A 144,179-nucleotide genomic window follows, 5' to 3' on the forward strand; every position below is an offset into this window, starting at 1 on the left:
AAAGCCTGTGGCCCAACATTTCCCATCATCAATGGTACAATACCTAACTTGAGGGAAGTGGAAATGATGCTATAAAGTAATTTTTAAGAAAATGTGTTGTAATTTTTTTCAAGGTCATGATAATTCCATCTGAGCCAATGAGCTGTGTCCCACCGACCCCATAGCTGGGCCTCTTGTAAACACACATGAGATGCTGCTACAACTAGCTTCTAAGTTACTCCAGTGTGACTTGCCAAGCCTTAAAGCTACCAGAGGCTACCGTGGCAGGTGGATGAAGCTCTAGCGCCACCTAGTGGATCATCCCATTCCAGGATGTTCCACCTGCAGAGTGCAGGGTTTTTCCCCTCCATAGGCCACATTCCTAGGTGGTACCCACAGTGGGTCTTTACAAACCTTGGCAATATGCCAGTAAGATGTGCTCAACAATGGAACAATGCAACTGATACCTCTTATATTTGTATTTCATTTTAAAAGGAAGAGAAAGGGGGCAACACACCAACACTGGTTCTTCTGTAGGGGCCTAAAACAAGATAAACATAAGAAGGGAGGAAGAAGTGTGACCTACCACCCCCTCCCCAAGACAGTGAGTGAAGCCAACTTTAAAAGGAATTGCAGGATTTACTGTTCAAATGCATGCGCGTGGGCACACACACACACACACACACACACACACACACACACACCCTCAACAGAGACATCTACCTAGGGAAGTATGTGTCTACAGGTTCTGCCCCAGCCCCTCGAGGGCCACCAGTCCTCTTGGTACCCACTTATCTGCATCCTGCTACTTTCCAAACTTGGATGGAATGTTTTATCCCATCATCCTTTTGGCCAAAGCTGCCTTTTCCAGGTCCCCTCTCCTTAGAGCCCCAGTAAGACTGTACTGGCACACCAGAAAGGAAACAATGGACTGGCCGGGCTTCTTCCGCTGCAGGGGTGGTTTACATTCCAGCCCTCGCTGCCTGGCCTTATCAGGGTGGAAGGAAGGCCCTGGCCCGTCACACACCCAGCAGCTCTCCTATGGGGGCAGGGCTCCCAAAGACCATCCTGGCAGGAACAGCCTGGAGCAAAGATGACAGCTTCGAGACCCAGCTCACTGCCCCTCTCGCAGAGAGGGAGAAGCCCCTGTGTGCCCTGCTTCCCTAAGATTCCATGGAGCGCGGTTCACCCGAGGGAGGCTGGGAAGTCAGTCCCAGAGCCAGAGGGAAAAGGACTTAGACAAGATGAAGAGAGGGAAGGAAAAGCAAACAGTAAGCAACGGGTCTTCGAGCCCTGGCCGCTGTTAGAGAGGAAGTCAGGCCCTGCTGGCAGGCCTGGGTGTGAGTCTCCTGCCGCGGAGCTGGGGGCCTTGGGTAGGCCACTGAGCCTGAGGCCTCATCCACACCGGCACAGTCAAGACTCTGGACAGCTCGTGTGTCCCACACCTTGCACTGCCCATTTTATGTCAGCCTCGGGAGAGAGGGAGCTTTTATTAATTGGCCTTTGAAGCCCGTAAGGAAGGGAGACTGCACGTCATCCTACATCCAAAGCATGAAGAAAGCGATGTCCTTGCCCACACGTCTTGCTAAAGTCCCCTGAAGCAGGCAGTAGCCCCTCACCTTGGCTCTCTCCATTCTTGCCAAAACTTCTCCAAAACATGGTTTTCATTTCATACGGTCTCTGGCCCTCCTCACACTCTAAGCTTCAGACCTTGGCATCCATTAGGGGCACACGAAAAGCTTTACAAAGGGCTGGCACGTGGGCCCTGCTTAGACGAGGAAAATCTGAATGTAGCCGACAGGACTGGGCTGCCGCAGCTCCACGTAACTTTCTAAGCAATGGACATAATATCATTGTTCCAGATGTTTTTTAATGGTTCCTTTCAAATATAAGCCTGCCAACTATTCTTATCTTCTACTAATTAATTCTCCTTCCAATGACCATGGTTACTCATTCCCGTGTCATTTGCATAATTAGTAGATTGGACATGACCAAAACGTTTATCAATGCCGAGGCAAATCAAGTAAAATAGATACAATTCCCACATTGAAATATGATGCAGCTCCAAGGAGGATCTAGAACTTTCTATGACTGATAGAGAAAAATCTCAAGGTATAAGGGAGGAACTATCACATTCCCTGGGCAGAGAATCTTCAGAGTTCAGATTCTTCTAGATTTCTGTTGGAGCAGCTAAGACACCATGCTGTCAGCCAGTGATCATAGCAGATATGTGGGAATGTCTGTGGACATTTTTGGTTGACATGTCTAAGAGTACCCACTGGCAGGGGGTCAGGTGGGATCTAAGGACGGAGCTAAACATCCTAAAGATGGGTAGAACAGGCCTGCTGCACCCCAACGAAAGATTGTTCAGCTCAGGCTGTCAATCAAGCTGAGGTTGAAAAAGTCCACTTAAGGTGAGAGTTTGGGTGATGACCTTGACATTGCAAAATAAGCCTGCCCAAGATGGAAGTTCACAGAGAGAAAATGGAGCTGAGGGTTGGGGGAAGGTTAGAAAGACAACGCTTGAGACCAGGAAGCATCTCTGTCTACATACAGGCCTGGCCTTCCATGGCCTATGCAAGGCACAGAGTCATGATTCAGAGGATATTTACTGCATGCCAGGAGACTCCTGCCCAGTAGGTCACAATAACCATAAGAGTGTGGATGAATGCAGACGATGAAGTAGAGAACTGGCCATGTGCAGCAAACCCTCCATCCAGCTAACGAGGTTAATGAGATGAGGTCAGGGAGGGCCTCACGGGGACTCCAGGATGTGCACAGCCACTCTGACCTGTAGGAAGCGCACCCAGGCCATGATGAGAGATAGGACGCCATGGGGCCACATCCTGCAGAGCCTTTGCAGCAGAGTGAGTTTATTCTGAGTGTGATAGGAAGCTTCCGGAATCAAAAGTCCCTGGCAGCTTGCTGGTGGGAAGGGGCAACAGAAAAGCCCCCGTGTGAACCTGTGACACTCCCCATGTACGAAAATAGAAAGGGCCTGGGATTGGGCTCTCTTCACGGGGTCCAACCGCCACCACAGTCACCAACTCCATATCCTATGGCCACCAAGTCCCAAGATCAGACCACTCCTCTAGGTGCAGAGAGTGTTTTTGACCTCCAAAGAAACAGCACCTAGGAGCATGTTTTCAAGTGGCACTTCATCTCCAGGCTGGAGGCACGGGGCTCCTACCTGTTGCTAAGGACTACCCCCCACTTACTCAAATGTTTGTCTCAGTTTCCGACACAACCCTGAGGACCCATTCTGCTTTCCAGAAAGCTCCCTCGTCTTGGGAAGAGAATAAGTGGTTTTATGTAGAGTGGGCTACATACATAGACACGTGGCTGGGCACACGGAGTAACTCTGGCACAGACGAGGTAGATGCCCCGAGTGTATCCGATCATCCCACCAGTGCACAGGCCAGTGTCCCTTCCCAGCGAAAAAGCACTCAGCCCCAGATTTCCACCACTGAGGTTGGGAAATGCCATGGACGTTTAGTTTCAGCAATTCTACCCAGCTGTTACATCAAATGAGCCTGCTCAAGACTGAAGCCCACAGGGAGGAAATGGAGGTGAGGGGTGAGGAAAGACCCTGCTGTGAAGACATCCTTAGAGGCCCAGGAGGGGTCTCTGTCTTCAGGCCAGCCCTGGATTCCCTAGAGGCTAAAGGGGAACCCAGGCTCCCAACACCAAGCCTTGCGATGGGTGCTGGGCTGAGCCCCGTTAGTTATATTATTTATATCTTGTTTTCTTTCTTTATGTAATTACCAAACACAACACAGGGTTTTTACACCATTTCTGTACGTGTGTGTCACTGTACTTTGCTCACATCACCCTACACCCTTCCCTCCTGCGCCTCCCCTCCTCAGTCCCTTCCTCCCTCCAAACACCCCCAGCCGCTTCCCTACCATATCTGTTTAACACACATCTAAATTAAGATTCCGAACATGAGAGAAAACACAGTATTCCTTTCTTTCTTCCTCTCCTGCTCCCTCTCAGCACCCTCTCCAGACCCTTAGGCTCCATCTCTTAAAGTTAAAAAAGAAAAGAAATCACAGGATCCACAGGAGAAAAACAGAATCTAGAGACCCTCCCAGCAACGACCACCAGAGGGCTCAGTTCAGAGTGAGCGCCAGGCCTGCTCCTAAGAGGAAGGAAGCGCAGACGGCCCAGAGTGCTTTGCTTCCCATTGAGCTCCTCAGGGCTTGCTTCTCTGAAGAGATGTCGCCTAATCTCCTTTTGCATAGCACGTTTAAAATATAGGAAGGCAGTTCGTACATCAATGCTACACAGGGACACGTTTTAAAAGAACACATATATGTATATGTATGTATGAGTATACGTGTGTGAGTGTGCACCCACATATATATGTTCCCACATGTTTATATATACATATATGCACATATATGTGCTCCTACATGTATATATATGCATATGTGTTCCTACATGTATATATGTACACATATATCTTTCTATATGTGCCTACATATATATATACACAAACATTTGTGTGTATATATGTGTGTGTGTTCCTACATGTATATATGTATATACACAAACCACACACACACACACCACACACACACACACCACACACACACACACCACACACACACACACCACAATCACACACACCACACACACCACACACACACCACACACACCACACACACACCACACACACACACACACCACACACCACACACCACACACACACACACACCACACACCACACACACACACCACACATACCACACACACACACACCACACACACACACACCACACACACATACACCACACACACACACCACACATACCACACACACCACACACCACACACACACACACACACATATGCACACCACATACACACACAGACACACAGACACACCACACACCACACACACACACACCACAGACCACACACACACCACACACACACACACCACACACACACACCACACACACACACACACACACCACACACACACACCACACACCACACACCACACACCACACACACACACACACACACACACACCACACACCACACACACACCACACACCACACATACCACACACACCACACACCACACACACACACACACCACACACACACACCACACACACACACACCACACACACATACACCACACACACACACACCACACACACACACCACACACCACACATACCACACACACCACACACCACACACACACACACATACGCACACCACATACACACACAGACACACAGACACACCACACACCACACACACACACACACACACACACACACACACACACCACACACACCACACACAGACACACCACACACACACCACACACACACACACCACACACACACACACACACACACACACACACCACTCCTCACCCTCCCTCTCTGCTTTCCTCTCTCACTCCTTCTCTCTGCCGCTTCCCTATATCCCCTTTTCTCCTCCTCTCCACCCCCCTCTCTCCTTCCCCCCTTCCCCTTCCTCCTGCACCCCATCCTTTCTCCCTGCTGGAGATCAGGGTCTTGTGCACACCAGTCAGAAGCCAGGCCCTTCTTCATCCTATCTCTCTGATTCTCACCTCCACCTTGGAACCATCATTTTTCATTTCTTTTCTAAACTGCCATTGAATGACCCCTAAAGACTATATTGATATGATGTGCCCGCGGCTTCAGCTCCTGCCTACAATAAAGAACTGGAACCTGGGATTGTGCGCTGAACAAACTCTATCTTCCTTTAAAGTTGCATTTGTCGAGGTATATTATCTCAGAAATGGGGGGAAAAACAAAATGAAAATAAAAACAAAACTAAGACATGAGGCCGCTGCTGTGATAAACCTGACCACAGCATTTACACTTTTGAATTAATGTGTGAAAGGACCATAGAGCTATGAGGTTCACTGAGCTAGAAAGCCACTGAATGCTGGAAGCAGAACTTAACTGGCTATCTGGTAGGAGAAGACAGGGATGCTGAGAGTGAGGGAGTGTTCTGATCAGGCGGGCCTGCCAGCACATCTGTGAAGGACCGTCTTAGTAAGTAGATGTGGGGACACTTATCTTGTATATTATTAGAGGGACCAGCCTTGATATCACACATCCCAGGGACTCAGAAGAGAGAACTACTAACGGCGAGGACTATTTTTGGGAAATAGAATCTCAGCACATGGAGCTCTATAGTCCACTTGCTTTAATTCCTCTGGCATAACATCCTTTATACACAGCTTCAGTTCTGTTCTCATGTCTAGCTCCTTTCTTGCCTGACTTCTCTCTATATTTATCTACTGTTCCCTCTAAGTTCTATCTTAATTCTCTTGTCTTAATTCTGCCTCATCTAGGTCCTTTTCACCTTGTTCTTACCCAGCTAGTACTTCCCCATCTGGCCCTTCCTTATCTTCCATTTCGTTCCTCTAGTACTCTTTTCTAGCCCTTAAATCTAGTTCTTCCCCATCTCAGTTTGTTCCTCTCAAGTTCTTACCCATCTAGTTCTTCCACACTCTTTTCTATTCTCTGTCTCCCAGTGCCCTGGGAGTCCCAGTATATATACACTTACAAGCAGTAATCCCTTGGCAGTGCAAAGCCAGGCTCCAGGGTCAAACAGAGGGGTGATAAGAATCACATAGAGAGGCAGTAATTGTTAATTATCATTTGTAACCCCAAAGGGAAGTGACCAATGGGGAAATGAATTAACTAAAGGCTAAATTTGGGTAATATCTAAGAAGAAGGATCTTATATGCTCAACTATAACCTCAAACATTATTGGTAGAAAATGATTGGTAGAAAATGTTAAGAATCTATAAGTTGCTAGGTCAATGGGAGAAAATAAAACTGCCTTATTTTTTCCTGTGGCTCCTATCTGTCCAAGCTATCTGCTGTTTTTCTGCAGGGTGGGGGAAGGTGTGCTCAGTTGCTAGGCAATCTGTATACAGCTAGATGCCTCTGGTGATAGTTAAAGGGAGATCTGGAACCAGAGGTAAGATTTGGGAAAGGAGGAAGTAAAGCTTAATTGGCACATCCGCCAGGCCTTCTCAGACAGGTAGTCTGGACACTTAAGTCTGTTCTTAGAGAGTACAGAGGTATCTCTGATAAGGTACTTTCCTCCGTCTGGGGATGGACCTGGCCGGATGCTGCTAATGATGATAATTACAGGGAGGCTTGAATTCTGGCTGTGTGTAGCTGTCAAGCACAAGGTTATCTAAATATTCCTTTGGTAGAGGGGAAATGGTGCCCAATAAATGATGGAAAAGCTACAATAGCACACAAGAAAATCATAGCAGGAAACGGCTGATAATCAAAAGCCAAATACCACCATGGCTCCTTGAGCCTCAGCTTGACCTCTGGAAGGCCCTTGGCTACTTCCGGGTATTAGCTTTGTCATAATCAGCTGAAATCCTACTTTGTATATTTTTGCGGCTTGCAGCAACTTAGACCACTATGGGTGGCAGCATTCCCTAGATTTGAGTTCTGAGTTTCCTAGGAGGAGAAAAAGGCTGGGATCATGAGGTTTCAGAGGGACAAGGGATAAATATCTTGACTTCATCATGAACTGGGATAAGGTCCATTGGTGTGATATTTTGGCCAAAGAATCTGGCTTCCTTCTGCCTGTGTCCTGAGGCCTTCTGTGAGATTAAGTTTGAAGATAATGGACTGGTTTATTTGAGGAAATTTCAGGAGGAGGGAGCATTCAGGTGGAGAAAGTAGCTGTGATACCAGTATCTCTGAAGTAAAAACTCCTGTACTGTCCTGGGGCAATGGGAAGTCTGTCCTGGGGGTAAGATCTTGCCTATAAGAAGCCCTACCTCGATGAGATCTGAATTCATTTAAGGAAAGCCTAGCTGAAGGGGTTCCTTGTTTCTCATAAGCAACCACCTGGGAAAGTGTTTGCTTGGGGTCAGCACACAGAAGTTGTGCCCCAAGGGGGCCAGGCTGCAGCACCACGTGGCAGCAGAACTTGGCAGTGTGCTAAGGACTGTCTGCAGGATTTGAAGGCAAAGACACAAGACTGGGATGAGCGATGCAGGACAGGACAGCTGGGACCGGACACTGTGTGGCAGAGGTGGAGTCCCTGTGCCCTGAGAGGCTACTGTATGAACCTGTGACAGTGAGGCCTTGGCGGCAGTGGAGACTCCAGGATTCTGGAGATGCCAAGACCAAGGAAAGCCGCTGAAGGTGCAGAAAGGAGCCACCAAAGCCTGAGGGATGTCTGCATGCTGCAAGTGACAGAACTGCAGGGGTCTAAGACCTCTGGAGCCCAGAAGATTACATCACAAGCCCCAAAGGCTGGGCACAGAGCCCTGCTGGGCCTAGGCTTTGTTTTAATCTCACTGTTCCAAGGGCACTTCCCTTTCGGAATAAGAGTGTTTACTCTCTACCATTGCATGTTTCATGTGTAAACTTTAGTTTTTTAGAGGAGTTCACTGTTAAGAGACTTGAGACTTTAAAGTATTTGGAACTTCAAAGACTATGGGGCATCTTACAGTCGGACTGTATTTACATCATGAGCCAACCGATACCTTGGGAACACGAAAGGAAGGTTACATCTTCAAAGTGATGTGCTTGTGAGTCAAGTTGACGGGGTGGAGTTGTGGTGGCTGGTTTTAATTGTCAACTTGACATAATCTAAAATCACCCAAGAAGAGAGCACCAGCAAGGGACTGCCTAGATCAGACTGGCCTGTAGGCATGTCTATGGAGACCTGTCTTAATGTGGGAAGATCCAGGCCACCATGGGTGTCACCGTTCTGTAAGTTTAAGTCTTGAATTTTGTTAAGAGCAGAAAAAGCCAGCTGAGCATTAGGAATGCATGCACCAATTCATTCCTCTCTGCTCTGGGCTGAGGATGTGCTGTAGTTAGCTAAAGTTCCTTCCTTGATTTTCCTGCAATGATGGTTTATAACCTCAAAGTGTGACCCAAATGTGCCATTTCTCCCTTAAAGCTGCTTTCGTCTGAGAATTTAACTACAGTGATGGAAATGAAGCTAAAACACCCAGGGTATCCTTGAACTTGCTATTTAGCTGAGGAGGCTCTTGAACTTCTGATCTCCACCTCTCTCTCAATTGCTAGGATTACAGAAGTCTACCTTCGTGTCCTACTTAACCCTCTCTTTTTAAATGCCCTGTGACCGAGGCAATCAAAGGAACAAAGGCAAACTATGATACGGGCAAGGAAACTGTTAAATTGATCAAGGAGACCCAGGCCGTTGTTGCATATGGAACTATTGTCCCTCACTAGCCATGTTTCCGTAGGGAGGGCTCCGATAGCACTCGTCCGGGCCGTCTCCCCCACCTGTTCCCTACTCTCTCCTACAGGAGGTGAGACCTACATTCAAATGCCTATTCTGTTCCCTGTCTTTGGGGGGCCACTTTCTGCCCTGCGTCTGACCAAACACACCAATGAGAATCATGTTCTTCTGTTAGTGCAGTGTTTACTTATCTGTGTGACTCCGGTGCTGATTGTGAATACAGATGGCTATGGGGATACTTGAGCCTTCCCGTTGTGAGCTGGCCTTCCGTCTCTGACAGCACAAAGCAGTCACCAGCCTCCAGTGCAGGAGCATCTTCTTCACTGTCCTGGGTCACAAGCGCAGCAGCTAGCACTGTTGGAGGGCCCTGCGCTCAACACGCATGCTCTGCAGCAGAGGCCTCCAGTGTGGCCAGCACCAGCCTCCACCCACTCTCCAGTACTAAGACTGGAGGGTGGGATGGGTAAATGGGAGGACTGTGTTTTATTTCCTGTTGATAACTACCGCCAGGCAGGCTTCTGACCAGAATTCCAAGATATGGGAGGGCACTTGGCCTGACAGTCTGGAAGACCATCCAATTGATGGTTTATAGACGCTGCCAGAATTCTGAATCCAGAAGGTGCTCATGTGAGGGAGACGGATTAACCTGGGGCTTCAAGTTCACAGACAAAAGATAATATTTCAGTGTTATTGTGCAAGCTAAATTAAAAGGCTCACGTAGGTATATTTCACCATTTCTCAGTTATTAACACAAAAAATAGCTGCAATTAGTATTAATGTTCAGAGGAGGAAAATTATATTCATCAAGAAGTTCCTTTCTGGGCCTGCAGCCTTCCCATGGCCCCAGCAGCCTGCTCTCCATGTTGATACGGCAGCTTCAAAACCCTGACCTGATTCTATGGCCTTAAGCCTCACCCGAAACCATGGCCTACAACCTTGGCCTGAGAACCATGGTCTGCAACCACGCACTACAGCCTTGGCCTGGAACTATGGCTTGCAGCTCTGTTCTAAGAACCATGACCTAGAACCATAGCTTGTTCTCGTGTCCCAGAATCACAGCCTGGAACTTTGGTCTTCAACTGTGACATGGAACCACGGTCTAACGACCAGAGCCCAGAACCACAGAAAAGGAGTGGACACTTGACTTCTTCCTTTCCCTTTATCCCTGATGGGAAGAACTTAGAAGTGACCACACTCACCCACCTCCAGCCTCTTCCACTGCATCCCTGCCAAGAAAGAAAGAAAGTAACTAAAACTTACATAAAATTTGTTTATATCAGGACTGAGAAGATGACTCAATGGCTAAAATGCCTGCTATGCGGGCATAGGACCTGAGTTCATATTCCCAGCAGCCACGTAAAAGCAATGGCTGTGACAGAGAGTATCTGTAATTCACAGGGTGGGGGAGCAGAGGCAGAGAGGATCATGGGGCATGCTGGCTAGCCAATCTAGCCCAAAAAGGCAAGCTCTAGGTTCAGTGAGTAACCTGTCTAAAAAAGTTAAGGTGGTGAAGAGACTGAGACAAACATCTTGACGTCAATATCTGACTTCCACATGTACCTGGACAAGTACACACACACACACACACACACACACACACACACACACACACACACACACTCACACTCACACTCACACGGGCACACAGTTGTCAACCTCTGACAGCTTGCTAGTCAAGACACTTTACAAGATGACTCCACAACCTCTGACCCACACCCCTCCCTATCTTATTCTCCACCTCCGGAGCCCACGTGGAGAGGCAGCCTTGGCTCACAGCCAGCCTCCTCTGCCAACTCTGAGGTGGAAATGCTTAGTCTGGAGATGGGTTGAGGGTCCCTGAAGCAGGCTGACACTCTTTGCTGAGCCGTGTCTAATGCTGAGCAGGCTGTGACCAACAACCCCCGACGGCACGTGCTGTTATGCCTGGGTGCTGCAGGAGGCAGGCTTCCCACTATGAAGGAAAGGGCTCAGCGGTAAACTGGCTGCTTCTGTCTTTGCCTGGGCCCCGTAGTTCTGAACAGGCAGGGGTCTTCCTCACGTCATCATCTGTAGGCGAACTGGGCTTAGGTCAGTTTGCACACAGAACCGCAGGGGCACACACCTGGGAACGTTCCAGAGCCTCTAATAGCTAAACCTTCTGGTTCAGCCATGCACGTAGCTTACTGTTGTCACGAGATGCGCCAGTGCTGAGTGAGTACTTGACAGATGTGGTCTTACTCACACGAGGACCCTTGCATTGGCTTTTAGGTCAGCGTGAAGCTGATTAGTGTGGAAGTTGGGGCGCAACATACATTCGTTTTGCCTCTGACCCTGGGAGATCCAGATAAATGGCTTAAGCAGCTTTAAATGGTTGCCTCCTTGTAGAAGACCATCACAGAAATCTACAACTAATCAAAACTGCAGAGAAAAGCTGGCAGACACACACACACACACACACACACACACACACACACACACACACACACACACACACACACACTGGATAACGTCTGTAGCACAACCCATGCACCTAAGGCACAGGGAATGCGGAGGAAGAGAGAAAGATGTCCAGAATGTCCGCTGTGAGATTCTGTCTTCTGCATATTACTGGGATGCTCACCTATGATGTCTCAACAACATGGCTGCCGAAACAAAAGCTACAGTGATGACCATACCAGGGGGCATGCCAGTGTGGACGGGAAAATCTTACAAGACTCCACCGGCAGATGAACAGCTACGGGAATTAGTGGCTGCCAGGAGAGGGAGAATCGGTCTTCTCCAGCAACCGGCCCCAATAGGTTATCTAATCCCAAGCAGCCAGCATTAAACACAGGTACATAAGAACAACACTAAATGGACTCAGCAGGGTGTGTGTGTGTGTGTGTGTGTGTGTAACTAAAGAATACAAGGTCAGGAAGAGGGGATGGGGGAAAGACATGAGAAGAGTAAGGAGAGTGGATATAGTGGAAATGAAGTAAACACAGTACTCATGAAATTCTAAAAAAAAAAAACCCAACAAATTAAATACAACAAAAGTAAAAGTCAGTCTCATAGGAACAGTTGGAAGAGGCAAGAAGACAACACAATGTTTAGTACTCCTTCCTTCGCTCTGGTAAATGCTCTAACCAAATGCAGCTTATAGAGTAAAGGTCTTGTCTTACCCTTTCAGGGCACAGTCCACAGTTCAGGCCAGGGATCCTTGTTACTTAACGCATTGTTAGCTCCAATGGGGGAACGCATTCATGACCAGTTAGTGCAGCAGAAACCTTGGAAGAGGCTGCCTCCTGGTTTACTTCCCACTCAGGCTGAGCTAGCTTTCTTACACAGCCTAGGACCACCTGCCTAGGGAATGGCACCGCCCACAGTGGGCTGGGCCCTCCTTCATCAATTAGCAATCAAGACAATCTCTCACGGAATGCCCACAGGCTAATCTGAACTGGGCAATCCTTCAATGTAGACTCCCTCCTCAAGTGACTCTAGATGTGTCAAGCTGACAGTTTAACTGGAATAGGAGTTGGAGAGATGCCTTAGGGGTTAAGAGCACTCCCTGCTCTTACAGAGGGCTGGGGTTCAGCTCCTAGCACTCACATGGCAGCTAACACCTGTCTCCTGTTCCAGGGAATTGAAAACCCTCTTCTAGCCTCCACGGGCACGGCACATGTGCAATGCACACACATATGTGCAGACAAACATTCATATGCATCAAATAAAAATAAATACATTCTAAGGAGCTAACTAACTAGGACACGTGGGTTGTGCCTGATTCATAGGTGGCTCCTTCCATGCTAGCTCTAATTCCTGTCGGCATCACTGCTGCCGTAGCCCTGACCCCGATCCACAAGCTGCTTTTCGGTCCCATGTCTAGGTGTCTGTGACGTGTACGGCATCGTAGCACACTTCTAATGTAGCCTAGAGCCTCATGCATGCCAGGCCAGTGTCCTATCACCAGGATGCACGTCCAGTTGACAGAAACAACTCAAGTGGGGATTTACTGGGCCCTCATGGCTTCAGTCCCACATGGGAGGAAGGAGTGGCCAGGAAAGTGGCTCCATTACAATGACAGCTGGCAATGGATCTCCTTCCATGGCAGCCAGACGAAGCAGAGAATGGGATCAGAACCCTCAATCCCTGTGACCCACGTCTGCCAGCCAGCCACCCCTTATGTTCTATAGTATTTATCTAACCTGGTATTTACAAAACGTATAGGACACCCGCGTTTCCCTGGTATCCATCATTTCCCCAGCTTGCAGGCCTCTGCCTCCTCGGATACAGCGCCTGCCCTTTGAGGGCAGCTGTTTGAGATGTAGCTCTCAAGAGCTGGTGAGCCAGCCGCCAACTATGCAGAGGGAAACCAGACAGCAAAGCATGCCATCTGGGACCTTCCAATATGCAACAAGGGTCTCTGACTAGAGATGGTGGTATGGTGTGGTGTGGTGTGGTGTGGCGTGGCATGGCGTGATAGAGTCAGGGTCAAGTCTTGACTGAGATCTGGGGACTGCACCCAGGACAAAGTCCCAAAGATCATTGATGACATGTATTGCCAGCAGGAGGGTTTCATGCAAGGGATGCATAGAGGGAGAGACAGAGACAATGAGGGGAGGAGGAGCAGGTCAGAGCCCTGGAGAAGCCTTGGAATCCACAGACCACTTAGCACAGACCCAGACCTTGACCTTTACCACTAGTTCAAGATGACTGAGCCTTACTTATGCAAGAGAACCAGCACTACCATGTTATCTCAAAATGACCCAGCTGCTCAGGCTGGTCCTTGGGCTCACAGAAACCCAAGTGGGCAGAGGATGGGATTGGGGGCTGTGAGGGATCTAACTAAAAACATCTGTCGGGGTTGAATCTAATGGCCATGGCTTGTTTTTATTATTTCGCTCACAATGCAGTCTTGAAAGGAGGAATTGAGTGATTATCCAAATGAATTTGTACATTATACAAAGAATGTAGGTGTGCCCTAGCTCTGCGCTGCAAAATCAAATCACTCATCTTCCCCTCAAGAACCATGTGGTCGCCCCCCAGCAGCCAGGGCCGATGCTCTGCTGTCTTTAGTCCTAAGGAGATGCAGGCCATCTGTGGCCTTTCCCAAGCTGCTGCAGGATGACTGATGTCTGGACTCCTCTCAATCCCAGTAATGAGGGGCCTCTGAAGCTTTGGTAATCATATCCTACTGAGTTCACAGACTGTTGCCAAAATATCCCCAGCGCAGGGGTTTGGCAGGCGCACTGAATCATGGCGAAGGGATTACAAAGTGCAAACTGAGTCCTGAAACTGCTAAGACGTGAAACAGCTTAGACGATGGAGCCAATTTAAAAACTGACTCAGGCTCAGAAGGGCCTGGGCCCTCTGCTCCCAGCAGGTGGCTTGAGTGACACCCCTATACCACTTCCCCTTGGTCCAAGTGGGCATCGTTTGTGAAGACGAGGAGTGATGTCCAGGGAAACTGATGTTTGATCACAGAAAATAGAGTGTGTGCGAAGGAGAGCTGGGAAGGTCACCCCAAGAACGAGGATTCCAGAGTGTTTAAGTCAGAACCCAAGTCTAGACGGGGAGTCTTCAGAATGAGGAGCCAAGTGGCAAGCTCAGAAGCTGGGCCTTGGGGCTGTGTGTGTGTGTGTGTGTGTGTGTGTGTGTGTGTGTGTGTGCAAATACATGTATTTCTGGGGGGCGGGGGTGGGGTGCACACATGCGCATATATGTGTGCACAAAGAGGTCAGAGTTAGAAGTAGCCTCAGGTGTCAGTCCTCAAGTACCTTCCGCAGCTTTGAGACAAGGTCTCTCGTTGGCCTAGAACCTCACACGGCAGGCTAGCTAGCTGACCAGAGTCCCAGGGTCCTGCGTATCTCTGGCTGTCATCTTGCCATAACTGGGATTACAGGAGTGGGCCACCATGCCTGACATTTTACATGGCTTCTAGTGATCAGTCTCCGGTTTTCATGCTTACAAGGGAAGCGCTTTAGCGCGACCATCTGCTTGGCCCTCCCTTGACACTTTGGAACAGGATCCTGCAGCTGCCCATGACTGATTTACCAAGGATGAGAAAATCTGGCTTAACAAGGGCTTGTTCATCACTCAACAAACGTTTTATGAACATGACAATAATCCGGGGGACAAGTGGCCAGTGCAGGGCTGGAATTACTTAGGGATAATCTCAGCCGAAGAGGCTGAAGGGACAGTCATGGAGGCTCCGGGGTGAAACCTTTGCTCTTTCTGCTGTAGAATTGGATGAAGATGGGAAAGAGTGGGCTCTTGGGAGTCAAGAGGTCCATGCTGCTTGTGTGTGTAACACTCTATCTGTATTACTCCCATCTGCTTCAGCTCTGGGACAACGACTATAACACAAATCCATAAGCTTCAGCTCCGATTTCTGCTGACAACCGTTCATCAGTAAAGAAGCACAACCCGAGACCCCTGCCATTCTGATTCGCCATGAGAGGCCAAGCTCATTTTATTACATACATTCTGCATCTAAGAACTAGTAACTTCATATTGTAAACATTAAGCATTACAGAGTTAAAATTCAAGGCCACATCATATCATTGATTGTCTCCTTTTTTGTGTGTGGTGTGTCTTTGGCTGGCCGAGGTCAACTCGTAGTGTATAAATGCATAAGTTATATAATTATTATATAAAAAGAAAAAACCCATTGACTTGTAGACTTCGTTCTGACGAACGCACAGCGTTCGCGACTCATTAAGGAAAACTGGAGCCCACCTCCCCACAATGCCTACTTGGTCTCTGACTGTGGCGGCCACACAGGTCGCCTCTGGACTGCTCCCATGAAGGACAAAGCCTCCACCAAATGCAGAGGTCCTGGACTTTTTTTGAATATTAGATAATTCCAGTTACGACTTTCTTTTCACAGAGATGTATTTTGGGTTTTGAATACGACTGCTCCCAGTCCTCCATAAAACTGTGAACTTTCTTTCAACACCGACTGCATCAAACATCACGATTCACGCTCTTTGGTCCCAAGATGTCCTACATTCAGCTTTGATGGTTTGAGCAATTGCCTTCTATTCCTTTCCTCCTCTTTATCCTCCTCCTCCTCCTCTCTTCCTCCTCCTCCTCTCTTCCTCCTCCACTCCTTCCCACCACCCCTCCTCTTCTACTTCCACCTCTCTCATTCTTTTCTGTAATCACATACTCACACACCAGACACATGCCCTACCCACCACGTGGCTCACAGTTCCCGTAATACTGAAAAGGAGATGAGACTTTGGGTTGTCTTCACAGTTTGACAGACCTGGTATCTCTCTATCAAATGGAAAGAACCTGACTTCATCCCAAACAGCAAATGCCAGCCAAGGAAATCCACAGTGTGGTTTGTGGAGGGGCCGCCCTCTTTCTTGTCTCATTTGGTTTTGATATGTTTCTATATCTAAACACAGGTAGTTTCCCTTCAAATGACATTCTAAATGGTATGTTAGGCCAAGACTGTGTGACTGTTATCTCTAGTGCTTTCACTGAATCCTGGTTGGTACAAGCAAGGTCCCACACTCTACAGTTTGTACACTACTTAAGGCCACTTTCTTTGGCAGTTTGTCCTTATCATGTCATGCTTTTCTACATACAATGTCTTTGACAAGGGTGGACCACAGGTTATACGTCCATGTACATTATATTTCGAGCTTCCTCTATTTCTGTAGTAATACTTGGGTGTCGCCTACCCTCCCCTGTGAGTCTTTGGTTTCCGGCTTCCTTCCCCAGCTCTGGTCAGCCTTTGTCATTCCTCATGAGGCACTTCCGATGTGTGTTCTCTGAGTCTGTGGTGACTGCTAGGTGATTGTACGCTGTTGGGAAAGGCCTCCCTCTGGTCTCTTAGTAGTAAGTACCCAGGTGAGATGGCATGTGGCTGGCCGGGAGCCTAGTGTTTGGGTAAATGCCCCCCGTCGGTGAATTCCAGTATGGGTTTGGGGCCGCGAAGAAACTAGACGATGTGACCGGGAGGGCTGGAGGGTGCGGAGCCACAAAGTTCATCTTCTGGGGGTGGGCGTGATAGGAGCCCATGTATGGGAGGTCAGAGGGGTACTTGTACAGAGATGACTCGGGAGGGTGGGGCTGCAGGGCCTGCGCGATCCCGTGGAAGTCGAACTTGTAGGCATAGCGCTTCCCATGCACTTTGGTCATGATGTTCTTGTCGTAGTAGTAGCGGAGGGCGCGGCTGAGTTTATCGTAGTTCATATTGGGCTTGCTCTTCCGCTCCCCCCAGCGCCGCGCCACCTCGTCGGGGTCCGTCATCTTGAACTCCCCGTTGGTACCTTCCCAGGTGATGCAGCTGGAGTTGGAGCTGTCGGAGAGCAGCTCCAGCAGGAACTGCCACAGCTGGATCTGGCCACTACCTAATGACGGTGGGGAGGGACACAAAGCCAGTGAGAGCCAAGCACGGGAGAGCCGCTCCTCGGCGGCAGGCTCCCTGGACCAGGTCTGGTCCCCCACCCCAGACCTCTGCTCCCCGGCTGCTGGTGCTTTTGTCTCTCACCTCTCCAGAGAGCGAGCCTTGGCTAGACCGGAGCTGGTCCACACCCACACATCCCAGGTCACACTGATGAGGGGGAACCACAGGACATCCTAATTCTGTTTGCTGCCTGTGACCCCTGGCTCCTTAGGGACCGTGCGGCACATGAAGGCTGGAGGAGGCTGGAAGCTGCTTCAGCTTTTCCACTGCCCAACGCTGCTGCCTCCTGAGAATGAACCCTGAAGGAACTATTCCTGGAGTGTCCTCATTTCTGTCTCCACTTCTAAGAAACTGTCCTTGTATGACCGTCCCTGATCATTCTCAGGACGGCCTCGTAGATCCAAGTTCTCCACACAAAGAGGAGAACACACACAGGGCAAGGTTCGGGGAGGTCCTTTCACTGCAGAGTTCTTTCAAAGAGCAACCAGGTCACACCGGTTTCGGGGGAATGAATGAGCTACTACCCCCCCCCCCCACCGTTTTTTGTGAGGCAGAAAAGGCTATGGATGGCAATAATAGCCCAGCACCATTTATATTGGCTGGGTCCAGTGAAATAACAAAAGCCAGGTTTAGGAAATGAACATCTACAAGTTCATGGAAAATCAAACAGAGAATGGAAGTAAACACTGTTATTTCTAACGTAACATCTGGCTGGTGCTCAGAGACCAGTTCTGCCAGAACTTTCCCCAGCACAGAATAACTCACTCAAAATGAGGAAGTTCTGAGAAAGAACCAGCTCTGTTTCAAACCAGATCACCCATTTCCAGTCCCGGGGCAAAGAGAGGCTGCCTCAAAGAACTCGTGTGTGCGTGTGTGTGTGTGTGTGTGTGTGTGTGTGTGTGTGTGTACGCGTGTGCGTGTGCGTGCGCGTGTGTGTGTGCGTGTGCGTGTGTGTGTGTGTGTGCACGCGCGTGCGTGCGTGTGTGTGTGTGTGTGTGTGTGTGTGTGTGCTTGTACGTATGGGTGTTTGTGGGTATGGATATGTGTGTGTACACATGTATGTGCTTGTTCAAGTGTGTGGGTGTGGCTATGTGTGTGTGTGTGTGTGTGTGTGTGTGTGTGTGTGTGTGTGTGTAGAGGTAAGAAAAAGACATTTGGTGATGTTGTCTCAGTGTTTTAAGACAGGCTTTCTTGTTAGCTTGGAGTTTACCCATTAGCCTTGGCTGCCTGGCCAATGAGTCCCCAAGATCCACTTACCCACACCACTAGGATTATCAGGGTTCACAACCACACTGAGGTTTGGGGGTTTTTGGTTTTCTTTCTTTCCTTCTGTCTTTCTTCCTTTCTTTCATTTTTTTCTTTTACGCAGGTTCTGGAGATCAAACTCAGTTCCTCATGTTTCCAGTGCAAGCACGTGGCTGACTGAACCCTCTCTGACCCTCATGACTTTCCAGAGAACAACCTAAGCAAATCACTCTAGCCACCATGTTACATTGCTCCAGGGGATCTCTGGATGTGTAAAGGGACCCAATATGTCCTCGACAAGGTTTGCCCTCCCACTTGCCCCCATGGCTGGGGCCATTCTGCTTTGTCCCCTGGCTGCCCACTTCTCCAGAGGGCAACCCTTGCTGGACAAGAGCACAGCTGTGCCCAGACAGTCCAGGCCAGACTGACAGACGGAGCTACAGGATACTCCTGTTCATGGTCCATAGCTGCTTAGTGAAAGTTATGTCGAGTACTAAGAGAAACAAAGTTAACTGGCACAGATTTGAGTTTAAAAGTGAGTGGGAGGCAGATATTTCTTCCCAGCCTCCAGGGCAGCACACTGCCTTGGGCTCATTACCAGAAATATTATCTTTTATGATACGATAAGTAATGTGAATAGATGTGATCAATGATTATAGTAACTTGGACAATCATCCATTCAGGGAATTGATGGGATGTAAAATTCAATGATGGATTTGCTTTTCTTGAACCCTTCACACCCTCTACACACTGTCCAGTCCTTGTCTCCATGTAGGCTCCATGGAAATGGGGGGGTCTGTGGATCCACCCAGAGATGCAATAGCATCGTGAGAAAGGTCAGCCTCTTTTCACTATATTCTGGAAAGGGTTGTTTTCAGTCAAGCGACACATTTGAAATGTATTAACAGCTTGTAGCTTGTCGGAATGGAAGCCTGTGCTGTTTTGGAGCTACACATACAAACTGTTCTCAATCAAGGGCTGCTGCCTCCAACATCTCATTAATATGCATTGAAAAATATAAAAGATGGAACGAGAGAACCATATGGTTTTAGTATATATATTGTAACCAAAGGATTAAAACTTGAAAAAAGAATTCCATGGATGACCTGGGAATAGGAGAAGCTGTGAGTTTTGGGTTTAACAGTCTAACATATGCCTCACTCTAAACATGGACAGTTGCTGGAAAATAAATATTTAGTGTCAGCTTCCTCCCATAGGGAGAGAGCCACTCTACAGATTTCATACAAATACACAGACCAAATAACACTTGGTATCTGTTCAAACATTGGCATCATCTTTGGGAATGTGTCCCTCACCCACTTCCCTCATGAGCATGTGTAGGAGGGAAGCAGTAGGGGGAAATCGTCTGTCTCCCTCGCTTCTGAAGAACCAGAAAACAAGCTCTACATGCATGGCTGGAAGCTCAAAGCTCAGAGGACAGATGAGCTCACATAGCCCTGGGCTGTTCACTTTACTCATTAGATAGAAGGACAAAGGACTCAGGGCTCAGGACTGAGGACGAGCCTGCCCAGCCTTCCCACTGGCCTCCAAACCTGAAGAGGAAACTAGCTGTAAAAATCAACAAACGCTTAAGTAAACACTATTAACAGAAGCGGTCCATCAATCCCTAAACCACTTAGGGCCACACATGTTCTCACTGAGCAAGAGTTCTCAAGGATATGATGGGGGTCGGGGTCCTGAGAAATCATTACTGGGTAAATTAAGTGACCTACTGTCTGCCAAAAATTCTAAATCAATTTATTAAATTGCTACTATTGCTCATACTGTGATGGTCATCATGTGATGAGGTGCTGTGCAGAATACAGTAGAATACAGAGCAGGACTCTGACAAGAAATGTAATGAGGGCTCAGGGAGTGGCTTGGGTCACTCACCGGCCAAACCAATCAGGAAAAACAAGATTGCGGCTGGGGAGAGTGCTCAGCATTTGCCACGCAAATCTGAGGATTGGAGTTCAGGTAACCAGAGCCAGGTAGGGACAGTCTCCCATCTGTAATTCCAGCCTCCTTCTCACTGTCTGGCTGGAGGCAGCCAAATGCAGTTGACCACTCAGGACCACCACCCTGGCCAGGCAGAAGCTTGGAATGGGGCCATTCTCAGAGTTTGACTTCATCCTGAAGTTCCCTGGGAGCGAGGCACTACTGTAAATGCTCACATGTGACGGTGTGTTTAATCCCCGCAACATCATGTTTAGCCCACAGGAGAGCTGAGAAAACATGGGCGCACACAGACGGACTGATCTTTATGCCCAACATCAGCAGAGGTCAAACTTCTTTGTCCTACACAGACCAGTACTCTCTGGCCCAGTATCTACACACACCTCCACAGCCTCCTGGTCCTTCCCAGGCTGTCTTCCCTTGGGCCTACAAATTGTTGGGCACTCTCCTGAAAGTAACAGATGCCTACTTCTAACAACTGACAAAACCTTTCTGAGATGGCTCTGACCCTTTCAAGGCGTTGAGTGTATCTTCACACCCACCACTTCAGAATGCCTGGACGGACCTCAAGAAAAGTTCCTCCACGGAAAAGAACTTGAACTCCATCATAGGTACTCAGTGCTCAGCAGTTCTGGTGGAATGTAAAGGGGCTGGTGGCTCATCACTGATTCATGAGGTGGGGATGCCAGGACACACCTTTCTCAGCAGGAGAAATCGTATTCTAAGCACACACCAAATGCATATTTGGAATGGAGACTTTGGAACGTCCATACCCTGACATCACCTTGTGCATTCATATGCATGACAAGGCTTGGAGAGGGGACTCAGCCATTTAAAGAATGGGCTGCTCCTCTAGCATCCTGAGGTGTCTTTACTAGATCAGTGTGTTTCTTGGAGAGAACAAATCATTGGTTCTTGTTTCTTAATTCAATCCATTAATCAGCATCCTTTAGGTGCATTGAGATCATCTACATTTAAGATAAACATATAAAGGGGTTTGTTATTTCCTATAAATGTGTTAGCTGGTGTTTTATTTCTGCTGAATTATTGGATTTCTTTTCCTGACACCATATTGGTTTTGAAGGTTTAATGAGAAGTCTGGAAATTCAAAAAATTATCTCTGTACATAGGCATTGTTTTTAATTTTTAAAATCAAGTTTGGGTGGGGAAGGAGTGTTGAGGATTGAACCTGAGGCTTCACGTCCAGACACATATTCTTAGCCTTCTTTTAACACTTTGTTTTGAGACAGTGCCCCACTAAGTTGTTCAGGCTGGCCTTGAACTTGTGACTCTCCTGACTCAGCCTTGAACTTGTGATTCTCCAGACTCAGCTTCCCTAGTAGCTAGAAGTCACCGATTTTTGAGTGACAAAGGATTAATTTATCAGAGAATAGAAAGAGATACTCAAACAAGAAGCATTTTACTAAACAAAAGATGGGGACATTCTGGTGTCAAAGGCCACACGAATCAACTGGCTCAGAGCCTGGGGGTGTATGACCAGAAGTCTCCTTCCTTGTAAACTAATTGAGTCTCTTGACTACCAATCAAAGGCTGGATTCTGTCATTGCCCAGGTCCTGCAGGAATGGTCTCAGCATAGGAAATGTGGTCCTTGACACTGGACACCAGGACCAGTGATGGACCTGTGATGCCTCAGGATGTTGCTCCTAGGCCCAGGGTGTGCTTCCGACTCCTGGCTCTGACTTGGCATCCTTGCCTACAGACAGCATCCCAGGATGCAGCTCACAGGAGGAGAAGGGGGCACCCTGAAAGCAGGCACTTAGCTTAGGAACAAATGACTCCCTGTGGCTCTGTTTTCTAAACAAGCTGAGCGTGGGGACAAGGACATGATGGGCATGAGCAGAAGGGCTGGAATGGTCTTGCCTAAGGCAGCTTGCCACTGTCCTCCTCCTCCTTCCTCTTCTTGCTCTTATGCCTTGTCTGCCTCCCCTTTCTTCCTCCTCCCCCTCTGCCTTCTCTCCCTCATCCTCATCCTCCAAACCTTGACAGCTGTACAGCTAAATCAAAGTGTTTCCTTTCTTACCCACAGCTCATGTTTTCCTCCCCTCAAGCTCATCTTCCAGAAGTGTTGGGGGAAAGAAAACAAAATCAGCCTTTAGAGACACTCGGTTCCAGACTGAGCCTCCTTCCTGTTTGGTTGTGACCCAGGGGAAGCTCTTTGACCTCAAAGGGCCTTTGGCTCCTCTTCTACAGGATGGGGATAACAATGCCGTGGGCCATACAAAGCCTGGAGGGGGACCACAGGTGTAAACACTCCCTGTGAGGCGGCCACCGTGGAGTGGGAGCTTAGTTATCACCACCTCCAAACACAGCCATGCAAAGTCTTCAAGTGTATGTACGTGTGCATTCGTGTGAGTGAGTGCAGGTGCACACAGCCAGATGTACGTGTGGAAGTGGGAGAATAACCTTGGGTGTCTGTCTTGTCTTCCACCTTGTTTGAGGCATCTGTGGTTCACAGCTGTGTATGCCAAGCTGTCCCCGTGAGCTCCCGGGGATTCTCTGGTTTCAGGCTCCCCTCTCGCAACAGGGGGACTGGAAACATACAAGATTCACACACTTCTGACTTTTATGTGGTGCTGGGGATTCCCCACTGCACAGGAAGCACCTTGCCCACTGGATGGTCTCCCCAGCCTCACAGCTACTATGGTCGTTAGAATAGCTATGAGACAGTTACAAGGAAGGCTGAAAGGAGGTCAAGGAGGGACTGCTTGGAAGTCCTGGCCACCCGTGGTTAGCCACAGAATAGACAACGGGTTGTGATTCCATGGGGTAGAGATCATTGGATCTACCTGTGCGTATCTCTCCACTGGGTGACAGATCCCTGGGGCCAACCGTGTCTTGTCATTCTCAGGGATGAACTAGTAAGCACATAAGGTGCTGGGCACCACCCTCTGGGCTAAAACAATGAAGAAAACAGCCTCCTCTGTTTGCAGAGCTGTTTCGAACATATTTACAGAATTAATCAGCATTAATCAAAATTTCATGGCAGACTCCGTCGTTCAATCATGATGGTATTTCAGGTTCTCCGAGAATGGATTCTCTTGTGGGGATGTGTGCAATGATGGCATCTGAATTGTTGTGTTTTCCAACCCCTGTTTGGCTTAAGGTTCAGGAAACAGAAATCCCAGCCTGCACCTGCAGTGTGGCTGTGACATCTTGACACCGAATTTACAGTTGAGAATATGAAGCAGATGCCATGGAACCCTGGAGTTCATGCCAGCACAGCTGGTTCTGATCTGAATACAAACAAACAGAACAAGCTCGTTGGCACCAAAATGTGAGGACAGGTGATGGGTCTCCGCCAGGTATCGCGAGGAGTCTGTTTTCCTCCTGTGTCTAAGCTCAGAAATACATCCTCACAGTTGACCATAATTGGAATCTGATGGATGTAATATTATCTTTTTTAAAATACTGGTTATTGGATCTGGTTTGTGACAGGTTGAATTATGTCCCCTAAAATTCATATATTGAAATCCGAGTTTCAGTAGCTCTGAAAGTGACCTGTTTTTTAGAGACAAGGGTTTTACAGAGGTTATCAAATAGACTAAGGACACTGAAGAAGCCCATGCTCCAGTATGCTGGGGTCCTTATTCCAGAATGACTGGTACATTTTAAGAAAGGAAATGTCCCAGACTGAGGAGATGTCTCTAAGTCTGATCTTCAGGACCTAGATTTTTAAAAGCCAAGCTACAGCACATGATGAGGCAGAGACAGATCAATCCTCGGGGCTCACTGAACAGCTGGCCTAGCCTACCTACAAAATCCCAGGCCAGTAAGAGAGCCTGTCTTAAAAAAACAGAAAGATAGATGGTGTGATATTGTCTGGATTGTTACCCTAACACTCAAGGTTATCCTCTAGCTTCCATATACATGTACAATCACACACACACACACACACACACACACACAGGGTGGGGTATGAACACAGAAGCACAGAGAGGAAAGACAATTAAATGAAACACAGGAAGATGATGCCATCCAAGCCAGGGTGAAAGGCCCTGAGCGAATTCTTTCCTCATAACTCAGCAGCTCCCAGCCACCAGCCTCAGGTTTCCAGCCTTCAGAGTTATGTCAATGCACTGATGGTATTGAACCAAAACAGCCTGTGTTACTTTGTTGCCACAACCCTAGAGAAACACTATATGCTCAATTAGGTTATAAATTTCCTTGCTGAAGCTAAAACTTTAATTTATAACCTGACCCCCCCCCCTTTTTTTTTTTTTCAATAAAGGCAAGTTTCATAGTTGGAGAAGTTTCTCACCAGGCCAAGTTCTCCTTCGGAAATTGTCCCAATTCTAAAGTAACTATAGAGCAGATCACGAGTGGCAACTCACCTGGATTAGCAAGGCGGCTGCTGGTGGGTCCCAAAATCTGGTAAGGATCTATGAGAGAAGAAAATGAGTCAGATCTGGGAGACGCGGCAGGGGTCTGGTACCATGCAACTTCCGGCTGACAGAACCGTGTAGAGGTGAGAATGCTCCCTGCCCCCCCTCCCCCATTTCCTGCTTCTACCTCCTACACGAGGTAAGGCGTCACACCAGATCTCAGGGGAGCATCACAGTTGTAGGAAAGTTCGGGGTCCCAGATTCCCACCACCAACCCACAACCCTCACTATGCCAGGATCTAAGTGGGGGCAGTGCTGGGCCTGGGGCCACACGGGCCAGGTTGTTCAAGGTCAGCATTCCACTGCATTTCCACCTTGACAGACACAGACACCTAGACACACACCACGGGAAGTCAAAGCAACGGAACCCACAGATCCCAAGGGCACAGCCGGATGGTTTGCTCACATTCAACCACAGGCCTTAGAGATGGTTGAGTAAAATCCTTCCAACTCATCTTACATACATGACAGTTGTGAAGTTCATTTTAAAGAGGGAACACTTTAAAGACCCCCAGCTAAGCCTGTAACCTTTTTTTAGGGCTCCCAAGATGGCTTCTGAAACACACCTAACTGAGGACGCTGATCTTCGGTTTTGGGCACTGTGGAAGGAGATGGCTGAGCAGCTGAAAAACAAAACAAAAAGAACAAAAAAAGAAAATTAGCCACAACCCAGATCGGGCTGCATGTCTTCAATGTTTTTTTACTTTATAATCAATTAATTGTCAGCATGGTAATTTTATTCTACAACAAGAAGCATTTGTGGTAAGAAGAAATTGCCCCCTCTAATGACATTAAATATAAACATTCTAAAATGTTTCTCATGATTTAAAAGATTTACTGTAGACATTACTTCTAAACATAATGAAGAGAAACTTGAGCTGGCTTACAAAAGAGAATGAAATTAACTACGGTGTAAAATAAATAGATACGGGAAAGTGCCAGGGAAGAAGAGGAGCCAGCGGAGGGAGCCGCGGTGAGAGGAAGCAGCAGTTTGCTCAGCTCGCCAGTGTGTAAACAAACCCCATTAGTCCACACGGAGAGTCACCGTTCCAGTCACTTCTCAAACAAAAAGAACCGCGCTTAAAGAGCACACGTGTTTTGCCACCAAGGGAAGGACCCCTCTGAATGTTGCAAAGATCACAGATCAACCACTGAAACTGCAACTGACCCTGGCTATCGTCACCCTTGCCTTGCGACACAGCTCAGGGCAGTGGGGGCGGAGCCTGTACCTTTGGACTGGGGGGCGGGGTGGCCATGGCCGGTCCAGGCTGTTCTCCTGGGAGGCTCATAAGGTAAATCTGTAAAAAAGAGATAAATGGACTAAAGAAAAACACAGCTTTTTTTTAATCACAGATTTGTTTCTTAGAATAAATACTGACATATTAAAAATATCAATGTATGCCGGGCGGTGGTGGCGCATGCCTTTAATCCCAGCACTCGGGAGGCAGAGCCAGGCGGATCTCTGTGAGTTCGAGGCCAGCCTGGGCTACCAAGTGAGTCCCAGGAAAGGCGCAAAGCTACACAGAGAAACTCTGTCTCGAAAAACCAAAAAAAAAAAAAAAAAAAAAAAAAAAAATCAATGTAGGTTTTACCTATACATTGCACTTTGCATATTTTATATAGTTGTATGTATATTTTATTGATCTAAATAAAACGCTCATTTTCATTTAGCTTAAAACTATCATTCGTAGAATCTTCTAGACTTTGCTTGTGTGTGTGTGTGTGTGTGTGTGTGTGTGTGTGTTATATGTGTATTATATATGTGCAGGCACACATGTGTGTGGAGGCTGGAGAGGCCAACCTTGGATATTGTCCTCAAGTGCCATTCACATCGGTTTTTTGTTTGTTTGTTTTGTTTTTCAGCTTTTGTCCTTGGGGCACTGGGGCTCATCTGGGGCTCACTGATTTAGCTAAGCTGCAAAGGCACATGTCACCAGGTGCAGATCTCTACGGGGAAACTGGGATCAAACTCAGCTCCCCAAAGCAAGCACCAGACAGCTGAGCCAGCTCCTGGCCCCTCCTGCTCAGTCTCCTAAAGCCTTTTCCTAGGATCGGAAATCGAGATCATAGCACATTACTCTTTCACAGGCAGACTTACCACAGGACTGGTCAGAATCTACACTTTCACCATCTTCAGAACTCAGAGCCCACACCTGGCATGAATCACCCCAAATCTACCCAGCGACAGACATTCACGCTCCTGCTGTCTGCCCTCTACTTGGGAATGAGAGCCGCTTTCTTACCCCCCTGTGATCCGCTCCCGAGGATCCCCTCACCTCCCTTTGACAATCTTACCCACTGATATCGTCAGTCTTAATCGGCTTAGTTGTTTTTCTAGGCAAAAGGCCTCTCTTTCCTGTTTCCTACGAGAACTTAATCTCTCTCTAAAATGAATTGCACAAAACAAATTCCGGACTGAAACGATTGTCCTACAACACATCAACAATGACATAAATACACGCCAGTTATTTTTATTTATACATAACGTTACTTGTGCTGCGGACCGCCATTACCCACTGCACTTGCTAATGTAGTAACTACAGCTCTGTATTCCCAGTGGAGGTTCTGTCACTGAGGTGCTTGTCACATCAAGCTTTTAGGTTATTTCAGTTTTCTTTCAGAAATAGAGCCCAGAATCATTATTTCTCTCCCTCTTATTAACCATGTGTATAGGGAAGCTACTTCTACATGTAATTCGATTACAGAGCTGTCTCAAAACTGCGATCTAGGTGTGGTGGTTCAGGCCTGTGAGTCCAGCACCTGGGAAGCAGAGGCAAGAAAGTCAGCACAGAGTCTTCATCAGTTACACAAACTATCTGAGGCCAGCCTCAGTTACATGCCCCGCTACCTCAAAACAAACTGGATCTAGGTGTGAAGGCTCGTGTCTGTAATCCTGGCACTTGAAAGGCTGAGGCAGGAGGATTGCTGTAAGTTCAAGACCAGTCTGGGCTCCAGGGTAAGATGCTGTCTTGGAACAAAAGCAAAACTTTAAATGAATTTTAAAACAACACTCCCTTGGTTGGTGGGTCTCCGTTCAATGTCAAGCGCCACTCTAGACCACCTGAAAGCCACAGCCACGTACTTGGGCAGGCTTGCTGCTCCCACACAACAGGGGATGGCCATGGAACTCTCACTTGGAGGACGGAGTGGTGCAATTATTTTGGGTCTCTCTTTAAGTAAATTGTTTAAGCTTACTCAAAACTGGCAATCTGGTGGATCAGCTTTCAAAGACCCCCACCACGCTGCCAAGTGTGTGCCCCTTCCTATGTTCACATCCGAAGAGAGCGACGTGAAACCCAACACAGAAAGGCCTTAATTCAATCAGTCTGTTTGGCTGCCCCCATCGCAACTGGTGTGGTCTGTGAAATTCTACCCTCCTGGGCTTCGGAGAGTGAGACAGTTTTCCTTTTAAAAACCCCACTATTGCTCATTCTCTCGGGGGCACTTCTGCATTCTGGGACCTTCAGCTTTTCTAGAGTTGGGAAGGCATGTGGGAATGAAATCTGTAACTGCAATCAATTTACAACTAAATTCCATCTTACATCTCTGGAAACATTTTGAAAATATATTCTCAACCTGTCTTGGTTTTATTTCTAAAATGAAAAAATAAAGGCAGGACGTGGGGGCAGAATTCCGTGAGCTGGCTCAGTAGGCAAAGGGGCTTCCTTCCAAGCCTTGTTACCTGACGTGGACCCCCAGAATCTGCACGGTAGAAGGAGAGAGTCAACTCAGCTAAGCTGTCCCCTGATTTCCACGTGGCATGTGTACACCCCCACCCACACCTCAAAATAAATAAAACGTTGTAATATTTATTTTTTAAAAAATGGTTAACCAGAGTTTTATGACAGAAATCAGTAAGTGAGATACCCCACCTACTTCAGAGGCAGACAGATACACCAACAAAGGCCGATTTACCAAATAAAAATGGTGGTATCACAGAAGTGTGTTCCATGGATCATCAACCAAGACACCCTTGAGGGTTAGGAATGCAGACTCTAACCCTGGACTTAGAGAATGAAGCCAGAAGCCCGCTCAGGTCCCAGACCACTCACACATGTGCGGAAGCGTGCAAAAGCCAGCTCCAGAGAATTTCCACTCTAAGAGTTCCTATAAAATTCACCATTCTCAAAGATAATGACTTCAGGAATGCTAGCCAGACTATGGAGATCTAACTACAACTGTAGAACAGTCTGGTATGGAGGTTCTAAAGGGGCCTATGGGTCCTGAGCTAGAAGAAGGCAGGTGGATGTACCAGAGAGCCTTGAGTTTCTCAACTACACCCAGAACAGCACTGGTTGTGAAGTGTGGCTGGGAAAAGAACACTAACCATCACACTAGAACTAATATTTGGAAACTCTTTATTCATAAAATCCTTTGAAAGATGAATAGCCATGTCCCACCCTCCCCTGGAAATAACAACCACCAGGCTGAGTTTAATTTTCAGCCAAGTATTTGAGATGTTTGCATGGACAAGTGATTAACATGTTCACAAACACACTGCCCTGGTAGATACGCGGGTCTTGTTTTCTTTCATGAGAGTCTCTGCCAATATTTCCTTATCAGCCACTGGTCACACGCTGTGACACTAAGCCCCCTCCTGTGGCAGATGACCTCGGGAAATGCTGACCTTGGAAATTTCTGGGGATGAGGAACGATCAGGATGGTGGCATATATCTACCCCGACTGCTTAGAAGACCACTACCCATGAGCCTTTGCTGCCCAGCCTGATAGAAGAGCACAGGCTTTTAATTAAAAAAAAAATATATATATATATATATGTGTGTGTGTGTGTGTGTGTGTGTGTGTGTGTGTGTGTGTGTATTGTTTTACATTTAAATTTGGTGAGCAGCCTAATGCCGAGTTTTTTCCGAGTTGTCTTTTCAAAGGAATTAGCTCACACATTTGTGCACAGGAAGTCACTTTCTGGCATTCACTCTGCTATTGTAGCTGTTGAAAATGATTGGCAAGCCTGAACCCTTTTAAAGCAATCTCACGGGCAGCTTTGGATGGCTATCGAAACATGGTATATGCCACGATCCATATGAAAACAACAACATGGAGATACAAAGTAGGGGAGGCTTGTCTGGTGCAGACCCCCACACATAGCAGCTTGTGTGTTTTGGGGGAACTGAGATCAGTTTCTAATCCTGAAGGAGGTCCTAAGACATCAGAGGATCATCCCAGCATCCTGCCTTCCTCCCTAGTGAGGGGTAAGTTCTACTAAGCTGCATTCTCCATTGGCTCAGATCACTGGAGGGGGCTTGCCAGCTCTTGACCTCCACAGAGTCACTTTGCATTTTAAAGGACCAGGACTTGGCTCTCTGGAACATTCATCCTCATTCTGCAGAATCTATACCAGGTCTACAAGATGTCTCTGGTGATCCCCTGGAGGAAGGAAGGAGATGGGAAGGAATGGATGGGCCTCCTCTCATGCATTTGAAGTCAATGAGGAAGGCAAGGTAGTAGTCGAAGAGTTACTGCCTAGAACCAATCTGCAAAGCTCTGGAGAGCAGGAATTTTTTGATTCAGCCTTTGGGTAATTAACCTGCACCATCTTCTTCATCCATATCTTTCTAAATTTTTCTTCACCCCTACATCAAACACCTAGAGATCATGTTTGTGGATGATGATCCTGGGCTTTTAACTATGCTTACAAATCTCTGTGGCTGTGTAGAAACTTGGAACAAGCAAAGAATGCAATAAGCCAACTGCTAAGGCCCGAGGTTTACAGAGCACCCAACTGAGGGGTACAAGAGCCGTGGGCTCACCCAGCTCAGTCACGCTCAGCAGCAACAAGTTTCAGAGTTTCATGGAGGAATCCCCCCCCCCAGAGGCACCAGCTTCAAAGTCACACTCCACACAAAGCTGTGTGTGGCAGTTACATACTCCAATTACTTTTGGTGACACCCTGGGTACTCTCGAGCTATCGTGGTGATGGCGGAGTAAAGGAACAGCCTACACGAAGTCTTCCATGTAATAGGCCAGATTTCCCATGACCAACTCATAAAAGGACAGGCTAGGTAGCGTGTCATAAGGCCACACTGCTAATGCGATTCTGTGGCTGGCGCCTGTCTCTGACTTCCACACTTTAAACTGAGATCTCAAGGGTCTGTGGCTCTAAAAGAAACAGACTCAGGGGAGGAAAATGGTGTGCACAGAGGAGCTGGGGAGAAGGGTTTGGGGTGATAGTAACAAAAGGATGGCCACCAAATCACAGAACACACAAGATGTGCCAGCATCCTGACAGGGGACCAATCCAGGTGCTCATTCAACAAAGATGAGGGGAAGAAGCTGTGGTCTTAACCTAGAACTGTGGAGAGCAAAGGCACAGCCCACGGAAGAGATGGCTACGGCACAGAGGCAGGAGGGGAATGGAGCCCACGGGTCGTGCACGGTTCTCGGATAAATTAACCTTTGCAGAAGTGTGGTCATAAAAAAAGATGGAAGGGAGGGAGGGAGGAGAGAAGGAGGGGGGAGGGAGGGAAGGACAGAGGGAGGGAAGGAAGGAGGGAGGGAAGGAGGGAGGGAGGGAGGGAGGGAGAGGGGGAGGGAGGGAGGGAGGGAGGGAGGGAGGGGGGAGGGAGGGAGGACAGGTAGGTAGACTGTGACTGGAGGCAGAGGGAAGGCGGTCAGGTGAGGGGAACCATTTGGCAGCAGGATTCAGAGGACGGTGGGTGTGGATGGAGGCATCCTGCAAAAGGACGAGAATGCCATCTCATCTGATCTCGTGAAACACAGAAGTCTTGTGGTTTTTCTGGTTTTGTTGATTTTTTTTTTTTTTTTTCTTGCAGGGGCCCTGGTGAAACGGCTCTAGTGTAGAGAAGGTGGGAGAGTCTAAACGGACTAGCGACCGAAGCCTGGCTTGCTGGACCGGTGCCTGTCCCTCACGCTGAGTTAGAGAATGAAGTGGGCAGGGACACACACAGGACAGGAACACAAAGGACAGGAACGTGGGTCTCTGCCACCAGACTCTCAAGAAGCCCCCCTGCCCCACCCTGCCGAGATCCTCTCTGTCTTGCTGGGTGTGTGCCTTTCTTCACAGGCTACTTCCGGCTGCTCTGACTGAAACCCCTGCTGCTACCTGTTGCACCCCCCCCCCTTTGGATTTTTTAATTGGTTCAGAAAATGAACCTAGACAGTCACACCACCACCCTACAAGCAAAGTTGCGACAGGGCCCCTTGTCCTGTCTCGCCAACCAGCTTACCACAGCGGCTCACAAACCCTGGCCTTGAAATCCAGCCAGCAGCATTCCTGAGGTGACTTTAAACAAACATAGTTTTTAAATTGGCTAATTAATCGTAAAGGCCAAATGTTCTGCGGGGAGCTTTCATTTATTTTTAGCTATGGGTAGAAGCATTTTTGAAAGAGCCCCGGAATCATTCATGTCCATCCATACCCTCCCTTGTGGGTCCCACAAGATGCACTTGTAGGTAGCAAGGTCAGAAAGTCCTGGAGCCAGGGAAAGGGCAGGCCTCTGCTCTTCATTCTCAATGCTCTTGGTGGCACTCTTTGGGGCCATCTGAGTTATCTAAAGACACTGGGTCTGTTCCATTACTTTACCGACCTCTAACATGACAGGGGACTTTAGCTGGGCATTTTCACGTAGTTTCTAGGAACAAAGAAGTAAGCTTTCTCGCTCAGGCCAGAGAAGCTACAGCGTGTGGTCAAGGGTACGAAAGCGCTCCAGAAAGTATCCCTATCCCCACCATTCAGCCAGCCCCCAGCCCTAGTTTGTCTTCCTCCCCCAAAAGAAAGAGCTTCTGAGCCTGGGGACCCGGTCAGCTAGACTCACGCAGGCTGGACGTGCAAAGGGCCATGGAGAGGCAGCCTGGGCTGGGGAAGACATGTATGCTGGACCAATGGGGAAATCCACTGTGCTTTCTGGAACTAGGATCCCCTCAGTGTTCACGACAGCATGAGGGATTCCAACATACAGGGTAGTCATGGCCCCCATGAGGGGTGGTGTTTAAGAGTGACAGACCCATAGTTCACGGTGTCCTCTCCCTGCCCAGTTCCCTGAAGGCCTCCTGGCTGTGTTCACATGGGTCTGACTCCTTCGACTCCCAGGCCTCCAGACTCCAGGTAGCACCTCTATTGCCTGCTCTGGTGCTTAATCTGGTCCGTTCTTGGCTCTCTCTGGCTCCAGGTAACACCACTGAATTATCTTCTAGAACTTCGTGCTAAATCTTCCTTCCAGCTTACTGCAACTGCCCCTCGCCAGACCCGGACAAGGCTCTCAACCAACCACAAACCTAGCGGAATGTGCAAGCGAGCATTCTGAAGAGAGACAGTGCTTGGAGTCTGGTTCAGCTTTCCTTTCCCAGAGGCTAACTCTGTGACTGGCATTAGATAAATGTTTATTTTTACATGAACGATAAAGTAAGTTAATTACCTAATTAAATCATCAGAAAAGACATAAAGTATGACTCTGATGTAAATATTAGATGCTGGATGCTTCTCCTCTGAGAAATGGGGGATAAGAATCAGTTGCTACTGATTTTGGAACTGCTCTCCCCTCAGAAGGGACAGACCGCACATCAACCCTTCTCTTAACTTGATGGTTCAAGGGCTCCTGTCTTAGGCGTTGGCCCAAATGTTCAAAGCTACTACATAAGGCCCTTATCTGTGTCTGACTCCACAGCTTGGCCACTGTAGAGTGGTCTCTGAATGCAGCAATCCGGCTGCATTTTGGTTGCACATCAACAGGGACAGGGAAAAGATTGACTGCAAGGTTCTGCATTTCAGGTCCAAGGCATGCTCCTGGGGTCATGGGCTGCAGTCCTGGGTCTAAACTGGACTTCTGGGAGTCTCTCAATGAAGGAATCACGCGGGGGTGTGTTAGCGTACCTGGCCTAGTTGTAATTCTTTGCGTAGCTTCGGGATATACTGAAGTATTTGGGAATATAAAAGCTGCACCCCCTGCAGACAAAAGGAAAGACACAGTGTGAAGGTCCTTTGTGGTGACTGCTCACCTGAACATCAGTGCCATCCGACCTCACCCTGGAATGTTAGGAGAGGCCTTGAAATGTCAGCAGAGTTCTGGGCAAACAGGAGCCCTGGGTCAGACTCGGATCCTGAATGTGAACGAGTCTCCCGTGTGCTTGAAATTTTATGCTTTCTTTATTATTTCCTTGTAAGCTTCTTGATGGAGCCCCGCTGTGTCCCACCAGCAATCTTATTTTATTAAGATCTATTCGTGGCATGGCTATTTACTTATTACAAATTGTATATGAGTCACAAAATATCTTAATAGCTCTTGGAAAGCAGATCTCGGAAACATTTATACATATTTTTCCTAACACTCTATGGAGTGTATTCAGAATTAATCCATATCTCTATTCAAATACATGATTCTCCTTATTTTCCTCAATCAAGGGTCATCTCTCCAGATGAGAAAATTTCCCCTTCAGCATTAAGTCCTTTGAAAACTTTATCATCCTTGTCTTTGGATTTCCTCTCTGTGTAGCTACAGTAAAACTATGAACTCTGAACTTTTGTGGAACATTTAGCCATTGTTTTAGAACTTCTAAATGAATATGATGTGAGAATCCGTGTGTAGCTCAGAGGTGTTTCCCAAGAGAGGGATGGCTCTTTGCTAATTTTGGCCACACGGTCATTAGCAGGTTGATTTGTGTGATGCAGACTGGGAAGGAACAGGTTAAAGAGCTTCACATGACGTTAAAAGCATCCTGTTGGGATGCCGAAGACTAAGGCAAACCAGTTATTTATTATAAATAAAGAACTGAGGCTCGGTTCATATGAGATTGGACACGTTAAAACAAAAGGAGGGTATTTTGTAAGCTGCTGTCGTGCTCGGCTGGGGAGACCCGCGGTCGGGCTGGCTGGCTTACAAGGAGACAGAGCTTTCCCAGCACTTGCTGCTGTCCGCCCTAGCTGGGCGCAGGGAGAACATGGGAGGGAGTGGTCCTAGACTAACCCAGTAGGTGAGCAGCAAGTGGCCATGTATCCCGCAGCGACACCACCAGGAGGGGAAGTAGGTCTGTCTATGGAATATGAGTAACACAATTATCCAGAGAACCCCAAGCAAACTGAGAGCAGGAGGGAGGTTAGCCTTGGTGAAGCCCTGCTAGACTCAGGCATGCAGCAGACACACACGTAGAACCAGAGTCAGAGGCAGGCAGGAAGGTGCTGGATTTTAGGGGCTGGTTTTATACTCTCTGAAGTGGTGGCAGAGTTCCCTGGGAATAAAAGTTTGCAAAAAGTATGAAATATTCCTTCCAGGGCCCTGTGCAAACATACAAATCTGTGTGACTAAGTCAAGGCAAGTCCAATAGCCCAAACTGTCTGAGAAACACCAAGGAGTCCTAGGAAACACTGCTTTAGGGATGGAAATGGAGAACAACAGACCAGTGGAGGTCGGGGTGGGGGGGGGGCGGGCACCATATACCAGGGAGCTTTTCATCTCCACAGGCAACAGGACTGGTGGATGGATTGGGACTAACAGTGGGACATGTTGGGGGATTTGTACAATTGCTCCAAAAACACAACACAACACAACACAACACAACCAAAACAAATCCTCTCATGGCTAAGGAGGTTGTGGAGGAAATAACAGCAAGTGTTCCGATTCCCAACAGCCTCCCCATCCTTCACCTCTGCATCTGCCTTCTAACCTCTAACCTGTGCATTTCATTCGAAAGCATGCATCTGGAGACAGCAACCTATGTGTTGTCCTGGTGTGGGAAAGGCTAGCATTACCTGTGTTTCTAGCATGCATTAACCGTGGAGAGTTTTGTAAAGCCTTATCCACGTCATCGGAAGTCAAATGTGGAAGGGGAGCTACAAAACAAAACAGAGTCAATGTTGAGATGGAAAGACAGAGAACGACCTTTCTTAAAAACAAACGGAGTCCAAAGGAAAACATACCTCCCTACCCTCACCTAGGGGTGCTGGAATTATCTAAACCCCTGACACTGGTGAACAAGGTAAATCGGAGAAGGGACGACTTCATACAGGAGAGAAGGGCACCTAGGGAGTCACCCCACCCACCTGTATTTGGGATCCTTTTGGACCACGCTCAGAGCTGCCATCACTACAGCATGCAGCAATCTTCTGACTTATGCCTATACTGACCAATATGCCACTGATTCTGTCAAGAGTGTGTTCAGGTTGGCTGGGGGAGGGGCTTCACACGGCCCTCAGGAAGGTAACTCCCCACACTCCCGTCCAGGAGGAGCCTTTTCTGCCTTCTAGTCTGGAACGTCGTCACAGAAACTACCGAGTGTGTGGCCACTTCTCTACAAAATTCCATTTTCCTGGCCTTGGGAACGTGGGAGGAGGGAGAACGCTGTTACCTTGTTCCCACCAGAGACTGTGGTGTTCGTCTACATCACGAAGCTCTGAGCTCTATTATGTGGTCCTCTCAGGTCGGACATGGGCATTGAGTGAGAGCAAGGGGATGCTGGGGACCACCCCGTCCAAACCTACTAAAGGTGGGTCTGTAGCCATGGCAACAAGGACGGCTACTGAGGGCGGGCAGCTTACTCTCTCTGAGGTAGTGGAGATGTGAGAGAAGGATGTCTGCATTGTAGCTTGGAGTGAGCCTCTGGAAGTCATCTTTTGTCATCTTGCACAGCTCCTTCCCGTCGATATTCTGAAATAATAAGACGTCCACGTCCAGAAGGCCGTATTCTTTCACTGCCCATTCCAACCACTGTCGGACATGGTCTGTGCTCCACAGAGTCGGATCTAAAAGGGAATACAGACAGACTCAGTCATTCCTGAAGGCAAAGCTCCAAGCAGAGGGCACCCCAGTGGAATCGCACCCCAGCCACAGCCTTAGAGCAGCCTCCCCCCCTCACCGCTCCAGAAGCACAGGCCTGTGGTCGAGCTCAGTAAGTCACGGCAAGAGAAACAGTGTCTTGGGGAGTGACAAAAGAGAGCCCCATCCACAGATCTCCATCCTCAAAGTGAAGCATCCTCCAAGTTGAGGAGAATTTGATCTGCTGCTGCTGTGGCTCAGACAGTTTCCTGTAGATATCCGAGTTCATTTTAAGTTATTTTCACTTTATTTATTCATTTAAAAATGTACAAGACTAAAAGGCATCCCTTGAAAAATTACTGGTGTGTTTATATAAAAGATAGTTATGAAACATCATCAAGAGAGTGCTTATTACAGGTTACAAAAAATATAAATGGGGAGATGGCTCAGTCTGTAAACTGTCTCCTTTGCAAGTGTAAAGACCTGAGTTCAAGTCCTAGAACCTACTAAAGAAAAAGGGTGGGCGTGGTGGCACTCACTTGAAAGCCCAGAGTTGGGGAAGCGAAGACAGGTAGGTCCCTGGGGCTCACTGGCGAGTCAGCCTAACATATCTGATGAGTTCCAGAAGTCCTCTGGCCTCCACATACCTCCCCACGTACACACACATAGACACTCAAGATGTGCACGGGTTTTCTCAGAGGGAGTGGGAATGGGGACTAGAGATGAAGAGGAAGAATCAAAGTGAGGTATGGGGTGGGGGGTAGAAAGGGAGGAGGCAGATGAAGAATGGAGATGGGAGGTGTAGATGGAGGATGGAGACTGAGGATGGAGATGAGGGATGGAGGTGAGGGATGGAGATGGAGGATGGAGATGGAGATGAGGGATGGAGGAGAGGGATGGAGATCAGGGATGGAAGTGAGGGATGGAGGTGAAAGATGGAGATGAGGAATGGAGATGAGGGATGGAGGTGAGAGATGGAGATGGGAGGTGTAGATGGAGGATGGAGATAGAAGATGGAGAGGAGGGATGGAGGTGGAGGATGGAGATGAGGGATGGAGGTGGAGGATGGAGATGAGGGATGGAGGTGGAGGACGGAGATGGAGGGTGGAGATGAAGGATGGAGATGGAGGATAGAGATGGAGGATGGAGATGGGAGGTGTAGATGAGGATGGAGATGAGGGATGGAAATGGAAGTTGGGGTCAGATGGAGGAGAACTGTGAGCACCTTGGTAAGGTCACACTTTACAATGTGGAATTTCAGAGTCATAAGGAATTTCCGAGGCGTGGAAAGGTGTCTTTAGTCACAGCAAGCACAGAGAACTCAGTGATGGAAACGGAAGACTCTCTTGGGAGTCAGAGCATGTGTGTTTGGGCTCTGGCTTCCCCTCTTAGCGGGTGTAAACACTGCCTTCTCTGGAATTAGTCTTATTTTCCTACGGCTAATTAAATGAACTGTTGGGGGGGTGTTGAAAAGTCAATGAGATAACGTGTGCGAAAACACTTGGCCAACAGTAACAAACTCAAGAGAAGAAAGCACCCACACAGAGGGTTTGCATAGTCAACGCTGCTAAAATGAAATAATCAATTTAATTTCCAGGGCTGCCTCTTCCTGTGTACGTACACAAAAGCTTGATTTATCTCTTATTTTAAGAGCCTTTTGGAGGTGCTGCTGTTGAATGAATCATAAGCCAACGAAGATAAGAAACTGTGTGTTCATCCTCTTCCTGGGAAGCTGGACTGTTTTGGAAACAGTCATGTCGTGTCATTATGGTTCCAAGGACAGCAAAAGAGCAAGGACCCACGTCACCGGGAAGGGCCAGAGCTCCCCTGCCTTTCCTGTATCTTGAATCACATGATCAACAGTCTATAGGTTTATGAACTCTATTTCAACCAACTGGATCTTAAAACGAATAAGCATACTATCATATAGAGTTCTTGATTATGTTATTCTTAACCCCTATGTGTGGAAGAGACACGTGTGAGCAAGGTGGGGAAAAGTCATAAAGACTTTCTGTGTCTGGTGAGATGGCCCTTGCCGCCAACCTGAGTTTGATTCCCAGGACCCACATGGTAAAGGGAGAGAAGTGACTCATCCAAGTTGTCCTCTGACACCCTCACACTAGCTGTGGAGTGCCCCCATCTGCCTACACAATAAATGAATTCACATGCAAAAAAAATAAGGAAAAAGAAAAAAGAAAAAGAAAACCTTCTTCTAGTTCCATGAAACGAGACTCTGATCCAGTTAAGTTCATCAGCTGCCAGGAAAATATTAATAGATATTGACTGAAATTAGGAAAAAGATTACTGTGTTGTCAGTGGCAGACTGTGCCATCATGAAACACAATCCCTGGCATGGGCAAACACTTCCAGTTCAAAAGCCCTTCTGAAGAATAAGGTTAAACATGATCAGAATTGATGAAGACTTATCAAGGAGAAATACTGTGCCTTCGCAACAGAAAAGTCACTCTTGCTTATGAAAAATGTAGAATATACTATAAAATAAAAAGTGCTCCCAAGCCCAGTGTAGTCTTTGTTAACAAAAACAGACCTGGGGCAAGTGAGCCGATCTGTACCTAAGGCAAGCCTAGGAAAACAGGACTAAACATTCGGCCTCCTGATGAGGGCAGAGTCGATTTATAAAGCAGGCCCAGGTGAGAGCAGGAATTTCAGAAGTGCTCAATACCACAAACTGAAATTTGACCCCCAGAGAAGGACTTCCTCAAAGCAGTTTTTAAAACTTTCAAATTTATAATTGATGGTGTGTGGTTTATTTTAATCTATCCTCCTGGCACTAGTTTTTAATTTTATTGCAGTTTGGCAAGAGAGCAAGGTCTATTACAACACTGACTTTTAACACTCTGGTTTGTTAGCCTTTGTGATGGCAGAGACCAAGGTAACATTTGTAAATGTCCCTTTGCGTGCCTAAAAGCACATGTTACCTGTTACGTGCAGAGCTCTAGAAAGAACACACACACACACACACACACATACACACACACAATTTTGTCACTGACTTACCAATTACTGAGAAAGGTAAATCAAACTTACACACTGAAATGGATTTGTTGGTTTCCCTCATTGCCATTTATTTATTTTGTGGCTATGTTTCTAGGTACATATGTTTATCATCATTATGCCTTTCCTGTGAATTCAATATCATATAATAAACCTCCATCATCCCCAATAAGGCTTTCTGTCTAAAATCTTATTTGCCAATGTTTTATTTTAATTTTTCTCAGATTCTTGTTAGTTTTTTTTTTTTTTTTTTTTTTTAGATTTACTTATTATGTATACAGTGTTCTGCCTACATGTGTCCTTGTAGGCCAGAAGAGGGCACCAGATTTCATTATGGGTGGTTGTGAGCCACCATGTGGTCGTTGGGATTTGAACTCAGGACCTCTGGAAGAGCAATTAGTGCTCTTAACCACTGAGCCATCTCTCCAGCCCTCTTGTTAGTTTTTGATTAATGTCTCAATCCAGCTGTTTACTATCAATCATTTTAGTGTGTGTGCAAATGTATTTATAAATACACATAATTGCTTTGGGTGAATTATTTCACTACTCCCTCTAGATTTTACACTTTGCTAGCTCTTTTTCCACCTCCGTCCTGGGCTCTAATTTTACTCATTATTATTTTATGTGTATAGGTGTCCCTTACAACACATTATGCACCACGTGTGTGCAGTGCCAGTGGAGACCAGAAGAGGGCATCAGGCTCCCTGTAATTAAGAGCTACAGCAGCTGTGAGCCGCCATCTGGTGCTGGGAACAGAACTTAGGTCTTCTGCAAGAACAGCTAGTGCTCTTAACCACTGTGAGCCATTGTTTTAACCTAAAACTGATCTATTTTTATGTTCATTCCCTCTCCTACTGCTTTGGGCATTTCCACGCTATTTCTCTTGTTTCTTGTTATTATTTAAAATAAACGTAAAGTTTTATTATCAAGGTTCTCTTTTTTTTCTCAAGTAACAAAAGGAACATAGAAAGCTTCATCTCCAATCCCTTCTCCTACATGATAACATTGCCATTCCACCTGTTCCTATGGCCCATCTAGGAGACTATGATGGTTTTTGACACACCCTAGAATAACCTGGGAAGAGATTCCCAATGAAGGATTGTCTATGTTGGGTTGGCCCATGAGTGTATCAATGAGAAATTGTATTAATTAAGTTGATTGATTTGGGAAGTCCCAGCCCCCTTCGGGCAGCACCGTTCCCAAGGCAGGGATTCCTGAACAGTATACAAGTAGAGAAACAGTGTTGAGCATAAGCAAGCAAATAAGCATGCTACATGTGTGTATTTCTCTCTGCTCCTGACTGTGGATGTGGATATGATAGTCATCTTGAGCTCCTGCCACTATGACCCAGGTGGACCACGGAGGACCGTGATAAGAAATAAACCCTCGCCGGGCGGTGGTGGTGCACACCTTTAATCCCAGCACTCGGGAGGCAGAGGCAGGCGGATCTCTGTGAGTTCGAGGCCAGCCTGGACTACAGAGTGAGTTCCAGGAAAGGCGCAAAGCTACACAGAGAAACCCTGTCTCGAAAAACCAAAAAGAAAGGAAGGAAGGAAGGAAGGAAGGAAGGAAGGAAGGAAGGAAGGAAGGAAGGAAGGAAGGAAGGAAGCCTCTCTCTCTTAAGCTACTTTTGCTGCCAGCAGCGAAAGTGAAACCAGGAAGAGATGAGGACGTTTGCTACTTTGTACCCATCTTTCTTTAGAGTTATACTTAACCAACTTCTGGTTAAAGTCCATTTTTAAAACTTATTTTCCTGAAGTGAGGGACATTTAGCAATAGACTCTCACTTTTTTACTTGAAAATCTAATTCCACCTTCAATTAATGTAGTAAATTTGACTAATTCTGTAGCTTCCTGTGTGTTCTCACAATGATTCTCCTCTTCACTTGAAGCCCTTGGAAAAGGCCATTGCAGAATCTCATCATGATATTCAGCACTCCACGGTGTCATCCCCCAGCTCTTCTTGGGTGTTTTTATTGGGGTCATATGGGATTAAGAGCTGTGTGGGAGTCACACAACCCTGGGCTAGGATTCTGGCTTTTCTGCAGCACTGGCCTGAGTATCCAGGGCAACTAACTCTCCTGGCATCATGATTTTGCTTCCTCGGGGGAGTGAGAACAGTGACCACTCCCTGCATCCTATCTTGGCAGGGCCTCACCGTTTCCAGAAACGTTGTGTCTGAGTGCTTGACAATCATGTGTACACAGTAGGTGCCGGCTGTCATCATCTTATTTTGTAAAATTTCAGGCTTACATAGAACCCCATGCAATTTCCTCAACCACCATCCAGCTACTAACTTCACAGATAAAGCGAACAGTGACTTCGGGGTTTCAGTTCTCATTCGTGTGGTGGCTGAGTCTGTGGGGCTGGCATAGCAGGAGTCCACACAGAAACATGGCATAAGGGACGAGGCCACCAGGAGAGCGTGGTGGGGGACAAAGAAAGGCGAGGACTGAGTATAGGTTTTGTTTTTTAACCAATGGGTTCTTTGCAGACCAGGGCATTGGCTCTGGCCCCACTCAGCTGGGCAGGTGACTCTGGGACAGTTGCCTTCATCTCTCTGAGTATTTGCTTCCTCATGTTTAAAGGGAGACATTGAACCGTGACTTCCAATCACCATGCAACTCTCATGATCCTCTGATTCCCGCTTAATGAGTGACAATTATCGTCAGCTCAACAACTCGCCGTGACTGTCTCTACCCGCAGCTCTGGTGAATAGGGCGCCTCGGGCACCTTGTACAACTTACGATCTAGTCATACATAAATAACAAATGCCGGTGTGATGAAAATGTGTTGTGCTGTCAGAACTACCCCCCTCCTCCCCGGGTAGGGGTGGGGGGGCAGGGTGGGATTCCAGTCCTATTCACCTGTCTGGTCCCTGGTCCAGCTCAGCAACCTCATTTTCGAGGATGGTCACGCCAGTCCTTTATCACTCTGAGAACTCCAAACCCTGTCACATGAAGCCACCCAAGAGTCCCCAGTAATCTGCTGCTGCCTTCCCCAGGCCGACTCCAGTGTCACTCACTCAGCCTTTCACAACACCAGCCTGCCGAAAGCCTGGGCCACAACTGCGCAGCGTCTCCAAGGACACTGCTTTGAGGCGTCTGTGCTGACAGAAGCATTGCCTCCCCTATAGAACAACTTTTTGTTTTCCCAAATTGCACTTTTTATCTTGACCACCAGGAAGCTAAAGGCCACACTAGAGGCCTAACTACAGCATCTTGGCCAAACCTGTCACCAGCATGAATTCATTCTTCCTTCACGTGCTTTTAGTTTTCCATGTGTTTTTTTTTTTTTTTTTTTTTTTTTTTGGTTTTTCAAGACAGGGTTTCTCTGTGTAGCTTTGTGCCTTTCCTGGAACTCACTTGGTAGCCCAGGCTGGCCTCGAACTCACAGAGATCCACTTGCCTCTGCCTCCCTAGTGCTGGGATTAAAGGCGTGCGCCACCACCGCCCGGCCTTCCATGTGCATTTTTAACTGCACTGCACTGCATTGAATCTGAATTTTGATTCGATCAGTAGTTTGGGTCATACTTCGGTGGCCAATAGTTTACAGCTCATAAAGCATCTCCCATCTATTTTAGAATTAAATGTCTTTGTCTCTATTAATATGAGCATATACACGCCTTGCGGAATGTAGAGTGAAACAAAAGAGTGATAAGAAATGATTGGTCAGATGTCATAAGAGAAGCAATTTGCTAGAGAATTATTAGGCACGTAGATTGGGAGCACTGGAAAGAGGTCTGGGGGGTTAAGCAGAGTTTGTCAGCAAAGGAAGGAAGAGGGTACCACAGCTATACAAACAGCACAGGACAGGCACCGGGGCTGAAGAGGCAGGGCATGCACAGCAGTATGCCTGGGGGCTGGGGGACAGCCCAGGAAGAGGGAAGAAGCTGAGGGAAACAGAGGAGGCTGAGGAAAAAGGGATCGTGATAGCTGGAAGCGGAACTTCCACGACCTGTCTTTTATAATGGCTCCCTTTGCTCCGATATCCTAGAACACTCATCAGTCATTGATTTGAGCTCTGATATTCTAGAACACTCATCAGTCATTGATTTGAGCTCCGATATCCTAGAACGCTCATCAGTCATTGATTTGAGCTCTGATATTCTAGAACACTCATCAGTCATTGATTTGAGCTCTGATATTCTAGAACACTCATCAGTCATTGATTTGAGCTCTGATATCCTAGAACACTCATCAGTCATTGATTTGAGCTCTGATATCCTAGAACACTCATCAGTCATTAATTTGAGCTCTGATATCCTAGAACACTCATCAGTCATTAATTTGAGCTCTGATATTCTAGAACACTCATCAGTCATTGATTTGAGCTCTGATATTCTAGAACACTCATCAGTCATTGATTTGAGCTCTGATATTCTAGAACACTCATCAGTCATTGATTTGAGCTCTGATATTCTAGAACACTCATCAGTCATTGATTTGAGCTCTGATATCCTAGAACACTCATCAGTCATTGATTTGAGCTCTGATGTCCTAGAACACTCATCAGTCATTGATTTGAGCTCTGATATTCTAGAACACTCTTCAGTCATTGATCTGAGCTCTGATATTCTAGAACACTCTTCAGTCATTGATCTGAGCTCTGATATTCTAGAACGCTCTTCAGTCATTGATCTGAGCTCTGATATTCTAGAACGCTCATCAGTCATTGATCTGAGCTCCGATATTCTAGAACGCTCATCAGTCATTGATTTGAGCTCCGATATTCTAGAACGCTCATCAGTCATTGATTTGAGCTCCGATATTCTAGAACGCTCATCAGTCATTGATTTGAGCTCCGATATCCTAGAACGCTCATCAGTCATTGATTTGAGCTCCGATATCCTAGAACGCTCATCAGTCATTGATTTGAGCTCCGATATCCTAGAACGCTCATCAGTCATTGATTTGAGCTCCGATATCCTAGAACGTTCATCAGTCATTGATTTGAGCTCCGATATTCTAGAACGCTCATCAGTCATTGATTTGAGCTCCGATATCCTAGAACGCTCATCAGTCATTGATTTGAGCTCTGATATTCTAGAACGCTCATCAGTCATTGATTTGAGCTCTGATATCCTAGAACGCTCATCAGTCATTGATTTGAGCTCTGATATCCTAGAACGCTCATCAGTCACTGATTTGAGCTCTGATATTCTAGAACGCTCATCAGTCATTGATCTGAGCTCTGATATTCTAGAACACTCATCAGTCATTGATCTGAGCTCTGATATTCTAGAACACTCATCAGTCATTGATTTGAGCTCTGATATTCTAGAACACTCATCAGTCATTGATTTGAGCTCTGATATTCTAGAACGCTCATCAGTCATTGATTTGAGCTCTCATACATGAGTATGAGTCACCCACCTGAGTGGGCAGAGCAACCTCAGCGCTCTTTGGCCATCTCCTAAGAGCCTGGTGTCTGAGCAATGGACGCTCAGTGGACACTTCCTGGGTGATTCAACATGGGTAGGATGCGATGCCAGGGCTTTCCACCATGAGTGTTCGGAGACGGAGAAGAAAGAACAGCCTCATAGGCGCCTTTGTCCATGGTGATGGAACACGGGAAAAGCTCAGAGAATGCAGAGCCAGGGAGATGGGGGTGTGGCCACTCAGTCTCTGAGATACTGATATCAAAGGGTTTGAACCGATTGTTTTGAAAGCCAAAACTAAAATGTTGGCAAAAAAGAAAGAAAGAAAGTTGTTTGAAGAGCTCAACATTTTAGCACCTATTTTAGGGAATAAACAAAAAGAAAAATCTTTCAAAAATGCTATAACCTGCTAAAACCAGAGGTCCTATTGCATTTGTTCAGCATTTCGCAACATTTAAGAATGTCACGAAGACTGTAACCTTGCCCTCCTCTGTAGCTGCGCACCATTAGCACATCTCGGTGTACACCGCCAATAATGAAATAGCAGCCTCGATTCCACGCACTTCCAAGAATCACAAAGGCATGCAGGCCGGTCATGGTGCACGCCTTTAATCCCAGTACCTGGGAGGCAGAGGCAGGTGGATCTCTGTGAGTTCAAGGCTAGCCTGGTCCACAGAGTGAGTTCCAGGACAGTCAGGGCTACACAGAGAAACCCTGTCTCAAAAAACAAAACAAAAAACAAACACACAAACAAAGAAGAATCACAGAGGTACACCATCACACAGAGGACACTGTCCTTGATGGCAGACACTTGTGAGATGAGCGATGTATATCATCTCTAGTATGGGCTCCATGTGTAGTGGGAATCTACTGTTTCTACACACTGGTCTGTGGCCACAGCCTTGGAAACACCTGGAAATCAGACTTCTGAGTTAAACCTACTAGATTTGGGCTGTTGTTAGGAACCAAGAACAGGAAACAGCATTGGTTTGGGTCTTGGTGCCATCTGTCACAATGGAAATCTGAGCTGACACGAAATGGAGCTGAGGAATGATCTTTTCCCAGACTAGAGGCACAGAACACGCATTCTGGGTTTCAGTCAACACATTACCTGAGCTGTTCAGCACTTCATTACAAAGTGGGCTTTGGTTTGATGATTTTGCCTGTGCAGGTGTTCCAAGCAGGCTTAAAACAGGTGAGGCTAAACTAGTATGTCTACTAGAGGACTGTAGTAAATGTATTTGTTACAAACACTACCTCAATTTATAATGAACTGATTGCTATGCAATCTCATAGCTAGTAGAGGAATGCACACATGTTCATGTTTACACAGATACCATGTGTACCACACGTGTCTCCTTTGATGTTAAATTCTCCGTTTTGTCCACACACTTCATTCCTTCACTCTGAAGTTGAGTCCATCCTGCTTTTGAATATGTCTGTACATATGATATTTCTTCAATTCATTTTGCCACAAGAAGCAGTGTAAATATACCTGATCATGGTATACCCATCCATACGAGCATGCCTATGGTTACTCCTCACGAATATTTTCTGAGCTTCTTAGCTCCTGAGTGGGTCTCAAGGTCAAAATTAACGGAATAACTTTTCAAAATGAACTCTAACAGTTCTAGGGTGCAGAGTTGCCAAGCCCTGCATTTGAACTCAGTTTCTGTCTCTGTCTTCCTCTCTGTCTCTCTCTGATCTCTCTGATATGAATGTCAGCATGTAGTGATGGAAAGATCAAATGCTTGAGAGCAGTTAAGGCTTCAGTTTACATTGTTGGGTACCAAGCACTACATCTAACCAGCAGGAGTTCCAGGAACCAGTCAAGACTCGGGTCTGGTGATTTCAATGTGTAGAGCTCTCCACACCCCAAAGGTATCTGAATGAGATGTCTAGAAATCCTCTCTCTCTCTCTCTCTCTCTCTCTCTCTCTCTCTCTCTCTCTCTCTCTCTCTCTCTCTCTGTGTGTGTGTGTTCATCTGTGGACATGTGAACACACATACCTGGAGCTTGACCAATAACTGAAAAATTTACAACTTGCAAAATCGTCCACAGCTCACTCTCTTACCAACACCATTAACTGAATAACTGCCTACATTGGCATGAAGCAACCCAAAAAGGGGACAGCTGAAAGAAAGCTTCCTTCAGAGTGAAGAAACAGCCCTCTACCCAGTGCCAACTGGAGCCCATCTGCAGAAGCCTCCTTTGGCCTATTCAGCCAGCACTGAACATGTGCCTATGAATGAGACCTGCTGATGCTCTGACTTGATCGGACTGATTCTTCACCTCATTTTTCCATGTGGAAAGACACAAGCCTGGCCTCACTCAAAAAGACTTTGAGAACATTGAAGCACCCCGATGATATCTCAGAAATACAAGATGGCCTAACACAGCACCACCCGTCATGATTCTACAAGACAAGATGGGTGTTTCAGGCAGGCCTCTGCTCAGCTTGGTCCTCTATCTTACTTGATTAAGACTTTGTTTGCTCCAGATGAAGAAGTGAAGTTTTTAAGGAGGAAGGCAAAGAGGCAGGTGGGCTAGGGTGGGCCCCCCTTGGGTTTCTACTTCCTCCTATTCACATCCAGCCATGCCCCCCTTGTCCTTCTATCCACACTCTCAGTCTCTGGTGTAGCCGGCACACATAAGAAACAAGGCCCAGGACATTTGCATTTCTACCCATGAGAACTGCCCCCATGCGAAGGCACACTGGCAAGCAAGGTGACTTCAGAGTACGCAGCTCAGTGGATGTTGAGTAAAGCCAAAGGATGGTCTGAGTAAATGCCACCCATCTTCAAACAAATATCTGGAGGAGTTCTGGCCCATGGGACCGCCACCCTGTGTCCCCTGACAGTCTTACTACATGCCTAAAGGAGGACCCCGGTGGTGGCCTGATGACATCGAGTTATCTTTCTGGTCTGCTGGAAGTCTTGTCGTGACATACCTGAAGGGACCCCCCCCCCCTTTGGTGACACATTTCGCAGGCCTGTATTTACATGAGTCTCTGCATGCTGAACTTCCCTGCTTGGAAGACGACAGAGCAAGGGGGGACATGACACCACGGGGAGCTTGATCCTGCTTACTGTGGCTCTTTACAGAGATGCGCTTAGCTGGACACTCGAGCCAGGGACCATGGGGCTTACGCAAGCTTTGCTATGCGTACCCTTGACCACTCCAACAAGGAGTGTGCCAGCAGCTAGACCTCCTTTGTCCTACCTGTCCTTGGTTAACACCCAGAGTGCTGACATGTGCCAGGCAGTATGGTTGGCCCTGGAGAAGGTGCTTATGTCCTCGTGAGAGGGGACGATGAGGATGAAGGCCCCTGATGGGAGTGAGTGGAAGAGCAAGGAGACAGACTGGGGCTGAGGGACAGGGGTGAAGCAGAGAGCTGCCCCAGGCAGGAATGCTGCGCCTATCGTCCCTGGCAGAGATGTGTGGGAGACAGAGATGGCCCATCTTTCCTGGAAGGAATGGTTGGTTAACCAGAGCGAAACTCCCAGGCCTCTGACCTGCAGGGACGATCACTCTGCGCTCGTTTGTGGTCATGTTGGGGGGTGGCATGTGCTTCTCCTCCATGTAGCTGCCGTAGCTCATCCCCACAGTGTCAGGGCTGCCCACCATCTTCCCACCTTTGCTCACACTGCATTCATCGGGCGAGTTCCTGTGGGAGAAACAAATCCTTCTGTTAGTAGGGTACCCGAGGAGCAGGGCTCGGGGCTTGTGATGTATGGAGGCGTCCCGTGAGAGGCGATGTGGGAAAGACTGTGAAAGCATTAAAAAAGTCAGAATATTGTGGTACCCCAAATTCACATGTTGAAGCTACAAACCCCATGTGACGGTATAGAGAGGTCACCAGATTTAGCCCAGGGCATGAAGATAGAGCCAGTAACAAAAGGATGAGGAGGAGGTAGGTGAGGAACTGGGGAGTCAGCTCAGTGGGCAAATCGCTTATGCAAACGTGAAGACCTGAGCTGGATCCCCAGTTCCCACTCAAAAGCCCGGCATGGGGAATGTACGCCCACAGTCCTGGTGCTGCCCAGACTGTCTAGCCCATCGGTGAGCTCCATGCTTCAGGAAGACACTTGGTCTCAAATACTAAGGTGGAAAGTGACTGAGAAACACACCAGACTCTGAAGTCTGGCCTCCGCTGGCACACGCATGAGTATGCATACCTGCACACACGCGCATGCACAAACACACACACACACACACACACACACACACACACACACACACACACGTACTAACAAATCTGAAGAAAGCGGAAGAGAGCCCCCCTCCCCCGCCCCTCACTGCTCCACTCCCTCCACGTGAGGATGCAGCCACCTCTAACCCGTGGAGAAAGCCCTGGGGTCAGAGGACGCCTTGACCTTGGCTGCCCCATCTGCAGAACCGTGAGTGAAGCGTGCCTCTTGCTACGGCTCGGCAGCCTGCACTGCAGTCTGAGACCACACTGGTGCCCACGTTCGGGAGAAACCGAACACGCCAGTGGGAAGCCAAGCTGCTGTCTGGCTTCTATTTTGCTAGGCAGCTCCTTCTGAAACCGTCATGTCCGGGCCCCCTCTGCGAGAGCTGGCTGGGAACAGAGAGCTGGTGTTCACACTTGCCCAGCGACAGGAAGCAGGGCCAGCAGACAGACAGACAGACACTGGGGCCCAGGCTGCTCAGCGATGCTCTCCTGGGGTGATGCTTCTTCTGAAACCTCAGTGAAAACCCCCTCTTGGATTCCCATCCCTCTGCCAAGCCCAGGATCTGGAGTGCTGAGGATGCCTGGTGATGGTAGCCGAGGCAGGAAGTGAGAGGAGGTTGGGGACTGAGGTAAGGGAGGCGGCTGAAGAGGAGAGCCTAGTGGCCTGAGAGAACTCAGGAAGTGACCTGAAAACGGCACTGTGTTTGAGATGAGGTGTCCCCACTGGCCCTGGGAACAGGCCACAGGAACCGTTAGTAAGGCAGTCATTGTCTTTGCAAAAAGGCAAACATGCCTTTCTAGGAAAAAAAAAGTGTGTGTGTGTGTGTGTGTGTGTGTGTTTGTGTGCGTGTGTGGTGTGTGTGTGTTTGTGTGTGTGTATATGAGTTGTGTGTGTGTGTGTGTGTGTGTGTGTGTGTGTGTGTGTGAAGTGATGTTTGAGAGCTATCAGAATCAGGCTTCACAGGTAAACATCAAGTAAGAAAACCAGTTTAGGGGCTGGAAAGACAGCTCAGCAGTTAAGGTCACTGGCTGCTCTTGCAGAGAATCCAAGTTCAGTTCCCAGCACCCACATGGTAGCTCACAACCACCTGTAACTCCCACTTCAGGAGATCCAGTGCCCTCCTCTGACTGGTAAAAGCATCAGGCATGCACATGCAAACATGCATGCAAAACATACACACACGCAAAATAAAATAAATATTTTTTAAAAAAAGAAGAAGAAATTCACTTTCATCAGAGAACAAAGAACAAACGGCTGTCTCCTCAGATGGCTAGCCCACAGACGATGGCTAGCCCACAGACAGATAACCCTGGATCACCAGAGCAGTGGTATCTCTGCATTCTGGCTACATTAACCAAAGTAGAATTTTGGAAGCATCTCTGAAACTCTACTCAGCACATGGATTCGCTGTGGTTTGGTTTCCATTTTCCGTATTCCTAGAAATCTTAGACACCCCAAGGACTCTTTGGATTTTCAATCTAGTGTTGAAGGCTTTGATCCTGCCTCTATGGGGCTTTGTTTGTCTCCTCTGAGGCTTTCTAGCTTCAGCTTTGCAGGTAACTTGTAGAGTCACAGAACTTCAGGCTTGCAATGGACTTGACCTTTGAATCTGAGAAGGGCAAAGGCACCTAAGGCAGGTGTGCAGGGCTACTTTATGAGCAGGACGGAGCTGAAATGGAGTAGTGAAATTCATTCTCATCCAGAGGCCTTGGCAGAACTGTGGACAGGAATGCCTGGCTGAGGACCCGGTGCCCAGGAAGAGTTTACACAGTATCCAGGGGCTTCGAAATAGAGATTTCTTCTCAGCCTCACTTGTCACTGCATCCAAAACCACAGAGGAGCTCAGAGCTGGCACCAAGGAGATGGCAACGAGCTCTCTGAGCAGGTGACGCCAGCGTGACACCAGCGTGACACCCCGAGGTCCTTACAAGGCCTGGGAACACACAGCCTGTCGTGTAGAATGCTCACAGCTGTACTGACACAAAGGCAATTTAAGAACAATAACTGCCCACGTTCCCACGGAGCAGGGCCAGTGTATTTCCAGTGCTGTCCACACATGCATGGTTTCTGCTTGATGCTATAATATTTTCCTGGCTTCAAATGTTTATCTCTATGAGACTCATCCTAATATCAAACCACACAGTATCTTTGCTTGAGACAGAGTTTCCTAATCCCTTGGAAAAATCCGTCAACCTCGTGCGGTGTGAATGTTCTGGTGTATTTGTCTCAAAGATACTTGGGAGAGAGAAGTTAAGCATTTGGAGGAAATTTTTTTTTTTTTTTTTTTTGACAGTAGATGGTACCCAGGGCATGAAAGCAATACCAGAAACGACTATAAAGTTTAAATCACTTGCTCATTCATTTAGGCAACTTATAGAGCACCTACTGTATACCAGACACTGACAGTTCTTTCTTATCCAGCAAAGAAATTAATCACCTGAACATCAAGGGACGGAAAAATGTGGCATTGGGGGTTTAACCACCTTTTTGTCCATCATCACCTGAGTGTGTGTGTGTGTGTGTGTGTGTGTGTGTGTAGACATATGAATGCCTTTGTGTGCATAAGGAGGCCAGAGCACAGCCGTGGGTGTTGGTCCTCACCTACTTCCTTATTAATTGAGTTAGGGTCTCCTATTGTCCACCACTGAGTATATCAAGCTAGCTGGCCCTGAAGTTTCTTAGGAGTCTCGTATCTGATCACCCCACATTGCTTTACAAATACTAGAAAACACACACACACACACACACACACACACACACACACATCCTTGTCCCTCACTTAATTCCTGACAGTTTAATTTTCCTACCCGAGGACATGAGCTCCATACATGAATTTTTAGAGCTTTTCTATGAAATGAAGGAGACCCCCCGCCCCCGACCTCCACCAAATCTGGATATAATGGGTTGTTGCATTTTGCCGGTGTATGTGCCAAAACTATATATAACTATTTAAAATACAGCCAAAGCCAGGGAGAGTAGATGTTGAAACATGAGGATCAGGAGTTTGGGGCCAGCCTGGGCTACAGACTGACTTTTGAGCCAGCCTGGGCTATGTAGTGAGACTCTGTCTCTAAACAAGCAAGCACACAAACACAACATAGGCAGCCTTTAGCAAAGTTTACTCTGTGTTCATTTCATAACCTCAGGCATAATTCATGTTAGTGAGTTTCTAATCTCATCCTTCACCATGGAAAAGATCAAAAGGAAACCAGTAGACCCATCTTCAAAACTTCTATCTCTAGAATAATAGATAAAATACATGATGTTCTTTCCTGTTCCATTTAGTTATTAAAAGAAGAAGAAGAAGAAAGGATGGAGCCATGATTCTGAACATTATAACTTTTTCAACAACTAAAGAAACTCTTAACTCTGGAGGAAAGGCCCATCTTGCATGGTCCAGCGCCCAAAGCAGCTTCTCAGCAAACACTAAGGAGCTGGAGCTGCTCTGATCTCATCCCCATCTTGTCTGTGGTAATCCCTTAGAACCTGTCATAGGAAGGCCCGGCACTGACATGTGTGGGGCCCTGCCTAGTGGGAACCCATCCTCGCAACAGCTCGACAGACGCCACCTACATCTTACAGAGGTGGAAAGCACACAAAAGACGACGCTGGGTGGAGGGGTGGCCTAGTGGTTAAGAACACTGGCTGCTCTTCTCTAGGACCTGGGTTCAATTCCCAACGTATACACGGCTTCTCACAACCATCTGTAACTCCAGTCCTGGGGGGTCTGACATCCACTAGCTTCCTTGGACACTGGGCACACAAGCAGTGCACAGACATGCACACAGGGCAAAACATCTACACACACAAAAATAAGATGGGGGCAGGGTGGGATAGAGATGCCCTGTTGAGACAAGGTAGAACGCAAGGTGGCGTGAACTCACCACCACGCTTCGTCACCTGCAGAGAGTGAAGGGAAGAGGCTCTACTTTGAAAGGCAAAAACCTTAATTTGAGGTAGACCAGGACTCCTTGGGTCACGTGCTGTTGTAGTTTAAAGTCTGCAGTGCGACCCTGACATGGTGTCCTAGCTGGAGACCTAGTCACTCCCTGGCACAGCCCATGTACAACAGACACACATAAGAACCAGAGCCAGCAGAAAGGAAATCATTTTCAAAGTCATCAATTCAGGTATTGCTTTATTTAAGAAAAAGAAATCTTATCAGGACCAGAAGCAGGAAAGCGTTCCTTTAAACACAGAAACTGTATTCCTTTAAACTCATATAAACGGGAGAGATGGCTCAGAGGTTAGAAACACTGGCTGTACTTCCAGAGGACCCCAGCTCGGTTTTTAGCACCCACATCAGGCAGATCATAGCCACCTGTAAGTCCAGTCCCAGGGGTTCTGACACCCTCCTCTGTCTTCCACCTCCATGGGCGTGCGCACGCGCGCGCGCACACACACACACACACACACACACACACACACACACACGGCGTACACTTGTACAGATACACATACATGTAAATAAAAAAAAAATCTTGAAAAACAAGTCTCACAGTTCTCCAACTGAGCTTATCCTGTCCCCAAGTGCCGAGGGACCATCGTAGTAAGCAGCAGTGTCACAGATAAAGCATGGATAGATAGGATGACTTGCCCAAAGCTACATGACCAGTCCTAGAAGAGCTGACATTTAAACTCCGGTATCCAAGGTCCTGAACTCAAGCTCTTTACCAGCGTACACTACAATTTCACTGGTACATCCACACAAGCAAGATGTGGTTGGATGGACTCTCAAAAGATTCCTTTCCTTCAGTACTGAATATTTTCCAAAGAATCTCCTCCTCAGAGTGGAGCTGGCTGGTGAAGACACATGATTTTGTTGACCGAGTTGGGGGCACCCACATGGAAGGAAGGGAGAGCTTCTGAGAGAGTTCTGAAGAAGGCAGTGCCTGTGTGGACATACATACGATCCTGAAGTCTGGTTGAGTCACCTGACTCTGCAGTTGAAGGTCACATGTCATTCTCTAGAAGTTTCAGGAGGTGCCCTGCATGGTACATGCTCCACAGAGATGATGGATGGATGTACGTAAGCATGAAAGAAAGGCAGAGCCGAAAGTTTCAGGCCAACAGAGCTGAGTGGGAATAAACCCGACTCAGGTCATCGGCCCATGAAGAGATGGTCGAGGACCAGGACAGACAACGGGCTGCTGGGAAAGCCACTGACCAGATTTTTAAGACCGAGCGGCATACAGCCCAAGAAGAAAGTCTCTTTCAGTAGTTTCCATACATACCCCCCTCTTTTTTTTTTAAAGAAGAATTAATAACCCTGGAAAAACCTACTGAGAAATATAAAATGAGGTCTTTTGAAAGTCTTCAAAAAACAAAATAAACTTGGCATCTGCAATCTATTTTCTCACATGGTGTCTACTTACAGCTTATTCCATCATGGAATAAGCCCGCAATAAATGGCAGAGCTGTGACCACTAGCCTGGTAAGTGTGGCTGCTGTCCACGCTGTGTTACCTGTCACCACCCTTGTGAATGTGAATGGCCCTCATTTATCCAGGGATGTCACCCGGTACAAACCCAAGCTCTCCGGCCACCTTCAGCCTGGGGTTCACCCTCCCTTTAGAACAGCTGGAGGGGGCACTGGGTCCTGTGCAAGGTCAGCCAAGGTGGAACCTGGGAAACTTGAGGCATCTTTTTGTGTGGGGGGGTACAGCCGCCCCGCCCAATCTGTCAGATACCTGGCTGTCCTTCACCTAGCTCGCTCTCACTCCGCCGCACAGAAAGGTAACCCTCTACAGCTTTATTCTTTGTCCTGCACTGGGACATTCCTAGTTGTACTTTCAAATGTCCTTGCTGCTACGGCAGGGTTCTCCTTCCCAGAGACAAAGCCAAGAGCCACAGGGATAAGGGCGCACTCCCCAGCAAGCAGGGGCTGGGCACCCCGCCTTACTCCTCCACCCACAAATGTGCTGGAGCCTTCTCCAGCATGCACTGCCTCGGGTGCAGGGAGACATCAGTGTCCCTGTCCTCGGGGGCCACACCAGAGTGGCTAAGGCCCCTTCACTTTACATCCCATGATGATGCTTCGCATGCTAGGGCTGGGGTGCTGGCTCAGTCAGTAAAGTTCCTGCCTTACAAGGATGAGGATGTGAGCTCGATCCTCAGAACCAAGTGAAAAATCAGCACAGGAGAGGTGGAGACAAGGGGTCCCGGACTCCAGTCGTCAGCCAGCCAAGCTTCCTGGGTTCCTCCAGGCCAGAGAGAGACCCTGTCTCAGGTAACAAAACAAGGTGAGTGGGGCCTGAGGCATGGTGGCCAAGGTTATCTTCTGGCTTCCACATGCATTTACACACAAGGGTACACACACACATGCACAAATACACACACACACACACACACACACACACACACACACACACACATACACACACACGTTAATAAAGATTCATGGAGCTGTCCTAAGAGACAAGGATCATTTCCATGAGTGGACTACCCCCACCCCACACAGGGCTGGCTTAGAGACGAGTTCTCCAGGCCTGGGTCCCATTGGAGTATAACTCAATCGAACCTCCCCAAAGCCCCTGCCTAGTGTTAATCAGCCAAACCACCCGACCCAGGTCTCACAGTGTGAATGGAAGCAACTCCCCACAAAAGGTATTTTTAGGACCCCAGACAAGGAGCGGATTGTCTGGCCAGCTCCGGGGTAATTGGTGGGTCTGTTTTATTTCTGAATCAGACGCAGTGGAAAAGCTGCTTCAGACCCCACGGCCCAGGCGGCAGGTGGGGCTCGGCATGATTCATGTGCAACTCCAGGCTCAAACTGAAACCATGCATGTTTGTCTTCACAGCTGCCTGTTATTTTTACTCCGGCTAAATATTCTCTTACACCTGGAATCTCTGCCTCTTCCCAGCAACCCTGTTCCTCCCCCTTTCCGAAGCAGTCGAAGGCAAAATTAATTAAACGCTAACTCGACAACAGTTAGTTCTTTGTCTCCCAAAAGGGGCTTGACATTTCCCCGGAGAAGTTTAATTATTTAAATACATGCTTCTATTTATAGCCAAAAATGGCTATCAGAAAGACAGTACTTCATTGGGTCTCGAAAACTAGAGAGAAATTCAAAATTTGTGGAGGGATTGCTATTTGGGATTAGAGTATTCTATAGAATATGATGTCTATAGTTCTATCATGAAGATCTATACAATATCTCAGCTATGTGTGAGTTTCTTTAGCTTTATTTGAAATACATTTTTCAGAGAGAAATCACTGAGTCATCATTCTGGGGCTGTGAGGGGTTGTGTGTATGTGATGTATGCATTGTGTGTGTATGTGTGTATTCATGTGTATGTGTGTGGTGTATGTGTGTGTATGTGTATATTAATGTGTATATATGTGGTGTATGTACTATGTGTGTATGTGTATATTCATGTGTATGTGTGTGGTGTATGTAGTGTGTATGCATGTGTTTGATAATGTGTGTACATGTGCGTTGTATGTATTATGTGTGTATTCATGTGTATGTGTGTGGTGTATGTAGTGTATATGTGTTTGATACTGTGTGTACATGTGTGTGCATGCCTGTGGAAGCCAGAGGTTGATGTCAGATGTCACTCCTCAGTCTATTCCCAGGTTGTGTTTTAAGACGGGGTCTATCACTGGGACTGACAGCTTACCAATTAGGCTAGGCTAGCTTGCCAAGGAGACCCAGGGGGATCTACCTGTCTCTGCCCCGACCCGAGGGTAAGATTAGAGGTGAGGTGCTACGCTACCAGCTTTCACATGGACGCTAGGATCCAAACTCAGGTCCTCACAGAAAGCACATTACTGGGCCACTTCCCCGTCCCCAAGCTTTGGATTTTTATGTTTCAAAACATGTAAATTCTGATAAACTGAAATGACTTCACTTTCAAGACAGAAAATGCCAAAGCAGAGGCCCTTCTCTCCAGCAGCAGCCCTTCATCAACCCTAGGAAGGATCAAGGCCCTGTGTCCCTTCGTTTACAAAATAGTCTGCATGTCTGGCCCCTATGGGAGTAAAGATGGCAGGACCCCGGGGAGAAGGGAGGAAGGGAAGCGAGACAGCAAACAGCAGCGCCCGCCTGTGTCCCTTCCTCACCTTGCCCTCGTACACCGATGCCTCGCTTTTCCAGCACGGTGAGCCAACCTTCACCAAGACAGGGGGGCCACACAAGTAACAGGAGCCACTGCCAACAGGCCTCTTTGTGGCAGTGGCTACCTATAATCCCAGGGCTTGTGGGGCAGAGACAAGGGATCCCCCGGGTCGGGTAGACAGCTAGACGAGCTAGTAGAAAAGCTCCAGGTTCAGTGAGACATCCAGCCTTCGCAGTAAGTTGTCTGATCAACCTCTGGTGCTCACAGACTGCAAACAGGCATTCATATCCAGCAGCAGAGAGATGGAGAGAGAGAGATGGAGAGAGAGAGAGAGAAGAGAGAGAGAGAGAGAGAGAGAGAGAGAGAGAGAGAGAGAGAGAGAGAGAGAGAGAGAGAGAGAGAGGAGACAGAGAGACAAGAGAAACAGAAGGACACAGAGAGACAAAGAGACAGAGACATAGAGATAGACAGAGAAACAGAGACAGATGGAGATATAGAGAGATAGGCAGAGACAGAGAGACAGAGAACAAAGAGTTTGTTCCTCAGCCATGCAAGGATGCAGCAGGAAGCTACCCTCAGTGAACAGGAAACAGGTGCTCACCAGACACCAAATCCACCAGTGCCCTGGTGCTGGGTTTCTCAATCTCTCGAAATATGAGGAATACACTTCTGTTGTTTATAAGCTACCCAGTCTTGGGTATTTTTGTTACAGAAACCCAAGCTGACTAAGACACTCACCATGGCTGTTAGGAAAAACCACTCATTTGAGAGTCTCCAAGGCCTGTGCCAGCCACAGCCTGGAGGGCAGCTGAGCTTAATTAGGAGGTAACTTGCTTGCCAATTCAAGTCAGAACCCCAAGGCAGAAAGGAGCAAATGCAATTAGTCCAGGGAATGTCACTGACCCCCAAATAATGCCTAAGGCTCCCCAAGTACAAGGAAACATCTGTATCGCAAACCCAAGCGAGAAAAAAAAAAAGTGGGAAAAGAAGCCTGTGAACTGCTTCAAATATTTAACACGAGTTAGCTGCACATAGAGAGTTCTTGGCATTAAAAACCTGTGTTAGGAGTTGTTTGTAGCAAGGCACCACTTCTAACACAGTGACACGCAGAAACTGTGAAGACTGAGCCCCTGAAACACAACCTTTAAAGTTTTATTTCTAGTGCGGCGGATATTCACCGAGGGCCGCTGTAGAGGGTCCACCGCTAAGACTCGGAGGTGCGGTTCCCACGGGAGACACAAAGGTGAACGGAGGTGAAATGGCGGCGCTGACCTGCTCAAGCGGATGCCACTGCGTTACCATTCCCCGCAGGAGACCCGCTGTCCCCGCCAGCCAAGAGAATGTCCGGCTAAGTGGGGAGGCCGGAGGGAATGACCACGGACCTGGGTCTGAGGACAAAACACCTATGGCGGGTGGGCTGGAGCTGGCTATATAACCTTCAGAAATCCCAAGAACTTCAGCAGGGAAAACAAACAGACAGATGAGTCTCACTATAGCTTCCCCATCTTGTAGTCCCACTAAGGAAATTGGATATCCTCTATCGTAAAATACTGTCTAAACAGTAACTGCCTTACAGAAATGTTGACCAATGGTGGCTTTCTCCAGCCCTCCCTCCTGGCCCCTAGAGCAGACCTCACCCTTACCTCAACCATCGCAGGGTCCTAGGCATTCTCTGCGTTTAGATTACCTGCTGCCGATCTCTGGAGACATTTTTGTTGTTGCTGTTTTTTCGAGACAGGGTTTCTCTGTGTAGTTTGGTCCCTGTCCTGGATCTCGCTCTGTAGACCAGGCTAGCCTCAAACTCACAGAGATCCACCTGCCTCTGCCTCCCAGTGCTGGGATTAAAGGTGTGCGCCACCACCCCCGGCCTGGAGATATTTTTTTTTTGTCTTGTTAATCACTCATTTGAGGCCTGGTCTTATATAGACCAGGTGACTCTCAAACACTCCACTTAGCTAAGGCTGACCTTGAACTCCTAATCCGCCTGCCTCTCTGCCTCTGAGAGTCCTGGGATTATAGGTGGGAACCACTTTGCCTATCTTACGCAAATCTGGGTGTGACACCCAGGGCTGTGAATGGGAGACAAGCACGCTACCCTCTACACCATCCCCCTTGGGGGGGAGGAGCGACATCCCCCTTGACAGACTGTATGTTCCGCGCAGCCCCATCTTTACGGCAGTGAGCAGAAACAATATTACTGAAGACCTACAACCTGCTGCTGGGGAGTCTGGGTCTCCTTTACACACTGTGAGCAGGCGGAGTCAGGCCATGGTGGGAGGGGGTGGTGCCTGCCACCCTGTGACACCAACATCCCTTGGCCTCTATTGCCCCAAACCTAGGGAATCCTCATTACACACACACACACACACACACACGCACACGCACACGCACACGCACACGCACACGCACACGCACACACACACACACACACACACACACACACACACTATCTTTCAGACATTGCCAGCCTCCACCTGTAGGCAACACTCCCTTGGGCTGGGACCCATTGGTGGACTGGGTGAAGGTTTACAGAACCAATGGAGGCAGGAGAGCCCACCATTTTACCTGGTCTGTGTGGGAGCCGAGCCACAGAGTGAAAGCTGTCCCTGAAGATCAGCCTGGGCTGTGAGCCCAAGGTGTTTGCTTTCTAGCTCTGGTTTGCCCACCGTGTGCTTGATTTATAACCTCTACCCTGTCCCTGACTCCTTCCTTCCTCACACTGCTCACCCCAGGAGCAGGGCACTCAGCTCCTTTTCCAGGGCATGCACATCCCCTAGCCCCTCTCCTTGCCCTCGTCACTCTGCTGCTCTGCAGAGCCCCAGGACGACACGCCCCGGTGCCTTGCAAGAGCACCCAGCCCTCGGCCTCAGCCCCGGAGCCAGCAAGACCCTCGGAGTCTGAGGAAACTCGAAGCCCTCCTTCACCGGCAAGCTTGCTCCGCAGTGAAGCCAAGGTCCTTCTCTGCTAACCCACCTCCGGTCCCTCCCCTGGTCACTACAGTCAAGTGGACAGCCTTCTCGTGGTTTCAGGCTAATCACAGGGCCTTCGCAGGACATCCCCTTAACTTAGGATGCTCTCCCACTGTTTGCCTGCGAGATCTTCTCTGCTGTTGGGTGTGTAATCAGATGTCACTTTGTAAGGTGATCCTGTTGAGCCACCTTGTCTGGAACTGCCTTCCTTTTCTCCCAGCTCGTTGTGTATTTTAAGGAGTATTTTAATGAGTCAGCGGATCAAATGGCTGCCTCCCTCCCTAACACACCCAACAGCCAAGGCCCTTATTGCTGCAGCCTTAGAATACTGACTGCGCATAGTAGGTGCTTAGCAAACTCAGTGGGATGAATTGATTCTGTAAATAACCATTATGTCTGAGATCAAAGGGCCAATCAAGTGACCCGATGCCCTTCCTATGACCTTCATCACACTCCACGGGGCACACTGTTAAAGTGGTTCCTCACCGGGCAGGAGACACAGCTCAGTTGGTAGCACACTGGCCTATCATGTGTGAGGTGCGAAGTCCAGTTCCCAGCACGACATAAATCGGGTCTGCTGGTACTTCCCTGTAATCCCAGCCATTTCGAAGGTGGGGGCAGAGGAACCAAGAGTTCAAGGTGATCCCTAGCCATGATGCACCACGCTTAAGGTTAGCCTTCGGATACAGGAGACCCTGTATCAGTTTAAAAAAGAAAACTCTAAAATACATCTTGCTATCTGACCACAGGCTGGAGTGAGGCAGGTCCCATGTGATTTCCCAGGTTACACCAAGAGCCAAGGCCCAGGGAACTCCATCTCTTACCTCCCAGACCCCACGAGGCACAGGATCCTCACGGTGAGTTAAGAGAGATGTGTGGATGGGTGGACAGACCTCCAAAGCACAGCCCCCTCTATCTGCCGCTCACGGGCTCAGATAACGGGTTGTTTGCCCCAAAGTGGTGCTTCTCCGTCACCAGGACACGCTGCAGTGTTCCTCACAGCCATGCAGATTTAGCCCACATCTCTGCAGACTCCAGAGCACAGAGGAGCTCTTGTCCCCAGGTCCTGGCTCAGGACCTCAGTTTGAGAAGCACCACCCCAGGGAGACCCTCATCTGACAGAATCAATGAGTTCTTGGCTCCGAGAAGTTTGGGGACAGGCCTGGGAGCCCAGTTTATGACATGCCAGTAGCTGTGGGACCACAGGCAGGCCACTAAGAATTGCCATCAAGGAAATGTGGTATCTACACACATGGAATATTTTTCAGCCATAAAAAGAGCAAACTCATCTAGTTCACGGATAAAGAAGAGAATGGTCTCAGAAAGACGAATTTCATGGTTTTTGTCATTTATGGTTCTTAACAGATTTTTTTTTAACTGATACATGAAATCACATATGAATACAGGACATCAAAGTGTAAGGACCACTGTCTAGATTGATGAAAGAGTGGGGAGGGCCAAGCAAAGAGATGAGGCGGTCTCTGAGGTATTTGTTCAATGTATGGTACGGATTTCTATGGATATTTAAAATAAAAGAAGAACTGCCACAGTGAGCGGCCAGCAAAGGCATTACTACCCAAGACAGCTGTTTGAACCGGCTGCCTGGGCCAGGGAGCCCAGGGCTGGGAGACAGCCCGCGGGGCAGAGCCCTCCACCTGGCAGTGGAGGCCGTTGGTATGGCCACGCCTTCGGGAACACTAGCTCTGGCCCGCGTGGCCAGCCTACAGTGAGCCACGGATACCCCACTGCAAACGGAGTTGTGGGAGGCTGGCACCTGGGAGAGGCTGGTGCCCCTGGGGGCCCTTTGTGTACATCGTGCTGGTGGCTGGTTTCAGCTTTGTACCCTGCCAGCCTCTGATTGTGGGAACCCCAGGGTATTTCCTGTGAGGGAGGTCTGAGTGAAGAAAGGGGAGAGACAAGATTACCACCGAACCCTGAAGCTGGGAGGTGACCAGTGTCTACAGGACAACTTGAAATTAGCTTCTGTCTGCGAGAATCCTGCATGGCCCAGCCAGACCCACAAGGACTTCCCTGCTGTCTCCTGCGGCGGCAGCGGCGGCGGCTCCCTCCTCTCTGCTGTCCCTTCCTTATGTTTTATAAAAACAAACCGAATGGCAACAATGCTCACCCTGTCCCTGTGTTTTATTTCAGGAGCTTGTAAGCGCGGTGGGCCTGAAGCTCGGCAGTATTCCACCACCACGCCGTCCCTCTCTCCTTTCTCCTTCCCTCCCTCCCCCTTCTTCCTCCTCTGCGGGCTCCTCTGCAGTGATGGGTAGACAGAGAACGCCACAGCCAAGAGTTCTGCCCCGTGTGGACAGAAGTGGCCTGGCTCTGGCAAGCACAAGGCTGTACAATGCACTTGTCTCATGAAGCCACGTAAAGAGCAGCAGAGCCCATGCAGGTCCTAGGCCAGATACCACAGCCAGAGCCCAGTGTCTGAACTTGGCCTCCAAAGGCATATCACTTCAGGAAGACCTATCAGGGTAAGCCCAGGTCGGAGACAGTCAGGAGAAGCCACTGGCCTGGGGACAAGGAGATGGGCCAAGTCTTTGGCAGACCTGAAGGGAATCAACACAGCCAATCACCGAGTCTCCTCCTGTCACCTGTCCGCAGGTGAGCCACGCCCAGCCCTCAGCTTCCAAGTACTGAGGCCCTCAGCCGATGAAGGACGCCTCCCACCCCTGTCTCCACCGCTGCACTTCTCGGTGTAGTGGCACGATCCCACCCTCTCAGTCCTTACAAGGCAGAAGCAGGAAGATTCTGAGTTCAAAGCCAGCTTGGGTTATGTAGTGGGACTCTGCCTCAAAAAAGCTACAAACGGAAAGCAAGCAAGCAAACAAACACCCATGGGGATAAAAGGCAGTGGCCACCTTCTCAGAGTGCGGGCCAGCTCCACACCACCCACCTCCCCATGCCGCCCCAGCGGCCATGACGCCAACAGCTCCTTGGAAGCTCCATGATTGACACCTGTGCTAACACCACACTAGCAGCTGACGCAATGGTTTCCAGCACTTAGGAAACACAACACTTTAAACATACTTAGCACTGAGACATACGTGTAACAAAGAGACCCTCTCACGGCTGCAGGGCGGAAAGGGTTCTGGGTGTTGAGCCCAGCACTGCTGGTTGCGTTCCAAATTCTGAGTCTTTCTAAGCTGCATGTCTGGGCTAGCCAGCCAACAGCCTGCTCAGCGGTTTCCTCATCCATCAGATGAGGAATCCTAGTGCTGATTAGAGGATCAGTGACCTACTGGAGATAAAGGGGCTTTGTGTTCTCGAAACACAAGGAAATGGGAACTGTTCTTAGGACCTTGTGTATAATGGAGATCGTAGGGGATTTAAAAGAAATCATCCTGTCTTTGTCTCTGGGTTTTACATTCATTCCCCTGGGTATATATAGCATAGCATAATGGAAATTAATGCTACCCACCTCTGTCTCTCTGTCTGTCTGTCTCTCTCTTTCAGGGTGGGGGTGCTACAACACATATTAAAGAATTCTTACAGCTTTTTTGAGACCGGTCTTCTTGTAGTTTGACACTGTTTATACGTCAGGCTAGCTGGGCCTCCCGCTTCCCACACGTCTTCCGTGTCTGCCTCCCATCTTGTTGCAAGGGCACTGCTGCTATTACAGACGTATGCTGCTATCCATAGCTGTGTGTAGGTGCAGGGGATTCGAACTCAAGTCCTTGTGCTCATGTGGCAAATACTCCATCCACTGAGCAATCTCCCTATCCCTTCCTGCTACCTTTCAAACTTCTGGGTCATGAAAGGCTTTGGATTGCTAGGGAAGGTCTGATAAAACACTCTGAGCGCCAGCCACATTTCCACGACAAAATTCAAGAAGCAGCAACCATGTGAGACTTGAGCCGCTTAAGCTGAGATAAAAAGCATCATGCGCTAAAGTATGTGGAAAGGGACCGGCAACCAGGGGGACAGCGGGCTAAGGCTGAGTGTGCATCCATGGGGCAGGACCCACTGGACAGATGCTACGCTGGCTGGTCACTAGCTGACCCTGTGTCTCCACAGAATCACAAGACAGCAGTCTTCCAGGCAATAAAACCCCAGAAATGAACTCCGCCATATGTGAGCAAGCCCCCTCCCCCTCCCTCCCTCCCAGCCCTCACACCTGGGACACAGAATTGAGCAGCGGGTCTTCAAAGGCAGTTCTTGGTAAATGCACTACCGGTTTGCAGCCTCTGTCCTCAGCCCCAACCACTGGAGAGTACGTTTCCTAGAAGTGCCCCTGTGTTTCCAGTTAGTGGCCTGACTCTCTGGGAGCCCTTGAAGCAGAGCAGAGAAGCTACACCACGTTTCAGCAGACGGGAAACATCAAGGTTTGGAAGAGGAAAGGCCGGCATTGCTTACCTGGAACCATTCACCTGGCTAGGGTTGCATTCCATCTTGATGGTGACCCTGGCTGGGGGTTGAGACAGCCAGTCCTGCTGAGGGACTCGAGGACTCATCTTGGATGTCTGGCCATAGTCACTGGAAGAGGATGCAGTCATCTCGGTCTTAGCCAGGTGTGGCGTTCCGTAGGCACACTCAAATAGTGACTGGTCCTCACTCACAACTGATAAGGCCTCCTGGATGATGAAGAAACAGAAAAGGAGATTCAGGACATGATTCCCAACGGACATGGTGTCTCAGAGCCATTTCCAACATTTGGGGGACCACATTTTATATGGTTTCAAAGGCCTGCCTTTCTACTTTGTACTGAAGAACGCGAAAACAAGGTACCTCTGTTTCCTTCACTGCACACTGTGAAAGTTGGAGCTGCCCAGCCTAGAAGTGCTTAGCCGCAGGTCTCAAGCACCCTAGCCTGGACTGTGCAGGGGCAGACAGTGCCCACTTTAATCTCAACACGGGGAAGTTGAATTTCAAAGGTCTTAGAAGACATCCAATTGCATCTGTCATTATTTGACAAATGCAATCTATAATTCAGGCAGACAGGTCGCAGAATGGTCATGAAGATTAAAAAAAGAACTGTGAAGGCTGACACCTAGGCATCTGGTGGGACCCCCATGCCCCAGGAGACTCAGAGAGAGAGGTCCTCCCAAGAGTGAAGGGACACGCAACACCAAAGGACAGCCAGACAAAGACGCGGCTTTTTCCACTCTGTGTTATTAGCCGAATAGGGTTTCAAACAACGCTTCCATGATGGTGAACATCTGGATGGTAAATGAAGCAAAAAAATAAAAAGCTGGGAATTACCCAGATGCCTCCAAATACCGGGATGTTTGAAAGACCTGGATCAGCAAAGAGCTAGCTCACACTTGCTCACTCTCTGTCCTCTGATATTTTCATTCTTTTTGTGAGAAAAAAATAGAAACTTGTCCCAATGGGGACATTTTTCTGGGCTTCAGCAAGGGGTGAGCCTATTGTTGTGTTTAGAGTCTATGAGCAAATCAGTGAAGGCAGATTTGACTTAGAAATTTCAGCTGCTTGAAAAATACGTTGTATAGCTACTACATGCTGCAATTAAGAAACAATCTGATTTTCTAGAACAAGAGAAAAGTCCCTCCTTGAGACAACTCATCAACTCATAACTATGTCTGTTTCCATCCCTAGGTCTGCCATCAGCCGTGTGTGTGTGTGTGTGTGTGTGTGTGTGTGTGTGTGTGTGTGTGTGTGTGTGTGCACTCACATCTGTGCATACTCATGTATAGGTCATGTTGATGGAAGGTATCTTTCTAAATTGTTCATCTTATTTTTTGAGGCAGGAACTCTTCCTGAACCTTGAGCTAGTTAGCTTTATTTCTTAGTGAGTGAGCACCCTGAGTGCCCCTGTCTCTGCCTCCCAATGCAGGGACTACAAGTGTGTGGTGCACACCATCATTCCTGGGTTTTACGTGGGCATTGGGAACCTAATTCAGGTCTTCATATGTCTATGAAAAGCATTTTGGCCACTTATCCATATCCCTAGCCCTGGATAATTTTTTTTTTAAATTGAACTTAGGACCCATTGAGGAGGTGGGGGAAAAGCCCTAGAAACCTTTCTCATCATGACCCAGAACCATGAGAGCTGAGCTAACTGTGAGTGCGCTGGCCAAGGCAAGCCAGGGAGTTTGCGAAGGTGCAGCAGACCTGTGCCACCATCTGTTTCACCAGGAAATATGCTCACACTGGCACTCTGTTCTCACTCCTCAGGTGGACCTTAAAGTGAGTCAAACTGCTCACCAGCAGCAGCAGAATTTTTCACAGCACCTGTTGAAGTCCTTCCCCCCACCCCCCACCCCGACATACCAGAACCACAACTTTTCATGAAGCAATCCCCTGCACTCTTGCCCCTTCCAAGGGCATTTTACCACCCCCCTCTCATTCCCCCGAGGACCAGGTGTCTCTCTCTTTCCCACATGCACAGGCTTCTTTGGTTGACTGTGCTGAGTCAATGCCTAAGAAGCAGGTGAAGGAATTCTCTGCCCACCTCTCAATGGAGTAGCAGGTATCTGTGCATACAGAAAGCCCAGCCTTGGCTTCAGCCTGTGACAGCTCTGCCACACTTCAGCGAAGAGCGTAGCTAGAGTTTAAACAGGAACTGAACCATGAGTTGTGTCTGCCAGAAAGCCAGAGACAGGCACAAGGTAGGGTGGACACCTTAACTATGCAACACATTCATATCCACACAGGTCATGAAGTTGCAGTCCCAGAAAATGGGGTTTTCAGTGGCATCCTGAATGTCAGAGAGTATGAATCATAGAGCAATCTTTCCTGGTCTCATTGGATGTATGAGTTAAGGACTTTAATCTCAGAGTTGTGGGGGTCTAATAGGTCCCCCAAAGTCCAATAAAGTCCAACAGACCTACTAAACCTGGGGTATTATACCTTCAACTTATTTTTCTGGGCAGGTCCCCCTTCCTATGGTCTCAGAATAGAAGACAAGGCTGGCGGCTGCTCCTGCTCCTTCTCGGGCATGTGGACTCAAGCAAGGCTCGTGGAGAATAACACACTGTGTAATGTTAGCTTTGGCTCTTTGATGAGAAGACACACGAATAAATATGTGATTTATTATCAGAAACTGGCAAAAACAGGTTACATGGGGGGCTGACAAAATGTGAGGTTGTGTTTTAAAAATTAGAAGTCTTGAATAGCAACAAAAATAAAGTAACTTAAAAATCTTATTCTCAGGATAAAGTAAGATATTCTTGTAAACAAAGCCATTGGGGAAATAAATGTGGCGCAGGGTTGGTGGGGGAGGGACTGAAATAACCCAGCTAAAATGAGGCCTAAATGTGTGTGTGCTTGGGAAGGAGTCTCTCACATCTGGCAAAGTGTAATTTCACACATGGTTTTCTAAAGAAAGAAATCAAAGTTAATTGAGATCGATTAAAGTGGGGAAAGCCTTAAAATTCTAGCGATAAGAAGGGCGCACGTCCTTTCTTCCTCTCGGAACATTCTTCTCAAAGTCAGAGCTGCATGAAAATGAGGAAGGCGGTGTGATCCAAACACTCATCGGTTGTGGTTGCTTTGTTCACGAGAGAAAAAAGACTCTAAAAGGGCTGACTGGAGCTTTGGGATAAACGCTTCAAAACAGGTAAAATGTGGACTCCATCCTAAACACAAGTCCAAAAGTGCCCCCCAAATGACACTCACACACACATACAGTCTTACACCCACACATCCTACACACAGACACCCACGTGCACACCACACACACACCACAGGGAGATTCTGAGGCCTGTGTCATTGAACTTAGCTGCTGGATGAAAAGCCAGCCACAGACCCAAACATTACTTTGTTCCCAGTTCAACTAACTGCACACACAGGCCTCACCATTCCCATTTCAAGTCGGAATGATAAAAACAAAGCCCAAGCATCCAGCAGCCTCTCTGCCTGCAGTCCCAGCACTTCAAGAGAAGGAGGGCACCGAGCTTGATGGGACTCCAGAAAGGAGAACCGAGTGGGACCCAGGAGCACGGGAGGTCCCTAGCCTCCAGCCCTGGGGAAACTTTCTGACCTTAGCTTGTCCCTGCTTCCTGGCTGCCCTCCTCTGTAGCTGGCCATCTTGCCTGCTACTGCCCTGACTGCCTACCTGCCCAGAGGTCTGTCTGCAGAGGCCTAAGATAACATGGCTACAGTTATTTCTCTGCAACCTTCAGCCCAGGGCTTGGGAGAGGCTGGGGTTGCTTTTTAACTCAAAATTCAAGACCAGTCAAAATCTGGCAGAAATGTAGCCTAATAATTTAATATTCCCGCCTCTGCATTGCTATAAAAAGGCCTGCACTTTATATCACTGTGTGCCAGTGTGCGGGGGTGTTCACTCTGTCGCTCCAGGAAAGTTGGGGTAGTCTGATGTGGCTAGTGGCTGCCTCCCAAGGCCATTTTTTATGACCTTAAAAGCAGCACATAAGTTCTAACTAAACTGCCCCCAGGGGGGAAAAAAGGGTCCTGCTGTGCTGACACACCAATGAGTGTTTATTTCTCATTTGAGTACTGACAATATCAGCAGCAGGACCATCTTCATCTGGTCCTGATCCTGTGATAGCAATCAAGGAACAGTTCAGAAAAGGGAAAGATCAGCTAGATTATGTTTTATACTGAAGTATCAAAATGAACATATATGTTCAAGAAACTGAATCTGGATACTAAAAAAATCTTCTAAAATAGTCCCATTTAAAAAACATAAATGAGAACTTGACACTTCACATGTTTACTGACATTTCCAGTAAAAGACTTCAGAGTGATGTGGAGAGAGTGTGGGTAAACGATCCCTGTGCAAGGATGGAGACCTGTGTGTGGATCCTCAAAACCCACAAACAGCCAGGTGTGGTGGCACACATCCATCACCCCAGCGCTGGGCATGTGGAGATAGATACAGCATCTGGGGCTTGCTGACCGGTGATGCAATTAAAGAAGACTCTACACTGACCTCTGACCTCCACATGCCACACACACACACACACAGAGAGAGAGAGAGAGAGAGAGAGAGAGAGAGAGAGAGAGAGAGAGAGAGAGAGAGAGAGAGAGAGAGAGAAACAGATTTCATGAACCCCAGTGCTGCTAGACTCATTTCACTGAAAGCTGGACAGTCAGGGTCTCAGCCCCAATTTGTTTCTGATTTGTGATCCTCACGGCCCATGAAAATACTCCATTGTTCATGCAGAGAATTCACCACATTTAAGTTTCCTTGAGAATCTGCGAATGATGAAGTGCTGACAGGCAGAAAATCTTACAGAATAATCAGCTCTCTGTCATAGGAGTGCGGAGGGCAGTGGGGAAATGACCATCCATGCTTTCTGAACACCAGAAGACAGCCAGCAGATTCCAAAATCAGCGTCCTCGAGGATTATGGGAAATCATGATTTGATAATCAAGCCTACCTAGCCCAGGCAGCCATCAATCCTCAGGAAGCAAGTCTCACCCTCACCCATCACAGCCTGACTGTGCAACCTCTCATCCCATAATATTCCAATACAGCCTATTCCTTAAATTCCTCTCACACAAACTGAGCAGCCTCCTCCTGCCACTGCCAGTGAAGGATCATCATTTGACCATGTTCACAGACACCTGATCCATCAATGAATAAAATAAAAGCTGCATTATGCACACCGTGCATGCAATAGACTCTTGAATCCTATGCTCTTGACTTTAAGTTACATCACTTTTCACAGTTTACCAGCTCTGAAAGCTGGCTGTGTCTTAGAATCAGTGGCATGTCCAAGGCTTTCTACCAGCATTGCTTCTGTTCAGATGGAATGCAAAATAGCATTGTGCTTAATCACAGGTGACATCTTTGAGTTATGGGACATAACCATTCCATGTTTACAATAGTCCCGTAAGCTCAGCTATCACTCTTGCCCACAGATAGAAATGAGGTTTTGGAAAGAGATATAGCATTCACTGTGAGGCTGATGTAGAAGCTGGGCCTGCGCATATGTGGTGGACTTATTCCCCAGGGCTGAGCACTAGTCTCTAGCTGTCATCGGAAACAAGCAGGTGTATGGACGGCGGGACATGGCAGAGCCTTAAATGCACTATGTTAACATCTTTTAAGTCTATTTGTGGGTGAACGTGTGTGCTCCCTTGCACAAGACGTGTGTGTGGGACAAAGCAGACCTTGTAGAATCTAGTTCTCTCTTTCCACCGTGTGAGTGCCTAGGATGGAGCTTAGGTTGTCAGTCTTGGTGGCAAACACCTTTACCCACTGAGACATCTTACCAGCCCACATGCCCTGTCCTGAAGATAAGAAATAGAACTACCGAGAAAGAGAAAGGCTGGGAGAGAGTGGAGAGTAGAGGAGGACAAGGGAGTGCTTGCCTAGAATGCAGCAGGCTGGAACGAGTACAGGATGAGGAACGAGAGAGTAAACACCCGGTGAAGGGAGTGGGGAGAGTCTCTTGGGATCCCCCAGCACACAGGACTTACAACAAATCCTGAAGTATTACTCATTTCTTAAGTACGAGTTTAGGTCAAGAAACCTGCTCTTTTCTTGACTAATCTGATTATTCAGATCCGAAGAACATGCTGTGTCACACCTTGGGCCACAGTCATTGCAGATGGATGTCTGTGTTCTGTTAATAATACATGGAAAATGAGGGCAGGTGGGGACAGCATTTATAACTATGTAGGAGCCGAATGCCAGTGGGAGAATGTTAGTGGGTGTCCGCGCACCCAACGACACTGTGGACCCACCTATTAGGCTGCCAATTATTTATGTCTTCTTTCTTTCCAAGCACATACAGCAGATGCTTTTGGAAAATTCAACACAACAGACAACACACTTACAGACAGCCCTGCGGTGGCCAACAGCATCACGCTCTGGGCCTGTAGGGAATGTCATTTTCAATGTGGAGGTGTGTGTCCCCGTGTGCATGTATGTATGCTTGCACATGTATGTGTGTGCACATGGAAGCCAGAGGTCATGCTTCAAGTACCATCCTTGTTTAGTTCGGCGGGCTTTTCTTCCCTTTGAGCTAAGGTCTCTCACTGGCCTGGGACTTGCCACAAAGACTAAGCTGACAACACAGAAAATGCCAGGGATCTGCCCATCTCTGCCTCCCCAGCACTGGGGTTTAAGGTCTTGTCATCATGTCCACTTTTTTTTTTTTTACACAGGTTCTGGGGATGGAGCTCAGCACCTCATGCCAGCAGCAAATACCCCATGGGCAGGTCTGTCTCCCCACCCCCGCCCCTCATGAATATTTACAATTCAGACACAGTGAACCTTTGACTATCAATGCATCTTGTAAGATGGAAGATGCTGGTGAGGCTGGGCATGGTCCTCTGTGTCCCGGTGATGTTGTTTCTTCTCTTCTTGCTTCTTCAGAGAAGAGTCATGTGTTGAACACAGCATCTTGCTTTGTGTCCACGTTTTTCTAATTTAACATGTTGCTATTTTAGTCCTCCAAATATATATATATATATATATATATATATATATATATATATAAACTTGGATTAACCTCAAAGGGAAAGTGTATGTAGGCAAACTAAGTCCATCTAAAGAGTGTTTTCTTCCAATATGGCATTGCTTCAGTATCCAACAATTTACAACTTGTAATACTGACCCAGTGCTAAGGGAATGAGACCCAGAACTGCTACAGAAACACACACACACACACACACACACACACACACACATATACATGAGGGTTTACACAGCAATGTACACATATGCATGAATGTATATATATGTATATATATATATATATATAACATATATTAGCAAATAGACATAAGGGAATATACTGCTGTATTATCTTCATTAATAGATCAGGCATTCCTTCAGATGGTCACTAAGTAAGATGGCAGTTACCTCACTGATACAGAGTCTGAATTCTTCTCTTCTCACTGCCACTGACTCCTTCCTCATCCTAGAAGGTGTTTTCCCTTGTCTGCCTATATCTCTTTGGAGAAGGACCAGATAAGATCCTTCCTTTTGGAGGCCCAAGGCCAGTTCTATCTTGTTTTGCAATCAATGGATTTCAATTCACATTTGACCAAGGTCTCTTGTCATAGACCTGTAATCCTAGCAATGGGGAAACTGAGGCAGGAGAACAGTGAATTTTAAGTCTCTAGCCTGGGCAATATAAAAAAGTCTTAAGTAAACAAATAAGTAAACAGGTCTCTAGCCTAGGCTACATAAAAACATCTTAAATAAATAAAGTAAACAAACTAGCATAACTAAATAAATAAAACATAAGCATTTTCAGCCACCAACACCGCCACCTTCCACCCACAAATGTGCTTCAAACAGCTTCCTGATGGCTGATGCTCATTTTAACCATATAACGAAGTTAGGGCACAGTAATAAGCCCCATGGACATGCTGTCAGTGGGGTTCAAACACATTTGTCATGGCCAGAGTAGGGGAAATGTGCTTCTTGAGATGGTGGGTGTGGAGTTTGGGAGCGGCATTGTGCCTTCTTGTATTATCACGAAGCACATGAATGTGCAACATTGCTCTAACCTCATCTAGGCTTAGGCTAAGAAATCTAAACTGTACAAGCCCATGAGGACAATCAGGCTTTAGAGAAAACAAACTTTTCCAGAGCAAGGAGAGAAAGCACCAATCAGGAAGCAGAGAGTCTAAAAGTGTTAGAACCTGGAACTTTGCAGAAACCTGTGAAGGATGTTCCCCACAGTACGAAAGAGACTCCAGTGGATCTGGAGAAATTAAGAAACCCAACCAATACAATGCTGAAGTTGTCTCTTTTTGTTTGGTTGGTGGCATATGAGGTGCCCTCAAATATTTGGGGACTAGAAGGAGCCAGGGATACTGGCTTGGCAAAGGTCAGTCAGTCCCTTGAAGGATAGGTGGGAGAGCTCACACATTTAACCTGATTATCCAATGCACAATTACTATGTCTTACAAATCAGTTATAAATAAGGCTAGTAAAAAATATATACAAATGCATTTTCATAAAGAAAATAAGAAGTGTTGTATGTGGGATTCAATTGATGACGATTATATTAAGTGAATGAAGCCAGTGCAAGAAAGACAGATACCGCTGGGCGGTGGTGGCGCATGCCTTTAATCCCAGCACTCAGGAGGCAGAGGCAGGTGGATCTCTGTGAGTTCGAGGCCAGCCTGGTCTACAGAGTGAGATCCAGGAAAGGCGCAAAGCTACATAGAGAAACCCTGTCTCCAAAAACCAAAAAAAAAAAAAGAAAGAAAGAAACCTTATGTTTTCTCTCAGTTGTGGTTCTAGATTTCACATGCATAGATAAAAAGGTAGGTGTGTGTGTGTGTGTGTGTGTGTGTGTGTGTGTAATATGACATGAAAGAGAAACGAACAGGAGATGGAGGGGCCTGATGGGAGGGGTGAGTAAAGGAAGGGTTTGGGGTATCCTGAGCAACACCCTAAATATACAGTATATGGATACAAAAAGTTTAAAAGTTAACCTCCCTGCCCACTCCACACACACACACACACACACACACACACACACACACACACACACCAACAAATGAGTGTGAAGAATTGCGGCTTGTTGCTCCAGCTCCTCTGTCTGGACTCTTCTCAGCCGATTCTTTTTGTTCTTGTTTTTCTAATCACTGTCAACAGGTCACAGAACAGCCACACAGACATCTCTACTTTTACATGAAAAGATGGTGCCTAGTTTTTATTCTGTGTGGAGACAGGATCTCATACAGTCTTGGCAGAAGGAGAATGACCTTCCGCTCCAATCCTCCTGCCTCCACCTCTCACGTTAGGATTACAGGCATGCCTCACCATGACCATTTCAAAGGGTTTTGATCAAATCCACCTCTCCAGTCCTCCACCATGGCCTTATGACTTCTCCTTTCCAAAGCCACGTGCTCTGTTTTTAAACCCACTGAGCCCCCTTACACCGCCTTGCCGTGTTGGGGTGTGAGACCATCTACGGGAGCACAGCATGGCTCTTGAGGGCCACATCCCTACTGTAAACCACCTCTCCCCGGAGCTTCCGGCATGGAGGCAAGCATTCTCCCGATGGAGCTGCCTCCCCAGCCCCTTCCTTTGGTTTCGTTCGCTTTTAGTTTTTAAGAGCTAAACTTAGGAGATCTCTGGAGAAGCAGCAGGAAATAGGAGGTGGCTTTACAGAACAAAGAAGTCCTGGTCCTGAGTGAGGAAAGGAGACCCCAGTTTACAGCTAGGTCTGCCCCTACTCTCCATCAGTTCTCAGATCCCTCCTGCTCCATGTTTGAGCTAGCTGGTTTGAAACACAGCCTGGGAAAGTAGCCTCTTGCTATAAGGCATCCTCCAGGGGTTACTAGCACATGCCAATTCACCGAGCTCAGCTCTGTCTTTTCTGGGTCTCACTTCCTCCACTACAAAGGTAGTGCAGGTCACAGCCACCCAGCTCTCGGTAGGTCAAGTAAGCCACTGCGTGTAAAAATTTTATAAGCCTGAGTACATGCAAATTATTATCATGCTTGAGAAAGTTGACAATGCTGACTCAAAGTCCTCAATAGCTGGAAGCAGAATTATCCATCTCTAGACATATTATTCTAATAAGCTGGATACCAGGAAGATGACACAACCCTCTGTATGTGATTAGTCACTTCTCCTTAGGAAGTCCCGAATTTTAAATCATCCGTCTAAGGAGGGAAGCAAGGAACACAGGATCTTTATTCTCTATGAGAGCACGCTGGTCACCTGAGCCCCATGTGGTTTAGCTGTTTTAGTCCCGTTCTCTCGTGGGTTTTCAACTATAATCCCACACTGATATGGATTCAACAGAAGCTTGGTCCAGAAGGAAGGGAGCCTGGCGTGCTCCTGGCATGTGTCTGATCATCTCTAAAACAAGCAAAGGCCAAGGGGTGTGGGCTCAGTGGTACAGCACTGAGGATTCCATCCCCAACACCATGAAAGAAAAAGGAAACCAACACATCTAGATTAGCACATGGCATGCAATTGATGCTCCTCAAACTCCTGAGATGGGTGACTCATGATGCCTTGTGTATGGTTTTGGTGTGTGTGTGTGCATGGGACACTCATATGCCAGTACACACATGTGTGGTATAGTATGTGTCTTCCGTACACAGGAATGTGTGAGAGCCGGCTCTTGTGCACATGATGCAGAAGCCAGAGCAGAACATTAGCGTCTCCCTCTCACTTCCCACCGTACGGCTCGGAGACAGGGCCTCTCACTGAACTGGAAGCTCACTGTTTCAGCTTGCCTACCTGGCCAGAGAGCTCTTGGGAACTCTTGACTCGGTCCCTCAAGGCTGGAGTTAGAAGCACACGCAGCCATGCCCCATTTTTTATGTGGGTGCTGAGGATTCAGCACTCCTGCTTATGGAGCAAGCACCCTTACCCGTCTGTCCCACCTCATCCTTGCAGGATGCTTTTACCTTTCCCTAAAACGTCTTGGGGTTTCCAATAGCAGCACAGTAGTATCTTGATGGTGGTCTGGGAAGAAGTCCATGACCCCATCCCACCATGACCCCATCTGACCCTTCTGATCCTTGAGGCTTGCAGAGTCTGATGAGTGAGGTTATAAGAGGCATGAAAATACCTCCAGGCCAGCAGCCTTCTGCATCCATCTTCTGCTACAGCAGTCCTCCTCTGGAGGAGGGAATGGGAGAGCATTCCTCTGGTCTTCAGAGAAAGTCCATGAAAACCAGGCAGTCCCCGTGTGCTTGGCCTCCACAGAAACCACATGTGCTAAAAATATAACACATTACACATCTGGAACGGGCCTCATCCATGAATCCCTGACACATGGATTCATTGTTTTCCACAGAATTCCAAGAATTTTATTCATGAGAAAATTCTGGCACAATGGAGAGCCTTGGCGAGTGGGAGGTGGAAGCGGCAGATGCCCTGGCCTCCTCCCACAACTCTGTCTCCGGCTCAGCTCACGTCCATCGGGTGTCTATCTCACGCCTTCAACCAGCCAGTCTAAAATTTTCCATAAGAGGCAGGTTTTACAAGAGCCTTGGGGCTTTAGAGAATGGATGTAGCTTCCTGAAATGGAGGTCACCGCGGACTTGACGTGCAGATGTCGGGAGGGTCACACCAGGAAGAGCCACAACCACAGGACACGGGGCAGAGACTTGGTCTTCTCATTGAGGGCTTTGGTGCACCCGTGTTTGCTAAGGCCCTGTCTCATGCCCCCCACCCCCAAACCTGTTTATTAACCGGCAGCATTCTCTTCCTGCCCCATGTAGCAGACACGGTCTCCTTCTCCATGTCTGAATACATACAGGGTAGGATACACATGTATTGCAGATGAAATGGTTAAGAAGTTTCTGCAAATTTGGGTTAGAAGGATAGCACTGTGGTCTCAGGTGCTGCCCCCAGACTTTAATTCCCTGCGTCTCTATAGATAGCTCGTGGACTTCAGGCCAGAACTCAGTGGGGGAAGCACTCACTACAGAAGAATGAGTTGGATCTCAGCACTCACTAAGAAGCCAAGCACGGTCGTGTATGCTTGAAGCCCCAGCATCTAGGGTATGAGGACTCACTTGGTCGAACAGTCTAGCTGAAATGGTGTCTCTGGGTTCACTGAAATGCACTGTCTCAGAAGCTGTGGAGAATACCTGAGGAAGAGACCACCAGTACTGACCTCTGAACTCCACACACGTACGAACAGGGAAGCATTCCCACCAATGCGTGTGTGTGTGCGCACACACACACAACCTACATACACACTTTTTTTTTTTTTAACTGAAGAATTAAGCTAGGCTTGTGCCCTAGAGCCGGCTCTGTGTCTTCCAGGGTGGCTGCGACCCTGCCGCCTGTGTGCGAACATTAGCTGTTTCATGTGTAAAATTCATCATTTATAATGAACATGGTTCTAATGAAAAGTCATTCAGAAACTGGGGTGCTAGCAGAAGAGACTACAGGTATAGTGGCTACTGTTTTCACAAGGTTCGAGCCCCCCTTTTTAATCACTTTCCTTCAATGTTTAGAGGCACAGGCCACACACGGTATAAGGCAGACACCAATGAAGACCTTTCTTTTCTTCAGACTAACACCCACCACGGAAGCAGCACTGATCCCCACTGTGAGTCCCTACCAAGCTGGCATTTCCTCTGGGTGAATGGTGTCGCCTCCCTCTCTGGGGCCAGCGGGCTAAGCCTTCACTTTGCAGAAGATTTTCCAGCACATAAATCTTCCCTGCTTGCTACAGAGGAAGGGGTCCAGGCAGCCAGGGTGTCAAGCCCTCTGTGCAGGCTCCAGGCCGGCTCGTTCTTTTCCCATGACGTAGTCTGAGGGGCGGGGTGCACCCCGTTGATGTTATACTTTTAACACCCCCCCAACAAAGGGGTTGCCAGTAGGCTGGGTTTTTATAACTCTGGGAGCACTGACATCAACCCCCCGCCCCCCCCCCCTCCCGCCCCGGCATACAGTTGAATTATAAATCCTAACCACTCACACATCCATCACACTCAAAAGGGGGTCTCCAGCATCTGGCTGCAAGCCCCTCTGTAAATAGATTTCCTTTGGAAGTCCCAAAGGCTCTTTAAAAACTTGAAGATCCATTCACATCCAGACTACACTGACCTCCATACTAACTAGGAGGCTTGACCTCTCAATGTAGCTAGCCTCCACAGGAGTCTCAGGACTACACCCTTACTGGGCACCTCATCACTTCCCGAAGGAGGAGAGTCACAGATGTCCCTACCTTTTTCTGGGGAACAGGAAGTTTCTAGGGTGCATAGTTGTCGTGAGCTCCCATGCAGACCCTGAGCCTCATGGCAGTATCTGCTGATGGAGATGGGGGTAGGTGAGGTGAAGAGCAGTTGCCTGTAGCCTGAGAGGCGACCTCCCTTCTGAGTAAAGAGGGCTTTCAAACTGTCCCATTCATCCGACCTGCACAACCAACCTTGTACATGCATGGCCAGGTAGCTACATCAAAGAACAGAAGGGAAGAGACGTCACATTTCCCTTCTCCCAGTGCAGTCAACTTGACTATCTCTAAATATTTGCAAACATAGACTCACTCTAAAATGATTGGGAAAAGCTTGAAAGGTGTAAAGAACTGCACCCTTGGAAACCAGGGAGCCATCCAGGCCACGGTCAGCTCTTACGGACTGAGCTTCTGACCTGAAGGAAACAAGAACGAACCAGCATCCACACAGGCGCCCTCACAAGGTCCCATGACGCAGTGCCTGCACAGGCGGGCTGCCATAGGCCCTGGAGTTTTATTAACTAACATGACATTGGACCGGTATCCTCCTAACCACACTGCTCTTCCACAGAATTTACCCAAGCTGCTTTTATCCAGTGAAAATATGCAACATTTATCTAAGATCGAGCAATGTTCACTTCCTCTCCACTCAAGCCTACGTCTCCAACATTCCTAGTTGGCTTTCAAGCCAAAGACTGTAAGTTTATGGGTCTGAGTGTCAGGGGATGGGCAGTAGCTGGCCGTACAGGACAAGCCTTCAGCCAGACAGCACTCCAGGTCTATTGCCCACAGAGTTAATGAACAGCAAACTAATAATATTTAAGACAAAAATCCCAAATCGGTACTGAAGTACACATTTTCTTTATTGAAAATGTAGAGTCTTATTTTCTTTACTGAAAATGTACAGTCTTATTTTCTTTGTTGGAAATGTACAGTCTTTTTTCTTTACTGAAAACATACAGTCTTATCTTGACTTTTATCCCCAAAACAATATAGTATAAGGAGGATTCATACAACATTAACGCTGCAGTACTGAATGTGAAGAACTAACTACAGGAAGCTGTGCTGGGTTCAATGCGCAGAATGAGCCATTGCATCTGGGAGGCTTTTGCATCTGAGTTTTGACAGACCCTGAAGCACCTCCACCGTCAGATAACCAGGGACTGCTGTGTTACATGGTTGATAACTCTTTAATGAATCTTCAGCTCCTGCTCCTTCTTCTAACCTAGCGGTCTGGTTCTTCCACCGTTGTTGCGCCAAGATGAGCAGTGAGCTGTGGACGGCAGCCTTGGATGCACAGTCCCTGCTGCTCCTTGATTGCCCCTGGGGTGGGGGTGGGTGACTGACTAGCTAGTCAGGCCACTCCCCCTGTGCTGACTCAGGCTCCCCTGGCCCTCTCTGACAACCTTCCCTCTCTCTCCCCTGCTTCTCTATACATCAGCTCTCCTTCAGCACTCCCCTGGGGGCACTTCCCTCAGTGGACACCACTTCCTCATGCCACCCTCTCTGTGCCCCTCCTGTGGCCTCAGCCTCCCCATCCCCATCCCCCCTGACCCACCACAGACAGTTTTATTTCAAGGGTGACACTGTTCGGGAAGGACCGCACTTGCATGATGGGATTTTCCTAACTTGCTGGCTTTTATCCAGTCTCTTTCCCTGGGTGAGCCAAGTCCCTAGAGTGTAACTGGAGAACAGGAGACTTGCAGGAGTCGGGGAGCACTCAGCCAGGGTAGGGTCATCTTCAGATGCGAGCTTTCCTCCTGTCACTACTTTTCAGATGGTGACACCAGGACTCCTCAACTACATTCATCAGGACAACACGAAAGGGTTGGGCACCGCCAAGGTGTCCCCTGAAGACCAACGGGACGACGCACATCTTCCCACACAATGGAACCCACCTCTGCTCCTGCTACCCCGATAACCCACTTAATTAGGACTTCTACACCAACACAGTATTTTGTGTCACCTTAAGGACCGGTCACTCCAGAGACAATGGATGGGGTCAAGGTCAAAATAACTTCATTCAAAAAAGTTGGAATTCTGCCTCCTAGTAAGGTCATTTCTAGTTACACATTGTACTGAAGAGAATATTTACATGTTCAACACTTATAAGTTCAACAAGTGTGCACTAAACTTTCATACTCTAGAGGCTTCAAGATGCTTCTCATTGTCTACCAAGTAAACATTCACCCCTACCTGAACCCAATCAGTCAACAATTTACAGAGAAAATCAAAACCTTGTCAGGTTCTTGAGCAAGAGGCAGCACCTAGGACCTTGGTAGGGATTCAGAATTCCACCCCAGCCCAGAGTTCCTGAGTCAGGCAGATCACACCCATATTGGACTGGGTGAGAACTGGGTCAGAACATGGTGAGCAGAAGCGGGAAGGAAGCGGGAGGCTCAGGTGGGGAGAAGTCGATGGCATTTCTCAGCAGAGCTATCAGGGAGTCCTCAGGTGAGGCCTGAGCACATGTGGAGGGAGGGATGGAGGGAGGGGTGGAGGGAGGGATGGAGGGAGGGATGGAGGGAGGGATGGAGGGAGGGATGGAGGGAGGGATGGAGGGAGGGATGGAGGGAGGGGTGGAGGGAAGGGTGGAGGGAGGGAGGGAGGGAGGGAGGGAGGGAGGGAGGGAGGGAGGGAGGGAGGGAGGGAGTGACCTGCAGCCCTGGCAACAGCTGAGCAGCCAGAGTCAGACTCCGGGAATGGGGGTGGGGAACTTGGAGCAGGAAAAGCAAGAACCCAGGGAGATGAGAACATGCAGGAAGGAGTCGATGTGGTGTCCTCCAGGCCGAGGCAGAGACCCGGTGTTGGAGAGAGAAAGCAGACAAGAGACCCTCTAGCTGCCTTGGCCAAAAGCCAGAGACTATCTCCTTTGAGACGGATTAATATCTTCCACATCATAAGGACTCCACACAGAAAACTCTATCTTTTAAGTTTTATTATTTTCAAACGAAATAAGATCAGAACATGCGTGGTGTGTCTGCCATGTGCACACCAAAAGCCATGCCTAATAAAATGTTACCGCCATCCCCAGCCCACATGTTACCTCCATCTGTCCTCTCACACAGGACCTTCGGGAACTTTTATCCCGAGAGCCTATGACTATTTTTCAAAGACTTCACAAACCAGAAACCAGCGCACGGTGACTACCCTCACCTCTCCCTTAAGAAGAGCAATCGGGGCACCTGAGCTGTGACAAAAGCTCAGTAACCACCCCGGTGGATCCCCTGCCTCACATCTCTGCTGACTGGGGGACAGTACAATGGAAGAACAGGTCCTGGAGGACAAAAACAAAAAAAAGTCAGACCTGACGATCCCCTCCGTCCTCATGTGCACACACAGACATGGGTTTTTGGGCTTGAGCAACCATGCAAATCGCCAGCTATTTCCTGTTTAGACAAAAGAATCAACGTGTCTGAGGAAAGGGCTTTTAGAACCATTTGCCACTGTTCCAGCCTCTGGAGAATTCTAGTTCTCAGAGTGTCCACAGAGTCTGGCTGTTCCTCATTCAGGAAGGGAAGCTCCTCTTCTGCCCTCAAGATTTTCTTCAAGGTGGCAGGCTGGGTCTCATAGCCTGCTCTGAACCCAGTCTCAGTGCTGGACACTCTGGGCATGTTCATCTGCAGTGCTTACAAACACAGCGTCACTGGCTGAGTGGCTGGAGAGATATACCTCCTTGCCTCAGAGTTCTAGAGGCTGAAGTTTAAGGCCAAGGTGTCAGCTAGATTGACTCCTCTTTATGCCCCTCTTCTTGGCTTGGAAATGGACCACTATGGTCTTAGGGCCTTCTTCTTCCTATGCTTCACATCTCTCCCCTCTGCACATGCCTGTCTCTGGGTCTAAATGGCCTTTTCATTAGGACTGCATCCACAGTGGAATAGAGACCACCCTAAAGAGCCCATTTGAATTTGACGACCTCTGTGTAGACTTTTCCAAAAAGGTCACATTCTGAGGTATTGAGGGTCAGGACATATGACCATGGAGACACAGTTCAACCATGGCAGTCAACCGTCCTCTTCAAGGAGGACAGAGAATGTATAACCCTCGGTTCACTGCTGGTGTCTCTGCACAGCATAATGCTAGGTACGACATTACAGCCATCCAAGTATGGTCCAGGAACACCCTGGGGTTCCCAGGCCTCCAGGGACTGTGCAGCTGTTTTCTGACACGCTTGCCTTTCCTGTTTCTGTCTTCTCACAGCTGCAAGCCAAGGACATTAGCCAGAGCCTACACATTGCCTCAAAGCAAAACGGACCAGGTGAACCCCTGTAAACACTTGGGAACCCATGATACTTTCGGTTGAGCATTAAAGAGGTTTGTCCATCAGAAAACTAATACACTTTTCTCTCTAAACATTTATTAAATAAATCTATTTTTTCCTAGAAACATACTGTTGGTACTAACATACAGGTTTCTCACTGTCACTTGTGAGTGAATTTGTAAGTAGATGTTTCAAATTCTCTGGCTCCCTAGCTAATTCTGGGAGTGTTCATGGATGTAACTGACATAAAGAACTATGCTTTATAACTCTGACTTTTAGGAGCATAAAAGGACCCTAAGACCAAAAGTCTGAGACCCACAATTTAGGTGGTTAATCATGGCCGAGACAGTCTATGCTGCCTAAAGTGACCCGTGGTTACAGCAGTAAAATGTCGTAGTTTACTCCTCTACTGAGTTTACTACCCAGCTACTCACTTTGGTAGTTGAGCTGTAGGAAATGGGAAGCGTGGGGGGGGGGGGTGACTCTGGGTGTGTTCCATTAAATCTATAACTTCATGACTTAAAATATAACTGAGGAGTGGAGGAAAGTGCTGATTCCCACTCTCTAATTCCCAGTAGACAGGATCTACCGCAAATGTGGGTGAGGGTGTCCACCCTCTACCGTCTTCGCGACAATCCTCAAGATGTGAGACTGCTGTGGCACAAAGGAGGTGGCTGTGCCAAGAAGACCATAAACCAGGAACTGGGAAGAAATTCGGTTGGTCAAGTCCTTGCCCTGTAAACACGTAAGTTCTACCTCCAGAGCCCGTGTTAAAAAAAAAAAGAAATGAAAAAGCTGCACGTGAAAGCTGGGTGTCGCGGCACAGAGAGCTGGGTACTGATTCACATAAACCAGCAAGTCCTTCGGTGATTTCTTTAGTTATGATACGGATCTATTTCATTAGACTGTGACCTAACTCTCTGTCCTCCGAAAGGTAAAGCCACAGCCGGGAGGAAGCCTCCCACAGCGGCAGCATGAAAGTTCACAAACAACCTGAAAAGCAGGAACTCTCACCAGGAATGATGAATCTACCACATCACCCTCTAATTTTCTGAATCTGGCCTGGGTGGCCCAACAGGTTCTCAGAAGAGCCACCCATCATGCATAGGTGGCTGGAGATGATTGCTCTGACAGTTATTTGACCAGAGCAATAAAGATAACTTCCAATAACAAGAGGAAAGCAAATTTGGAAAAGGAAGCCCCACAGCATGTCGGCCTATTGTCAAACCTCCCTACGCTCTGGACTCAAGAACTGTCAGGTGTGAGAAGCAGGCCCGTGGTCAACAGGGCAATGCTGACATCCAGCTCCTGAGTTGTAGACACGCCCAAAGGTGTGTCTCACTAACGCCCTGGGCATTTCTTTTGTTTGTTTGTTTGTTTTTTGAGACAAGGTTTCTCTGTGTAGCTTTGGAGCCTGTCCTGGATCTCACTCTGTAGACCAGGCTGGCCTCGAACTCACAGAGACCTGCCTGCCTCTGCCTCCCGAGTGCTGGGATTAAAGGCGTGCGCTACCACCGCCCAGGTATTTCTTAATACAATCGAAATCAGCCATCACACCAACTGTCAGAATAGTGACAAATGGCTGTCCACATTCTAAGAGCTCGTGAGGTCCTGGAGCCAGCAAACTTTAGGAGAGTGCTGTGTCACCTGCTGCAGTTGGTGTCACTCTCTCTCTGCAGGTGATCTGAACAACTCTGAGTTCCACAGCTCCGGGAGACAGCCCGGGGAAGGAACGTGTTTGCTGCACAAGTGTGAGGGTCTGAGGTCGATACCCAGAACCCACGTAAAAAAGTAGGGTGTGGTGACCCATGCCGGGGAGGCAGACAAGCGCACAAACATCAGTGGTCCCTGCCGTTTGTAAAGCACCTTAAGAATTTCCAGCTCTTTGCATGGGAGTTTGATAGACACACAGTCACAAACGCTCATAACCATCGTGCACGTGTGCAGGGCGCTGATGCTGGGAACAGCCTGATTTCCTAGGGAATGAAGATGTACAACTGGCCATAGTTAACAGAGCTCTGCGTTCCCCTAGAGTGCGGTACTGTTTTATTCTAGTCCCTTCTTTCTTCTAAGGCAATACTGATTCATAGCAAACATATTTTGTGATGTCCTAAGTTATTTTTCATTTTTATTTTCAAATAAAGTGTTGTATAATAGATTTGAACATACAGGCAGCTCTTAAGCAGGACTTGCTGTCGCTCAGGTCATAAAGCCTGAACTGTATGGGCTGACTGCTGATGGTAAGGAGATGATGGTGGAGAATGAATGATAATATCCGTTCCCTCCTGTGCACAGCTCACGGAGTGTGCTTACATGCACAGCCCCATTTCATTCTACTGTTCCCTCCTGTGCACAGCTCATGGTTGTGCTTACATGCACAGCCCCATTTCATTCCAATATCATCTTCACACAGTAAGTATTCACACTTGTTGGTTTTCTACACCCTTTTCATAAGGAATCCGTCTGTTTAATTGTGTTATTTGCATTGCATGGGCATGGCTCTCATTTGTGAAAGACGTTACACACCCCCATGGTTTCAGTATCTGACCTGGGCCACTTTCTACTGCTCATCAATTTCTATTATTTATTTTTGTAAGAGTTTATAAAAATTGCTATAAAGGGACAATGCAAAAATCATTCACATTTTGACTCTAAGTAAGAAACAAACCAAAAAGGTCTAAAATGGAAGAAGTTTTGTGCACTTTTTCATAAGATTGACCATGAGCCAGAAGAGGGCTGGGGAAGGCCCAGGTGACTGAGGGTTCTGTGTCTTCCTGTAGAATTTGAAGCTGAGTTCCTCTGAGCTTCCCTCCCCTAAGTAGGTACTATGACATTGTCTCCCTGGTTTATGCATGCCTTACTGCTTAGTTTCCCAGAGAGGCTGTGGTATCAGAGCAGATTCATTCACAAGCAGGCTCAATGAGATGACCGGGGTCAGTGATGAAAAGGGACAAGCAGTCCAATCACTTGGTTTAAACATTAAAATAAGGAAATTTAAAGAAGCTCTTAAAAAAATAAGGGCTTCTAGGCTGGGGGATGCTCAGTGGGATGCTCAGATGTGTGCTTCATGAGCATGAGAACCTGGGTTTGATACCCAGAACTCACACACAAAAGGCAACCATCTTGGAGATCTCATGTCATCCTAGTGCTGAACAGGCAAAGATAGGATCCCACGGTCTCAGCTGCGCCAGCCTAGCCTACCTGCCAACCTCTTAGGCCAGCACCTAGAGCTTGAAAACAAAGGCTGTCTTCTAAACTATCCATGCACGAGAGAGACAGAGACGAGAGAGACAGAGAGAGGATACCACATGATTAATTGATCCTTAAATGCCTCTTCTCTCCCAAACAGAAGGTTGTAAAGAACAATTGTGTCCAAGTTGTGTTGCCACACTGATGGATAGGGATAGGGTGTTCTGAGAATGAGAAGACAATGTGGAAACATCCTCTGAGGTTGGTGTCCATCCTCATGACTGCCTCCATCCTTCCTGTTGAGAGGACCAGCGTCTACCTCAATCATCAGAAAACGATCATGTACAAAAATCGTTGTTAAGCCAAACTCTCCACTCTTTCTGAGAGGTCTCCAAGTACCAGCAGCACTGAAGTACACACGCTTCCTTTCCCACTTCCCACGGACACCTGCCCCACGCACTCCCGCTGGCACCCAAACTAACCACAAACAGACGACAGAATGACTCAGTGGCCGCACTTCCATTGACTTGCTCTAGGTAAGAAAACAAGTTTTCTCCCATGGCTTAATTTTAGGGGCTTAATTTCCTCCCATCTGAACTTGACCATTAAAATCAAAAGCCTGAGAATGTTTAAGAGGAAAGAGGGAACATGATTCACTGGACCACCTATTTGTTAAAGATAGAAAGCAATTCTTTTTCTAATCACACATGGAATCATGAACAGCATCTCACTGTGGAATACAGGGTTTGGCTAGAAAGGCGATCTGACTTGAGGTTTTCTAGACCCCACCCATCCGTAGAATGGGTGATCAGATGAATGGATGGAGGGAGGGATGGATAACCTATTTTCATATGTAGCCCTAACATGTAAAACATTATCTTCTGGCAGTCTGTAAAATGGATGTCCCACTAGGTAGAGTGTACGCTCACAGCATAGACTATAGGTAAAACCCTACACTTAATAAATACTGTGTAACCACAAATCTGAACTGAGCCCCTAAGCCACTGCACAGAATGTCTTACGGTCCCCATACAAAGCTGCAGGCTGTGTCCTCGGTGCTCGCTGGAGGCTCATTTCTGTGATCTACAGATGCTGTATTTCTCCCACAAGAGCACATCATAATAGCAGTAAGGCAGGCTGGACTCTCAGAGCAGGTGCCAGCACTGGGTACAGTGGCTGGAATCATCACTGTGTAGAGCAACCCCAGTTCTAGGATGTGGGTGCCCTGAGCATCAAGAGGGAAAGGAAAGAAAAATAATCGGTTTGCAAAAACCATTCCCAAACCACAGCCAGAGGACGGAAGAGTTGAGCTGGCACGGGACTCAGCTAGCTTCTCTGGTCTATGGCCTCAGTGGAAGCAGCTGCACACGAACCAGCCATGGCCTTTGACCTCTGGCCTGCAGACTCAGTCCACCTCCTGTGCATTCAGGGGACATCTTGTCCAACTTTCCCGTTTTTCTACTCCAAGGAGCCCCTGAAGGACTTGAAGGAAATGCATCTGGCAGCTGTGTTCACACTTGCCTGAGTCTGGCAGCCTGTGTTCACACCTGCCTGAGTCTGGCACCCTGTGTTCACACTTGCCTGAGTCTGGCAGCCTGTGTTCACACTTGCCTGAGTCTGGCAGCCTGTGTTCACACCTGCCTGAGTCTGGCAGCCTGTGTTCACACTTGCCTGAGTCTGGCAGCCTGTGTTCACACCTGCCTAAGTCTGGCAGCCTGTGTTCACACCTGCCTGAGTCTGGCAGCCTGTGTTCACACCTGCCTGAGTCTGGCACCCTGTGTCCACACCTGCCTGAGTCTGGCAGCCTGTGTTCACACCTGCCTGAGTCTGGCAGCCTGTGTTCACACCTGCCTGAGTCTGGCAGCCTGTGTCCACACCTGCCTGAGTCTGGAAGCCTGAGTTCACACTTGCCTGAGTCTGGCAGCCTGTGTCCACACCTGCCTGAGTCTGGCAGCCTGTGTTCACACTTGCCTGAGTCTGGCAGCCTGTGTCCACCATTGCCTGAGTCTGGCAGCCTGTGTTCACACTTGCCTGAGTCTGGCAGCCTGTGTCCACACCTGCCTGAGTCTGGCAGCCCGTGTCCACACCTGCCTGAGTCTGGCAGCCCGTGTCCACACCTGCCTGAGTCTGGCAGCCTGTGTCCACACCTGCCTGAGTCTGGCAGCCTGTGTCCACACTTGCCTGAGTCTGGCAGCCTGTGTCCACACTTGCCTGAGTCTGGCAGCCTGTGTCCACACTTGCCTGAGTCTGGCAGCCTGTGTTCACACCTGCCTGAGTCTGGCAGCCTGTGTCCACCTGGTCTTGTCTTACATGTTGTCTTTGCACCTTTTCGAAGCTCTGGGGCGGACCTCAACTCCCTGCTGTGGCTAGTGCACCCCAGAATCTGCACCCCATACCTTCCTACTGCCTTCTAAACAAGAACAGCACCTTCCCCTTACGCAAAGCAGTCTGCAGTGTGGGGGTCTCCACTTACCATGATTTCATGATCTTTTTACTTTATGACAGCGCAATGCAGTCTGTGGGAACCGTGCTTGGAACTGTGAACTTTTAACCTCTTTCAGCCAAGCATCACGAAATGGAGACCTCTCTCAAGACGTTGGGCAGCAGCCGTGAGCCCAGCCCCAAGACAGCAAGAACAAACAGCAGGCCCTTTGCAGGGTGCTGCTAAGCCATGCCCGGTGGCCGGTCAGGTAAAGGCCGCACATGCTCAACCTGCATTTGCAAATTAGGCCACCTTTATGGGTAGAGTGCTCTACGTAAGCAGAGGATCACAGCTACTCAAAGAGTGACAACAGACATGCTCAAGAACAAGTGAATCCAAGTCTTAGAAACATCTCCAAAGGACACAGGTGTTCCTGGAGGCCAATGCTGAGCAATCAAGTAAATCAAGACACTCCTAGGTTATGACACAAAGGATAAAATAAATATATCCAAATGTCTAGAGTGATTAAATTCACAACAGAATTAAATAAAATCAGTCAGGGTAAGCGACACTTCTGTATGTGTTTTTGTTTATGTGGAGATGTTCCTGTGTGTATATATGGGAGAGTGTTCATGTATATGTAGAAAGTGTTCGTGTGTGTGTGTGTGTGTGTGTGTGTGTGTGTGTGTACCTAGGGAGTATTCATGTGTTTGTGTGTTTGTGTGTGTGTGTGTATGTAGGGAGTGTTCGCGTGTGTGTGTGTGTGTGTGTGTGTAGAAAGTTTTCCTGTGTGTGTGTGTGTGTGTGTGTGTGTGTGTGTGTGTATGTGTAGGGAGTGTTTGTGTGTGTGTGTGTGTAGGGAGTGTTTGTGTGTGTGTATGTAGAAAGTTTTCGTGTGTGTGTGTGTGTGTGTGTGTGTGTGTGTGTGTGTATGTGTGTATGTGTAGGGAGTGTTTGTGTGTGTGTGTATGTAGAAAGTATTCGTGTGTGTATATACAGGGAGTGTTTGTGTGTGTGTGTGTGTGTATGTGTATGCATGTGTTTGTGTGTGTGTATATGTGTGTGTGTGTATGTGTATGCATGTGTTTGTGTGTGTGTATATGTGTGTGTGTGTGTGTGTGTGTGTGTGTGTGTGTGTGTGTGTGCAGGGAGTGTTCATGTATTTGTGTGAAAGTCAGAATTTCACTGTATGTGTCTTCCTCAATCACTTCTCCGTTTTAGTTTTTCAGACAGGCTCTCCTTGGACTACACTCGCTGACTGGACAGACTGGCCGACCACCCAGCCCCAGGGATCTCCCTGTACTCATCTCCCTACTGCTGGGAACATAGGTTTGCACCCCACCACACCTGGCTTTTTAGGTCCTAGGGATGTGAACTCGGGTCCTCACATTTGTGTTGCAAACACTTTACCAACAGAGCATCTCCTCGGCCTTAGAGAGAGCTCTTCTTTAGAAAAAAAATTCAAAATAGTAAGCGCAAAGGAATGAGGGAAAGGTATGTCGCCACCACACACACGAGCTATTGAGTAGCCCTGAGATCAGCAGGGCAGCATCAAAGGGACAAACCACTGGCTTGTCCACAAACCCTTTTATAACTTCCTTGCCAAAGGTAGAATTTAAAGCTCTTCCCTGAGGTGTGGGTGCAGTTACTCGCTTACTTCTAAGGGAAAGAAAGTGGAGAGAGAGAGAGAGAGAGAGAGAGAGAGAGAGAGAGAGAGAGAGAGAGCGAGAGAGAGAGAAGCAGTAATTTTGTAATAGAGAAAACTGGCACATGGTGCCTCAACCAAGCCACCCGGGTGAACACGCCCACCGGTCCCTGACTGGCATCTTGACCCTCTGATAGGACACAAGGTGGACACACCCCCTCTGAGACACTCTTCCTATGAACCTGTAACTCCCGTCCAGAGATGGCAAAGCCCAAGGAGGCACTGTGCGACACATCTATGCAGGAATCAGAGAGACCAGGGAGACAGAGCAAGAGAAAGGATGGCAGTTAAAAACTAGACCAAGACCGCCATCTACTTAGAAAGTGGCCACTCCCACAGCTCTGCACAGGATCCTGGCCCTTGCTACTAAGAAGGTTCTTATAGGTCTAGAGAAAGGGCACACTGTCTCAGGCCCCGGGAAGCCCTCCTCTTCCTAAAGGGAAACATCAGCCTCCATTCAGTGAACTCAGCTTCACTTTCGATGTCCGAATTTGGCAATGCAAATTGGATTTGCCACAGACCTGCAGAATGAGCTTTGAGCTTCCCACTGTGTGGCCTCTGGTTAACTCCAACTCCAGTGGACAGATCCACATGTGTGTCAGCCCATGGGCCTCTGCAGCTGCCTGCCACCTGTAACTCCTGGCCCTGCTGAGGCTTCTCTATCCTGTATCTTCAGGCTCTGGTTCGCTCTCTGAGGCCCTTCCCTGCTCGGTCAGGCTGCCTGCTCTGCATATTGAACACCTGCCTAGAAATGTGCTCGGAGAGAGGTCTCCACAGCTCAGAATGGTCAGAGTCTCTGTCCTTCTGAAGGATGAGTTCCCAGAGATACAAACTCTAATCCTGTCTTTCCACTCCTCAGCCTCAGTAGAGAGCCATTCTCCATTTCAGGAGAGCTTTGGAGTGGAAGCCAAGGAGCACATTTGGTTTGCTTTTCTAGGAATGTGTGTGTGTGTGTGTGTGTGTGTGTGTGTGTGTGTGTGTGTGTGTGTGTGTGTGTGTCTGTGTGTGTGTGTGTGTGTGTGTGTGTGTGTTTGTGTGTAGAGGGCAGAGCTTAGCTCTGGGAGGCATCCTTCAGGAGCTGTCCACCTTTTGTTTGCTTTTTGAGACAGCATCTTTCACCCACCTGGAACTCCCCAATTAGGCTAGTTCAGCCAACCCAGAACTGAGATTACAACCCCTGGGACTGAACTCATGTCCTTGTGCCTACAATTGGGGGACAAGCCCTGGGTTCCAGTGGAGTCTACTCAGCCAGTTTTACAAGCAAGCATGCCGCAGAGAGAGGGGAAGAGATTCACAGTCCAGATACTTGACACTGTTGAGCTAACGTCTATTAGGCCCTTTAGGGATCCATTCTGAGGCTTGGAGAGCTTCATTCTAAGGAATTAGATCCTGACGTCTCTCTACCATTCACGTGATAGCATGAGCAGAAAATGTATTCCTGGGCTGGGCTGTATTGATGGAATATGTACAGCCACACCTGACTACATCCAGGTACCAGGGGCCGGAAGGTATACAGCAGGAGCACATGGCAGGGGTACACAGAAACCATCCAAAGTTGGCACACAGCCACACAATTGTTGCTTCTCCACTTTCCAAACTATTTTGGGGAAATAACTTAAAAATTATAAGAAGAATTTCTTGATTTTCACAGAGAGTTTTTTGTATACCTACCCTAGCTCTACGTGTGCTGGAATCTTAACAAAACCAGGATTTCATGAGCAAGACCAAAAAATAGTACTGGTTTAGGATTATTAACCAGGACTCAGGAGACTTAGTTCCCTAGCCCAGGGCAGTCCTTGTCTGTGAACACAAAGTTTTGTTGTGAAACAGCCATATCTGTGGGTGTCCTCTGTCACCATGACAAAGGAGAGTAGATTCAAAGGCGTCTACATGACGCGCAACGTAGGGAGGACACCAATTCTGGACAAGGCCTGCCCGGGTCACCTTGAACCCTGGGCCTGACAACTCCAGGAAGCTGCAGATTGACCTCCACTTCCAAATCAAGTAAGAAGAGAACGGCTACCACCCAGACCTCCAAAGTCCCCAGAGCAGTACAACCACAGCGAGGTCACCGTGCTGGGCGGAGTCACAGAAGTCCTGCAGGTGGCCTGTGACCTGCTGCAGCCACAGCTCTTTATCTTCTTCGGCTTGTCACTGTTTCTGTTTCCCTGTATCACTCCGATCACCCATGCAGTTCTCCCAGACAGCTGTTCTCGGTTTCGAAGAGACCATTATTAGGCACACAGCAGACAGTGGTGAGGGAGTGCTGAGTCAAACCTAATCCTGTGTTGATGTGAGAGAGAGACCCAAATCTGGAACTCTCTCACACATGTGGGGAGTAATAACCAGGAGAAGAAAAAAACGTTTTTCAAAGACGCGGCTTAGGAGTGCTATAATTTCGTGAAAAAGTTATATGTAACTGTATAATTTAGCTATCATCTTAAAGTTCACTATGTTCTCTATCAAATTAGATGGGCTGGAACTTAAATAAGAATATATATTATACATATCTATATGTAACATATCTATAAATATGATATGGATATATATCTATGAATAAGATATCTATATATTAATAGTTATAGAGTTTTATATATATGTACACGTGCATGTAGTGTGTGTGTGTGTGTGTGTGTGTGTGTGTGTGTGTGTGTGTGTGAGAGAGGGGGGGGGAGCTAGAATGAATATGTCAACTGATGTTTTTCTGAGTGGTGAGGAAAAGGCAGGTTCAACGTTTACTCACAAGGAAATACATCATGTAGGAGACCTTTATTTCCCAGAAACCGTAGTGCAGTCTGGGAGTGGCAATTCTGGCTGCCTCGTGAGTCACCCATGGAGTAACTGTAAGGGTGAGACACACTGGGATTTGACTCCACCAACAAAAATGATCACATCTAAGAACTTCCTGTGGGCTCTCTCCACTCACCCTCTCCAAAGCACTTCCAGTTTGTGTCTCCCCTAGAAGAACTCTCAGGAGGGAAAGGTGAGGAGACCCAAACACCCAGATGCCACCCACCCTGGTGACTGCAGCACCAAGGGCCCTTATCTGCCCTTGGGCAGCGGCCTATCAGTGCATCCCTAGAGGGATCTGTCATCACCATCATGGCGCCCGCCCGCCGGGTGGCACAATGACTCAGTCCTCCCCTCCCTCCCCACCTCCTCCCTACTTCTTTCTCTGAATACCACACGCCTTTGTGGGCTCACACAGCTCCTTGAGCAGGGCTGAGGAGACGGCTCTATGGGAAAAAGCACTTGCTTGCCAAGCGTGGGGACCTAAGTTTGGTTCCCAGCACCCACATAAAGAGCTGGGCATGGCAATGTCACCCTGGGCCTTACCAGCTGCCAGCCTCGCTCTGGGCTCACCTAGCCTTTCTCAAGTGACTAAAGCAGAGCATGATAAAGCAGGACCTCGGTATACCTTTCCGGCCTTCGCATATGCACACACTGATACATACATGTATCACCCACACATATACACACGTGCATACATGTGCACAGGCATGCACACACATGCATGCACAGAGACTCTCTCTCTCTCTCTCTCTCTCTCACACACACACACACACACACACACACACACACACACACACGATCTCCTCAAACAACATAATACTCGTGTGACACACAAAGTACTCCCCTGATGATGTCACTGGAAATGTCTCTTGGCTGAATAGGAATCCATCATATTTTTGAAAAGAAAAATGGACCAAGCAAGCATGCAGACAGCATGGAGCCTTTGTAACAGTTGACAGCTCACTGTGATAGCATGCACACCCTGTGGCAGGCAGGTGCCATGAGAAGTTCCTGCAGGGAGGAATGCACACCCACATGGCAACCTTTTAAAGTAGGAGCCACATCAACACCCATTTTAAAGACAGAGAAATGGAGGCTCAGCCGTCTAAGATGCCTGGGGCTGCTCGGCAAAGCCAGGATTCTAGCGCAGCTGCAGGGCTCCAGCCCGACTGAGCGTAGTAACCACTGAAGACAGGTCAGTGAGGAACCCCACTGAGAGAACTGCAAAGCCACAGCACAGCACAGGAAGCCCGAGGCCTCGAACGCCACCCAGCCCAGAGCCAAGCAGATCCAGGGCACGAGAGTGTAACCTGAACGACTGAAATTTCTTCTACGTTCTTCACGCGAGCCCCCTGTCAAAGGCGCCTCCACTGAACAGGTTCCCCACACCTAGGGGGTGCTCCTCGATATGGAGAGGGTTCTGGTGTTTAACATCATATGTGACCACAACCAAAGCAGGGGGGTCTTTTATCAGGGCGCTGGGCCCTTCTGCTTCCTCTGTGACCCAGGGGAACATTGTCTTTAGACCCCCAAGGCTGCTCCTGCCGCAGGGCTTTGGCTCTTGCTGTCTGCCAACCTACCCTGGCCACCCTGATTGCGCCGAGCCCCTGAGCCCCATCCTCCGGCTCTGTCTCAAAGCCTCCTGGTGTTTTGCATCTCGGTATGCCTGGGATCTGTGTGTGTGCAATACTTCCCGCCCCCACCGCTGCCTTCTCCATCTCCACTGGACCGGGGGCCTGACCATCCACCCGCGTGGCCTCAGCTGGTGGAGGGAGGGAACACCACTGCTGAATAAGTCATTGAGTCGATTCCCACACATCATACCCCACAGCCAATTGCCACGTTCCTGGAAGAACTTCTTGAAACAACCTTAAAGAAACGGAGAAACTTATTCTCAAGTAAAGAGAACTCAGCCTGCTCTTCTTAGGCCAACATGTCATTACCATCCATCGAAGTCTCTGAGATTAAACACAAACCTGGGTGTGCACAGAATTCCCCTGAAGGAGCCACCTAATAGGTACACAGCACACAGTGGGTTGCCCAGAGCCATGGTCCCTGAAGGCTACTTATTCTGAGCTATAGCTACCATTCACAACAATGGCACATAGTATGATGTGCAAGCCTCTCCCTGCCCGGGTGGGGACCTCAGATATGAAACTGATCACAGGATGACTGAAACCTTCAAACCAATAACACCCAAAGTGTGGTTCCATGTCCCAGGACGGGATCCCCCAGCAAGGGAAGGGGCTGCAATCACCTCAGAAATTTGTCACGGACATGTAGATACAAATGCTCCCATTGTCCCTGCTGTTTACGAGCCTTGGCCTTCACAGCAGGGCTGAAATGCGTTCTCCTAAAGATGTCCACGAGATAGGACATCGCTCTGCATTGTTTCTGTGCATACCAGTACTTCTGTCCCAGAGCGATCCACCCTCCTTTTAACGGCCGATGACAGCTCCAATGGCTGGGCAGAAATCAGTTGAAGGAAAGGGAAGTCTTGTCGGAAATGAGATTAATCTTGTAACGAGTGTTCAGCCCTGATAACCCATCTGGGCAGAGAGCTGCTTAAACTGGAGAGCAATTAACCTTCACCCGGCAAGTTCTGTCCAACTGCTATAAATATTAAAGAGACAGAACCCTTCCCCACTCCGCGTAGACTAAACAACCAGATTTGAATTCCACGTCAACGGCCCCTTCGCAGATGTGCACCAACGACCAAGTTCAGGAAAAATGTAGACAACAGTGGATCCCTGATGACCACACTGGTAACCTCTGCCCTCGGGTTCAGTAAGCTGAAGTCATGAGTATAAAACCCCACTGAGGTGTTTTGAAGTAAATCCTCAGGAGAGCAGGGCATAGCTGTTTTAGGGCTATGTCTACCACTGGGAGGAACTGCAGACTTTCTCTTTCCCTCTGTCTATCAGCAGAAATTCATGCAACGGTCTTGCTCTACGTTCCTGCCTACGGACCACAGAAGCATTTGCAGAAACCATGTTGCTGGTGGTCCCAGAGGACAGAGTTGCTGTCCTTTTCCTCTCTGAGAAGGTTCTGGCTTCATAAACAGCAAGCCTCTGATCTCATCTTTATCAGCACACACTATAAGGATGCAGCTAACCAAAGGGCCCCTCTAAAGCACCAAAAGGCTAAGGCATCTGCTGGGAAAGCTGGCAGCTAAAAATAACCTCTGCAAGCCCAGAGCAGGATCTGCAGACATTTATCTTATCATCCAGGCGGTAGCTTTCTTTGGTATTTGCTTATATCGGGCCTCTGGGCTGTGCCTATGCATGGATGCATAGGATGCTAGTTAAACAGGTAGACCGGATGATACTCATGGCTGGTCACAAACCGATATAGGGCACCTCCTGCTATACCCAGTATTTAGACATAAATAATAAAAAGAACAAGACATACCAAAGTACATGTGCAAAACCACACAGGGGGTTGGTGATCCATGTGACTAGCTTGTCTGGGCAGGACCACAACTTACATCTTAATTTTAAAATAAAGGAAATCTGAAAGCATTCATTTAGCATGCAGTAAACAAACTTATCTACACCCAGGTTTTAGCCTCTCTCACCATCTTACTGTCCTAACATGGCTCTTAAAACAGCCCATGAGCTCTTATCTCCAGTTTGAACCCAATGGTAAGCCCTGGCCCTTGAGGCCTCGAGGACATGGACATGTTTGCACACAGCCAAACACATTTCCATGGTTACCTCACCCATGTTTTGGGTATAGGCCAGTCCAAAACTAGGATCTGAATATAGCATGGCACAGATGTGAGTCACATAGAGAAGTATCACTGTAGACTGAGAAAAAGCACCCTGGAAACAGGGTCTTGCTCTGCAAACTTACAATTGTGTGCTTAAAGGTACACAAAAAGAGATGAAGCCCTGACCATCCGTCCATTTAGAAGCTTTGAAAGATCTTAATTCCAAATCCCAGGGACCTGCCTTATCCCTGTATTCGCCACTAATTACAAGTGTAAAAAGGATTCCATTTGTGTGGTCCCACCTCACCCATCACTCTGCGTGCCCCTTGGTGCCACAGCTAGATGGACAGCCGCATGTGAGCTGGACACATTTTCATCCCTGATCTTATGCACATGAACGAGGCAAGAGCATATAGACAATACAACTCGTGACACAAGTCCACAACCTCTTTCTTCCTTCCTTCCTTCCTTCCTTTTTCTTTCTTCCTTTCTTTTTCTTTCTTTCTTTCTTTCTTTCTTTCTTTCTTTCTTTCTTTCTTTCTTTCTTTCTTTCTTTCTTTCTTTCTTTCTTTCTTTCTTCCTTCCTTCCTTCCTTCCTTCCTTTTTCTTTCTTTCTTTCTTTCTTTCTTTCTTTCTTTCTTTCTTTCTTTCTTTCTTTCTTTCTTTCTTTCTTTCTTTCTTCCTTCCTTCCTTCCTTCCTTCCTTCCTTCCTTCCTTCCTTTCCTTTTTCTTTCTCTCTCTCTCTCTCTCTCTCTCTCTCTCTCTCTCTCTCTCTCTCTCTTTCTTTTCCTCTCTTCTTCCTCCCTCCCTCCCCCCTCTTTCTTTCTTTGTTTTTTCTAGACTGGAGTTCTCTTTGTAGCCTTTGTTATCCTGAAACTTGCTCTGTAGACCAGGCTTGAACTCACAGAAATCTGTTCGCCTCTGCTTCCCGAGTGCTGGATTAAAGCGTGCACTACCACCGCCCAGCCCAGCCCAGCCCAGCCCACAACCCGTTTCTTAATCTTACAGAACCCTCATTATTAGTGGCAAGATGAGGTTTTGAACATAGAAACTAAGTTGAAACTTCTGAAGACAAAGCACCTGAGCATCACAGGCAGCTCCCATCTCTAGAATGAAATCTCTGCATGTGTGATTCCTCAGCAGCTATCAAAGATACAGAAGCAAGAACAAAGAGATGATGCCTGGCAATTAGCATGTGGGCCTATTTTTATGAATTCAGTCTTTGGACAGAGGACACTATACACAAAGTCTTTTTGTGAAGAAAGCCACACAACCACATTTTCATAAGAGGTGACTAGCACACTCATCTACCCTGGTAGGCGGGGCAAAGAGAAGAAGGATGACTGGCAGCTGGGGCAGCAAACCCGGGGGCGTCTATGGAGCCCTGAGTCTGCCTTGCACTTCTCTTGCCTTTACTCAGTCAACTGATAAGAGAAACCGCAGCATCCCACTGGGTATCTTCTGAAACTGAACCAGCCGCCGGGTGAACGCTTCGCCCTACAGTGATTTCACTTTGATTATCACACAGGATTTAACACTGCGGCAGTGCCCAGGCACACTACCACATTTCATTTTCTTTTCCTAATAAAACGAATTACTCTCCTACCTTCTGGAATGCTGTTTACACAGAAGCGGTTGGTGTGAAGTCATGAAGGTAAGACACCTGGCATTCTTGCTACACCTGATAGGGACCTCAGTGACCTGAGCCTCTCCCAACAACAGACTGTATGCAGCCAGCCCTCCGTGACCTCCATCACCTTCTTATTTATGGTGGTTGAACAAATCCTGTGTTTGTAGGTGTTCCTACAAATCCACGTCCACCTGGGATCTCAAAGTACGGCCTCTTTAGAGGATGGGACTTGCCAGTGTAATGAATGGCTGCAATGAGGTCACACTAAGTTAAGCTTGGTTCTAGACTCTGTGAGAGCATCCTTATTAGAGGCAGAACAGTACACAGACAGGAGTCAGTGAACAGAATGAAGGGAGCCACAAGCATCCCAAGCAGGCAATCAAAGCCAGAGAAGAGGCATGGGGTCTGTTCCCCCTCAGAACCTCCGTGAGAAGCCTGCCCTGCCAGGACAACTGGGACACCTATCCTCCCTAAATGGGAGAATAGAAGCGTGAAGTCTGAAAGTCAGTGGGGTGGGATTTGTCACAGGCGGCGGCGGCGGGAGGAAGGGGAGTGGTGTTGGGGGGTGGGTATTGATATCCTAATGCAGCAGTTGTTTAGAACAACAACAAAACATGTTTCCAGTTTAGGGTATCACATGAACAGACATTTGCCTTATAGTCTTAGTCAAACTTTCCTCAGTGGTGGGTTTACGCCAAGAGTTGAGTTCCTCCCTGGTTACAGTAACCAGGGAGCCATGATTCCTCAGAAGAATGCATATTTTTCTTTGTAGACTATTTCATGTCAAACCCTGTGCCTGAGCACACCTTTGCTTCTCTGCTTAGGAGAATCTACCCTTGTACTAGTGGAGGATGCATCCAGTTCATGTCCCAGTGGGCATCACCACTCTGTAGGGAACAAATGGTACACACATCTTTAGATTTCTGAAATCTGTATTTGTTTAAAAACTATGTTAAGATCCCCCATGCTCATGGATCAGTTGGATTAACAGAGTAAAAATGGCCATTTTACCAAAAGCAATCTACAGAGTCAATGCAATTCCCATCAAAATTCTAAAACAATTCTTTGTAGACCTTGAAAGAACAGTACTCAATTTCATATGGAGAAAAAAAAAAACTCAGCTAAAACTATCACGTACAATAGAAGAACTGCCAGTGGCATCGACATCCCCAATATAAGCTCCATGACAGAGCTATAGTCATAAAAATATCATGGCATTGCTGTAAAAATAGACAGGTGGATCAATGGAATTGATAAAGTAAATACATCCACACACCTATGGACACTTGAGTTTCAACCAAGTGGGGAGAAAGGAGAAAAGAAAGCATCTTCAACAAGTGGTGCTGGCCTAAATGGATGTCAACACGCAGAGGATTGCAAATAGATCCACATCTATCACCTTACACAAAACTCAAGTCCAAGTGGATCAAAGACCTCAACATAAATCCAGCCACACCGAACCTGACAGAAGAGAAAGTGGGGAACAACTTTGAACACATTGGCACAGGAGACAACTTCCTGAAGGGAACACCAGCAGCACAGCACCTAAGATCAACAATTAATAAATGGGGCCGCATGAAACTGAAAAGCTTCTGTAAGGCAAAGGACACTGTCAACAGGATACATGGGACAACAACAGCCTACAGAGTGGGAAACCAACCCCACATCTGACAGGGTTGATCTCCAAAATACATAAAGAACTCAAGAAACTAGACATCAAAATAACAACAACAACAAAAAAAAAAACCACAAAAAACAAATAATTCAATTTAAAAATGGAGTACTGACCTAAACAGAGAATTCTCTACAGAAGAATTTCAAACACCTAAAAAAATGTTCATTGCCCTTAGCTATCAGGAAAATGCAAAGCAAAACAACTCAGATTCCATCTTACACCTGTCAGAATGGCTAAGATCAAAAACACTGTAGACAGCTTAGGTTGGAGAGGATGTGAAGCAAGGGGAACTCTCCTCCATTGCTGGTGGGAGTGCAAACTTGTACAGCCACTTTGGAAATCAGTATGGAAGTTTCTCAGAAAATTGGAGATCAATCTACCTCCAGACCCAGGGATACTACTCTTGGGCATATACCCAATGGATGGAGCAATCATACCACAAGGACACTTGCTCAACTATGTTACTCAGCTGTTAAAAAAATAATGATATCAGGAAAGGAAAACGGATGGAACCAGAAAAAATCATCTTGAGTGAGGTAACCCAGACCCAGAAGGGCATACATGGTAGGTACTCACTCATAATTAGATATTAACTGTAAAGGATAACCAGGCTGCAATCCACAGACCTAGAGAGGCTAAGTAACAAGGAGGGCCCAAGCGGGGTGGGGAACGCATGTATCTCCCCGGGAAGGGGAAATAAAGGCCTCCTGGTTGGACAGGGATGGGATCTTGAGGGATCAGACTGAGGGGTGAGAAGAGGGAGACAGTGCTGAGAAAGATGACTAGAAAGGGGGCCTTTACAGAGTCAGGTAGAGCCTGATGCAAGGTTAACTCCCACAAGTCTACAAGGATGGCCCCAGCTAAGACCCCTGGCAGCAGAGGATGCATAACCTGAGCTGGCCATCCCCTGTGGTCAGATTGGTCACTACCCCAGGTCCAAGGAGCTTCATCCAATGACCAATGGAAGCAGATTCAGAGACCCAAGGACAGACACTGGGGCCTGCTTGGGGAATCCTGATGAGAAAAGGGAGGTTGTAGGAAACAGGGGGGTCAGGAAAACCCACAGAAACCACTAGTCTGGCTCATGGGAACTCACAGAGTCTACAAGAGCATGCATGGGACTGACCCATGCCCTCTGCATACATGTAACAGTTTTGTGCTGGGTCTATTTGTGGGACTCCTGACAAGAGGAGCAGAGGCCGTCCCTGGGGCCTTGACTGGCTCTGGGGAACCTACTCCTCATGCGGTGTTGCCTTGCCCGGCATGAACACAGGGAAGGTGCTTGGTCTTATGGAGGCTTGCTGTGCCGTGCTTTGCTGAGGCCTCTGGGAGGCCTGCCTCTTTCTTACGGAGGAGGGGTGGGTGGGTGGGGGGGGAGGGAGTGGAAGCAGAAGAGGGAGGGAGGCTGCTGCCGTCGGAATGTAAAAGAAAGAGATTAATTAATTAAAAAACTATTTTAAAAGTTAAAATGAAACAACAAAAGGAAGTTAAAATATAATTTCCTTGGTATGTTTTCCAACCAATAATTGCAAGCAAATTACTCCATGATTATCCCATGCATACCTGTTCCTCCAGCAAAGCCCTGCTTCTCTTTTAATTATCCAAGAACAATTAAGTGCACAGATCCAAAATGCAATTAGCTCAGGACACAATGGGCTCTCAGGGACCAGTCAAGTTTCTTCCAACATTTTGATTCCTGAATAAAAGTCATTTCCTTCCCTTTGATTCCTTACAAACTAGAACCTGTTTTAGCTAGTTTCACATCCAGGAAAGACTTCCTTCGCATGCACTGGATCCCTTCCTCATACTATCATTCCTTCAGTAAACATCTACCGACAGATCTTTCCCTGTGCTAGGAGACAACCAAGAGGCGAATTCCTTCATGATCAACTGGACAATGTCCATAAAGATAAAAATAAAAAACCTTAATCAGATCCACTGCCCCAATGGTGCAGCCACGGGCGCAATCCTCTCCTACATAAGCCACACCTGCTCACACAGACACTGCTGACTGACACAGGGATTCCAAAACACACATGGAAGTGGGGGGGGGGGAACTTGTTGGAAAGGAGGAGTCAGTGGGAGCTGGAAAAGAGAAAGAAAATGGGAGGATATGGTCAAAGTACCTTAGAGATGCACGAGATTATGAAAGAATGAACACATTTAAAAATCTTACCTTTCAGGGAAGCTAGGAAAAGAGTCCATGAGACCTGTCTGTAACTTTTCTCTGAAAACTACATGTAAATCTACTATTTTCTAAGCAAAAATATTTAGCCAGGATCACAGAATACCTCATTTCATGGAAGATGACATTTTTTTTTTTACCATTTTCTTCATCCATTTTTATTATTTTTATTTACGTGTATAGGTGTGTCTGTGTCTGATTCTGTATGAATGTGTGTCACATGTGTGCAGGTGGCCACGGACAAGTAGAAGAAAGTGTCTCAGTGTTGCATCCCTTGGAGCTGGAGTCACAGGTACCCGATGCTGTGCTGGGAACTGAACTCAGGTCCTCTGGGAAAGCAGCAATCATCCTTAAGAGCTGAACGACTTCCCAAACATCCTATTCCATCATTTTCTACAGAGCAATTTAAGCCATAAGACTTACCAAATTAAATAATATACTTGCACATTTTGACATTCCATTAAGTAATTTTAAATTTAATAAACTGGTCATTCTCTGTTATTGAAATTAACCTCCATTAAAAAGTAGATTATTCTGTAGTTAAATATGGAAACTGATCTACTAATATAGATCTTACATCACATCTGTTGTAGAAATAATATAAAAACTACAGTGGTGTCACCTGACAGATTCCAACTGATGGGGAAACTTGTTCTGTGGACCAGGGAATGGAGACCAGCACCAGGAATTAGGAGGTTAAGTGACAGAGTCCTTGAAACTTTAAAGGAGTGACTACAGCCACAGAAGAGGTGAAAAGTTTCCACCACTGCACACTTAGCGCAACTTCTCATTAATTCACACCCAAGATACAGTTAAAGGACTACAGCCAATGAGCTGACGGACATGCCAAGGACCCAATGCAGACCCCAAGTGAACAGTGGGAGGTGCTGTCATTCACTCAAAGCAAATGTCATGTCACGGAAGGAAATGCCGCCGCCCAGAGCTGCTCAGATGCTGCCTTTCTGCTGGAATTTTCCAGCAGGGGAGTCTCCATCCACAGCCTGGAGGAGACTGCATGCACTCACCAAAGAAGTACTCGCAGCTCTCAAAACCCCACAAGACTCTGGGTAGTCCTATGATTAGTCTACCAGCAAAAACATTCACAAAGAACCCTGAAAAGGTATTTCCCTTTCCCCAAAGAAGACCTAAAAATGGCCAACAGGTAAATAGAAAGATTTCAGTCTAACTAGTGTTTGTGGAAATAAAAGCCACAGCTACAATGAGGTGTCATTTTACACCTGTTATGATGCCTCCTACCAAAAGACAAGAGATGCTGAGGGCGGGGTGCTGGTCGTGGGGGTTCTCAAGTATATGAACACCATATGCTCCACCGTCCCTGTCTATACACCCAAGGGAATCGGTCCACAGTCAATAAAGACACCCACAAGCCTCCAGTCACTGCAGCATTGTTCACCTAAAACACGACATGGAAACAGCCTTTGTGGGGGAACAAAGGAAGGACCTGTGCCACGTACAGATGCTACTCATCTTTGAAAAGTGACATTCTGGGCTGGGCATGTGTTTCAGTCCACAGAATGCCTGCCTGGTGTTCACAGAGCCCTGGGTTCAATGCTCAGTGTTGTGTAAACCACACATGGCATCACACAGCTCAAATCTCAGCACCTGAGATGCAAGGAGGAGGGTCGGAAGTTGGAGGTCATCACTAGCTACATAGATCATCCCAGGCTAGCCTGAGCTACATGAAACATTTACCAAAAAAGGGTGTGTGTGTGTGTGTGTGTGTGTGTGAGAGAGAGAGAGAGAGAGAGAGAGAGAGAGAGAGAGAGAGAGAGAGAGAGAGAGAGAGAGAGAGAGAGAGAGAGAGAGAGAGAGAGAGAGAGAGGAGAGAGAGAGAGGGATTTTCTATCACTTGTCCAAATGTGGAGAAATCTTGAAGACAATATGCTAAGTACCACAGGGTAGTTACAGAAGGAAAGCACTGGATGATCTTGCTCACAGGCAGAATCTACAACTGTTAAGTGCACAGACATCAAACCAAAGATAAAACAGTGAGCATGGGTCCAGAAGGAAATGGCAGGACGAAGTCCAAAGGAAGACAGCATCCGGAATGAAGGATGGTGGAGTCTAGAGAACATGAACTACACAGAGCTGTGCTTGGGGACACGGTGCTGGACTTCGGGACTTTGCTCACACTAAACTGGGGTACTCTTGCTCTTGACATACACACTGGGTAGCCATAGGAGACAGCAGACATATTAGCTTGCTTGAGTACAGTAGCTTTATCAATATCTAATGTGTGCAAAGACTCACGTCATATACCTACACATAAACAACCAAAAGTCAAAGTAAATGCCAAGTCATCATTTAAGCCATTTTTGAAGAAAGGTGTGGATTTTTTTTTTTCTGAGACAGGATTTCCCTGTGTAGTTTTGGTGCCTGTCCTGGATCTCACTCTGTAAACCAGGCTGGCCTCAAACTCACTGAGATCCACCTGGCTCTGCCTCCCGAAATTAGATGATTTGTGACTACCTGTAACTCTAGCTCCCAGGGATTGAGACCTCTGGACTCTGCAGGCACCTGCATTCATGTACACACACACACACACACACACATACACACACACACACACACATACTTTTTTTAAAATAATAAAAATAAATATTTTTAAAAAATAATAATTTTTAGGGGTTGGGGATTTAGCTCAGTGGTAGAGTGCTTGCCTAGCAAGCACAAGGCCCTGGGTTTGGTCCTCCACTCCAAAATAATAATAATAATAATAATAATAATAATAATAATAATAATAATAATAATAATAATTTTTAAAGTTTCAAAACACAGAAGCTAGGGTGAGTACCCACAGAGCTCACCCTTGCACACCTAGGCACCCTGCTGTTCAGTGTTCATGCACACATCAAGCTTTTAAACCAGTCACAGGACTGCAGATAGCTCAGTTGACAGAGAGCTTGCCTCCCATGCACTAGGTCCTGGGATCAATTCCCAACCCTGGAAACAAACAAACAAAACAGGAAGACAAAAGAAAAAAGGCAACATGGGCTTCTATTTCTAAAGGAGCCTATGAAAAAGGAAGTGAGTAGCAAATCATTATTTTTAAATGAGTTTCGTTTCCAAATGTTTTACCTGCAAATATGGAGAACAAAAACCCTACATCAGAAAGGAATCAAGTGCCAGCAGACTCTTGATGGTGTGATATAAGGTTTTTTCAAAGTTTCTTTTCTGAATTTTAATTTTCTTTTTTTTTTCTTTTCTCGAAGCTGAGGACCGAACCCAGGGCCTTGCACTTGTTAGGCCAGCGTTCTACCACTGAGTTAAATCCCCAAACCCGAATTTTAATTTTCTAAGCTTCTATGTAGTTGTTTTGAAATGGAAAAAAAAAAAAGGAAGAAAAATTTTTTTTTATCACTGTTGACATTTCATTGATATTTTTCAACAGCTCTTTTGAGCCTGCATCCGTCCAGGCAAGGTCAACAAACCAAGACCAAAATCCCTCCTCAATAGTGTGGGTGGTCTTCTGAAGGAACCCCAATAGGTAAGACTCTCCATAGGCCCCAGAATCACACAGCCACCATTCATGGTGTCCTACCAACCCCGAGGCCCTTTGCAAGCCTGCAGAGGTGGCCTCTGGGGAATCATGCTGGGAGAGAGCTGATGTGGTGTTATTATACGAAGAGGCTGTCTTCACTCACAGGGGACACTGAGGTTCTAGGCTTAGAGGTCTCCAACAAGATTAGCAAACAAGTTTAAAGAGAGGCAGGTCTAGTCTCTGCTTCCACTGAGGCAGCCACCATCTCTTATGGACCCTGTGTCTACAGGGCCAGAGGGCCCCCCTGGTGTCCTTCTCACTGCATTGCAAAGCTTGCTGGAGATGTTTGCCTTGTCTAAGGTCCAACATCAGGATCAGGGGTGGGAGTAGGGGTGGCAGTGAGGGGCTGCTCAGGGTGTGGTTATTTCTAACCTCTACAGGAGGCTCGGTGGGGGCGGCAGGTTTCCCTGTTTTGAGCCTGTAAACACCATTCTTTGGGGCTTTGCCAGGGCTAGAGCTGCAGGCTCTCGGGTGCTATTTATTTTGTTTAGTTTATTGTTTGTTGACTTGATATATTTTCCCCCTACAAAAGGGCCAGTTGCTAAGGACATATCCTGTAGATGGGTAATGGATGACTCTCTATCGTTCAGTGTTTGTGCTTTGTGGTTTTATTTGCTTTGCTTCAAAGGGCCTAAACAATGCGTTCCCTGGGATTTAATAACTGGCATAAGCTCGGCACAGAGAACAAACTGTGAACTGAAAATTTTTGGATCCAAATCTGGTGATTTCTGCCTGACTAAAGAGAGCAAGCTCCACAATGGCTTTAAATGGAGCAATACTAGAAGATGCCTTTCATCCAACCTCGGGGACAATGACTTGAATCATAAACCTCTTTCCAGGACTCAAAAGGCCGAGAGACCCACCCGCCCCCACCCAGGACACAGCACTGTCCTGTCTGTGTACGAGATAACACCAAGATAGGCAGACACAGAAGTCAGTAAAGCTTCGTATCTTCACCTGCTACAAAACACAGAATCCTCCCTTGAAAATCCGGAGGCCTCCGTCCCGCTAAGGAAGGAGCAGCACACGGACAGGAAGCTTCCACAAGGAGCCCTTCCTGCGCCTGCGCCTCTGGTTGGCCTGGCTATCAGGGCAGGAAGCAAGGGTAGGAAGTGTCTGTCTACAAGCCATTTATCCTCAAGGTGATTGCTGTAGCAGCATTTTACTGTTTACCAAAGCAGTAAACAGAGGGTCTAAAAAAAGATGTTTTCCATCACCAGAGAACAAGGCTTAAAAAAAATGTATGTGTTCTTTTCTCATAACCACCATCTTAAAAAACGAGTTGCCATGGGCTTATGCTTCAGCAGCCAGCCAGCCAAAGGGGCAGAGGCAGGGCTAGTGTCAGACAGGCAACATCCTCTCCGTGGTATGAAGCAGCAAAGCAGATTTTATTTCTCTTTTAGAAGCTTCATGCTTCATTTTCTTTGAATAAAAATAGGCCAGGTCTACAAAACTATCTGTGTTAATTCATGTCGGTGGAAAGAATAACCCCTAGAGTCAGATAACCCCAAAAGTCACTTGAATTTGACGTTCAATAATGTTTGAATTTTCTGGGGCTGCAAATATGGTCTTGGTTCTAAGCATCCACGCAAAGATGAAGAGAAACTGTAGAAGTCAAAGCCATGCATGTGGATGAGTTCTGCATGAGGCCCTCTCCTGGGCAATCTCCTCTCTGCTTTTTTTTTTGTTGTTTGTTTGTTTTTTTGTTTGTTTGTTTGTTTTTTTCGAGACAGGGTTTCTCTGTGCAGCTTTGCGCCTTTCCTGGAACTCACTTGGTAGCCCAGGCCGGCTTCGAACTCACAGAGATCCGCCTGCCTCTGCCTCCTGAGTGCTGGGATTAAGGGTGTGCACCACCACCACCCAGCTTTCCTCTCTGCTTTTTAACACTGAGACTTTACAAAACTGTTCTGTCCAAGTTCCCAGGATGAGAGCAATAAGCAGACCAGACCCAATAAGGACACTGGTCACCTGAACACTCAGGCAGGGGCCTCTTCTGCTCTATTGCTTGTTTTATGCTTTTCAATGCCCCTGCAGCATTCACCGTGAGTGAGAGAGAGCTGCAAAGAGAGAAAGAGAAGAGCAAGGAGTGAAGGGGGGAAGGAGGGATGGAGAGAAGAAAAGAGGGGGGTGTGGGTCAGGGAGAGGGAGAGAGAAGAGGGACATGCCCTGAAAGAGTCGGGAAAATACACCATCTGGCATTTTCCCGGCACTGGGGCATGCCACCTCCAGCACACAGTGCTGTGACCAACTGGAAACTGGCTGTTTCTGTCAGAACTTTTACCTCATGATACAGAGAAAATAGCTCCTTAGAGAAAAAGATCAAACAAGCCCCTCGAATATGGAAAAGCGGGATTCACTGGTGGGCAATTTCATATCCTTTGCTGTCACTCATCTCAGATGGGACCCTGGCCTGGGTGGATGAAAACGTCCCCCCTCCACTGAGGACCGAAGCCCCCACATGCTTTGCCGAGTTCTGCGCTCCTGCGCCCGGTCCATTTTACGGTAACACAAGTGGGAACGATGGTTTTTCCAGGTGAAAAATGCCAGGCGAAACAGGCTATGACTTGTTGTGGACCAGGGAACAGAAGGGACAGAATTTGAATCCTTGCTGGGAGCCTTCTGTCTAGGCATACAGACATTCCCTTCTGTCCAGGTCTCATGAGGCACCATTTTGTGAGTCCTGAGATCAACAGAGCTACTGAAACCCAAAGAGGATCGGCTCTGCATCCCAGCTCTGCTCTTCCCACCCCTAAAAAACAAAGGCCAGGGAGGCCAGCTACCTGCTGAGGTCCCACTGTGCCAGGCTGAAGATCTGACCACCCTCTCCCAGGGAGTCCCCTCTCCTGTGGCCCCTCTGTGCCTGCCGTCCCCTGCAGGAATGGTAAAATCAATCCTTTCCCACGGACTCCATCACAACAATGGTACGAAGAAATAGAATACCAAGCGCCTCCCTGGCACAGACGACTGTGGGCTGTGGTGTCCTGGGCAGCCTTCATGTTCTTGATGGCCACTGTACAAACACAGGACCTCCAAGGAGAGAGCCACGCAACGTGAAACCACATGTTCTTAAAGCAACGTCTTAAGAAACCTGCCTCAAATTGAGACATGAACTCACCTTGTTGACACATTCTGAACTGTTGTTTCGATAGTTTCTTCTTCTTCTGAAGCGACGCTCACATGAACGCGCTATCAAGTATGGCCGCACGCTCACGCCCAGATGGACTGTATTAACCAGCCTTGCGGCTACTGACGGCAACAACAACGATCATGAAGCTAGGAGGGAGATGGGTGGGGAGCTGGGGGTAGGTGGAGGGAGGAAGTTGTATATGAATATGCTCAATATACATTGTGTAAATATATGAAACTGTCAAAGAATAAACAGATCATTTAAAAGATAATGCCGAACAGGATGCCAAAAGGGCTGAGGTTATTCGGATCAATTGATTGGGGATCCATGTGGGGGCGTGAAGGGCTCTCTTCAGAGCTGAACCCATGAGGACACTTATCAAACAGGAGAAAGGGAAATGAAAAGGCCCTGTGTGTGATTTGTAACACCGTGATTTCACGCAGCAAAAGAAACGGTACATCATAGATGTGGATGCTTCGGAAGAAAGACTGTTGAGGGCTGGGGTGACAGACAGCTCAGTGCATACAGCACCCGCTATGTAAGCCTGAGGACCCAAGTTCAGATCCCTGGCACTCCTGTAAACGTGGACCCCAGCAGTGGGGTGGTGAAGATAGACTTGGGGGGCTCACTGGCCAGTCAGTAACTGAGGAAGACAGCTAGCCTTGACCTCTGGTCGCCACACGCACACCCGCATGGGTGCACGTAGACTCACACACACTCATTCATGCACACACACACACACACACACACACAACCTGGAGCATCTCTGCTTGATGTCCCTATCGTATTTTCCAGAACTAAGCACGCATTGTTTTTAGCAAGTGTTTGAAGTAACAGCGCTGTTGATGTTATGGTTGGATTCTGATGTGGCACTTTAAAACATAAATAATTTTACTTGGCTTTCTTGGCGTTTCTTTTCTGGAACCCTCAGCACTTATCTGCACGCAACAGCACGGCACCTGTTCCTCCTGGGGCTGGGTTCCACCAACACCCTGCCGAAAGACGACGCTGCAGGGCCGAGCGGAAAACTCTGACCCGAGTGTTCACTACTGACGCCCAAGACAGAGCACGGAAGTTGACACCTGGGCTCACTCGGGACATGTGAGCCAGTCACCAACCGACCTGGAATCAGGAACCTCTGCCCCTTGGATACTGCCAAATAAGGAAAGAATTCTTAGAGCAGAGTAGATCTGAGTGGTAGAGTGCTTGCCTAGTATGAACAAAGCCCTGGGTTCCATCCCCAGGACCTCGGGGGGAAAAAAATCACACTTTGCATATATTTCTTTAAGCCAGGCATGGTGGTGTACACCTGCAATCCTCACAGTGGAGAGGCTGAGGCAGGAGGATTGCCAAGAGTTCTGGACTAGCCTGGGCTACAGAGTGAGATCATCTCAAAGACTCAGAAAGCAAAACAGCAACCCAAAACAATCCCTGTCATCAGGGCGACACAGAAGAGGCAACATGCCGCCCTCAGTCTCCAGCAGTTTATTGGGGAGCCGCCTCGTGTGGCCAAGCAGCTGCTGGTGGGATTTTTTTTTCTTCCACATAAGAACAGATGGCAGAGTAGATAGTTATAAGAACTCATGACCCAGCGTCTTCATGTGTTTTACATCATTTAACACACCATTCTTCTCTGCAGAGAAACCTAGTGCTGAGGACACAGGAAACAACCGTCATAAGGAGATCACCGGGACACTGAGAAAGGAGATGGATGGATCCACATCCTTCCCGAAGCTTCCACCCTCATCTGTGAACAAGCGCTCTGAGCGTGAGACCACACGCCCGTTTATTTAGCACAAGGCCTGCCAGGCAGCTCTGGAGATGGTGTCAAACTGATTCACAACTCCAATGTCCCAGAGCCATGTGCTTTAAAGCATTTTATGTGCCTTTAAACACAAAGTCCATTTAACTCATCTCAGTGGGAGAGAGATCACTAAAGAAATACGACTTTACAATGACTACATAATTATCTCTTTTCTTCTTGGCGATCATAATTAAACTTTAGTTAAAACACTGTTCCTGTACTTGTCAGCCCCTACAGTCTTCCAGCCACTGCAGACAACGCCCAAGACGCGTGCACGTTCTAACCAAGAACAAGGCCCTGTGACTTCGTAAGAACACAGACGCAGACACACAAAGGCGAGCCGTGGGCAGAGGGGGCCAGAAACAGAAGGAGCAGCTCGGGACTGGAGAAGGCAGGCTGCGCCCACCGCCAGCCTCCGTCCGGGGCCATGGGAGAAGCAGTAGGGGACGCGCTGGATCAACCAGGAAGTAGAAGCCTGAACAAGAGGATAACACAGGTCGCAGAGGACAACTGAGACAGGCTCACACAGAAAGGGACAGGATGCTAAAACAAACACAAACTCCAATCAAAATGCAAAAAAAATGAGCATCCCTTCTCCCTGACCAAATGATGTGGATTAGATCAAAATATTCCAGGGGCTGTAGCTGCTGGTCACTCCCTCTAGGGGAAAGCTGGCAAGTGTCCGTGAAACTGACACAGTTTCAATTTGACAAAGGTATTAAAGAAATGCATACTCAAAAGTTTCTTTTCTAAGCAACAACACCCACAAAATGTGTTTTCTAGAAATCAGAGAGGGCCTGCCCAGCCCTGCATTTATGAAAATCTGAAGGAAGGCTATTTCCTGCAGCAGGACACTGGTTGTAAAAAATGATAACATCGATTTTATATTTTAAAAAGCATAAAAATGATGTTTATGAAAAGCATGTAGTGACAGGGTGGTAAAATGTGTGTAAATTAGTATCAAGAGCAAAAAGCAGAACAGTTAGCTATGTGGAAGAACTAACAGGCACACACAATCAGAAAGACCATGCCAGAGGTCGGCAGACACTGTGGCTTGCTGGGATGAAGAGAAACTAAACTGACTTTGGAACATCTTTGCACTTTCCGTATAGGAATACCTTGCACTCTCCATCTGTAAATTGTACAAAGCCAAATTACATTTTCCCCTAAAAGCTTATGGAGAAAATTGGGTAGTGGAGGATCCCAGGTCTTTTTTTTTTTTTTTTGGTTTTTCGAGGCAGGGTTTCTCTGTGTAGCTTTGTGCCTTTCCTGGAACTCACTCTGTAGCTCAGGCTAGCCTCGAACTCACAGAAATCCTCTTGCCTCTGCCTCCCGAGTGCTGGGATTAAAGGTGTGCGCCACCACCGCCCGGCCCTAGGGTCCTTCCTTTTGTGCTAGCAGACAAGAACAAGACACAACCCAGGCCTCCTGCTGTCACCAAACACATGGTCTTTCTTCACCAAGAACAGGTGAAGGCAGCAGGCTGGCCCCCCTCACCTGAGCAACCGACTTCTTGGGCACCTTTCGATGGACGCCATTCAGCGCTCCCACCTTCTCCCTAGCCCTGTATACGCCACCACAGGCTGGGCGGCTACAATTATGAAAGCTGGAAGAGACCCCGCCATTCGCTCTGTCCATGAAACCACCCAGGCAGTGCCCATGGCGGTGGGCTTTACTCCTGAAGCTGGGTTATGCGAAACACAGAGCACAGAGTGGCATCAGAAAGCATGGCAGCTCGTCATGAAAGGGGACAATAACCTGAGTGCCGTGGCACCCGCCATTCACCGAGAGCCGGCTCACACCAGCATGAGGAAGGGTCACCACTGTGATGGAGAGAAAGCTGGGGTCACATAGTTGAGCCCCCAAATGCAAGTGTGTCTGGGGCCACATAAAGTAAGAGATGGCCTCTGGGGTGATCTCATAGTATCCCAGGGCAGGGCAGGAAGCAGAAGCCTCCGTAGCAAATGGACAAGGCCCACCAGGGCAGTGTGAAACCACACTCTGTCAAGACCATCTCTGCAAATTTCCTTTGCCAAGACTGTATGTTTTGGAACCTCCCGTAGGCCTCCTCAGAGTCTCATGAGCACCAGTAGCTAAATCAGTGCCTCTCAGCTGAAGGAAACCCACTCAGAAGTTCTGAATGCACCGGTAATGCTCTCCTGAAGGCATCGTTGGTTTTTCAAATTTTATTTTGTATGTATGCTTTCTAAAGAAACATTGGTGAGAATGTATGAGTGTGCTTGGGAATATGTTTTTAAAAATCAGAGTCTGCTTTTTTCAGAAGCAAAAAAAAAATTAATGAGTTAAAAGGAGATACAGATGATGAAGACATCATTTTGTTCTGGAACATTCTCAGGGTGTGGGAGTCCTGCAGTGTGTTAAATGGGGTGGGGGCAGGGGGATACACCCAGAGATTCATCTGTTTTCGATTCTGCTCACCAGGGCCACCAGTCAGGGTGACAGGTGGACATAGGTGCACACACACAGACATATACACACAGGCATTATATCACGCATGTGCAGACGTAAGTGTGCTGTATTGCAGAGGGTCTGAGAATAGCCCCGAGTGCACACAGTGAGTATCTTTGAGATGCTGTCTTTTCAATGCACTTAGGCCAGGGCAGAAGCAGGGGTGGGGGCTGGGGGCTGCTCTGGGATGTGGCCGTTACCAAGCGAGAACAACAGCACTCGGCACCTGGAGTTTCCTCCACCGTCACAGAATCCCCGAGAAGGAGGCCTTGCCCATTCCCCTGATGCCCAGAGGGAGGTGAGGAACACAGCTGTAGTTAGCTGCTTCGCCACCTCCATGAAAGCCCACGCAGAGAAGACCTTTCCCTCATCATCCCCCGTGTCAGAGTGCCATCCATGGGCCTGCTCAGTAACTTTCCAACTGTCCAGAGCCTGATCGAGAGCTGCTTGCCTTGGGCCTCCTGAGGAAATTTCCAGATCCTGTCTGACTCCTACGCTGGTTCCACTCAAGCTGCTGTTAGAACATGCTCCTTCCATGTATACTACACACACACACACACACACACACACACACACACACGCACACGCACACGCACACACACACACACACACACACACACGCACGCACACACTCGAGCAAAGACACGTGCATACACACACACATGCAAAGACACACGCACACACTTGAAAGATTCAATTCTAGAATCAAGGCTTTCAACTTAGGATTTCCAGTCTCAAATTGTTCAGGGTTAGACTGTTTTTCTGTGGGAACCCTATTCAATTCCCCCCACTCCCCTACTCTCCCGCCGCCAAATATTTTTAAATGCAGGCTGTGTGCAGATTACGGGCTTCCTTGGGCTACCCAAAAGGCAATGGGTATTGCAACAAGGTCAGAAAAATCTTCAGAGGGCTGAATTAAGCCCCTGACTGAAGGTTTACGTGAGGAATAGCGGCCTCCAGGGTCAATCATCCCTCAGAGCCACCTTCCAAACGCTTGGCTCGTTTGCTAACATGTTTTTCTTAGAACCCTCAACCTGTTCCTGAAGCCTGTCAATGTGCAGAGAGAAATCTAAGTTCCTAAGATACCTTCACCTCTCCCCCACTGAAACACCACGTTCTTGAACTCAGACCCGCAGAGCTGGGTAAGACTACCAGCAAAGAGCCTCACCGGCGTAGGCAGAATGCCTGAAGGGAAGGAATCCCAGGCTGGAGTGCTGTGCCCACTTCACAAGCACAGCATACCTGTGAACGAAAGGACTCAATGATTTATTTACTGAAACACCCAAAACTCCAAGTGTATTTGCTATTGGAAAATACCCCTGTGGGGACTGTCTCAACTGGAGAGGGCATTTCCCTGTGCTGATCTGAGGCTCACACTAGTGTAATTAAAACTGCAGTCAACAGACTCAAGGCCTTTCCCCCACTCCATAAACAAAGCCATAAAACTATCCCATTACTTTATCCAGGAAACCTCACAGAAAGCTGAACTTCAAAGAAGTCGCCTGTCAAGAGAGACTGCTCTGACAGGGAGCCTTAAAGAATTAATTCCCTGGAAGCCATTTCTGTCACAGGGAGACATACAATGTCATGTAACACAGAATTCAACCATGCACAGAGTCCTACACAATCACAAGCACTTGTCCCCAAATGTATACAAAAGATAAAAATGCATTCAGACTTCAAAAGCGACTTCTTCATAAACATGGATCTTAAACAAAACAGTGTAACACATTGGAGTGTTTGTCAAAATGTACTCCGCCTTCTACAAGGCGGCCTCCTCTCTCTGTGCCCTTTAAAGCATTGATTTGGGGAGCGGGAAGGAGCCCACATACGCTTCTACTCAAGCTACTTAAGATTTACAAAGAATATTTGATTTAATTGTTCTGAAATATGGATAAGAATTAAAAATCTAAAGCAGAAAGCAAAAAACAGAATTTGGGGTTATAAAAGTCAAGTCATTTCTACTCATTTATCTGAAAGTAGAATGTATCAGACCCAATGTTAAAATTCCCCTCTAGGTCACACTATTGCAGCTGGCCCTAATCCTTGAAGCCAGAGAAAGTAAACACTAAGATGACAGCCTTTGCTGTGAGCCTTATATTATATTATATTATATTATATTATATTATATTATATTATATTATATTATATTATATTATAAATTTTCAGTTTCTGAGAACTGAAAATTGGAAGGAACTCTGAAACACAGCTTACATGATACATAACGCGACGGATATTAAACCAAAGAGCATTTTCTAACGCCTCATCTCAGTTGTGGGCAAAGCCCACGTTTCATGAGTTTTCAAGCTAAGCAGAACTCTTAGTGGACAGACGGTCACGTCTCCTCTTTGTGACACAGAACTACAGACATAACAAATAACACACTCTTTGGCTTCCTTTATGTAGGCTGCTGACTTTCCTCATTCCTACAAATGTCACCAAAGCCTGGCGGCCTGGAATGTAGTTTAACAGACCCGCCACCTCAGAGCACCAGTACTTCCACTGACATCTATTTCGGCTTCAGCTGTCTGTAGCAACCAGCCCACATTTAAGTCTCCACCCGTGCAGATTTGTCTCCGTGGTAAACTCTACCAGCTGTCTTCCAGAAGCATTTACAAGAAAACACATAGAGCCAAACACAGCACAGAACAGACCAACAGACCGCAGCTTCACGGTCCCCACACACCACACATGACTAGGAAGAAAGCATACAGTGCACAGAGGGACAGGTGCTTTATTTGGGATAGACACATACACCAACACACTCCGTTACCACCATTTGAGTTTTGGGACGGCTCAGTCCTCTCAGCACGGAGGTCCCACAATTCAAGTCAACATGTGTCCGTCCTGTTACCCACAGCCACCGAGCGCCTCCTCACTTCCACGGGGACGGGCTGGCGCGGCTGGTGGTGAGAAGTCCCTGAAGCGCGTCCATCCAAACCTTCGCCATGGACAAGCCTGTCTCTGTGACCCTGCCCTCCGACCTCTGCGCCTGTCGCTTTGCCTCAGACCCACATCCAGACACCGTTAGCAACAGGTAAAGAATCTGAAAATTCAGAAGCGCTCCAAAAAGCCTCCACAAAAGTAATCCACGGCGCTCAACAGAGAATTTAGAAACCCCAATTTTTTTCTGAGTTTGAAGTTTTTAAGCCTTGCGGATGGTCGGAGTAGGAAAAAGGAAATTTACTAGGCAGCGCAAAGGAAATCTTGTTGTCCTCTATTGTGGTAGGGGGGGGTGTTGCCCAACCCTAACTTATCTGCCTTGATAAAGGAAGCCAAGCGCGAGAAGAGCAAGATTTTGTCAAATGTAGAGGAACCCTCTCCTTACCTTAATAGTGCTGGCCATAATGCAATCAAGTTTATTGATCGTTAATAAATGTTAATGATAATTATTGCTTCTCTCTGACCAGAAAGTAGTTTTGATGAGGTTGTTTGAGCGGATGAGATTGTGCTAAGTCTGGGAAATGAAGTCAGCCAATGGCAGGAAGAGGTTTCTATTGGTCCTGGCTGCCCAGCCCAAAGAAACAGGATATTTGGGAGTGGAGAGATAAGAGACCCTGAAAACAATGTTGTTTTTCTTGATGATATGCAGCCAGGAGATTTTTTTTTTAATTAAAAAAAAAAGGCATCAATTGGCTGGGGCTGGGACTGTCACAGCAGGTGTGACCTGTGTGACTCTGGGTGACAGGCTGCACCAGACCAAAGCAGGATACAGATGTGATGGGGCTCTGCATGGCCGCACATGGGAGATGGAAGGCACCTCACAGCCTGGATGCCTGGGCTTCACAGCCCCCTCCTCCCCGGGAATGCCACCAGCCAGCTAGGACCTACTTCATGTTATTGCACGGTCATGTTTAGTAAGGACAATTTGCTGGCCGGCTCTCAAAAGCCTCCATTGATTCAATGTCTCCATAGAATATTCCAAAACTGCTTCAAGAATTCTCTTTACAAACACGAGAAGGCATTATTATTTGCTCCCCGAGAAATGAGTTGAAAATGAAGGCGCTGGAATCAAGGTAACCAAGAAAACTAAAGAAAAAAAAATAGACACATATCAAAATCTTGTTTTCAAACACGTATTTAAGGGGCTGGGAGATAACTCAGTCAGTAAAGTGTTTCTTGTGCAAGCTTGAGGACCTGAGTTCCATCCCCAAGACCCATGGGAAGGAAGCTGGGTGCAGTGCCACGTACCTTCACTTCTAACATGGGGAGTCGGAGACAAGGGATCCCTGGAGCTCACTGGCCAGCCAGCCTATGCCAATCAGCTGGTGCCAGACCATCACCTGAGGAATAACATCCAGGGCTGACTGTTGGCCTCCACACTCACCTGAGCAAACATATGTGCCTATATATAGGCATATACACTACATATGCTTACACACACACACACACACACAAATAACTAGTTTCCACATTCTAGGACATATGCCTTGCTGATGGACACCCATGCTGCCGACCACAGATTCCAACAGAACTCTGAGGTACCTGAGAAGTTCTTCATAAGAGCATAAAACCCAAGGCTGCAGGTTCAGGGCAGTTCTCCTTCCCCTGAAGGAGGTAGAGCTGACACAGGCCTGAACATTCCTTAGAGGGTTTCAGGCCTTTAATTACTCATTTTCAGGAAATTACTTGCTCTGTGGAAGAAACAAAAGTTTGCTTTGAATTGAACCACGTGAAAGCTGGGCCAGCATAGAGCATGGTCTCACGGGGACCCAAGGAACACAATGGACCGGAGCCTGAGTCACGGACAAGTCTTGGTGACTGGGGTAGACAGGCAGTGAACTGAATTCATTCAGACTTTGAGCCGGCTCTGCCCAGATTCGACACACTAGCCCGTTTCTCTCGTTTGCCCCCTCGTCCTCCTCCATCCCTGTGAGTAAAGACACAAAACGAAGGAGAAAGAAGGACCGGGAGGAGGACGAGGGGGGTGGAGCCCAGTAGTCCGACACCGGCTTAGCATGTGCAGGAACTTTGGGCTCAAACCCCAACAGTGCAAAAAGACAGGGAGAGGGAAGGAGAGGAGAAGGGGAGGAGGAAAAGGAGGAGGAAGAGGGGAGGAGGAAAAGGAGGAGGAAGAGGGGAGGAGCAGGAAGGGAAAAGGAGGTGGGACCAGGAGGAGGGAAGTAAAGGCAAGAAAGAAAAATACGTAAGAACGCCAATTCCGGTATAATTCTGGTAAAAAGTCTTGGAGACTGATGGGTTCTCAGCACCTACATTTTGAGGGAATGTTGATTTCCGGCTCTTTTTATCTCTGAACAATGAGTAAGATGGCAGGCTGACTACAACTGTGTTTCCCCTAAAATTCTCAAAGCTCTGAGCTGTTTCATCCCGGCAGCTTCCCACAAGTGCTGAGAAAAAGAAACAAACTAAGGATGCTGGGTGATCTCCATGTCCCTGGGTTGTTTTTTTCTCTCCTGTGAAGCAGCCATCTGAAATGTTCACTGCTTCCTTCTGTAAGAGGGAAGGTCCACCGTGTGGATTTACTGTGTGGGGGCTTTTAAAGGGCTGACTTCTTTGCAATAAAACAGCCATAGATGGTCTTGCCTCCTGGACCCACCGGGGCTGACAAGGCACGTGACTGTGTCCTATGGCAGGGCAGCATGCTCTTTACAGAGGTCTAACAACCCCCACGGCCTGCCCAGGACAGACACTATGGTGCTCGTCTAATCCAAGCCAAATTGTCACAAGAAAATTTTTTAACTTTGACTTTGAAATGATTTCAATCTTAGAGGAAAAATCACAATACAGAGAGAGACCTCCTCACACACTTCAGTCTTCTATAATCTCCACCATTTGCCCAACCCTCCATTACTTATGCACAATACATATACCCTTTACTAGCTGATAAAATACTATTTTATTAGAGACTGAATTCTTTGCTTGGACAATTATAAGAGAAACCAGACACTATAATTATTTTATCTAATTTCTAAAGATTCTACCTGTATCTCTCACTGTGCCTAATTTTGAACTTCAACAAAAGTCTAAGTAGTGATCAGACAGCATAATAATTTGGGGATTGGAGTTATAAAATTTGCCACATTTTAAAATGGCAACCACTTCTGTTTAAAAAATCCCTTGTTTCTAGTGACAAAATGCTTAGCTGATTTTTACCTTCAAAGAGAGTAATTCTCGATGCCAAGAACAGCAAAATTGCCTTCAAGTTGGGTCATTCCAGAATATTGAATGCAAGAGCTTTTCCCATAAACTTATTTGACTATTGGTAGCATAAAGAGCACTTATTATTAGAACACCCTGGTGCCACTTCCAAACCTTATCCTGGGAGTTATTTGAGACGGGGGAAGCTTACTTCATCTGCCCCTGACCCTATGTCTGAGCTCTCCTGTGGCCTTGGCTCCTGGCCACCCAGCAGTTGCAGAACTGGCTGCCTTTCCCCCAAGATGTTACATCGAGGGACGCTATCACCAGACAGTTCCAGTTAGAGAGCAACCTGACAGCTGCTGGGGGCTAGCTCCCTTTTCTCCCTCCTTAAAGCACAGGAACACTCTATTGGACCAACAGCAGTCACGGACAGCAAAACCCGTAAATGAATGGCACAGTCTGTTTTTTAGTTCTCCACCATGAGTGAGTCCATCACTCACAAAGCCAGGTCCCTCGGATGACTGTGTTCACAGCTGTTCCAAAGCAAAAAGGAAATCGTGTAAAACACAAAACTGCACAAACGTACCATCACAACAAATAAACTCTATCATTTATTTGTCCCCAAGCCATGCCTCTGATTCTGTGATGGTCTTGGCCTTGTGACCTCATTAATTACGTTCGGCATGTGGGTCAGCGCGTCATAGAGCACTGTGGCGGAGGACAGCAGAGCCCTGCAAATGAAACACGACCACAGCAAAGGAACAATGGAACGTCTTGTAACGGGGCGGCCAAGAGCAGAATCATGGCCTCCGTATTCATCACCCCCGTTTCAGGCATCTACAAAATGGAATATCCATCATCATCAACAATACGGCAGGGACAGGGCGGGGAGATGGCTTGGCAGGGAACGGCACGGCTGCTCAAGTGTGAGAACCTGAGTTCTGATCCCCAACACCCACATGAGAAACAGGGCATGGCCTTGGCCACCTGTAAGTCACACTGACAGGAAGACAGTGCAGTCTAGGTTCAAGGAGACTCCGTCTCAAGGGAATAAAGTACACAACACTAGAAGAGGATTCCGCCACACATGTGTACAAACACACACAGAGGTAGGAAAACTGCATAGTGTATGAATACTTACTGATATGGAAAAGTGCTGCCTGGTAAATTAAAAATCACCATGTAAAATTTTCATAGATATATTTTGTTCTAAAGGGGAAGACAGAGAGACGGGCAAGCTTGGCCTCCCAACGCCAATACAGAGAATCTTTGTTTGATTCCTTTTCCCATCTTCTTTCTTTCACTTATATCTTCAAAACCCTTGCAATGGGCATTGCTAAATGTTTATATTAAAGGTGGTTAAGTAACATGCAACTTACTGTTTTGCAAATACCTGAGGAATGTAAGCACATCCCGTGTGCACAGACCACACGTGCTTCTGGTTGTCAGACCCTTCGTGCATTCATATCAAAACATGTAACTTCGCTGGGGCTGGAGAGATGATGGTTCAGTAGCTGAGAGCACCTGCTGCTCCTGCAGAGGTTTGGTTCCCAACACCCATGTCAGGTGGCTCACAACTGCCTGTAACTCCAGCTCCAAGAACCTGACATCCCCTGGGCTTCCTTAGGCACCTGCATACATTACACACTCTCACATAGCACACACACACACACACACACACACACACACACACACACACACACACACACAAAAAAAAAAAAAAAAAAAAAAAAAAAAAAAAAACAACCACGAGCATTTCTTTTTAAATACACAAAAAATCATTCTTTTTTAAAAATTTAATTTTAGTAAAAAATCCAGAAGACACCTTTATGTGTTATGGTGGCCATCCATCCAACAGTTCATCCTGATGGCATTAGTGACACACATTTCTCCCACCAGAAACTCCAGTCGGCACTACAAAGCCAGGATGACGGGGCTCTGACCCACCACTGATCTTAGCATTCAGGAAGCCCATGTCAAATTAGTCAAATCACAACACACACACACACACACACACACACACACACGTGCACGCGAAAAAAAAAAAGGCTTTTTAAGGACAAAACAAATGTTGTACATTGTTCCTCAGATGACACATGAATCTTAAAATGCATACTGTTTGTATTGTTCACAAGAACCCTGCAAGAAGGATGTCCCAAGGATTTTTGCCAGGGACGTGCCTGAGATTAGAGATAAGAATCGGCCATCTGCAGCTGGCCCCACAATGGAAAACTCCACTACGCTGTGGAACTTTCCCATCTACATCAGTGAGAGGGTTTGCCTGAGAACAGGGCGGGGTGCGAAGGTGCTGTCAGAATCGAGGTCTTGTCTCCCAGTCGCTGGCTGAAGACTCTTTCTATTTACAGTGTGCGACATGCTTAGGTGTGTGTGTGTGTGTGTGTGTGTGTGTGTGTGTGTGTGTGTGCATTGAGTGTATGTATGTATGTGTGTGAATGTCCAAGTATTTGTGTGTACAAGTATGTATACATCTATGGGTGTGTGAGTGTAGAAATCTATGCATGTGTCTATGTATATGTGTGTATTTATATGTGTGTATGTGTGTATGCCTGTGTGTTTATGTGTGCATGAGTATGTGCATGTGTGTGTGAGCCTACGAATGTGTCTATGTTTGTACTTGCCATACCCTCCAGCAGGTCATTAAGAAACAATCAAATTACCACGTAAGAAACTATTGCTTAACACTTTCTCTGAGTGGTTAATACAGTCTTCAGCCTCTCGGTCGATTTGAACTAATTTAAAGTGAGGAAATTGTTATCACATACTAAATCCTCAACTTTCAACACCCATGCTGCAATTTCCTTCACTGGTGAGGCGGGCATCGGTCCGGCTCTGTGGGTTCAAATGAAGCAACAATTCCCATAAGCATGACTTCCTCAACATCCAACATAGTCTCAAGTTTGTGCAAAACTTGCTTGTCCTCATCCCTGAATGCCTGGGATGTTAACACCATTTTTGTGGACCCTAAATCTGTTCATGTATTACTCATGCTTTTCTTAAAAAAGAAAGAGGAGTAATTATTCTGACACAATAGTTTAGCTGAAAGCAACTTTTAAATTTCCTGATTGCATTACCATGTCTCTAACACAATGCACCTCAAGGTTCTTTGACATACAGCTGAGTGCATATGGGCACAGATGTTACTTGGAGACATTGTTTTCCTACCGGTCACCTGGAGGCTTGGTCTGCCCAAAAGACACACTGTCAAAGGGTACACAAAAGCACTCTGCCACACTGGTGGAGACTGTGATACAGCTCTGCCCTCATCAGAATCAGTCTTCCATCACAGGACTGTCCTTGTCAGTACCCTTTGCCCTGCCCTGACGTCATCTTGGGCTACTGAGACTTTGATTTTTATCGCCATTCAGAATCTTAGATAATAATTAAAAGTGTATTTGTCTCCCTTATCAGATACCAGACATCATCATTTATTGATCCATAATTACTTTGTAAACTGTTTCTTTCGGGATCAAGGAAATGGCTCTGTGTGTAAAGGCACCTGCTCAGCAAGCCTGGCAGGCGGAGTCCCTAGAGCCCAAGTAAAGGTGGGAAGAGAGAATCCAAACCAAAAGATTGTCCCCTGACCTCCACAAGTACACGCACATGTCCCAAAGCACTCCTCTATTCCTACCCCCACACACAAATAAATGAAAGTTTAAGAATTAAATTATTTTTATAACAAAAAGTAGAGACAATATCTTAAAGAATGGCAATGGGTGTCACAACACTGGCACTCAGCCATGGAGATCTGGAGAGACGTCTACGCCAAGAGTGCTCCTTCTGGTTGCTTTTCTAAGACGGAGACAGCCTGGCTTTATTTTGACATCACTTAACATGATTCATTGTTTACTTATGTACTTCTATCACAGATGGAATTAGAAATGAAGCCAACACAGAAAAACTAATGGATTCATTGACATTTTCTCAAGTCTCACCTAGCGACCCACAGACTTAAGGGAACCAGAGGCCAGGTTTGGAGTCAAGGGCACAGAACAGTCAGAGTTGGTTCCACTGTAAATACTGCTGCACATCCCTCGGCTACACCCTACCTTTCTGGGTTGTGCCCTCCCCATTGTGTTACCTCATCTCCCACAGCACAAAGGTAAGGCCTCACGATGCTCTTGAAATCTACTTGGCCATTTCTCTTCCAGATGACCCTGGTGAAGATCTGTTTCTGTGGCAGGGCCTCTCGGTGAAACTGGGGGCTTGGAGATTAACCTAGATTGGCTGGCTGAGCCTCGGGGGTCCTCCTGTCTCCTCCCACCCTACCACACAGGGTATGGACACCGCCATGGCTGGCTTTTAATGTAAACGCTGTGAACTGAAACTCAGGCCCCCATGAGCCATCTTTACCCACTAAGCCATCTTCCCAGACCCTTTCTGATAGACCAGAAATGGGAATCTAAGGGAAAAGCCGTGCTTTTCCCACATTGCATGTCTCCCGTAGATAACAGTCTGCCTTCATGTATAGTTGCGTAGATCCGCCTGGAGAGCTGCGGGAAGCAGCCACCTACTGCCCCCGGAGAGAGGCACAGCTTGGGCCAAGCTCCCTAGAAGCTGGAGCCTCAGAGCGGGCGTCCCCTTGAACTGCTGGAATCTTTGACACTAGAGGGCACTACATGTCCCTCTAAGAGGCCAGAAGAGAGCAAACCAATACGCCTAGGGCTTGCCTTGAAATTCCTGGGATTGTTGTTATTATCCCACAAAGCTGTCTTGGTTTTATTCACCAACAAGAAAACTCAACATTCATAAAGTTTAAGAAAGAAAAATCTTGAATTGCACATCATTTATAGAACAAAAGGAAATAAATTTGGGCAGCAGACACCCATGTCCATCTGCCTGCAACAGTCTGGGCCCTGGGCCCTGTATGTCTTCTCTACAGCACTGTGGGAAGTCTGAGCCCTGGATGAGTCTATTTCACAACAATGTAGATGTGGCCTTGATTAGAGCTGGACCAAATCTGCAGCGTATTACAGTGTCTGCTGCCTGTGCCTGAGATGCTCATCTTATCTCCAAACTCAGACAGTTCTTTGCACAGCTGAAAAATTCGAGAGAATAAGAATTATATCATAACATGTTCAGTGTAAAAGGTAGATGCAATTTGCTACATGTATTTTTTAAAAACGGCACTATGATATTGTGGGTTATGCTTACAACATAGCCTCTTTATATTTATATTTTATAATGCAATCACACACACACACACACACACATATATATAATTAGAGAGAGAGAGAGTGTGAGTAAAAGAAGTTTTTAAACTAAGCATAATCCAGACATGGTTCAGACCTATAACCCCAGCACTCAGGAAAATTATGAGTTTAAGGTCAGCCTTAGCTATATAGTAAGTTTGAGGTCAACCTAGGTTCCACGATATCCTGTTTCAGATTGTAAAACAAAACAAACAAAAAGTTTTATGAGCAACTAAATGTGGTAGTTTTCCTGAAAATAATGGTAATGTGCAATCCCACTGACTCTGAGATCAGCAAAATACTAAACGTATACGTGAGGTCCTCAGCAGTGTCCTCCGAACCCAGAGTGACCTCTGCAGCTTACCCTGTCTTTCTTTGTGCTTAAAATAACTGGAGTATTTCTGTTTCTGTTTCTGCTTGGATTTATATACCAAGGGCCGGTGAGGTCAGTGGGTGAGGGCTGTTTGTCTGGCTCTAGGCTGTGGGTGGAATGAGTGTGGACAAGCTCTGACCAGCAGCTAAGAGGCCTGGGTGCAGTTCTCACTGTGCGTTTTCCACGCCACCGGCCAGCAGAGCCCAGGGCTGCTTTCACTACTCAGAGCAGGGTAGCTAAGGTAGGGTTTCATTCCCTCTTCTGTTATTGTTACAGGGAAACAGACATGGCTTGTGAGTGTGAACAGCATCACAGGGTGGAGAAGACCCGGGCACTGCCACTGAGTGTCATCGAAGAACTACAGCCAGCAAGAGGCAGTGCCAGCAGCTCAGGATTCCCACAGCTGAAGCAGAGGCTAGAAGAGAGAGCCCAGAGCTACCTTCCGCCTCCACAGAGGAGGGTTGGACAGACATGCTGGAGAGATGGACCTTCAAGCCAGTCCACAGAACAAGAGCTGGAAACCCTGTCCCTATCCCAGAGGCTGTGGCTCAGCCCCATATGCTCAGCGACTCCAAACTATTACTTAGTTCGCGCATGCCAGTTTCTCGCGCATGTCCACGGATGTATCTGCAGGTCTATTCAGAGCAGGAGTCCGCCACTCTGCCTCCCTCCCATCCCGCACTGAGTCTCAATGCTATACCCTGATAACTGTCAAAAAGCATGTCCTGAATGGTTGAACTCGTGATTGAATCAAACATGCACACAGATCTCAGGAGCATGAGGAAGGGCACTGTGACAACCAGTGTCTAACTAGTCAGGACAGGTTTGATGGGAGTGTGGGCCCCATGGTCAGAGGAAGGCTTGGCAAGGTCAGCCGTGCTTCACCCTTCAGATGCTGTGGCTCATTTGTGGCCAAGAATGGCTCTGGCCATTCCTCCCTCACTTCTGTACAGAGCTTGCCCAGTTCCTTCACCGTTTGTCTGGCTTCAAGCTGAGCAGACCCTATGCTAAGATTTTCACCAGAAAATAAGAGGACATCTGGAATTTAGTGGTGACTCACTCATACTCTTCCCTACACACACACACACACACACACACACACACACACACACACACACACACACACACACACACCAGAAACAAAGAGAGGCCTCCTGCTCCATCACCCGCAACACAACATTCTTTTTCATCTGAAGCATTCAACTGCAGATCTCCAGATTCTTGGTCACTTTGAGGGGGCTTTTTCAGCAACTGCTCTAAGCAAAGCATTTAGAAGTGAGAATTTTGTTTTATGGACTCTGTGAGCGCTTCCAATTCTCTATCACATGAGGTCCACTTCTCAGTGTCCAAACTACACTCAGCTGCATAGACACACAAGATGCATGTCATACATATGTACACAGTCCCCTACCTCTTCTGTTTTATGTGTATCATGATGAACTTATGGTCGATTCATCTGGATTTCTATGAAAAATCATCATTCCCATTATGCACTGCTTAGCATTTGCAACTTTCCAAAGTAAGTTGGTCTAAATGCATGTTCAGCTACAATGGTTTGGTATCAGGGCTGGTTTCACATGTCCTTAGAGACAAAGAGCATGGCGCATACATTGCCTTTCTAGGCACTAACCATATCACCACTGCAACTGCATTTCCTAAGATGGTCCAACACAACTGTCCACCCCCAATCATTCTGGGATCTGGCATTGATTCTGCTCCATTAAATGGTGTGGGCCGGGTACCCAGCCCTCACATCTGGATTGGCTCATGTCTACTGCAGAGGTTCAGTTACCAGTCTTCCAAAGCTACCTCTGTCTGTTTCCTTGGTAACAGCCATTCATTAACTCCATTGCTGGAAACACAGCAGGAACTTCCTCCATGGTAGGAAAAAGCTCAGTCCACATGGAGAGCTGGGGGTGGGTGCCGACTGACAGTGGACACCAGACCCCAGAGGTAAGCAAAGGCAGCTTCCGGAGAACTCCAGCCCCAATGCCACTGGACTGCAATCCTACGCAGGACAATGAGTGAAGACTTCCTCTCCATCTCTCCCTGGAGGAGATAAACCGTGAAGTGATCGCTGGGTCTCGAGTGATTTGCTGCAGCCAGAGGTGTTCAGAACATGAGACAATGTCTGGTCCCGAAGACACCTGCCAGGTTGTTACAGCACAAGGAGCCCTCCTACGGGACTGCTGCCTGTGAATCGTTATTGGCCTTAGCTACACACATAGCACTGGCCCAGGCTGTGAAGATGGCAGAAAGCAAGGAAACCTGTTCTTACACAAACAGAGGGAAAAGGTACCTACCAGCTGGAGAGAGAATATGCCAAAATCCTAGCAGCATTTTGACTCAAGAGAAAGGAGATAGAAGTGACCATCATTAATTCTTTCCATCATCACTAATTATCACTAATACTCCCATCCACCAATGACACAGGTACCCCAGGGTTACAACCTTATTGTTCTCCGTCTTTGCCCAGTACCAGCAGATCTCCAAGGTCTGGGTTGTTGGCTGCTCATCCTCTAGGAACATCTCCCCCATTGACATCAGGTTACCTTTCCCATCAAAGAGAGGTAGGAAATCCTCATGCCCTTTCCCATGATATCCACAGAGGCAGGGTGCGAAGGGAGCAGTCTGAGAAGGCATGATGATCCATTATCTGTGTTATTATACAGAAGAACTCCACTGTGGAGAAAGGACGTTGTAATCTCTGAAACAGAAGGGACTGTCTTCCTTGCTTGGTTTCAAAAGTTTCCAGGGTGTTATGGGGACTCTACTAGGCAACTGAACTGTATTGAGAGGCATCTGGAGAAATCTAATGGTGGGTCTAGCTTTATTGTGGGCAAAGGTAGTATGTTCAGCTACACACAACAGACTCCCATTTTGTCAAACCTCAGTCCTGTATGTTCCCTCTTCACAGAAAACAGGAGAGATGTAGCAATTGTGAGAAACATTCTATACAACCTGGAGGTTTCTTGAAAGGAGATAAACTGTCCTTTGTTTCTCTTGAGCAAGTTTGTCCAGCTGGCCTAAAACTCCCGAACTCAAGCAATCATCCTGCCTCAGACTCCTAAGCAGCCCTGACTCTGGACGCACACTACCTCAGGGGCCCAGCTTAGGGCTTCGTGAACAAGTGCTATCCTTGTTTGGGAAGCAGAAGGCTCGGGTTCCAGAGGGCCAGGTAGGGTACCCGAATCTCACCTCCCAGGCTGGGCCAGGGTTTGAAATATTTGCATCCATGTGACTCAAAGCTGCTTTCATGGGCACTGGAAAGCATTACTGTGCCTCGCGTACCGCTCTCTTTTATGGAATGCTTGCACAGGAGAACTCTTGTTATTTTATTATTTTCTTTAATAGCCAGAAAACGGGGAAGTTCACAAAGAAATTTTTCAAACGCCTGTAGTGACCCTTGACCTAGAAGGTTTTGCCTAATCTGTAAATTGGAGTTAAAAGTATTTCTATACCTTTGGAGTTGGGAGCCCTTTGTCCTTAAAAGAACGGAAAGACTATTAACAACAAGGCCAGGCATACACAGCACTCCTTTGTCGGTTAGTGCAAACCAAAACCAGATGTGGAGCACCGGCCGCTACCTTGGCGTGACCCAGGGAGGCTCAGGGCTAATCCAGCCATTCTTAATAACTCAAAACTGTCACCCCTAAACCAGCTCATTTCTTTTTCTCACTTACAAATGCAAACAAGAACTGACAGCCCACACTGGAATCTGTTTCCCTCTGACCACATACAGGAAGATTCTGCCTGATAAGCGTGCAATAAAGGCCCTTTCCGGGAAGCTCTACCACTGCCGTCTGATTATGACGGCACACGGGTGATTATCACCTTTAACGAACCAAGATTTGGAAGAAGTTATACTGAAAATCAGACGCCCCTGTCACGACCTCTCCCCAGACGGTGTCCCTTGGATCGTCAGACTGTGCATGAACGTAAGAAAACACCAAGGTCTCCCCTAAGGGCCTAATGACTCGAGGAATGCGTCCCTGGCAATGAAACCACTTGAGTGTGCAATCATTTCCCTGGATTTCAATGGAATAAACACAAGTGAAATAGAAGAACCGACGCATCTAGAGGTGGCTCAAGATCCCCCTAATGGAGAAATCAATTAGAGGCTGATTTTTAACATTCTATCATTATCACATCTATTTGCTAAAATAAAACCAAATGGAAGACTTCTCTACATACTGGAAACTATATTTTACCTTAGACATATGTAAAATATAGATAGATGGATAAACACTGGCTGGTTTTGTTTTCCCTTTTTAAAATTTTGTTATTAGTGTATGTATATGTGCGGGAGTCCGAAGACAACTCTGTGGACTCGGATCTTTCTTTTTACCTTTACATGAGTCCAGGGGATCGAACTCGGGTTGCAGGCCTACAGAGCAAGCACTCTTACCAGCTGAATCATCTTGCAAGTCCCTGATTGGGTTTTAATGCCCACAAACACAGCAATTACACAGCCAGTCTACACATGGGACTTCCTATTCCTACACCGAAACTAGATGTGTTTGTGTAAGTGTGTGTGTGTGAGAGAGAGAGAGAGACAGAGACAGAGACAGAGAGACAGAGAGAAAGTGTGTGTGTGTAATAGGTAAGACACAGCCACGTTATCCTAACTAGAGGTCTGTGTGGTGATAGCAGGTTATATATACTCAGCAGCTGTGTTGTCCTAGTTCATGGGGTCAGGTGCGGGTGGTAATCCTGCCATGGTTTCCTGTGTCTCACAGCACAACCAAGTCTGACCAAAATTTGCCATAGTTCTTTCCAGTCCATTGTGAGAGGTCCCGCACTCTCAAGTTGACCCAGTGTGTAAAACAGAACAGAATAAACAGTGCAAACACTAAGCTTGTCCTCGGAACCACCACAGACCCCTGGGTCTCGCCACACTCAGCACATGCACTGGTTCATTCTGTTGTGGGGACTCCGCAATGCGTGCTGGATGCTGCAGCTTCTTGGCTTCTGCTGACGGGGACATCAGTCGTACCTCCCTTGTTCACAGTTACAACAATCAATACTGCCTTTAGTTTTGCCAAGTGTCTCTGCAGGAGAAAGCAAAATTGTTTTGGTTGGGATCCACAGGCAGTGGATCCACAGGCAGGGAGTGACTGGATTGAGACAGTGTTACAATATGATTAGTGTATGCTGGGAGGTGACAAGTTGGTGGGGGTTTGCAGAAGGGACAGATGTGGGGTACTGGGGATGGGAGCAAGGGGTGTGTGGGGGGGGGTGAGGGAGTGAGGAGGCATGGGGGATATGGGAGACACAAGGGTGTGGGACATGTGTGTACGGAAGAAGAGGTGAGGGTGGAGGGATGTGGGGGGAGTGGATGTATGGGGTGTGGGGTGGAGGGATGTGGGTGGGGGTGTATGTGTGTGAAGGAGAATGAAGTGGTGAGAATATTCTCTCTATACATAAATACTTCCTCTTATGTGAACACACACACACACACACACACACACACACACACACACACACACGCACAGACACACACACACACCTGCCTGCTGCCACATTTCCCTGTCATAACAGTGCTGGACACGTATCCTTCGGGAAACATAAGCCCAAACAAACGCTTCCTAATATAAATGGCCTTGGCCATGGCGTTCTATCACAGCAATAGAAAGAAGTAGCTAATGAGCCATGAACTCCAACTACAGCCAGAATAACCCACTGTCCCTAAAGCTCCTTTTGTCACAATATTTTATCACAACATTAAGAGCAGTGAAATAATCTGGGCCCGAAACGCCAGGACCTGCATCCTCAGCTCTTCAGGCACGAGAGTTGCAAGTTCTAGACCAACCAAGACAACTTAGTGAGAGCCTGCCTCAACGTCAAAAGCAAAAACAGGGTTGGGAATATTGCTTATGTCCTACATTCAGTCAACAGCGCTGCAAAATGAATGCATGAGAGAATGAGGCCGCCCTAAGTGAACTTTTCATCTCCTGAGCTGTGTCAGGACTTAAAGTTTATCGTGTGTGCAGAGGCATGCTCAGGGAGACAATCTGGAAATACACACTGTGCTATAGAGCTTGGAGTCATGAGATGAATGCTGTCTTCTAAGTCAACTGTTTTGGGAGAACTGGAATATAATTGACAAGTCTTTGTCAATATAATTGGGAAAAGTTGGGGATAATTCCTATTTTAAGAAAGTATGTTAAAATGCTAAGGAAATTAGATAACACATACAAACTATTACTAATCAGTGTGATGACGTATATTCTTGTTCATTAACATATTCATTAAAATATAATCATTTAGACTTTATAGAATACTAAATGTATTAACAGAACTGGAGACTAATGTTTATTGAGATCTACCTTATTAAATACACTATTATAAAACAGCAAATTACTAAGTCATTACTAAGACTCATGAGGAAATGAAACTTGAGCTGGGTATCAAAGAAAGAGGATCTGCTCAGACTCTAGGGGAAGTGTCAAAATTCATCAACAACATGAACTCAGAAACCTCGGGTAAAGAACTCAGTGCAGCCGGGTGGTGGTGGCGCACGCCTTGCACGCCTTTAATCCCAGCACTTGGGTGTGGTGGTATTGTGTTCCCCAAAATATTGTGTACTCTAATAAATTTATCTGGGGTCAGAGAACAGACAGCCACTAGATACAAAGGCTAGAAAATGGTGGCACTCACACCTTTAATCCTAGCATTCCAGAGATAGAAATCCCTCTGGATCTCTGTGAGTTCAAGGCCACATTGGAAATAGCCAAGCATGGTGACACACGCCTTTAATCCCAGAAAGCCAGCCTTTAATCCCAGGGAGTGGTGGTAGAAAGCAGGAAGATATATAAGGCGTGAGGGCGAGAAACTAGAAGCATTTGGCTGGTTAAGCATGTGGCTGGTTAAGCATTCAGGCTTTGGAGCAACACAGTTCATCTGGGACCCATTCTGATGAGGACTCAGAGGCTTCCAGTCTGAGGAGAAAAAACCTCCTCAGCTGAGGATCCGGCGAGGTGAGATAGCTGTAGCTTGTTCTGTCTCTCTGATCTACCAGCATGGACCCCAACAACTCGTCTCAGGTTTGATTTTATTAATAAGAACTTTTAAGATTCCTGCTACACTCGGGAGGCAGAGCCAGGCAGATCTCTGTGAGTTCGAGGCCAGCCTGGTCTCCAGAGCAAGATCCAGGAAAGGTGCAAAGCTACACAGAGAAACCCTGTCTCAAAAAAAACAAAAAACAAAAACTCAGTGCACCATGAAAGGAGCCACGGAGCCCCAAGTGGGACTGCCCAGAGGGATATGCCAAAAGGGAAATGCTGACATCTACAAACAAATGTTTGCTGCTGGTTCAGGGGAATTCAAAAGAAGAGACACACAGTAATACGTCTGAAGAATGTTGTATGGCTGTAGCCAATGTTTGTGCTTTAACTCAAACAGGCTTGCTTCAAAAATATAGAAGATGGATAAGATGAAGTAGTGTGTGTCCAGAGGGCACGACACAGCTGACCCCCACCCCCACCCCATGTGGGGTGAGCCTCAAACTCAAGAAGTTAGGAAAACACAAAGAAACAGGACAATAACAAATAAACCTATAGAAAATGAGTCTCTGGTAGAGAAGGCTAACAAAGCCAAATGTGGGCTGTAGAGATGGGGGGAGGGGGTGGAGGTGGGGGAGGGTTGGAGGTGGGGGAAGGGTGGAGGTAGGTAATAGCCCTTGCTATACAAGCATGAGAACGTGAGTTCAAATCTCCAGCACCCACGCAAAAGGCCAGGTCTCAGTGCACACAGCTGTAACCCAGCACTGTGAGAGGCGGAGACAGGATTGCTGGGGCTTCCTGGCCCCCAGCCCAGCTCTGGTGTAAATGAGAGACCGTCTCAAAGGAATAAGGTTGGGAGCCATAAAGAAGGTCTTCTAATGTCCTCTTCTTGCCTCAGCATTCATATGCATGGACACACTCACCTGCAGATACACACAGCATATGTACACACACACACACACACACACACACACTCCCCAAATCTGGTTGTTTTAAAAAAAATAATGTATAAACCACTGTTGGGTACAATTAATGAGTGAGGATGAAAATAACCCAAGTTGAAAATTAAAGGGTTATGATGTAGTCCGCAACTGTCAGAAAAATGGCAGCACATTTTACTCCGCCCTCTATCAACAAATGTAACAGTCTAAATACAATCACATGTTCATTGTAAAGAGAGTTGCTCATTTATTAGCCCAGGCTGACCTGAAACTCACAATCCCCCTGGCCTCCCAAGAAGTGTAATTACAGTGTTTACCACCACACTTGGCCTATATTTCTTAGAAAGTAAGATTTACTGACCTCCTGTAATTAAAAAGACACTAACTAGTTGGGGATTTAGCTCAGTGGTAGAACGCTTGCCTAGAAAGCGCAAGGCCCTGGGTTCAGTCCTCAGCTCTGGGGGGGAAAAAAAAAAAGAAAAGAAAAAGACACTAACCCTGACACATAGTCTCTCTCTCTCTCTCTCTCTCTCTCTCTCTCTCTCTCTCTCTCTCTCTCTCTCTCTCTCTCTCTCTCTCTCTCACACACACACACACACACACACACACACATAGACACAAGCACATTTTAGATATCAGATATTTCTTAATTTGAATGCAATTCAATTTATCATTCTTCTTTGCAGCCAGTGAATAGTGTATAAAATCTGAGCTTCTGAAATTACTAAAAACACTGAATGATCTTAAGCTCTCTTAAAGAAATATGCCAACAAAAAAGAAGAAAACAAAAAGAAAAAGAGCATTCATTGATTTATTAGAAAATCCGAAAATCTGCCTGAAAAATAGTTGATACCAGACTCACCCAACTTTCCCAAATAATTAAAAGGAAGTAAGTTTGATACAGAGACAGAGCGGTAATACTGTTACTATGTGGTTAAAAAGAAATTACAGGCCACCCTCACAGGTGAATGTAGGCATAAAAATCCCAAAGTCATAGAAAATCAAACCCAACACTATGTAAAGTAGAAAAACCTATTCTGTGACCAAGTTGGGTTTATCAAAGAATGAAAATCTATCTGAATCAACATATGATACATTGGAAAATAGACATCAGAAAGAAAATTCAAATCATTTTAAATAAAAGAAGTATAAGTAATAAAATCAATTATCTGTTTGTGATAAAAAGAGAGACAGCTCAGCAGTTAAGAGCACGCACTACTCTTGAGAAGGACCTGGGTTCGGTTCCTAGCACCCAGGCTGGGCAACTGCCTATTAACTCCAGTTCCGGGGCATCTAATGGCCTCTTCTGGCCTCTGAGAGCAACTGCATTCATGTATATACACCACCACTTAAGTACATACATTCATGCGATTTAAAAATAGAAATAAATCTTTGAAAAAAGAAAAGCTTGACTTTTTAAAATTGTATTTGTGTGTGAGTGTGTGAGTGTGTGTGCGTGTGCATGTGCGTGTGCGTGCGCGCCAGCCCATGCATGGAGGTCAGAGGACAACTTTCAGGAGCTGATACTCTCCTTCCATCTTTTTGAGAAAGGGTTTCTCTTCCTGTTTCTGCTGCCTCGGGCTAGCTGACCTGGGTGTTTCCAGACGACTCTCCTGCCTGCCTCTCACCTGACTGCAGAAATTCTGGTCTTACAGATGTGCACCACTGTATCTGGCTTTTTAAATTTTTATGTGGGCTCTGGGGATTGAAATCAGGTCATCAGGCTGGTGCAGCTGAGTTTCCCACTCTATCACCCCTTTGGAGTATAAAATCATGATGCCCATAAAATCCAGATATCTCAGGCCGGAAAGGTGGCTCATGGAGGAAGAAGGTCCTTGTCATGCAAGCCTGACAACCTGAGTTAATACCCGGGACTCATGTGATGGGAGGAGAAAACAGAGTCCCACAGCTTTCCCTCTGCTCTCCACATGCAGACAATAACTCACATGTAGCTGCATTCTCTCCTCTCTCTCACACACACAATAAAATAATAATCACATAATAATAAATAAGATGAAAGATAAATTTTAAAAGTTCAGGTATTCTCTGTGTAAATTTACAATCACCCTTCACATCAGCTGCAGTTCCCATTGTGTGGGGTCATAATTGGTAACATCCACAAATAATAACTTTCCAAAATGGAGAGTTTTCTATTACAGGGAAACTGTCTGAACCTAGGATAGCATCAGCAATTTTCCACTGTATGTTCCCAGCAAACGACTGTGCTACCAGGGGAAAAAACTGCTTTGAGGACACAGGATAACCATGAGCTCCTTCAAATATAAATTTTGGTAAAAAGTAGTTAATAAAATTAAAAGATATAAGATTTGTACCTTTATTCAAATGCAAGAAAAGATTTATGTCTGAAGCAGCGGTTTTTTACAAAATATGCATTTCCCCTTTTCATATCTATAAATTTGTTAATAGGAGGTTTTGTCTTGATTTACTCACACAGGAAAAGATGGAATGTATCAGTACCAAAACAGACATATCATAAATTCAAATCCACACACCACCCTATTCTTTCATTTACAGAATGACAAATGGCTGTGCAAAATCAAGCCAGTTAACAGGTTTAAGTTGTAAACTGGTTCTGCCATAACTGCTCTACTCACCAGGTTTAAAACACTCCATTTTTAATTAACAATTGACAGCCTGACCGGTACGAGAAAATATCTCCTTTAGAGCAAGCAATTATCTACATAAAGCTTCATGATGCAATATGAAGGCTGAACTCAAAATAATTCCTGGCTATTTATCAAAGTTCAATACAGGTCCTGTCTCATAAATCAACTTCATACTGGACAAAAGCAAAAACACATTCTTGTTTATTTCATTATTTTTCACACCAGGCTCGAGGACAGAGCTGTTAGTTTCCTGTGACTTGAAACCTGAGCAATCTGCTGCATCAATCTAGTCAGACACCAAGTGAAAGAAACACAGGAAGACCCAAGCTCCATTAGCCAATGTCGGCGGGCCGCAAAAACTGCTATTCCTTATAGACAGGACAATTGGTTCTCACGTGGCTCTGAAAACAAAATGTTTATAAAAAGATCCGCTGGGGCTGGAGGAACAGCTCAATTGAGAGATGCACTGCTCTGACAGAGGACCTGAGTTCATTCCTCAGGACCCTTGTCAAGTTGCTCACAGCTGTCTGTGACTATGGCCTCTGCGGGATCCACAGCATCTGGCCTCTGCAGGCCCCCATGCTCATGTGCACATATGCACACACAGACAAGGTCAAAAATGTAAAAATGGAAGAGTTTCCACACGACAAGGTCGTTACAGATGCCACTGAACCACACGTCCCCTGGTTTCCTTCCTATGCCCTATAGTCTAGAGTCCTTACAATTTCTGAGTTGGGATGGTAGGAGAACCATGTCAAAAACAACGTGGATTCACACCTATAATCCCACTTGTCTTCCACAGGGCTCCTTCCTGATCACTGGCATTAAATGAACTATCACACAGCTGGTTATCTACCACAGACAAGCAATGTGTTGCGTTCTCCCTGCGCCCTTTGCTAGGACCAAGAAGGCAGTGGTGCTGTAGACATGTCATGTAAACGGTGAAACATCCTGAGTATCCATTGCAAGAGCCCCCCAAAAAACCACTGAGGAAAATGCCTGCATACAAACATCTGTTCTCTTTCACAGGAAGAAGGTTGCTAGAAGTCTTGTGCACTTGCCAAAGGTCACAGGAGGAGCCTGGTGAACAACAGACGCTCCCAGCCACAGGACGCCCAGGACAGCTATGAACATGGCTCAACACGAAATTGTAAACTTACATAAAACACTGTGAGATGTGTGTGCGCGTGTGATATTTTCACTGTCATTGTAATTTTATTGCATGGTTCTCCGGCATGAACTTTGTAGGTGACAGCGTCCCGTTGCTGGACACCCCTGACTGTCACTCCCCATCACAAGGTGACACCATCATTTGTTTTCTGTGGCTGGGATACAACAACACCCTGACCAAATCCAGCTCAGAGGGGAAAGGGATGACTGCCTCTTACACTTCCCGGGCACACTCCGTCAACAAAGTCAAAACAGTAACTCCACCAGGAACAAAGGACAAGGAGAAAGACTGCTTACAGGCCCACCCGCTGCCATTCTTGTGCAACCCAAAGCTTCCTGCCCATGGTGACAGTGCGCACCGTGGGCTGTGCCCTCCACATCAACCAACAATTAAGACAATTCCCCACAGACACAGCCATGGGGTAATCCCTCGAGTGATACTCCTTCTACCAGGGAGACTCTTGGTTGTGTTCAGATGACAAGAGAAAATAACCAAGGCAGGTGCCATTCTCCCCACTGTGCAGATGGAGAAACTGAGGCTTCCAGAGTCCAAAGTCAGAGTGAGAGGCAGAGCGGGAGTGGAAACCAGGGGACCACCAACTGCTCAGCTTGAGCTGTTTCCCTGAGCCGCACTCCAATAATCCCTCTAGTGCTCACCCTACTTACCAGCATGATTTTCGGGCAGATGCTTGTCATCCATGGGGGGAACACTTCGACTCCTAGTCTGACTTGCTACTGGGTTCCATGTTATTTCACGGCAGCAGAGGGGCCAAGGTCTGGTTTCAAAAGTGTAACTTTAAAGGAATTCCCAGGGAAGGTTCTGCAGAACTCAGCGATCACCACCAGGGCCCAAAGGCCTCTCAGATACCTCCTCTCTCCTCAGGACCCTCAACCCCCTCAAGACACCCTCCCAGATGCCCCTGCTCTTTGTAGTACAGAATCCTCATGTCTGCAGTCAAGGCTGGGCTTTCTTTAAGGGACATTCTGTTTTTGTAAACTTGGAATCAAAGTGGCAGAATTATAAAAATTAATCCAATTTTCTTTCATTTATTTTTTTAGTTCATACCTCTAAAAATTGTATTTTGGAAGGCGCCATTCAAACCCCATCATTTCTCAATCAAAGCTCTCTTTGGAAGCCTTGAGACCTGACCCAAGCTAGACCAGGACTTCGCCAGCCACAAAGCCCCTGCCCACTGGGAAGGAGGATGGAATGCACTATTTGACTTGAATCTTGGTGTCAAAAATCAGGCTGGAATTGCCTTCATCAACTGCCAATACTATGAGTCTTTCTGGCTTGAATTTCTATAAACAGAATAAATTTAAATGTGACACCAAGTGGCAGCAACGAGCCGACCACTGGACGGGGAAAAGTGATACAACCACAGCTGGGAAGACAGTCAGCACACGCCTCTGCCGATGCTTTCAGACAAGGAGTCCTCAGAGCCTCCCAGGAGCCAGACTCACCATTTCTGCCACTCACTGGGCCTCGGGTGTGAGCTCAGCAGCAGTGGCTGAGGAGGGGGCCACTGACTTCTGCTCCCACCCCAAGCAGTGTGTTTAAAATAAGCGAAAGTTTGTATGAAACTGAAAAAACTGGGAAGTCAGATTTTCTCTTTACGGAGGCAGACAGAATCCTCCAGCCTCCGTGGATAATGCCTCCTACAGAAAATGCAGTTCAAGCAGCACACTGGTGAGGCCAGCAAGCACAAACCAAGAATGCGTTCCACAGGGCTAAGGAGATAGCGCAGTCAGTGAAGAGCCAGCCCTGTGAGCCACAAGTCCCGGGTTCAATGCCCTAAACCTTGGTTTAAAAAAAAAAATTAAAATCCAGCACTAGTAGAGACAGCAGCAGATCAGATCCTTAGAGCTCAGCTTGCTGTCTGGCCAGCTTAATGAAATGAGCACATTCCAGGCCAGCGAGAGACCCTGTCTCAAGGAACATGATAAAGAGGAATGATATCCAAACTGGTCTTTGTCTACCACACATGTACACACACACACACACATTGACACACACACACAAACATACATACACACACAACACACACACATACATACACACACAAACACCAGAACACACAAAGAACACGTTGTACATTATACACATGTATGAAAATGTCATAAAGAAGCCTACCATCTAATATAATTAACATATGCTTTTGGAGGGATTACAAAGCATCTAGTAACAGTAACACTGCTTTTTGCATTAAGTGACTCCTGGAAGGAATGAGGATTCACACAGAACAGACAGCTGCTGTCATCTCAAAGACCAGAATATTAACTGTAGAAACAAGAAGGGGAGCCTAAGGGGGTGGGTAGAGATGACCCAAGGTTCCCGAGGCTCTTTCCTGCAGATGTGGTACGAAGATGGCGCCCCATGTCCTCCTGGAACCCTGCTACCACCTCTCTGGATTGGATCTCACACTCCACATCTCTGCCATGAGTTCCAGCCACATGCAAAGCCAAGTTCACGGCTCATGGTTTTGTCTGCCCCTTACAGACTGATGCTGTTTCCTCTGGATGCCCACTGCTTCTCAACACACCAAGAGCAGGGCTCCCTCTGCCTCCAGCCTTCCCCCAGAGTTCCTTCTGACCTCTTAGAAAGGTAAGCTAGTCTCATCCACCAGCCAGCCAACTCCCCACCACCAACTTACCCCCAAAACCTTACTGGCCTTACCTTCTAAATGCCATCACTTGACCTCAGCCATGTAGCTCTCTCCTCCTGCAAGAGGAGAGGAACATTCATAGATGCAGGTAATCTACCCAGGATGCAGGCCATCAATCTGCTGCAGTTGGCAAGCTGAGATGGAGAGTCTCCTGGCCAGGTCTTCTACTCAGCCACCCTGTGCTGGACAGTTTATGTCAACTTGATACAAGCTAAAGTCTTCTAAAGAGAAGGAGACCTCAACTAAGAAGGGAAATGCCTCCATAAGATCCAGCTATAGGCAAGCCTGTAGTGCATTTTCTTAATTAGTGATTAATGGGGGAGGGCCCAGCCTATGATGGGTAGAGCTACCTCTGGGCTGCAGGTTCTGGGCTCTATAAGAAAGCAGGCTGAGCAAGCCATGAGGAGCAGGCCAGTAAGCAGAACCCCTCCATGGCTTCTGCATCAGCTCCTGCTTCCAGGCTCCTGTCCTGTTTGAGTTCCTGCCCTGACTGCCTTTGATGATAAACAGTGATATGAAAGTGTAAGCCAAATAAACCCTTTTCTCCCCAACTTGCTTTTGGTCATGGTATTTGGTCACTGCAATAGAAACCCTAACTAAGACACCATCTTGGGTTGAGATCCAACTCTGTGGGAACTGCCCATAAGACAAGCAATCCACTGAGGATCTGAGGAAAGCCACATGTTCACTTATTTCAGGACAGTGAGGTAATAGTACATTGAGAATGCATATTCTGAACATAAAAATCACACTGCTTTTGGTATGTGGAGGAAGAGTCGCTGTAGGGTGGATGCAGATTCTGAGATACAGAATACAAGGAGATTCTTGGAGAAGAGGACTAGACAGTGTTCTGGTGTGGACCACTATAGAGGCTGTAGGGGTCCCTAAGAAGGAGTTCGTCTCCCCTCCTGGGGTGTGGCTGGACAATGGGGGACTAGAGGGCTGCCAGAAAGCAAACAGCCCACAAAGAAACCAAACTCCTTGAAAACAGGAATCCAGGGCCAGACTGCTTAGGGGGAAAAAAGTCTCTCTCCTCTCTCCTCTCTCCTCTCTCCTCTCTCCTCTCTCCTCTCTCCTCTCTCCTCTCTCCTCTCTCCTCTCTCCTCTCTCCTCTCTCCTCTCTCCTCTCTCCTCTCCCCTCCCCCCTCTCCCCTCTCCTGTCTTCTCTCTCTCTCTCTCTCTCTCTCTCTCTCTCTCTCTCTCTCTCTCTCTCTCTCTCACACACACACACACACACACACACACACACACACACACACACACCATTTTCATCTTTGCTAACCCTAGTAAGTCTATTTCTAGAATTGGATCTATATTAATTAAATGTTTCTAGAAACTACCTGAGGGGATCAGGACTGCAAGCATGTTCTAGAGTCCACGCCACATCATGATGGGAAGAGGTATTCAAGACTCACCAACAGGGCAATGAGAAAGACCACAAATAAAGTTGACTTTAATCTTGGTGAAGTGAACATTTTAACTTTCAAGAAATTTTATACATTTATATATGACTTACAAAATTTAATTAAATATAATGACTAAAATATCAACTGTGCATTCACTTTGCTATAAAAACATGTTCATATTTAAAGTAAGAAAGATGAGACTCCGTATGAAAGCATGATTAAGGCGGGGGATGCAGCTCAGTGGTGGAGCTCACAGAGAGGACCTGTTCTCCCATTCTGGGGTGCGGCTGGAGCAAATAAACCATGGATGAGCCTAAATCCTTGGAAACAGAAGCCAGAGCCAAAGTGCCTAGGAAAAATGTTAGCTCAGCTCTGTGCACCAGAGGAGAAGTGTCTTGTTAATGTGGGAGGCTCTGGACTCCTCCCTAGTTCTAAAAATCTTTTTCTTTTTGTTTTTGTTGTTGGCTTGTTATTTTTCTCTTTGAGACAGGGTCTCATAGAGCCTAGACTGCCCTGAAACTCACCACGCAGACACTGAACTCCTAATCTTCCTGCCTCCACATCTTAGTACTAAGATTATACTAGGGTTCCACCAAGCCTGCTGGGGCTCAAGTCCAAGATCTCATTCATGCTAGGCAAGCACTCTTCCAACTGTGGTATATTCCCAGGCCCCCTAGTTAAAATTATATATATATATATAATTTAAAATATATATTTAAGTATATAAATATATATGTATGAAAGTATCAAATCAAGGAGCAAAAAGGGAAATTACACTACAAATCAACAAAAATCCCTTAAGATTTTTGAGTAAAAAATTAAGAGGATCTCAGCTCCAGAGTGAGGAAAATATGGTCACAGAAAACTGTTGCCCTCTGCACCATTTCATAAGGAAACATTAAGCTGATTTCTGCCCTTGGACCCGAGGGTGACTTCCTTGAGGGCAGAGTCCATGATGAGGAATGTCTCTGAGAATCCCACCATGCAATGGCCACAGGAGCTGTACACATGGCCTGCCCAATACTGGTTCTTGGTGAAATTCAAGGTCACAATACCAGGGCAGCTCTGTCAAAAGGTCATTCCAGAATGGACGACAGATGAGAAAAGACACAGTCTTTGGAAAACACCACTGTTCAAAGTGTGGCCTCTGCCAGCCGCAGGGCAATGCATGCTTGGGAATTGGGGCACACAGAGTGCCTGCCTATAGTCAGAACTCCTGAGGAAAACCCTCTTGGCAGGTGACTTCCTGCAGGTGTGAGGCATGGAGATGCCTGGTGGATACTGAGGTTTGACTGGCTTGGCAACTCCTAAATGATTTCTGGAAACAGCAGTTTCCAAGACAGGATACCATCAGCCAGCAAACAGTATGGGCCACCTGTGGGTGCTGACGGACTATGGCAGCTGAAAAGGGACCCACTGCACCATCTGTATCTTCTCACTAATAGACCCTCCTTTCCCCTCACCCAGAGGAGAGAGAGCTGGAAGTTTCCAGACAGGGTAAGATCTGTCAAGGACAGAAGGGTGGCTAACAATCCTGAGGGCCCTTGCCCTCAAAAGCTATAAGGTCGGTGATTACTAATCCACCACCTCAGAGAATCTTTAATGTGACAAAGACAATGTGTGAGTGTGTGATGCTGTCCTCAGCAAACCACCAGACTTCCTTTCTAATGTGTGTATTCACATATATTAATTACACATTGTAACGGGTACATATCATTATGACATTTTCACACACATATACACATTTCAGTCACATCCACCCCACCCCTTGTTCTCTTCCATTCCAATTAACCCCTTCTTCTTCCTGGCCACTCTCCCACTTTTGTTTCCAAATCGTGTGTGTGCGCGCGTGTGTGCGTGTGCGTGTGCGTGTGCGTGTGCGTGTGTGTGTGTGTGTGGTGTGTGTGTGTGCGCGCGCGCGTGTGTGTGTCTGTGTGTGCGTGCATGTGCGCGCGTGTGTGTGCGCATGTGTGCGTGTGTGTGCGTGTGCATGTGTGCGCGTGCATGTGTGCGTGTGCGTGTGCGTGTGCGTGTGTGTGTGTGTGTGTGTGTGTGTGTGTGTGGTGACAATAATTAAAGAAGAAGAGGTTATGAATTTGAGAGGGAGTGGGGGATACAGGAGGGGTACAGGGACAAAGGGGAGTTGAAATGATGTAAATATAGTGTTAACTTTTTCATAAGTTAGTACTCAAAAAATGTTTAATTTTTTAAAAAGTGATACTGGCCATGGGAATAAGTATGTCCAGAATGGAATCTTTTCAGAGAGTCCAGGCTGGCTTTGAACTTGTGGTCCTCTTGCCTCAGCCTCCCAAGTGCTGGGATTATAGGCCTAGCCAGGACTTTCTATAACTGCATTAGAGGCAGGGAATGGGATCTGGCTTCACTCCAACAGAGGCACCAGAGACGGTGTCTCTGAACACATGGTGCTCACAGCTATGGCCGCCTGTAAAGGAAGTGCTTGCCCTCACACATCTGGTGACCACTGGTGCAGACTTTGTACCAGGAGAGGAGTAAGACACCATTACTCACAGTGGAGATAATCAGAAACAGCTCTAATAAAACAAGCAACAAGATTCCTTTGCTAGGTAAGCTACACACGTGATATCAGCTCACATGTGGCCACATGTCTCCCCAGGATAACCCCAACTTCCCCACCGGGATCATGAGGAAGGCCAAAATGATCACTTATGGCAAAGTCTAAATGTTAATAGCAACTCCACCTTCCAGATTTGCTCAAACCCACCTCTGCATGACTCTGCTAGAACATACTCCTCCTCAATAGCAGAAAATTTTTATGTGGTTTACTTGAGATGGGGTTTCTTATAAACCCAGGCTGGCCTTGAACTCACATGTATCCAAGGATGGCCTTGAATTCCTAACCCTCCAACATCCACTTCTCACGTGCTGGAATTACAGGCACATGCCTGTTTTATGCACCGCCAGGAATCGAACCTAGGACTTTGTGCATGCTCTGCAAGCACTCTAGCAACTGAGTCCTATCCCTAGCCCCAGAGAATCTTTAAATAAAGATTAAAAACTAACTCACTTTGGAAATGTAAGTTTTAATTGTGTAATAAATCTGAACTGGCTCTTCTGAGGAAATGGCTATTTTCTATGGGGAACCGGGACAAACAAGTCTCAAAGAGATTAAAAGTCGTGTTCTTGTGGTTTTCTTTAGAAATCCGCAAATTTGAATTCAATTTAAAAAACCAAGGCACAGGGACAAAGCAGGAATGAGCAGCGATGGGGGAAATGTTCGTGCCATTCCACAGCTGAGAGACAGCAGGAAAGTGCATGTTTCCAATTACCAACGCTGCGAGAGAGAGATGCAGACAGCACCCAGCATGCTAACCAGAGCCTGGGGAGTGACCTGATAATTCAGTTCACCTCAAGAAGGAGCTTCGGTAAGGAAGAATTATTATTATTAGGTGACCTTTCTCGCTCTTCACACAAAGGCTGGTTGTACAGGTGTAAGGGCTCACGCTCAGGATTTTCTCACAGCGTCCAGCAGGTCAGGAGTTGCCAGGCAATCTAAAACGTGTCAGCTTCCCATTATTCATAGGCTAGGATGGACAAGCAGCGATAATCTGGTACAGGGAGGGTTCAACAAGATGGATGGTGATGAGAGTCAACGGTGCTAATTTCTGGCTTCAAGTGAGCTTCAAAAAATATCTATACCAGCCCCGTCCACATGTAACAATATAAATAACCAGAGATGGGGAGGTGGGGGGGGGGGGAGAAATGGGTTTGAGGGATTCTCTCTCCAACTTGGAAAAGTGACATCTGATGCTGAGATTCAAGGTTGCTTCATGTGAAAAGAAGTCTTTCACACCTTGGATTAATTTGAACAAGCTTCCTTTGGATACCGATGACTCTTCCATGAGAAACACTAAAGGGGGGGCCACATGTGATGGCCACGAGGTTTGAGGGGACATTTGTGGAACCACAGTGCGGGAAACACAAAGTTTCTGACTTAAAATTCCATGCCTGTACATGTTCATGGTGAGGAAGACTTTGACGGCCT

At 47.2% G+C, this 144,179-nt stretch overlaps 1 protein-coding gene and 1 long non-coding RNA gene across 8 annotated transcripts; one reads left to right on the forward strand and one right to left on the reverse strand.

Moving 5' to 3' along the window:
* Nucleotides 1-15,633: 15,633 nt before the first annotated feature.
* Nucleotides 15,634-116,141, reverse strand: Erg (ETS transcription factor ERG). 7 transcript variants are annotated; one of them, XM_006981361.4, is made up of 10 exons: nucleotides 115,985-116,141; nucleotides 64,927-65,144; nucleotides 48,852-49,003; nucleotides 36,726-36,929; nucleotides 35,940-36,020; nucleotides 34,068-34,139; nucleotides 26,449-26,517; nucleotides 25,786-25,842; nucleotides 25,169-25,216; nucleotides 15,634-17,558 (listed from the first exon to the last, which is right to left on the reverse strand). In XM_006981361.4, exons 1-10 carry the CDS (start codon nucleotides 116,000-116,002, stop codon nucleotides 17,038-17,040), a joined length of 1,440 nt encoding a protein of 479 aa, XP_006981423.1. In that variant the 5' UTR covers nucleotides 116,003-116,141; the 3' UTR covers nucleotides 15,634-17,037. The 7 variants fall into 7 exon arrangements, with proteins under 7 accessions (XP_006981423.1, XP_076405399.1, XP_076405402.1 ...); XM_076549284.1 differs by lacking the exon at nucleotides 115,985-116,141 and adding an exon at nucleotides 115,412-115,974; XM_076549287.1 differs by lacking the exon at nucleotides 115,985-116,141 and adding an exon at nucleotides 108,372-111,377.
* On the forward strand, nucleotides 24,755-25,949 carry LOC143268173 (uncharacterized). Its single transcript, XR_013043893.1, has 2 exons — nucleotides 24,755-25,302; nucleotides 25,758-25,949. It is a non-coding gene; the product is annotated as an uncharacterized LOC143268173 (long non-coding RNA).
* Nucleotides 116,142-144,179: the final 28,038 nt, after the last annotated feature.

This window comes from Peromyscus maniculatus, chromosome 12 (assembly GCF_049852395.1).
Source record: "Peromyscus maniculatus bairdii isolate BWxNUB_F1_BW_parent chromosome 12, HU_Pman_BW_mat_3.1, whole genome shotgun sequence".
In the NCBI taxonomy this organism is placed as follows: domain Eukaryota; kingdom Metazoa; phylum Chordata; class Mammalia; order Rodentia; family Cricetidae; genus Peromyscus; species Peromyscus maniculatus.

Coding starts and splice junctions, on each gene's coding strand:
- Erg (XM_076549284.1), bottom strand. CDS start 115,435: ATGGTGGTAACGGAGTGTGTTGGT. Junction 36,021..36,725: donor TCTCCACTACCTCAGAGAGA/GTAAGCTGCCCG, acceptor TTTGTTTTGTAG/CTCCCCTTCCACATTTGACT. Junction 34,140..35,939: donor AATGCATGCTAGAAACACAG/GTAATGCTAGCC, acceptor TTTTGTCTGCAG/GGGGTGCAGCTTTTATATTC.